Here is a 111957-nt window from a genome sequence, read left to right on the forward strand (position 1 = left end):
TTGCACATGGCCTGTAGTGGGACTTCGACTTGTGATTGTGTGAGCCAATTCTCCCTAATAAACTCCCTTTCATACATCCTCTGGAGAACCGTGACTAATACACCAGCCTATGGTATGGGCTCCATAAGAGATCAGTCTTGCCAGAGGGCCTCCAAGATCAAATTTTAGATTATATTAATCACTTAACACATTGGGGATAAAATGATAATATTATTGGAAACCCTCCCCAAAGGTTGCTTCTCAAGTTTAGCAAAGATCCCAAGTCTGTCCCAAACACAACCCTAGAAAACATATTCATAGTTCCATAGGACGTTTTCCTTTAGCTTCAGGATCTTTTGAGATATGACAGATGGATTTTATCTAGTTACTACCATCTCAATGATATAAATTTCTTTTGGTTATGATTTGTCTGTTTTCCCACTGAGTAGAAGCCTTTCCCTATTGCAGACTAACAGCCTAAGCAGTAAGTTAAATCTTATTAGAAAAAAAAAATCCCCACATGGGGTGTACCCTTAGAACTGTATAGTGATGAAGGCACTCATTTTGCTGAGCGGATATAAAATCAGTATGTAAAATTTTGCCTATTCTGCATTTCCACTATGCCCACCACTGACAGTCCTCTTGATTAGTGGAACATACTGATGGGACAATTAAGATTCAATTGGCAAAATTAGTTGAATCTTTCAGTCTGTACTAGCCAAAAGTTTTGCCCTTGGTGCTGTTTAATCTTAGACCTACCCCTTTTGGAAAACATAGGTTATCCTCATTTGAGATGATTACTGGAAGACCCATGCACTTTATGAATCAAATCTAATCAAAGGTCACGTGCTCACCTGCTGTAAGGAACTGGTCCAGGTGTTATAAAAAAATTTTTTTTTTTTTTTTTTTTGAGACGGAGTCTCGCGCTGTGTCACCCAGGCTGGAGTGCAGTGGCGCGATCTCGGCTCACTGCAAGCTCCGCCTCCCAGGTTCAGGCCATTCTCCTGCCTCAGCCTCCGAGTAGCTGGGACTACAGGCGCCCGCCACCACGCCCGGCTAGTTTTTTTTTGTATTTTTAGTAGAGACGGGGTTTCACCATGTTAGCCAGGATGGTCTCGATCTCCTGACCTCGTGATCCGCCCGCCTCGGCCTCCCAAAGTGCTGGGATTACAGGCTTGAGCCACCGCGCCCGGCCATAAAAAAATTTTTTTTAAAGCTAAGTCTCCTAAACGGACATCTCAATCTGATGGTGATCTGAAACTAAAATTTACCGGGAACCACTCTGCTGCTCAGTCTTGGAATAAGAAGCAGGCAACATGAGAAGCTGACAGCTGGCCCAGGTCTCTGGCCCCCGCCTGTATAAGACTCCAAAATATTACTCACTCTTTATTACCCTTGTACTAATTTTTATCCTAATTATAGAACTACTTTATCTGTCATTGAAAGTCTACAAGGACCACAACACCATGTGCCGATCCTTGTACTTCTGCCAAAATAATTTTCTTTTGTTTTCTTTTCTTTTTTTTTTTTTTTCAGACAGAATCTCACTCTTTCGCCTAGGCTGGAGTGCAGTGGCATAATCACAGCTTACTGAAGCCTTGAACTGGGCTCAAGCAATCCTGCCTCAGCTTCTTGAGGAGCTGAGACTACAGGTGCACACCACCACACCCAGCTAACTTTTAAACCTTTTGTAGAGACAGGGTCTCACTATGTTGCCCAGGCTGGTCTCAAACTCCTGAGCTCAATCAATCTGCCTGCCTCAGCCTCCCAAAGTGCTGGGATTACAGGCATTCACTGTCCTGCTCAGCCTTTAAAATGGATTTTCCTAAATAATTTAAACCTCACATGAATACCTTTTCAAATCTGGGAGAATTTATTTTTAAAGCACCTCTTAAATTTCCCCCCCAAAAAGCAACGATGACTTACAAAACAAAAATATTTCACTGGATTGTTTACAGAAGATAATCAATTTTCTAAGTATATTAACAACAATTTACAATTTATTAATTTTAATAAAAATTCATACATGTATTTTGGTATCTAGAAAGCTGACCTAGTGATTCAAACTGAAAAGATCAGATTCCTGAAATACATTTCTGATTCTATCACTGACTCATTGTGCATGCTTAAGCAAGTTATCTAATCTCCTAGTATCTTAGTTTCTGCACCTATAAAATGGAGGTAATAATATTTGCTGTAAGATAATGTCAGCTATGCACTTGGGGAACCTCAGATGGAAGGCGCCAGAAGTATTTTGCTATCTGCAGCATGACCTCATACTGTCTGAGAAACGGACTTCACCAGGCTTGTTGATTATCCCAGCACCTTACTTCCAAACTTTTCCTGTTCAACTTACTTTATACTTTATTCATTTCTATTTACCGGGTACTCTTTATGTATTTTAATTTCATTGGCTGTTTTTATTGTTTTGAGGAGAATTGATGCTTTGAAGAAGCCATGAAATTAAAACTTTAATTTTTTTTTGTTTAAATTCTTCTGTTTAAAATTTGAAACAAAATTTTTAAAGCACTTAACTTTCTAATTATGGGAGATGGCTATAGCTATGCGGGTTATATTAGCCTTATCCATTCATTCCTCCTGTTTACTTAGAGTTTCTTTCACATTAATGTTAGCATGCACATATTTACATTACTTCCTGTACACTTTGCGAAAGATTTAAGGCAGATGTTGAGACTGCTAAAAATTTGGATGTTTGTGTTCCTTTTCTGCAGGAACGAGATAACAGGTGATATAAGGGCAAAGGATTAGTTGCTTAGAGCTAAATCTAAGCTTAACCTATAGTCCACCCAGCTAATACATGTCGATCTCCTTTGGGCAAACTGCAAAGGTCAAAGGGCCACCTTGAGAATAACCAGAACTGCTGATTCAATAACAAAACTTAGAGGTAAAGCCAGAGATAGGAAGTTGGCTGCATTTTCTGAACAAAAAAGTACTTCGTTCCCTCTGTCTGCTAACCTGCTTTTTCAAGGCTAATGAAAATATTTCAGAGGAGCAAACCTTTGGTCTTTGGAACTTGCCAGTTAACAATAGAAAGCTTAATTCTTTGGAACTATTTCCAAAGGAAAATATTTCATTGGAATTTGCTCACTCAGATCTTATATATCAAGCAGCAAGTATTACACTACTGCAACACAGTTTGAGATGCCTGTTGAACGTTGGACAGATCGTGGACTACAAGTGATTCTCTTTCAGAGGCTGTGTCAAGCAAAATATTCTGGGCTTTACATTATATTCAGCTACTACAAACTTTGCCAATTTTATAGAATCAGCATTGACAGAGACTTTAAATATCATCTAGTTCAAGTTACTTTTTTTTTTTTTTTGAGATGGAGTCTCGCTCTGTCGCCAGGCTGGAGTACAATGGCGCGATCTTGGCTCACTGCAACCTCCACCTCCTGGGTTCAAGTGATTCTCCTGCCTCAGCCTCCTGAGTAGCTGGGACTACAGGTGCATGCCACCACACCCGGCTAATTTTTTTATCTTTAGTAGAGATGGGGTTTCACCATATTAGCCAGGCTGGTCTAGAACTACTGACCTTGTGATCCACCCACCTCAGCCTCCCAAAGTGCTGGGATTACAGGCGTGAGCCACCGTGCCCTGCCCAACTTACTTTCAAATTAGGATATCAGAACCATAATAGGCCTTTGTTATTAGAGAGCATTCTTCCTAACAGAGTTCCAAATATTATTGTAGGGTTTTTACCTCTATAGCGAGGTGTAACTTTCACTAGATAATCCAGTGATTCTATGGGCCAGGCAGTATGTTTTCTCAACATACATGCATTATGTATCTTTTTTTAAGTGTAAGTATGGACTTACAGTCTTTTGACGACTACAAATTACAAAGTAAAAGCAGATCACTACAAAGAAATCTAGTGAATACAATTTTCCCTGCATGAAAACTTTATCAAAGTTATTCATTTAACAAATTCACCCCATTCACACTATTTAGCTAGTGTTCTTTTTAAAGTTACTATACCTTTATTTCAAATTATATTACACGTTATTCCCTCAAAATGAACTTTTAAACGACAAACTTTTGGCTCATAAGAATGGCACCTTCAAAAGGGGTGATTTCCACTCAGTGTCCGGTGGCATTATTCCAGGTTAGTTTCTTTCACCAGTTAAACACCTTCAAAATGTTCACTTTTAACACAAAGTCTTTCCATAAAAAATGTGGCTAGTTTCCCCCCCCACCCTGCAAGCATTATATGTTTATAAGATATCATTTAATGCCATTTTTGCTCCTTAAGAAGTGGATACTGCCCTGGTATGGTGGCTCACGCCTGGAATTCCAGCACTTTGGGAGGTTGAGGCAGGTGGACCACTTCAGTCCAGGAGTTCTAGACCAGCCTAGGTGACACAGTGAACCCATTTCTACAAAAATTAGCTGGGTGTGGTGGTGTGTGCCTGTAGTCCCAGCTACTCAGAAGGTTGAGGTGGGAGGATTGCTTGAGCCTGGGAGGTGGAGGTTGCAGTGAGTCGAGATCATGCCACTGCACTCCAGCCTCGGTGACAGAGCGAGACCTCATCTCAAAAAAAAAAAAAAAAAGAAGTGGACTTTATGATGGAATACAATGTAGAATTGTAGAATGATGGTTAAGAATGCAGATGTTGGAGTCAGACTGAGTTCAAATCCTAGCTCCACCAGTTACTAACAGTAGTTCTGGGTCTGTGTTTCCTCATTGGTAACAGAAAGACAGTAATAGTACCTACTCCAAATATTATGAAAATTAAATGATACAGTATATGTATGGTGCCTAGCATGATGCCTGGCACATATTAAATGGTCAATAAACATTGTTGACTTAATTATTTACAGACTACACTAAACTTAGAGTGTGACATAGGTTGAGTTCTCTGAGAAGCAGACTCAGAGTACAAGGTGTTTAGTAGGGAGTGCCTTGGTATCAACACCCATGGAAAGGAGGAAAAGGAAGGAGAGGGGAGAGGAAAAAGTCATGCTATAATACAGGCTCCATAGCTTCAGCCAATCCCATGGGGAAGCTCTGGAGTGCAAATGGCCCACCATAGTTGCACTGTGTGGGGCTGAGAAGGCCAAGCCTTTGTATCCCCCATCATTGGAGTGCACCACTCTCCCCCTCCCCAGACGTAGTCTTGGGCAAGGTGGTTTTCTGCAGCTGAGGCAAGCCGTGAAGTGGTTGAGAGTGAAGACGGTCCACTGAGCACACTCCCAGCAGCTGGCAAAACAAATTCTTCCTTGAGAGGAGATCCAGGTGGCACATCTTCATGTTCAACACAGGGCAGTCTGTGCAGCACTTGGAAAATATCAACAAATTATAGTTGCTTCAATAAAAGAAAGTGAGATTGATTAAGGAGGAGAGTAGGATGATGAAGATGAATGGGAAGAATAAACCATGGAGAGAAAGAGCTATTTGCATGTGATCGAAAAGCTTTCTTGAAAAAAAATTAATTAAAAAAAATTTTAAAAACTTTTAAAATTTTATAACTAGAGATGGGGTCCCACTATGTTGCCCAGGCTGGTCTTAAACTCTTGGGCTCAAGTGATCCTTCCACCTTGTCCTCCCAACGTGCTGGGATTACAGGCATGAGCCACTGCACCCAGCCAGGAAAGCTTTCTTATTCTTTATAGTACCCCTGATTTGGGGCAAGGGTGGATTCTGGTAACTGTAGGTCTTTTGTTTAGTAAACTTTGTGATGGGTTGGGGTTTGTAATGGAGGTATAAGATGGGAAGAAAGCTCAAGTTCTCTGTATAACAAGGGTCACCTAAGGGGCTAGAAATAGGAGCCATCACATTTGATGCCACACAGGAAAAGGGGAGAGAACTGTTGGTGGTTAAGAATTTTGATAAATGAGGCTGGGTGCGGTGGCTCACACCTGTAATCCCAGCACTTTGGAGGGCCAACGCGGGTGGATCATCTGAGGTCAGGAGTTCGAGACCAGCCTGGCCAACATGGTGAAACCCCGTCTCCACTAGATATACAAAAATCAGCCAGTGTGGTGGCACATGCCTGTAATCCCAGCTACTCGGGAGGCTGAGGTAGGAGACTTGCTTGAATTTGGGCGGTGGAGGTTGCAGTAGCCAAGGTTGCACCACTGCACTCCAGCCTGGGAGACAGAGTAAGACTCTGTCTCAAAAAAAAAAAAAAAAAAAAAAAAAGATAGTAGTTACGTTATTTTCCCCATTTTTAGAGACAAGGAAACTGCAGCATAGAGCAGAGGTTGCTAGTGTCATTCAGAGAGAAAGGCATGGAGCTGGGATTTGGCCCTAGGCAGTCAAACTCCAGACGGTAGGGCCTGTACTCTTAATCATACTCTCCCTCATTACAGTAAGGATAAGGGTGCATCTGTTTTCTGTGGGATGTGTTCTTTGTGTACTAACAATTTTTCCTCTGTAGGAAATTGCCAATGCTCTGGACGCAAATGGATATTTTCTTAGGAATTCAGAGTTGCTGAGTTTTGCATCACGACTGAGAGAGGCCAAAAAGAGAGACTGTGTGGTAAGCAGGGGCAGTTAACCAACCCTGGAGTACATGTAAGCATTCTGAAAAAGATTAACTGTGAGTCAACATTGCAGTAAATTTAGTTACAAAATCATGATTATGTATGCAAATATGTGTCAACAGGTAGGACTGTGTGGTGACTTATCATACTCAAAATTCTCTAGACTCGGTTTGTGCAATTTGGATTCTACAATGCTGAGCAAAGGAACAAAAGTGTTTAAAGGAGAGCCACAAATAAGAATATACAGGTTGAATATAAACTTTATAGAGCCTGAATAGATTAGAATGGAATAGATGGAGGCTTAACGCTCCTCCCCATATGCGTTGTCCTACGCATCTCTTCATCTGGTGTTCATCGGTATCCTCTGTAATATCCTTTATAATAAACTAGTAAATGTGAGTACAGTCATGTGTCACTTAATGAAGGAGACACATTTTGAGAACTGTGTTGTCACCAGGCATGGTGGCTCATGCCTGTAATCTCAACGCTTTGGCAGGCTGTGGTGAGAGACTTGCTTGAGCCTAGGAGTTTGAGACCAGCCTAGGCAAAATAGCGAGACTCCAGCTCTATAATAAATAAATAAAAAAAATAAAAAAGACAATGGCATTGTTAGGCAATTTTGTTATTGTGCAAACATCTTAAGAGTGTCCTTTCACAGAGCTAGAGGGTATAGCCTACTATGCATCTAGGCTGTATGGTATATCCTATTATCTAGGCTGCAAACCTGTACAGCATGTTCCTGTACTGAATACTGTAGGGAATTTTAACACAATGGCAAGTGCAGTTAACCCTGGAACAACTAGGGGATTAGGGGTTTGACACCCACACAGTCAAAAATCCATGTATAACTTTTGACTTCTCCAAAATTTTACTAATAGCCTACTGCTAACTGGAAGTCTTACCAGTAACATAAACAGTTGATTAACACATGTATTATATACTGTCTTCTTATAATAAAGTAAGCCAGAGAAAATAAAATATTAAGAAAATCCTAAGGAAAACATATTTACTGTACTGTACTGTAATTATCAATACTGTAAGTTTAGGGTTTGTTAAATGCCCCTTCATTTCCAAAATGACTCAGCTGTCTGAAATGGCAGGGAACTGCAGCTACAGACCTCAATCTAAGGTACTTATCAAGCAATTCAACTTTTTCTCATAATGTCATTTTTTTTCTCTGCTTCTTGAGAGCATTTCTAGCATCACTGGTGGCACTTCGTATGGTGCTCATGGTGTTATTCAAGGTTTAATGTATTGCATTAAATATGATGAAAAACGCGAGAAGTGTGACAGATCACTTTTTACTGCAATACGCAATTTGCTAGAGCAAAGAACTGCTCACATGGAGATGATTAGCTCACAGGGTGTTTCGTGTGGATATTCTCAACACTTGGGTTCTGCTGTAATAGCAACAGGAGGTGGTTACAAAATCATTTCAGTGGAACAGTATGTACTACAGTAATTTTATGCAGTTGTTTTAATTAGTTAATTAAATAATTTTTGTTCTTTCCATAGCTTTAGTGGTACTAGTGGTTTTTTGTTACATGGAAGAATTGTATCCTGGTAATGTCTGGACTTTTAGTATACCCATCACCTGAATAGCACACATTGCACCCACTAGCTAATTTTTCATCAGTTACGGTTCAACACTGCATTTTTAGGTTTTTAAATATTTATCCAGACTGCAAATGGTACAATGTATGGTCTGTGTTTGTGTGTATAGGTTTTGATAAATTTTAACTTTTTATAATAGATTTATGTATGGTAGTGATAGACTAGTATCTACATGTATTTTATGCACTCTTCACATACCTTTTTCTTAATTTTTTTTGATATTTCTAGTCTATGAGGTTCATCTGGTTTTTCAAATTGTTGCAAATCTCCAAAAATTTTTCCAATATATTTATTGAAAAAAAATCCATGTATAAGTGAACCCACACAGTTCAAACCTGTGTTGTTCAAGGGTTGACTGTATTTATGTATCTAAACAAACCTAAACATAGAAAAGGTACAATAAAAATACAGTATTATAATCTTACGGGATCACCATTGTCTATGCCGTCTGACATTGAAATGTCATTATATATGGCATGACTGTATAGTGTTTCCGAGTTCTGTGAGCCTCTCTAGCAAATTAATGGAGCCCAAGAAGGGGTTATGGGAACGCTAACTTATAGCTAGTTGGTTAGGACCCTCGGTCACCATCTGGGGCTTCTGATTGGCATCTGAAGTGGGAGCCATCTTGTGGGACTGAGCCTTCAATCTATGGCATCTGATGCGATCTCCAGGTAGCGTAAGAAGTGAATTGAATTAGAGGACACCCAGCTGGTGTCTGCTGCAAAACTGCTTATTTGCTTAGTGCGTGGGGAACTCCCCTCCACACACATCTGGAGTCAGAAGGGTGTTGTGAGAGTAAAGTGGGAGAAACTGAATTTGTTTATTCCTATATTCAGAATGGGGTCCTTGAGAACATCATAGTGGTAAACAGACGTTCTAAAGCCAGACTGCCTGGGTTCATCTCTCTGCTCCACCACTTCGAGTGTTACTTTAGCTTACTGTGCTTCAGTTTCCTATTAAGTTGGGATAATAATACCATCTCACAGAGTAACTTAAGAATTAAATCAGTTAACACACATAAAGCACTTGGAAGTGTTTGGAGCATTAATAAACCCTCAATAGCTGACAAAAAATAGAAAAGGGTGAGGAACAACTTAATACATATTCAAATATATATTATAGATCTTTTCCATATTTGTTGTAGGGAAAATAGAAGAAAGTGTATTTAAGCTATGGAGATCTGGATTTTATGAAATAAAAAGAAAAAAGAGTAGATAAAAAATTTGCCCATTAAGAGACGTAATTAACTACTGAGGGTGAATATATCTATAGAGGGCTGTATAGCATGCAGTAGATTCTGTAATTGTGTTTAGCCTAAGAATGGTATTCTCTAAAAGTGGGAAAACAATCCCTAGAAAATCGAGTTTGAATCTAGTACATGGCCACCTACCACCTCACTTGCCCAAGAAACATACTGAAAACTAAAGCTTGGTGTTCTATTGAGGGACTTACAACAAATTAACAAGAGCTGATGTATGCTAAAATAGTACCCGAAGTTTTGACAACTATCTTCCTTGTTTAGCCTAGAGAAACAAAAGCAATGGGAAGAAATCACATTTGTAGTAGACCCATGACCAGGACTCAGATTTTAAAACTTAAAATGTTTCCATTACCTTGAATTTCTCTTTGTTGGGTTTTTAAAAAAGCTAAAATGAAATGAATTAATCACATAGCATGGCATTACATATACAAGGTTTTTATATAGTTGAAGAAGTGTTCAGTGGTCCTTTAACATATCTGCCCACTTCTTGTTCTGACCTCAGGACACTGCCCTACCGCAACCCAAACTCCTGGTCCCTGTTAAAAGGGTGACCTAGGAAGCTATGCTTTATCATATATGCTTCTCAGGAATCCTTCATACACTGAATTGAGCCATTAAAGTCATATTTTTGGCATTTAAGTCACAAAGGGGGAAGTTGCTAATTGGTTAGCAGCAATAGAGGGAATGGCTGCTGGTCTCCATATGAAAACAGTCTTCGCAGTTCCCATATTTTCTTTTCCTGGAGTCTGAGATGTGTATTCTTGCAATCTTCACCCCAGCCCTCTTTTGCTCATTTCCTGGTGGGACAGGGTTTTTATCCTTTTTTTTTTTGAGACGGAGTCTCACTGTGGCCCAGGCTGGAGTGCAGTGGCGCGATCTCGGTTCACTGCAAGCGCTGCCTCCTGAATTCACGCCATTCTCCTGCCTCAGCCTCCTGAGTAGCTGGGACTACAGGCGCCCGCCACCACGCCTGGCTAAGTTTTTGTATTTTCAGTACAGACGGGGTTTCACCCTGTTAGCCAGGATGGTCCCGGTTTCCTGACCTCATGATCCGCCTGCCTCGGCCTCCCAAAGTGCTGGGATTACAGGGATGAGCCACCGCGCCCGGCCAGGGTTTTTATTCTTTAAAATTTCTGACCAAATATGTGTGGCTCTACTTCAGACTAAAAGTCAACATATTGACATGCAGAGATAGGAATTTAGTCTATCACTTTGTGCTTAGTATCTGGGGAGAAGATACATGAGCTAAACAAAACGCAGAGAAATTTTCAGCACGTTTACATTCAATCAAATCTGGTCAGTTCTACTTCTCAAATATTTTTCTTATCCATCTTCTTCGTACATCCATAGCCATCTTTTATCTGAATTATAATACCCTCTTAGGCAACAGAAAAAGGTGGAGGAATACTTGCTAGCTATTTTAAGAAAATGCAAATGCCAAGTATCACTGCGGGAAGACCTCATGGCTTCCCAGTCTTTTCCCTTGATATTCACCTTTCCCTTGAGGACCTGTAATGATCACTGTCTCCACCAGAGAAGTGCCAGTTTCCCTTCCACGGCGTAGATCGGTCCTCTTTGTTTTTCCTCATTCGTAGCATTGCTAAATCCAGGTAAGTTATATAAAGCTTTTAGATAGGGCTTAGGAGTAATGGGGGACGGGGGTGGGGGAAGCAAATAAAACACTAAGATGCAACTTACCTAGCTATAATGAGGTACGGCTTGCTCTTTTTATTCAATAAATATTTGAGCACTCTGTGATTACCACGGTGCATATATTGACGACGCGTCACTGCTCACAAGATGCATGTGGTAGCAGGGGTATGCTAATGCTGCCACAGGGTAATAAAGGATAAATCAGAGTGTGGAGCATCTCAGTCACTTTCAAATGCGCAGGAAAGGCTGTGTTCTCTCCTTTTATCTGGAAGATTCACCAGTCATTTGAGCCCTTTGAAGTGACTCGTTCAACCCCCAAAATGGTTTGGCTGGACACGACCCAGTTTTGGATAAGAGGACAGAAGCTGGCTTCAGCTAGCAGCTTGCAGAGGTTTTCTTTCACCGGGGGTATATCATTGGTTATCTTGTAATACTTGGGATGAATTTTTCCAGCCTCTAAAGTCACCCAACCCAGCAACTCCTCATGCTGCTGGGTTTTGTAACAATAAAGGTCTTATTGTTTAAATCACCAAAAAAAGAAAAAACAAAAAAAAACCCCAAAAACAGGAGGCACCTAAAATAGTATTTGGGGGAAGGGAATTATGAAAGATTTCACTGAAGTGCTGCCCTAAGAAAACGAAGACTTTAAGGACAAATAAGCATGAGCAGAACATGAGATTGGAGAAAGCAAGAGGGCAGGAAATGAAGTATTCCAAAAGAGTCTAAGAATGTGCAAAAGACAAGCGAATGATGTGTTTAGGAAATTGCAAGTAGTTCATTATGCCCGGAGTGTAGAGTACAAGGGGGTTCTCCTGTTTATGCTCAGGTGACAGGAACTAGTTTCTCTACAACCCACAAGGGTCCTTCAACACACAAGGAATTCTCTGAATCCAGGCCAGAAACAGGGCATTCAAGGGAGGAATTTCCTCCCCTTCCAGTCAATGGCAGCCTTCTCAGCTTGGTTTTCCAGGCTGAGGAACCCCATCTTTGGTGGTTAATGCCAACAAAATCCTCTTCCTTAGGGAAAAACCCTATCCTCTTATACCACAAAATTTTACTCCATGATCTTGATAAGGACAAAATGGCAGAATAGTGCATTATCTTTATGTATTTAATAGAACTGCTTGTTTACACTGCCAAAAGAAAGGCTACTTTCCATAAACCCGAGATCTTAAGGAAACTGGATATTATACTTTTAGCTTAGGTATTAACTAATGGTACAAAGTGTGTAAACCCCTATCACTTCTAAATGGCAGTTCTCTTCACTGAATGAAAATCAGTTTACTTCCAATTTTTTTTTTTCAGGATTAGAGGTTTAGAAAACATCTTTAAATATTAAAGTCATTAAAAGAAGTGAAGCAAATTAAGTTTCAAAAGTTTAAGAATGTACCATACTGTGGTTTTCCTGGGCCACTGTTGTCGGCCAGTTACAATGTGCTCCATTTCTCTAGAACTAGCTCCTATTTTGAAGCTGATGTCTTAAATTTTCCTTTCTAGGCCAGGCTCCGCAGCTCATGCCTGTAATCCCAGCACTTTGGGAGGCCAAGGCAGGTGGATCACCTGAGGTCAGGAGTTCAAGACCAGCCTGGCCAACATGGTGAAACCCCGTCTTTACTAAAAATACAAAAAATTAGCCCGGCATGGTGGTGTGAACCTGTAATCCCAGCTACTCAGGAGGCTGAAGCAGGAGAATCGCTTGAACGTGGGAGGTGGAGGTTGCAGTGAGCCGAGATTGTGCCACTGCACTCCAGCCTGGGCAAGAGTGAGACTGTCTTAAAAATAATAGTAAGTAAATAAAATAAAAAATAAATTTTCCCTTCTAAAAGGATCACAATAACATGAATAGCAAATAGAATGTTTTAGGCAGCAATTATCTAAAATGTGGATGCTCTTGAGCATGCATTCTCAATAGGGGTGAAAATTGGTTCATTGGGGACAAAAAAATTATATTTTGTATAAAGCAAAAAACATTTACAGTCCATAAACAGATACATAGTACATATGTGGTGTTGAAATTTCATGGGGAAGGGGTGACTAGAAAAAAATCTAAAAAAGCTCTTCAGGGAGGTGATGAAGAAAAGGTTAAGAAGCCAGGGGTTGTGACTCACACCTGTAATCCTAGCTACTTAGGAGGCTTAGGCAGGAGGACTGCTTGAGGCCAAGAGTTCAAAAACAGCCTGGGCAATATAGCGAGATCCCATGTCTACTTAAACAAAAAAAAAAAAAAAGAAAAGCTGCTGTGGAGATTCTTTTGCCAAGTCAGGAATACCTAAATTAACTATATTTTTACAAACCCTAAGTGCCGAGATAAAATGGAAAGTTATGGCTATCCCACTTCTAACCAATGTACTTGCAAATGGCTCCAATTCTTTGGTTTTTGTTTCTCCTAGCCAAGGTTGCTAAAATTGTTCAAGGAAAAGACTTGGATTTCTTTTTTTAAATATGATAAATCATTAAATATATAACACAGAGTACAAACCAAGAAAGTAAATTTATTTAAATTACTAAAATAGCTTTTAAAGTCATTTACAGATCAGCTGCTATAATTATTTTTCCTGAAAGACACAGGTAACATATTACTTTTAAATTACTTGGGTCAGTGAAACATTTAATAAAAACAGTTATTTCTCTATATAATATGTATGTATAAAATAAGCCTTTTCAAAAACTCTGGTTTTCATAATCCTCTATAAATCAGATGATCTGACTTCTAAGAGGAACAAATTATAGTAAGGGGCATACATTTATGAATACTGGTAGTACTAGAGGAAAGAAGTTAGACCACTTACTACCACTTGTGGAACTCTCAAAGGGTAAATGACAAAGCCAATGACTGACTCTCTCTAAAAACAATATTTACATTTAATGGTTTGTGGACAATAAAAAAACAAGGTGGACAGATATAGAATTGTAACATTTTAAGAAAACCATAGCAGTTGACAGATGAGAAAGCTCAATTATAGATGCAAAGTTATAACTATACTACTATAGTAGTAAAGAAATACATTTCACACTCTTCATATAAGTTCACTATCTTGGCTTGAGGCACTCCATAAAATGTATCACGTGCATAGTAAATCTTTATATTTGCTATGGCGTTACACTAGAGGACCTGGACTGCAACAACTGGATGCGCAGAAAACGAAATCTTCAATAGCCCAGGACAGTAGGTTAACAAATGGTTTGTCAATTCCTGAAACTATTTCTTAATTCAAAACAAAAGCTTCAGGATGTGTCCAAAATAAACTGTTACGAATTGACCTAGTCTTTTTTTTTTTTCTCTTTTTGAGACAGAGTTTCGTTTTTGTTGCCCAGGCTGGAGGGCAATAAGCCTGGTCTCGGCTTACTGCAACCTTTGCCTCCCGGGTTCAAGTGAATTCTCCTGCCTCAGCCTCCCAAGTAGCTGGGATTACAGGCATGTGCCACCATGCCCGGCTAATTCTTGTATTTTTAGTAGAGGCAGGGTTTCACCATGTTGACCAGACTGGTCTCGAACTCCTGACCTCAGGTGATCCACCTGCCTCGGCCTGACCTACTCTTAAGAGTCAAGTGAACAAATATATTAAATCTTGCAATATACATGAAGAATCCTTGAGAGGGCCAAGAATTTTTCTTCAAGGAAGGAAAAAGGAGATATAAAAAACAAATCCCAATGGAATCCACTAAGATTAACAGTTCATATACCTATGTTTGACCTACACCTCAGTGGATTACTATAACATTTCCTCCCTTCAGCTTCCCCATTAATTTCTTCCTTGCCTTGTTCTTTCCATCTTCCAACAAACAAAAGAAAAAAAATTCCAAACACACACCTACGTGACCTTTCATTACTTATGTTCCTATAGGCAGAAGCTAAGGAACTCACACCTACATGGTATAAAAGGGAACATAATGGGAAAATCCATGGTTACATTTAGGGAGCAATCTTACTAATAACTCAAGAAACTTAGTGAGAAATCTAAGTTAAAAAATCAGGAAGGTTCATAAGGAGACAAATCCCTTTCACTGGTCATACATAACTGTAATAATTCAGCCCAGAATCAAAATAGATTCTCTAAGGAACTGCATATAATCTGCACTCCTAAGATACCTTTAACACAGCTCTCAATGGAAACTGAAATGATTCTCTCATATCCTAGATAATTAGGTTGAACAAATGATTTTTATGTTCCATGTTTATGTAAGAACTTAATTTCCTTTAAAAAGAAACCAGTTCTTTCAAAAAGAGCTCTGAATTCTGTCTCTGGTTAGAAAATGTGAACAATTCTCAGAACTTGGGACATGATTTTTCTTCTCTCACTTCTTATAAGCAGATGCCCCTTTCCAAGGCATTTTCAGGTTGCACAGGCAGAACTAAGTGAGAAATGCGGCTCCAGAGGCCATTCAGTTTGTCTGGGTCCATATGATTGTAGGAGTTGGGTGTGTTAGAATTGGTGAACTTGACTTTAAGGAAATCTCTTACTTTTTCTTCAACTTCCTTTAGGCCTAGACTGGTTCCAAGTGTCTCTTCCTCCAATAAGACAGTCAGGACTAGGGCTACATCTTTGAAGGCTGCGTTTTCATGGTCACAATATTTGTAGAAGATCAAAGTAGAGCCTGCGGGCAATGACTCAAAGCGGTGTACCACAGCTGCATTCTGGCCGTTCTTAAATCCATTGCTCAGTTCTTGGTCTACCTCTAGTTTGACAGTATCACTGTCTTGAGTAGCTTTATCTGTCCCATCAATCCGGATGGCACGGACACTACGAAAAGAAGAATAGGCATCAGCAATTTGTTCACTCAGACACCTAAGCGCTTCTTCAGCATCTCGGGCAGCAGTGAGCAGCAAGATAGCAGGCTGAGACCGAGGATGGGAGCTATTAAGATGTTTTTCCAGGAATATTTGGCTCCTTTTCCACAGCTTCTCATCTTGACCTTGATACTTATTCTTAAGTTGATTCATCTGGTTCTGGAACTCTTGAACAGCAGTGGTTTCTACCTCAGGAGTACTAAAGAACCAAAAACTCCCAGAGGCAAGAGCAGCTATCAGAGGAAATAGCCACCAGCAGTTCCTCTTGCCAAAAGATGCATTTTGAGGTTGTCCAGTCACTGCTACTCAGAAAAAAAGAAATGACAGATATAAATACCATTTTCTTAGATTCAAGGCAAGTGACTTTTAAAATCAGTATCAATCTTTGTAAACATTAGGTAAAAGAGAAAGAACTTTAAAGAAGAAAGCTGATAATTTTCTTTTCTTTTTTTTTTTTTTTTTTTTTGAGACGGAGTCTCGCTCTGTCGCCCAGGCTGGGGTGCAGTGGCCGGATCTCAGCTCACTGCAAGCTCTGCCTCCCGGGTTTACGCCATTCTCCTGCCTCAGCCTCCCGAGTAGCTGGGACTACAGGCGCCCGCCACCACGCCCGGCTAGTTTTTGTTGTATTTTTTAGTAGAGACGGGGTTTCACCATGTTAGCCAGGATGGTCGCGATCTCCTGACCTTGTGATCCGCCCGTCTCGGCCTCCCAAAGTGTTGGGATTACAGGCTTGAGCCACCGCGCCCGGCCAGATAATTTTCTTAATAAAATAATTTATCGCATTCTCAAGAAAATCTTACATGCATACACTTGGAATTATGTGTATAAATATGCATATGTCTCTTCAATATAAAAATATCTTTGAGGAAAAAAGTTTTTAAACAAAAGAAATGGCATAAACAAGTCAGAAAAATAATACAGTTTATAAAGTGAAGTTTATTATTTCCACTACTAACAGCTGGGAGAATAGACTATTAAAAGACAATTTATAAAATATTTTTTAATTTAGAAACTCAGCATTCACATGGCTAATTATTCAAGGTGAAATATTTCTGAAGTATATAAAAGGATAAAGAAAAGGATGCAGGCTGGACACAGTGGCTCATGCCTGTAATCCCAGCACTTTGGGAGGCCGAGGCATGAGGATCACAAGGTCAGGAGATCGAGACTGTGAAACCTCGTCTCTACTAAAAATACAAAAAACTAGCTGGGTGTGGTAGCACAAGCCTGTAGTCCCAGCTACTCGGGAGGCTGAGGCAGGAGAATCACTTGGAACATGGGAGGCGGAGGTTGCAGTGAGTCAAGATCACGCCACTGCACTCCAGCCTGGGTGACAGAGCGAGACTCTATCTCAAAAAAAAAAAAAAAAAAAAAAAAAGAAAAGTAGGCAATATGAATGAACATCTTCTACATGTTATAATAGCTAGCTGTCCCTTTAATTTTACTGATGTATGGCCTTTTGTGGTATGCAAGTTAACACTGGTAAAACTTAGTTTGTAACTCGTTAATTACTATTGGCAATAATAATAGTATTAATTTATATTTAGTGCTTTTCAGTTCATAAAGTTCTTTCTCATATTCTACTTCATTTATTCAGTTAATATGATAGTACCAATAATACTTTTAGACCTTCTATTTATTGACTGTTTCAAGCTATTAATTTTAGTAGGGACCTTTTAGAGCAGCAGTTCTCAAGGTGTGATCTGTGGGGTACCTCAAGACCCTATTTTGCAGGGGAGATGTCCATGAAGTTAAAACTATTCTTCTAACACTAAGATGTTATTTGACTTTCACCTTGTGTTAACATTTGCACTGATAATGCAAAAGCAATGGTGGGAAAAACTTTTGATGCTTTAGCATGAGTTACAGGGCAGTGGCACCAAACTGTACAAGTGTAGTCGTTGTTATTTTTCACTGCCATGCATTCAAGGTTTAACAAAGCGACATTCCTTTACTTAAGAATGTCCTTTATGAAGCAGTTAATTATTTATCTTATTAAATCTCAATCCTTGAGTACATATCTTGTCAACATTCTTTCTGAAGAAATGGCAAGTAGGCACAAAGCACTTCTGCTGCATCATACAGTACCATGGTTGTCTCAAGGAAAATAATTTTGTGCAAATGAATTACAAGGTGAACTAGCACATTTTTCAGGAATACTATTTTTTACTTGAAAGAACAAGTAAACTATGGTCAGACTTGTGTATTTTGCAGACATTTGCTTTCAAGTGAAAATTAGGATTTTAGAATCCAAAATCTGCCACCATGAGTTTGACAACTCCCAATATTGTACTTTAACGCTTTCTTTTTTTTCTGAGATGGAGTCTCACTCTGTGGCCCAGGATAGCGTGAAGTGGTGCCGTCTTGGCTCACTGCAACCTCTGCCTCCCGGGTTCAAGTGATTCTCCTGCCTCAGTCTCCTGAGTAGCTGGGATTACAGGTGCATGCCACCATACCCAGCTAATGTTTTTGTATTTTTAGTAGAGACAGGGTTTTGCCACGTTGGCCAGGCTGGTCCTGAACTCCTGACCTCAGGTGATCTGCCCACGTAGGCCTCCCAAAATGTTGGGATTACAGGCGTGAGCCATGGCACCCCACCCTTTAACACTATTTAAAAGTCTTGAGATTGGCAGTGATATTAACAAATGTGATATTTTATATTACATTCCTAATGTGTCAATGTTTGGGAAAATCTGCATTTCTCAGTGAACCAATGTTTTCCAAATGACCAGTGCACGATACTCCATTCAAAGTATAAGAAAGACCAATGAATTTACTGTAATAGAGTACTAAAAGCTCAGTAAGATGGTTTCAGATATCCTATTTCAAGTAACATTTAAGAAACTAACACTTGTTGAGTTTTGGAGAGTTCAAAAAAGAATAGCCACAATTATCTGAAAAGGCTATTAAAATTTTTCCTATCTGAGCCGGGCGCGGTGGCTCACGCCTGTAATCCCAGCACTTTGGGAGGCCAAGGCGGGCGGATCACAAGGTCAGGAGATCGAGACCACGGTGAAACCCCGTCTCTACTAAAAATACAAAAAATTAGCCGGGCGCGGTGGCGGGCGCCTGTAGTCCCAGCTACTCAGGAGGCTGAGGCAGGAGAATGGCTTGAACCCAGGAGGCGGAGCTTGCAGTGAGCCGAGATCGCGCCACTGCACTCCAGCCTGGGCGACACAGCGAGACTCCATCTCAAAAAAAAAAAAAAAATAAATAATAATAATAATAATAAAATTTTTCCTATCTGTATAAAGCTGGATTTTTTGTAGATACTTCAACCAAAATATATTGTAACAGACTGAATACAGAAGCATATATAATCCAAATCCATTTTTTAAAGCTAGACATTAAAGAGATCAGAAAAAATGCAAAGCAATCTGATCTGTCACTCATCTTGCTAAATTATTTAAAATCAATTAATAAATATTTTTAAAAATTTTCAACTTTAATTTCCTGGTACATATGGATAGATATAACCCATATTTTCAACAGAAAGCTCTTTGAAGTTCTTAATTACTAGTGTAAAGCGGTACCAAGAACAAAAAATGTGAGAATCATCATTAATCTATTTTCTTTTTTTTTGAGACAGAGTCTTGTTCTGTTGCCCAGCCTGGAGTGCAGTGGTGCAATCTCGGCTCACTGCAAGCTCTGCCTCCCGGGTTCACGCCATTCTCCTGCTTCAGCCTCCTGAGCAGCTGGGACTACAGGCGCCCACCACCACCCCCAGCTTATTTTCTTTGCGGTTTTTAAGTAGAGACGGGGTTTCACCATGTTAGCCAGGATGGTCTCAATCTCCTGACCTTGTGATCCGCCCACCTCGGCCTCCCAAAGTGGGGGGATTACAGGCTTGAGCCACCGCTTGAGATGGAGTCTCGCTTTGTCTCCAGGCTGGAGTGTAGTGGTGCGATCTCGGCTCATTGCAACCTCCGCTTCTCGGGTTCAAGCGATCCTCCTGCCTCAGCCTCCTGAGTAGCTGGGACTACAGGCGTGTGCCACTATGCCCAGCTAATTTTTGTACTTTTAGTAGAGACAGGGTTTCACCATGTTGGCCAGGATGGTCTCGATCTCTTGATTTCATGATCCGCCTGCCTCGGCCTCCCAAAGTGCTGGGATTACAGGCATAAGCCACCATGTTCAGCCCATGAATTTATTTTTAGTACTGTTTCAGGATAATAAGACTTGGAGAACTAAAGAAACTTGCAACAAGGCTGTAAAGGAGGTAAGTGGTCCAATCTAGTTCAAATGCAAGTGTGCAGACTCCGAAAGCCATTGTAATCCTAAAAGTCATGCTCTGGCTGTCTTTCTTTCAATTCAGCATGGTTTCCTCAGTTAACAGTATTAGTAGCTTTACTTATTATTAGCTAGTACTTTTGGTCTTATGGACAGTAAAGTGAAGGGGCAATACCAGATGTTGTCTCATATATAGTTTGTCCATAAATAATTTCACTGCTAGTAGAATATATACTTTTTCCTCTAAAGTGCTTAAAATATGATTCTTCAAATAGCATCAAGTCATACTGCTGTCAAAAACCATTTTTAAATAATTATGGAATAATTATGGAATACCATTTTACAGAAATATTTAATTAAAACTGAATACACAAACTTACGTCGGCTGGAGGTTGATGGTGACTGGTTTCCAAGCTCTGATTTCTGAATGTTGTCATCTAATGGTGAGAGTAATAAAATAAGACTATCAACTTATGTTTCATAATTTGAGTATTTATTTCTAGTAGACAAAGAAGATACAAATTCCACCAGGAAAAAAAGAAGACAGAGATCAGCCAGAAGCAGAAGAAAAAGTAGAACATCTGAGTGCTGATTAGACTGAGGGCTCCTGGAGACACAAGACCTATTTCTTTCATAGCTGTTCACAGCATATGGTGGGGTCTAGTAGAAAGCACACAATAATTAGTTTTCAGAGAAAGTTTGGAAGTATTTGACCCATAAGTATCTAATGGGATTGGTGAAACTTCCGGGATAAAAAGGACAAAGAAAATAAGCACACCATAATAAAATGAAACATACCACTTGAAAAACTGCCATATATTGAACTCTTGCCTGGTGAAGATGCTGTAAAGAGGGGAAAAATAAGGACAAAATGTGGATTATAGACTACTGAGCTGTCTCGATAAGGTGTTTTAATATAAAACTCTATCTTAATCTTCACTATTTTCTACCTCAAACCAATTCAATATTTCATCTGGGGATTTTGACCATTTCAAATACTAGTAGTATTTTAAAATCACGTTTAAAAACTTCTCATCATTTCTGTTAATAGACAAGTAATTAAGTAATTCTGTTTTAGGCTTGTGGTTAAACAATAGAGCTCAAAAATAATTTTCTCACAACTCTGTCAAATCTCTACATCCATCTAAATTTATTTAGAAAATAAATTAAGCTGGGCACAGTGGCTCATGCCTGTAATTCCAACAACTCAAGAGGCTGAGGTGAAAGGACAGCTTGAGCACAGGAGTTTAAGACCAGCCTGGGTAACACTGTGAGACCCCATCTCTGATAAATAAATAAATAAATAAATAAAAACAAGAAAATAAATTAAAAACAATCCTAACCCTTCCCTTTCCCTTCCATCTTTTTTTAGCATACCAGCAGGTTTTAAAATCTAAGAGAGGAAATGGAGGGACAGGCTTCAGAAAGTATAGAGGCTGAGTTATCTCATTCATATGACCTATATTACCAGTATTGCCATCTATCACTTGACTGGACTTTTATAATTTTTGTATATATAAATGAACTTCCTGGTGGATCTTCTTAGGGTTTTATCAATAACTTTCATTTGAGAAACACTGGAATAACTGGAGGAATAATATTAGCTCTGCTAACATTCAGAAATAGCCTTATTTTTGGTCATATGACAAAAAGCTCCATAATGATGTCATAAGACAAAATGACAGCAAATCTAAGAGGAATATTGTTTTTCAGTTACCAGTTTAGCTTAGGATATTTCATTATTTAGAAGCTTCTAAGTTAGGTTATCAAAGTTACAACTAAAATAACAAAATAAAAAAACCTAACCACACAAAACCCAAATCCATCAGATGTTTATTTTGAATACTTCACTCCATGGTTGCAAAGATCAAATGAGATAATATATACAAAAATGCTGTGAAGTGCAATTCTATGATGTTAATGAAGGACAGCTAAATAATAATTATGTACCATATATAGTATTTATATAATTCATATAACGCAAACACATACACAACAGGGTATATACTGCCAAGGCAGGACATCGTCCAAAGGGTAACTGATATCCTTTTCATCAACATTACTAGAGATGCTAACAACAATTCTAAAAGACATCTTTTTAAAAGAAAAAACTCAGCTGGGCACAGTGGCTCACGCCTGTAATCCCAACACTTTTTGGGAGGTCAAGGTGGGTGGATCACCTGAGGTCAAGAGTTTGAGACCAGCCTGGCCAACATGGTGAAACCTTGTCTCTACTAAAATACAAAAATTAGCCGGCTGTGGTGGTGCACCACTAGCTACTTCGGAGGCTGAGGCACGAGAATCACTTGAACCCAGGAGGCAGAGGCTGCAGTGAGCTGAGATCACGCTACTGTACTCCAGCCTAGGCAACAGAGCAAGACTCTGTCTCAAAAAGAAAAAGAAAAAACTCAAGCTTTTCTAGTCTAAAGAGTATGGTGATAATCAATCACTCTATAACCATCAAGAGTAGAGGGCACAAATCCTCCATAGTTGCTACTGATTCTACAGAAAACATTAACAATAAATAAGCCCGGATAATTATGAGATTTTAGACTTTAAAAAATTGTGTTTACACATATAAGCTCATTACAATAATTTAGTTATAGGCACTATTGTCTCTAAAGGCAAGAAAATTGAGGTTCACAAAGGTTAAGTGATTTTGCCAAGATTACTCAATTAGTAAGTGGAAGAGCTAGGCCTGGAGCCCAAGAGATTTAACTACAAATTGTCTTCTTTACCTAAATTTCTGAGACAGGTTCCAAAGCATTTATATTAATGCTCTGACCTCTCCATGCACATATATTCTTCTCTATAATCATTGTTTTATCACCTGGCAAACAGGAAAAAGTAAAGACAGTGGTTCCATCTTTCCTAAAAGGTTTGGATGCAGGCAGAAGCCTGAACTGGGACCTGTCTACCCAGGAAACTGGTGCTAACATTGGGAGACAATGTTCCATGGAGTAGAATCTATAGCCCAAGGTTCCTGAACATTCAGGTCTAAAAATGACTTTTTTTCCCTCACCAAAGCAGGCAGAAATATATAAAGAATGAGAGATAAAATGTGGAATGCTAAGAAAACATTTTTAAAAATACTCTTGAAGAGGAATCTATTATATAACATTGTTTGAAGAATCACTGTAGTCTTCCACTTCCATTGAAAATATTTTCTTCTTGCTCATCGTTCTATCTTAAAGTCCTCATGTGGTTGAATGTCTAAAAGATCCTATTACACGCACACGTCTGGTATGTTACTGTTACATAACTCTGAAAGCTCAATGTGGTATCTATATATGGTAGGTGGCTAGCAACCAAGGTATAATTCTGTAAGCCATAATAAATATAGTAACAAGACAAAGTAGAAATGCAAACAGATAAAACACTAAAAATTAGCTATCAATTTAGCAACTAAAAATATCTATTTCTGCATTTTAATTAGATGTTCAATATAATTATTTTTTCCTTCTGTATTGCAGTGTCTTATTAGAGGAAAAATTATGCAAACATTTTCTGGTAAGCATGTACTAACTTCACTTATCTGGAAGTCATTTATCTGATATTAATTACTCAGAATATATAGTTAAGAACTAAGAAATGACACAGATGCCTCTGAGCTTTTCATATTATATATACTAAAACTCATGCATTTTTACATCCAAGAGTATCTCTTGGGCCTTCAAATTTAATTTTAATGTTTGATTCTGGTTGTAAAATAATTCTAATAAGCTGAATAATTAATATTTGGTTTCCTAACTACAATATTAGGTCAGGAAGAGCAAATTATAAGAGGAAATGGTTTTCTAATATCAGGCATATACTCACAGCAATAAGAAATGACAATCGACAATAAGACAAGGGCAAAAAGTTATTTCGGTTCCAGGCTGCTGAAGAACTCACTTATATGTGCGTTAAAAAAGTCACTGCTAAGAAAAAATGAATTATGACCACTCCCAGTTTACTGATGGAAAAGCAGGGCCACAGACATCATCTAGTTCAATTACAGAGTTAATTATCCCATAAGCAAGAGATACATGATGTGGATTTTTACATTATCTAAATAAGAGAATACCTGATGACCTCCAGACCTATTGTGGCTAGATGAGTACAGTAGGGAGCGAGGTTAAAGGTCACTTAAAGCAGAGAATATGCATGGACTTTAAAAAAATATGGTCAAGATTTAATGTGGACACATTTCCACAGAAATTATAGAAAGTGAGTTCAGAGTATGATGGTTTTATCACATAAATTTATAGTATTCCTTAAATTCTGTGACATTTAATCCATCCAAAACCTAAACATGAGGCTGGGTGTGGTAGCTCATGCCTGTAACCCCAACACTTTGGGAGGTTGAAGCAGGCAGATCACTAGAGGTCAGCAGCTCAAGACCAGCCTGGCTAACATGGTGAAACCCCATCTCTACTAAAAGTACAGAAATTAGCTGGGCATGGTGGCGCATGCATGCAAGTCCTAGCTACTCAGGAGGCTGAGGCACAAGAATGACCTGAATGTGGGAGGCGGAGGCTGCAGTGAGCTGAGATCGTGCCACTGCACTCCAACCTGGGCAACAGAGGGAGACTTCATCTCAAAAAACACAAAAACAAAACAAAACACAAAAACCCAGAAAGGCTGGGCACGGTGGCTCAAGCCTGTAATCCCAGCACTTAGGGAGGCCAAGGCAGGTGGATCATGAGATCAGGAGTTCAAGAGCAGCCTAACCAATATGGTGAAACTCCATCTATACTAAAACTACAATAATTAGCTGGGCGTGTAAAAATACAAAAATTAACCAGGTGTAGTGGTGTGCACCTGCAGTCCTAGCTACTTGGGAGGCTGAGGCAGGAGAACTGCTTGAACCCGGGAGGCAGAGGTTGCAGTGAACCAAAATTGCACCACTGTACTCCAGCCTGGACAACAGAGAGAGACTCCATCTCAAAAACAAAACAAAACAAAAAACAGAAAAAAAAAAAAAAAAAAAAACCCTAAACATGAAAATATAATTTGTGCATTTCAGCCTTTATTATATAAAATTATGAGTATACAAAGCTGTTCCAAGATCTGCTAAAAGCAAAAAATAAGTATTGTCAAAAGAGTAGAATTTCATTATTGTATACAGACTGTATTGCTGCTAGAACTGAGAGCTTGTTAAGACTCATCAATCTCTGGTTTGCTCCCACCAGTATTTACATTCTACACCTAGCCCATGTGCTGCCAGTCCAAGCAAATAGAAATTACTAACCTAGTAATCATAGCTGTACTTTATTAGTGAAATCACAAACAACCTAAATGTTTACCTGAAGAACTAAACATTTTTGTCAAGAAAAACATAGCCAATACGCTTCAGATTATTTCACTAACAGAGCTTTATCTACTTACTTTGCATCCTAGTTCTTATTCTTGCAGTCTGGGGGGCCCATTCCTCAAGAGTTCTTTGATATCCTGAGCCTGAAGCAAATACATATATCAAAAGATAATTTCCCATACTTTGAAAGTTTATACCATATTCCAGTGCTATAAAATTAATCTATCAGAAAGATAAAATAAAAGAGGGGAAGAAAACAATAAAAGCAATAGTTTTATAAGTAAAAAATAATTTCAAAGGATCCTATCAGTGAGGATGAACCACTTCCTACAGCAAAGCAGGTAGCAAATAAATATATTATCACTCAGTATAAATTACTTGTGGTAAAATAGCCCTGAACACATTTCCACATCACAGGGTAATTATTACAGGTAGTACCAATCCGTGGTGAATTAAAAAGGTAAAGAGGGGTAAAATGACTTGAAATTTTATTACGACTTTTGTTAGGAGAATGAGGCAAGGTTAGAATTGATTGACTGAGGCTAGGCGCGATGGCTTACGCCTGTAATCCCAGCACTTTGGCAGGCCGAGGTGGGCGGATCACAAGGTCAGGAGATTGAGACCATCCCCGTCTCTACTAAAAATTTAAAAAATTAGCCAGGCGTGGTGGGGGGCGCCTGCAGTCCCAGCTACTCAGCAGGCTGAGGCAGGAGAATGGCGTGAACCCGGGAGGCGGAGCTTGCAGTGAGCCAAGATAGCACCACTGCACTCCAGCCTGGGCCACAGAGTGAGACCCTGCGTCAAAAAAAAAAAAAAAAAAAAAAAAAAATTGATTGACTGAAAAAAGAGCAGGCAACCAACTACTTACTCAGCACTGAAGGTTGCTTATCATGAGCTGTGAAGTTGCGACCTGAAACAGAAAACAGGGACAAGGTCATAGAATACTTGAAAATAACAACAAAAAACATGTTGCATAGACATTTTGCTTGTTTACTGTGGATACTAAAAACAAACAACAAACAAAAAACATCAGTTCCAAGCATGTAAGTATATAAGTGTGTGTGTGTATATATATATAAAAACCATGCATATACTATATATATATATATATATATATATAAAATCTGTGTGTATTTCTTTTCCCCTCATTTCTAAACTTCAAAATGTTTAGGAATTGGACAACAAGAAGGAGTCAGTTTTAGGATTAGTACCATCAAAACAATGATTACGTACAGTCAATGTGTATCAGCTATTGAGTATAATTTTGTTTAATTCTTTTTTTTTGAGACAGGGTCTGACTCTGTCAGCCAGGCTGGAGTGCAGTGGTGCAATCTCAGCTCACTGCAACCCTCGCTTCCCGGGTTCAAGATATTCTCCTGCCTCAGCTTCCCAAGTACTTGGGATGACAGGTGTGCACCACCACGCAAGACTAAATGTTTTGTATTTTTAGTAGAGACAGGGTTTCACCATGTTTGCCAGGCTGGTCTCAAACTCTTGACCTCAAATGATTTGCCTGCCTCGCCCTCCCAAAGTGCTGGGATTACAGGCATGAGCCACCGTGCCCAGCCAATTTTGCTTAATTCTTGTGTGACAGATGCTATTGTTGTTCCCATTTTATAAATAAGGGGAAACCAGCCGGATGTGGTGGCTCATACCTGTAATCCCAGCACTTTGGGAGGCCAAGGTGGGCAGATCACAAGGTCACGAGATCAAGACCATCCTGGCTAACATGGTGAAACCCTGTCTCTACTAAAAATACAAAAAAAAATTAGCCCGGCATGGTGGCGGGTGCCTGTAGTCCCAGCTACTCGGGAGGCTGAGGCAGGCAGGAGAATGTCGTGAACCCGGGAGGCGGAGCTTGCTGTGAGCCAAGATTGCGCCACTGCACTACAGCCTGGGTGACAGAGCGAGACTCTATGTCAAAAAAAAAAAAAAGGGAAAACCAAAATTGGTAATTTTTCCAAAATTATATATCTAAAAGTAGTGGGGCCGAGATACAAATCCAGGCAGTCCATATCATATACCACATACCATACCATAGATAAATGGTATATACTATCTATGCAGATTTATGGACATTGCAAAGTAGCTATGAAGTAAAACATGCTACTTCAGGTTTTGAGGAGGTATTTAAGGATAACTGTAAAATGACACAATGGGATGACTAACAAATGACACCTTATAACAACGTGAATTTTCAGATCTGCCCTGAGGAAATGAGTTACTCTTTGATGATAAATACAAGTATCCATTTACATTTATTTATTTTCAACTTTTTCTGAATACAAACATATGCTAGCTGTTTTTAAAAAGTGCCATTCTAGAAATGTGTAATTTAAAAATTCATGAACATCTATCTGTTAAGTATGTGCAAAACATTGAATGTAGAAATACTATGGTAAGTAAGACAGATAAATATTCTCTCAGCTTTGTTTTCAGTCTATACTAAAAATATACTTTTTAAAAAGTGGATACATACCTTTTAATACTTTCTTTCATCAAATTCTAAGACATACTTTTTAAAAAATGCCCTCTGATCTACAGATGTATCTTTTAATTAATGGTATGGCACAGTTTAACTGGATGGTTTTTCTTTCTCATTGATACATAAAATCAATAGTATCTTAAAGTCAATGAAATACATCTTGATCACCTTTTCATTAGTATATATAACTCATTATATAAAATTCATTTTTCATTTCTAAATAGTTTTTTTTTTTTTTGAGATGGAGTCTCACTCTGTCACCCAGGCTGGAGTGCAGTGGTGCGATCCCAGCTCACTGCAGCCGTCGCCTCTTGGGTTCAAGTGATTCTTCTACCTCAGCCTCCCAAGTAGCTGGGATTACAGGCACCTACCATCACACTTGGTTAATTTTTGTATTTTTACCAGAGACGGGGTTTCACCATGTTGGCCAGGCTGGTCTCGAACTCCTGGCCTCAAGTAATCCACCTGCCTCAGCCTCCCAGTGCTGGGATTACAGGTGTGAGCCACCACCCCCAGCCTAAATAGTATCTCACTGCATGGGTATAAGATCATTTATACAGGTAGATACATTTAAGAGTTTCCAAAGATCAAAGATTTGGAGTAAAATAGGGCAAATACATAAAATAATTCAAAGAGTAATTTTCCACAACTGATTTTTTTCCAGCAGCTAATTCATTTTATGTCTCATTTTATAGTCACAAATCCAGAACCTACTAAAAATTAAAATGAAAAATATAAAATTGAATTCTATAAACACAATGATTATAAAACATATTTCCAAAGGCTTTTTCATTTTTTCTTTTTTTTGAGACGGAGTCTCACTCTGTCGCCCAGACTGGAATGCAGTGACGCAATCTCGACTCACTGCAAGCTCCGCCTCCTCCCGGGTTCAGGCCATTCTCCTGCCTCAGCCTCCCGAATAGCTAGGACTACAGGTGTCTGCCACCATGCCCAGCTAATTTTTGTGTTTTCAGTAGAGATGGGGTTTCACCATGTTGGCCAGGATGGTCTTGGTCTCTTGACCTCATGATCCGCCTGCCTCAGCCTCCCAAAGTGCTGGGATTACAGGCGTGAGCCACCATGCCCGGCCTTCCAAAGGCTTTTTCTTAAGAAAAGAAAGTAATGTGGAAGGAATAAAAAAGTTCTTGAAGGTTTTTACATACAAAGATCTTTTTGGTTAATAACTCAGATTTTGGGAGACTTGATTTAAAAATGTCAAAAGAAAAAAACAGTAGTACCAAAATAATAAACGTGGCTGGGTGCAATGGTTCACACCTGCAATCCCAGCATTTTGGGAGGCTGATGTGGGAGGAATGCTTGCGCCCAAAAGTTTGAGACCAGCCTGAGCAACACAGTGAGACTCCGTCTCTATAAAAAATTTAAAAATTAGTTGGGCATGGTGGCACATGCCTATAGTCTTAGCTACTCAGGAAGCTGAAGCAGGAGGATCCCTTGAACCCAGGAGTTTGAGGCTGCAGTGAACCATGATCGCACCACTACACTTGCCTGGGCAACAGAGCGAGAACCTGTCTCAAAAAAAGAAAAAAGAAAAGAAAATAATAAAGTTAAAAAAAATGTCACCAATGATTCTTAAGCAAATCATTATTAGCATTTTGGTATATTACTTTCCAATCTTTTTTTGTTATATTTTCTCAATATTTGATCACAAAAATTTTCAGTTGTAAGACTGAAATGAATATTTATATACCCATCACCGAGCTTGCCATTAACTTTTTATTACATGTGCTTTATCACTTATTCATTCATCCTTCCAAACTTTTACAAGAGTTGAAATTGTACTAATATAAAATTTTATGTCCTTATTAGAATAAGTGCATATAAATAGGCTCAAACTACTACATTAGTCTGTTAAAATAAAAACAATCAACCCATTTATATTGCTAGCAAAGACATTCAACAAACCACAGGAAGCAGTAGTTCCTTTGCTTGTTTTTTAAGTTCAAATTCAGGTTTGGATATAGAGAATAACAACTCCATAAGCGTCATAAGGTCAAGGGGTAGAGATACATTGGATAAGTTTTTTTTTTTTTTAGGTATTCATTATTCCTCTTTTTCAATATTTACATTAAATTTCAAAAGAGGATCTTCAAAAATAGGAACAGCATTTGACCAAGCTCACAGGTAGAACTGTAAACACAACTTTACTTACTTTGTGATGACTGCCAAAATGATTCTGTATATTGACTAGATGATCTGGTGGCTTTATCTAAAAAATAAAAAACAGTACACTACAAATAATATTCAACTTTTAAACTGCACATTTTATAAGACAACAGTGAGAAATTAATAAAAAGAGCAAAAATATTCAGATAACTCCCAGGTGGTTAAAAACTTGGATGCATAATTTATTTTAAAAAGTTTCTAGGCTGGGTGCAGTGGCTTTCACCTATAATCCCAGCACACTGGGAGGCTGAGGCAAGCGGATCACCTGAGGTTAGGAGTTCGAGACCAGCCTGGCCAACATGGTGAAACCCTGTCTCCACTAAAAATACAAAAATTATCTAGGCGTGGTGGCGCGTGCCTGTAATCCAAGCTACTTAGGAGGCTGAGAGCAGGAGAACTGCTTGAACCCGGTAGGCAGAGGTGCAGTGAGCCAAGATCGCACCACTGTACTCCAGCCTGAGCGACAGAGTGAGACTCCATCTCAAAAAAAAAAAGGTTAAAAAAGTTTCTAAAGTATCACGTCACATCTAAAAAATTAGATAATAATCACTTAAAAAATTGTTATGATACCGAACATGCCACAAGGTAATGAGATAATAAAACCTTTGAGTTGAGAAACATTTTGTAAGTTTACAATAGTGGATCATCTTGAAATCATCAGTATCTAGTTTTGCTTTAAATTTTTATTGCAAGCGGGCAATATTTTTGTATACTCTTTTTCTTTCTTCTTCTTCCTCTTTTTTTTTTTTTTTTTAAAGACATGGAGTCTCACGTTATTGCCCAGGCTGGTCTTGAACTGAAGGGATCCTCCTGCCTCAGCCTCCTCAGTATCTGGGACTATAGGTACCTATCACTATGCCTTGCTTTCAGTCTACTCTTCTTAAAAACATATAAAAGTAGAATTTTTATATGTTTTTAAGTAGAAAAGTTTCCATATAAAAGTAGAATTTATAACTAAATTAGTTTAAAAGTGATCAGGTTGCTGTTTTGGAAACAGACACATTGACACAAAAAGGTGAAGTGGCCTTTTTTTTTTTTTTTTTTTGAGACGGAGTCTCGCTCTGTCACCCAGGCTGAAGTGCGATGGCACGATCACAGGACCCGGGGTTTATGTACTTCCAAATAGTTATGCTGGTAGCAATGGCAGCAAACTATTGGCTATATAAATGGTTTAATTAATCTCTGATTTTTAGAGCTTCATGTAACACGTATGAACACTAGTAATAGCACTTAGTGTCTACTATGTGCCAGGTAAGTGTTTTGCATATATGAATTAATTTAACACTCACAACAATCCAGATGACGAGACTGAGGAACACAGAAGTTAAATAACTCTCTAAGGGCAAACAGCTAAAAAGTGAAGGAATGGAACCCAGGAATTCTGGCTAGACACTACCAGCGTGTTACAAATCTCCATTTCTATATCAAGAATACATAGGAAAAATGAGGAAGGGTGGGAAATACACAGAATGCCAAATGCCCATCAACCGGCTTATAATGCCAGGCATGGTGGCCCACACCTATAATCTCAGCACTTTGGGAGGATGAGGCAGGAGAATTGCTTAAGCCTGGGAGGTCGAGGCTGCAGTGAGCCATGGTCGCATCACTGTACTCAAACCTGGGTGATAGAGCGAGATCCTGTCTCAAAAAAATAAAAAACAAAAACAAAACCAGGTTATGTACTTATTTTTATTTTATTTTGTTTTGTTTTGTTTTTTTTTTTGAGACGGAGTCTCGCTCTGTTGCCCAAGCTGGAGTGCAGTGGCGCGATCTCGGCTCACTGCAAGCTCCGCCTCCTGGGCTCATGCCATTCTCTTGCCTCAGCCTCCCGAGTAGCTGGGACTACCGGTGCCCGCCACCAGGCCTGGCTAATTTTTTTGTATTTTTAGTAGAGATGGGGTTTCATCGTGTTAACCAGGATGATCTCTATCTCCTGACCTTGTGATCCGCCTGCCTCAGCCTCCCAAAGTGCTGGGATTACAGGTGTGAGCCACTGTGCCCAGCCTTATGTACTTATTTTTGAAGTGAAATGATGAAGTAAAGAATAGGAATTACAGGTCAGGCATGGTGGCTCACGCCTGTAATCCCAGCACTTTGGGAGGCAGAGGCAGGTGGATCACCTGAGGTCAGGAGTTTAAGACCAGCCTGGCCAACAAGGTGAAATCTCGTCTCTACTAAAAATACAAAAATTAGCCAGGTGTGGTGGTGCACACCTGCAATCCCAGCTACTCGGGGGGCTGAGGCAGGAGAATCACTTGAACTTGGGACGCAGAGGCTGCAGTGAGCCGATATCACGCCACTGCACTCCAGCCTGGGTGACAGAGCGAGATTCCGCCTCAAAAAAAAAAAAAAAAAAGAATTGGAATTACAGAAATTTTAAGGAGGTGGTGAGGGGAAAGTGCAGGACTAAAGTATAAAATTACTCATTATTTACAGAGTTTACAAATTTGTTTAGCATTATCTTTTTTGGGGGGGGGGATCTTGTTCAACATTATCTTAAGCCTCAAACTGGTATTTTTCTCTCTTTAGTCTTTAGTCAACTCTTTCACTGAATGAACTTAAATTCACATAAACAATCAGAACTTGTTAATTAATAACTTGGTTTGAATTTGAAAATCCAGAGATAAAGGTAGTTATCTAATTAAATGAAAACTTCCTAAAAGTAACACTCCAGATAGTGTTGTCAGTTCCAATGGCAATGTGATTAGTTTCTCTATAAAATTCAAAAACAACAAATTACTCTTCCTTTGAGCACAAAAATATCTCATTTTCCACAAATATCAAAAAAAGCTAAAAGTGATTTGTTTAGATATCATGACATATTAATCAGATCTATACATGAAATAATTAATTTTAATAAATATTAAAAGAAAAATTCACTTTTTATAAAGTAGTAATAAAAATTTGAAAGTTTTTTTTAAAAAGCAAATTCATGGAATACCAAAGATAGTTCTATGAGAAGAGTCACATGTATATAAAGCAACGTTACCTCCAGATTCATCAGAATCCCTGGATCTGGCCTTAACAGTAGTGACACTGCTCTGAGAGCTGTCTTGATCATCTTCTTCAGTTTCTCCTAAAGAGAAGTAAACAATATACTAGTATAGTCTTATTTTAATGCTCAAAAGATCTGAATTTTAAAAAAACAAGCAAGTAATTTAACATTAAGAGAAGGCTTTTAGGTTATCAGATACAGATCTGCTGTTTGTTTATCATGCTTATTATTTTGAATCCCAAAGTTCCAAATGAACTAAAATTTAGCTCAATTTGTGTTCTCTGGGGCACATAATACTTTCCTAAACAAATATTCACAGTAATATCTAAAAAACTATATTCTAAGCCTTTAATGTGGAGTCAAAAATGAACAGATGAGCATTAAACAGTGGAAAAAGTTTATGGGGAGGAAAACTACATATAATTAGTGTGTAGTTAAATTCAGATGTGTGTTTGTGTGTGTGTGTTGGTGGTGGAGGGGTAGTGTACACACACCTGCACACATTCTATTATGCAGGTGACCACCCTCAGATTATGCTGGGCTTCAACAAAAACTAAATTTTACTCCTGTACTTTTCAAACATAAACTGATTATAAGAATTTGGAAAACTGATTATTTTAATACTATAATAGCAAATATTACCTTTGCTTAAAATGAACCCAAATAGACAAAAGATGCTTAAAATGTAAGGCTGTCATCACTCATTCTATCTTTCCTATTATTTTTGCCCAGTTAACAGTTTAGATAAGCATGAATTTTTTTTCATGAAGAAAAATACATTATTTTCTGTTCTCACTTTTTTAAGAGATGGGGTCTCACTATGTTGCCCAGGCTGGAGTGCAGTGGCTATTCACAGGTACAATCCCACTACTGATCAGCACGGGAGTTTTGACCTGGTCCGTTTCTGAACTGAATGGATTCACCCCACTTTAGGCAACACGGTGGTCCCCCGCTCCCGGGAGGCCACCATATTAATGCCAAACTTAGTGCAGACACCCGGTCGGCATAGCACACTACAGATAGCCCAGAACTCCTGGACTCAAGTGATCCTCCTGCCTCAGCATCCTGAGTAGCTGGGACTATAGGCATGTGCCACAGTCCCCGGCTGTGTTCTCACTTAAGTATCTATCAGAATGGCTTCTAATGTAAAGAAAAAGACTTCAAATATATATTGTATGATATTTAAAAATAAAATACCTTCTTCAGAGAAATTGACCTTCTGTTGGACACTGGTGGCTTCTAGAAGAGAAAAGCATACATCAAATATTAAACATATAACATCAAAAGTTAAAGCTTAGAAATAAACAAAAGCTTAGGAAAAAAAGTTAAAGCTTAGGAATAAAAAAAGCATCTCATTTAGGAAAATGAACGTAAGGACACATTAAATACATTCTTTTCCTGTTAAATCACTAAGAATTGGCCGGGGGTAGTGGCTCATGCCTATAATCCCAGCACTTTGGGAGGCCGAGGTGGGTGGATCACTTGAGGTCAGGAGTCTGAGACCAGCCTGGTCAACATGGTAAAACCCTGTCTCTACTAAAAATACAAAAATCAGCCAAGCGTGGTGGTGCATGCCAGCTACTCGGAAGGCTGAGGCAGGAGAACAGTTTGAACCTGGGAAACAGAGGTTGCAGTGAGCCGAGATTGCGCCACTGTACACCAGCCTGGGCGACACAGCAAGACTCTGTGTCAAAACAAACAAAAAAAGGAAATGAAGTGCTTAATTTTCCTTCAGTCACAGGTCTATTTTTACTCTAAAATGTAACCTTTCCAAAAAAACATTAAATTCTACATTGAGAAATATTCTAGTGTGTATAGGTTTACTATATTCTCATTCTCTTATTTGCCAAATCCCCTGTACTCCCTTTAAAAACCAACTACACTAACTGGACTGATGAACCAGTTCTTTAGGGCACTGGTATATCCAAAGAGGAGGAAAGGTAAAAAAAATTCTCCTTCCGGCGGGTCCATGTACATCACTGTTTTCCAGAGCAACAGAGAATCTGAACAAAACTAAATAAGCAAAACACATCAAATAAACTTGGAACATAGTATTTTTACATGGACTATTGTGAAATTAAAAAAAAAAAAAAAAGTGAGAAGTACCCAAATGCAAGTATTGCACAATTGGGTTAAAATATCACTGAAGGATCATATGTAGAGAAGTAGCGTGATTTAGACTTCTTCAACAAAACTGAGAATATTTCAGTTTTTAGCTCTACTGATTTTAACCTCAATTTTCTTATTAAAAGGGACAATAGCATTATAGAAAGCAACTGCCAACACACTGTATGGTGAATTTGAAAATATTTCTTTTAAATCCATTTAATTAGATTAGTATAATACTAGTCAAGCTTTGAGTTCCACTGAAAATACTTCCTCTTGTCAGTGGCAAGTGCAAATTAGTATCTGAAATATATTTGCCAGCATTTTTTAATTAAAAAAAAAAAAAAAAAAAAACTAACCCAGAGAAAACTGCTGATAACACCATGTTACTCTTAAAGAGCTAGACTCTGGTGTATTAGGTACTACTTTGCTCTAGGTTCCTTAGGAACACTGTCCTTTCTTTTTCTCTTTTTTGAGGGAGAAAAAGGAAAAGTCAAAAAAAAAATTTTAATTTAAAATAAGAGATGGGGTTTCACATGATGACCAGGCTGGTCTCAAACTCCTGGCCTCAAGAAATCCTCCCATCTCCTAGCCTATAATCCCAGCACTTTGGTCTCTTAAAGTGCTGGGATTACAGCCATGAGCTACACAGCTGGCCAAAAATTTTTAACTAATATTTCCATTCTACAAAAAGGTATTGTTCTCTTTTTGAAGTTTTATTCTCTAAGTGCATAATTATTATAGTACTTCGTATTTTTGTACAGCAGTTTCACTTTGTTCATTTATGTAACTATTCACATAGCATGCAAATACAAGATGCTTTCTTAATCAATAATCATATTTTTGTTATTATCTTAAAATGCTAAGTCCCTAATATTTGCATGATACTATTTGGTTTTCAAAAAACCCTTCACGAATGTTATCTGATTCCCATCTCATCATAAGGGAAGATTTTCATAAGTAAGGTTCATAGATATCAAGTGACTTGTCTAAGGGTATAGGACTAATGTAATAATAAAAAAAGCTAGAAGACCACAGGCTCTTTTGACTTTCAGTCTATTACAATTCTACCACCTCATCAGTCTTGTTCATAATAGCACATAATAAGCACTCAATAATTTTTTGTTTGTTTTGAGACATGGTCTGGTTCTGTTGTCCAGGCTGAAGTGCAGTGGTGTGATCTTGGCTCACTGCAACCCCTACCTCCTAGGCTCAAGCCATCCTCCCACATCAGCCTCCCGAGTAGCTGTGACTACAAGCACATGTCACCATATCCTGCTAATATTTGTCCTTTTTGTAGAGACAGGGTTTTGTATGCCATGTTGCCCAGCTGGTCTCGAACTCTTGAGCTCAATAATCTGCCTGCCTCGGCCTCCCAAAATGCTGGCATTACAGGCACGAGCCACTGCGCTCGGTCAATTTTTTGAATAAATGAATAAAGAAAAGGCTGATAGCTGAACTTTTCCTAATATGAGAGGTTCCAACAAACTTCTAAGTGTAATTCATATAATACAGTAGGCTTTACTAAAGTCCCATTTATATTTCAGTGTTATGTTTTACATAGTTACTTTAAAAATTAGAAGGTAGACAAAACCTCTTTAACTACGGCTGAATGGATTTTAGAATCTATAATAATGGAAAGGATATGTTGGAGATTTACATCCATTTGTTGAGCTATCAGAACAGTATAGTACATAGTACAGTAGTATGACTAGTACAGTAATCCCTCCTTTTTTCATTTGATAGGCATGTTTTATCTGTGCACATTTGAAGATATGTTTTATTTCTGTCCACAATTGAAGCTCCAGGTCAATTTGTCTAGAGCCAATTCACTTAATATTTAATCCTCCATATACCAAGTTGCCTAAAATTCAGTCTGCTTTTTTCTATTTATCCATGTGTTATCTAATTAGCATGGATGGTTTAATAATTATTTTTTAGCCAGCTTACATAAGGGAGCTCCCCATTTGAAGTATCTAATAAATCATGGATTCTATCCATTTTTCAATACTTTTCAGACTTCTGGATTTAATCTAGTGACTAAAGATCATGTTTTAGAATTCTATGTTCCTGACAATAAATATTTATCAATAGTATTCAAAACAGGAATAACTAGTTATGCAATGCTATCTTGATCCCATCACTAAAACCAAAAAAAGTACTATTTGGTGTTTTATAATCCAATAATATCTATGAATTAGAGATCTTAAATAATAATAATCCCTGTAGATTTGAAGAATAATCATTACTGAATCAGGTTATCCATTATATTGGCTACAGATACGTTTTAAAACATAGTTTTCATTCTGGTAAACAAAGCTCAAGAAACCCAAGCCTGCTATGATTTAGAATGTCATTCTAAAAATTATTTAATGTCTCAGATAAAGAATCATGGCTAGTGTGAGACTACTGTCTGTAATATAAAGGACTTTAATTTCTCATATTGCATGCTCTCTAAAGGCAAAATAATGTCTATTATAAAGCAAACTGTAGTATTTGCAAGTCTCCGTCCTCATCCTGCCTGCTATTCATCCCTCAAAATTCAATCCAAATGTCATTTCCAACTCATAAAGCTGCCTCAACCTCTTCCACTGAGTACGGTGCTTCTCGTCTAGGCTCCCACAGACATGTATCACTATTTAGCACTTTAAAAAAAATGATTTGTAAACTTGTTTTTCTTTTCCATTACCTCACATACATCTAAGAGGTAGAGGAAAAAAAAAAAAACCGAATGGCTATTTATGAGCCTAGTATTTAGGTCAGTCACTGACATAAAGAAGGTGTTTAAAAATGTTTGGCCAGGCATGGTGGCTCATGCCTTGTAATCCCAGCACTTTGAGGTGGAGGCTGCAGTGAGCGGAGATCACGCTACTGCAACCCAGCCTGGGTGACAGAGTGAGACCCTGTCACAAAAAAAAATTAAAAAATAAAAATGCTTGTTCCATGAATAAAATATATTCTATGATTACAGAATAAAGTCTGTTAAGTCTAGACTTTTGCTAATATTTCTCATACTATGATTAATGTTACTTAGCAACTTAAGAAAAAGTCTAAAATTAGTGCTCAATAATTAGATTACCTGCAAAGTTTTAAACATTCTACCTGTTTTCCCCTTTTTACCCAAGCTGCACATAATGGAAATAAATATTTAAGTGTGACCTGATGATGAATCAGTAGCTATGACTACATAAGCTTTAATTTCATTTCCCTCTTTTGTTATTCAGCTACCTTTATTTTAAACTTGGCTGCTACACATGTAGAAAGTTAAAGCATTAGATTTTGTTTTTTGTTTTTGTTTTTTTTTTTTGAGACAGAGTCTCACTCTGTCACCCAGGCTGGAGTGCGGTGGTGCGGTGTCGGCTCACTGCAACCTCCGCCTCCAGGGTTCAAGTGATTTTCCTACCTCAGTCTCCTGAGTAGCTGGGACTACAGGCGTGTGCCACCACGCCCGGCTAATTTTTGTATTTTTAGTAGAGACGGGGTTTCGCCATGTTGGCCAGGCTGGTCTTGAACTCCTGACCTCAGGTGATCCACCTGCCTCAGCCTCCCAAAGTGCTGGGATTACAGGCGTGAGCCATTTCACCCAGCCTTTTTTTTCTTTTGAGACTAGGTCTCTTTTTGTTGCCTAGGCTGGAGTGCAGTGGCACAATCTCAGCTCACTGCAACCTCTGCGTCCTGGCTTCAAGTGATCCTCCAGACTCAGCCTCCCAAGTAACTGGGACTATAGGCACATGCCACCACACCCAGCTAACAGTTGCATTTTTTTCTGTAGAGATGAGGTTTCGCCATGTTGCCCAGGCTAAATTTCTGGGTTCAAGTGATCCACCTGCCTGGGCCTCCCAAAGAACTGGCATTACAAGCATGAGCCACCATGCCTGGCCTTAAAAAAATACTTTTTTAAAAAAGGTATTACTCTTCCCAATGTTCATATAGAAGCTTTGAGAATTAAAATCATATTTTGAGCAAAAAATCCTTAATATTAAAACATTATTGAGAAACTCATAAAGGCTGTGGCTGTAACAAATATATAGACAAATGGTAATAACTAAACCATGCTGTTTAAGAAGGTGTTATATTTTCCAATAACCTCAACCAATTAGGAAAAGCTACTTTCAGAAGTCCCAGGTCTTTATGTTTGTTTTAAGATAGACCACTTAATAGTCATCCCCTCTAGTGAAAACCAAGCACTAATTGTGCCACTTTCGATTTACTTTCTGTTACTTGGCCAGTTTTTAAGGAATTCAAACCTTAGGTACAACCCAGCTTTTTACAACTTACAAAATTCCCTAGTTATTTTGAAAGCCCAGGTGCCAAAGCATCTACATTTCTCCTGTAGATTTCGCTATTCCTAGAGATTTGTGGGAGGTACTTGGTGTGTGGAGCAAAGGCCACTCAAAAAAATATAAACTTGGCTTACTTTGTGCTTTGTCTGGGGACAGACGTGAAAATATAAATAAGACCACTGTGCTTTCTCAAAGGAATACTGGATAGAACACAGGAGTCATTGTTTCCTTTCTTCTTTTTTTTTTTTTGAGATGGAGTCTCGCTCTTGTCGCCCAGGGCGTGTGATGGCACGATCTCGGCTCACTACAACCTTCAACTCCCGGGTTCAAGCAATTCTCCTGCCTTAGTCTCCCAAGTAGCTGGGATTATAGGTGCCCACCACCACGACTGGCTAATTTTTGTAATTTTAGTAGAGATGGGGTTTCACCATGTTGGCCAGGCTCATGTCGAACTCCTGACCTCAGATTCTGTCCACCTCAGCCTCCCAAAGTGCTGGGATTACAGATGTGAGCCACCACGCCTGACTTGTTTCCTTTCTTCTTGTGCTCTAGGTACAACCTAGTATGGAGTGTTGTAATAAATATATGTTCAGGCAAGTATGTAACTTCTGAATTTACTCTGACAACAAACGACCATTTGGGTGATTTGTCGTCTTTATTCTTGCCATCACTATAAATCAGGGGTCAGCAAACTTTTTTTTATAAAGGACTAAATAGTAGATATTTTAAGCTTTGTGAGTCACATAAGGTCTCTGTTACATGCTTTGTTTTTTTTCAGGAGTGTAAAAATTCCTTCTTAGTTCATCGGCTGAATAAAAAGACTGTAGGCCAATTTCACCCAGAAGCTGTAGCTTGCTGACCCCAGGTACAGATAGTTTTAAGACTATCTGCTGGGCATGGTGGCTCACGCCTGTAATCCGAGTACTTTGGGAGGCCAAGGAAGGTGTATCATTTGAGGTCAGGCGTTCAGGACCAAACTGGCAAGCATGGTGAAACACTATCTCTGCTAAAAATACAAAAATTAGCCAGGCATGGTGTCATGTGTCTGTAATCCCAGCTACATGGGAGGCTGAAGTCGGAGCATTGCTTAAGCCTAGGAGGTGGAGGTTGCAGTGAGCTGAGATTGCACCACTACAGTCCAGCCTGGGTGACAGAGCGAGACTGTCTCAAAAAAAAAAAAAAAAAAAAAAAAAAAAAGACTATTCGATGCCAATCATGCTTTTGAGAATACAGTCAAGAGTGGGGCAGCAGGAGGAGAGAGCAAAGAATAGTCTGGTGTTATCATTAGTATTCAAACTCCACGAATCGCCATTTCATATACTCCAAGGTGTACTAACGTTACTATAAAGGAATTGAAGAATGTCATTCTTTGTTTTATTTATTTATTTATTTATTTTGAGACTGAATCTCGCTCTATCGCCCAGGCTGGAGTGCAATGGCACAATTTCGGCTCACTGCAACCTCCACCTCCCCGGTTCAGGCAGTTCTCCCTGCCTCAGCCTCCCAAGCAGTTGGGATTACAGATGCCCACCACCATGCCTGATTAATTTTTTGTATTTTTAGCAGAGACAGGGTTTCACTCTGTTGGCCAGGATGGTCTCAAACTCCTGACCTCAGGTGACCCACTTGCCTCGGCCTCCCAAAGTGCTGGGATTATAGGCATGGGCCACCGTGCCCAGCCTCATTCTTTGTATTAAACCCACAGAAAATGACTTTAAAATGAAAATCTCTTTTTTAAATTTACAATCACAGAAAAAAATGAATTTAAATAATATGACAATTTCAGACAATAAAAAACAAAGTTTTTATTACAAGGTGCTCATAAAAATGATTTTTAAGTCTAGCAAAGAGTGTTAGGTTATTTCAGCTCCAAGTTATCTTTTTTAAAAAGTTTTTTTTTTTTTTTTTGAGACAGAGTTTTATTACTCTTTTTGCCCAGGCTGGAGTGCAGTGGCGCAATCTTGGCTCACTGCAACCTCTGCCTCCTGCGTATAAGTGATTCTCCTGCCTTAGCCTCCCAAGTAGCCGGGGTTACAGGTGCGCAGCACCACCACGCCTGGCTAATTTTGTATTTTTAGTAAAGACAGGGTTTTGCTATGCTGGCCAGGCTGGTCTTGAACCCCTGACCTCAGGTGATCCACCCGCCTTGGCCTCCCAAAGTGCTGGGATTACAGGTGTGAGCTACCACACTTAGCCTAAAAAGTTTTTTTAAGTATCTAAAGAAGTGGCCTGAACTTAAGCGAAAGATGAATTAGAAGAATGTGCAATGATTTATAAAGAAAAATGAAGCGTTTCCCTTTTGGCTCATCTTCAAATTTAGAAAAAAATTAAAATATAAAAAAAACTAAAGTCCAATGACATTCAGTGTAGATTCATTTAAAACCAGAAATCGTAGTATGTCATGTCCTACAGCCAGAGAGACACTGAAATGAATTAAAACCAGTTCAACAAACATATTATAGCAAAGGGCACTGAACTTACTATGAACAAAGTATCAAATTCACTTTCTAAATCAAGAAAGGGCTGCCGTGCAGTCGCTCATGCCTGTAATCTCAAAACTTTGGGAGGCCAAGGCAGGTGGATCGCTTGAGGTCAGGAGTTCGAGATCAGCCTGACCAACATGGTGAAAGCCCATCTCTACTAAATATACAAAAATTAGCTGGGTGTCATGGTGGTCATCTGTAATCCCAGACGCTTGAGAGGCTGAGGCAGGAGAATCACTTGAACCCAGGAAGTGGAGCTTGTAGTGGGCCAAGATCACGTCATTGCACACCAGCCTGGGTGATAGAGCAATACCCTGTCTCGAAAAAATAAAAATAAATAAAAATAAAAAATAAAAATAAAAATCAAGGGAAAGACTGGGTGTGGTGGCTCACGCCTATAATCCCAGCACTTTGGGAAGCCAAGTGGGGTAGATCACAAGGTCAGGGAGTTTGAAACCAGCCTTGCCAACATGGTGAAACCCTGGAGTTTGAAACCAGCCTGGCCAACATGGTGAAACCCTGTCTCTAATAAAAATACAAAACAAGTAGCTGGGCGTGGTGGTGGGCACCTGTAATCCCAGCTACTTGGGAGGCTGAGGCAGGAGAATTGCTTGAACCTGGGAGGTGGAAGTTGCAGTGAGCCAAGATTGCACCATTGCACTACAGCTTGGGTGACAGAGCAAGACTCTGTCTCAGAAAAACAAAAACGAAAACAAAATAAATCAAGAGAAAAACCTTAATTGGTAAGTTGATATCTTTTTCCGAATAGTGTGAATTTAATGAAGACTAGCAAGGACTACATTGATTTATTAAATGTTTTTATATGAATTTAAGCAATAATAGAGGCATAACTACAGACAACAAAAAACAAGGCTATTTATGGGAGGTCCTAGTCATAGGGACTATGTCCCCACAAGCTGACATAATAAATTAGTATTCTCAAGCCAATGACTAGATAAGTATACTCTTGTATTCTATTAATCTAGACCCTTAAAGAGGCCCTATAAGAATTAGAGATAGGGTTGGGTGCAGTGGTGCATGCCAATAATCCTAGCACTCTGGGAGGCCAAAGTGGGTGGATTGCTAGAGCCCAGGAATTCAAGACTAGCCTGGGCAACATGGTGAAACCCTGTCTCTATAAAAGATACAGGAATTAGCCAGGCATGGTGGCGCATGACTGTAGTCCCAGTTACTCCAAAGGCTGAGGTGGGAGGCTCAGTTAAGCCTCCGGAGTAGCTGGGACTACAGTGGGAGGAGGAGGTTGCAGTGAGCCAAGATCATGCCACTGCACTCCAACCTGGGTGAAAGTGAGACCCTGCCTGGAAAAAAAAAAAAAAAAAAGAATAGAGATAAACGAACCTAATTCACTCATTTTAGTATTTTCATTTGTTTTGTAGGTCAAATCTGCAAGAGACATAGCAAGAGAATGATTAGGGCTGAAAAGGAAATGCATCATATGGTTCTTTACCACAGGTTCATCAACAAAGCCTTAGTAGATCTTTACCACTGGAATACTTAATAGGATAGTCAACGATCTATTGAAATAAATCAACATAATTCTTTGTTAAAGAGAATGGGAAGCTACAGAAACCTAATGTAAAGATAAATACATTTCCCTTTCAGTTCCCATGATAACGCATCTTTAAGAGCCCAAAAAACAATGAAAATGAAGTAAAAGTAGACTGGAGTAACTTTACTAGTTTTCTTCATAGTCATGAAATCAATTTCAGGGCAATACTTTTAATCATTTTAGTCAAAAAGATAACTGAGGGAGGGATATTTTGTCGTCCTGTGCCACGGAGCTCCATCTTGAATTTTCTGTTAGCAGTATACTGGAAGAATAAAGTCCCTGACCATAGTTTAAAATCATCATAGTTAACAGAAAGAATCACAGGAATATATAAAAAAAAATCTCTTTAAAAAAGGAAGCTCTTTATATATGAATATAGAAATATCTCTGGTATATATGTTAAGTAAAAATAAACAACAAGAAAGTGCAGAAAAGAAAGCCAGGTGCCGTGGCTCATGCCTGTAACCCCAGCGCTTTGGGAGGCTGAGGTGGGTGGATCACTTACCCAGGCGTTTGAGATCAGCCTGGGTAATATGGCAAAACCCCATCTCTACAAAAGAGACAAAAATTAGCCAGGCGTGGTGGTGCATGCATAGTCCCACTACTTGGCGGGCTGAGGCAGGAGGACTGCTTGAGCCGGAGAGGTTGAGGTTGTAGTCAGCCCTGGTTGTGCCACTGCACTCCAGCCTGTATGACGGAGTTAGACCTTGTCTCAAAATAATAATAAAAAAAAAAAAAAGACAGAAATGAGAGTTTATAAGGCCAAAATTTATGTTACAAAAAGGACAAGATAATTTTATCCATGAATTTCTGTGACTCTCCAAAAAATATAAACTGACAACATTGGTTGCTTTTGATGAAGAGACTGGCTGGCTGAAGAACAGAGGGGCAGGGAGCCTTTTTCATGTATATTGATAGTAACTTTTGAGTTCTGAATCATATGAATACGTGTACAACCATATTTAAAAACAGAATTGTATTTATAGAAAAGGTAAGCCAACAGACAATAGAATTGTATTTACAGAAAAGGTAAGCCAACAGACAATCTCTTACCAGATCGTGGGTATCTTAGAGGGGGTCGACATAAGCTGATTGCAAGATCTTCACTCACCGCTAATACAGGAAGAGAAAACATTTAAAAATATATAAAATGTGAAACACACTAGCTTTATTATATGATAATCTCTTATTTATTCAACAAAGGTTTACAGAGCTTTTATTTATGCTAGAGGAGCAGAGACAAGTTTTCCAAGTGACAACTATTGTGAACTAGTGATGACAATGAACGAGAGACAAGTTTCCTGCCATATAAAATTTATAGTCTTGACGGAGAAATTTGCAATTTTTCTCAGCAAACTGTAGCTGTAGAAAGGAAAGAAATACTAAATAAAAATATTCTAAATTGCTCAGTTAAGAATCAAAATCTGTATTATGGCACCAACTCAATTACCTATTCCATTTGTGATAGACCCTCATTGTGGATTATTTATGGAATATTTTAATTTTAGGCTTAACATCTTGAGACTTAATACACTCATTCTAACTATTTAACCTTGTATTGAAGAAATGCAAGTTAATTTTAAATAAAAATGTTAATGTGGGCCAGGGTTCATTTCAGACCCTCTCTAGTTCCATAGCATTGGGTTAGTGGAAAAGCCGATCCTATTAAAATGTTAATTTTAGTCTAGAAAACCACCTATAAAGGTATATTTTCTCCAACTACCTCAATAACATATTCTAAAACCAAATATTTACCAAAATTTGGATTATATTATGTTTTGTTTCATTCATCTGCATAAAAAAGCTTTATGTCTTATCTCTGAGTTGCAAAAACCACATTCTGGAACTTTGACGTTCCCCTTAAATATTCCAGCTCTAAGATTCTATGAAATATCTATCTCAGTATTTCACATATCAAGTATTTAGAACTTATATCAATATCTTTAAAAATAAATCTTTCCAGCCTAGGCAACATACTGAGACCCTGTCTCCACATAAAATAAAAAAATTAACCAGACATAGTGGTGTGTGCCTGTAATTCCAGCTATTTGGGAGGTGAAGGCAGGAGGATGATAGCTTGAGTCCAGGAGTTTGTGGCTGCAGTATAACTGCACTGCACTCCAGCCTGGGTGACAGTGAGACCTTGTCTCTTTAAAACAAAAACGAAAACGAAAACCCTGCACACGTGATAATAAAGGCAAATTTTAGTTCCTGTTACTCCACATATTACAACTACCTTTCTCTTTTTCTTCTCTGTACTTCTAGCCTTTTCAGGTTGAACTAAAAACTAAACCTCAAAATCTGTTTTTGGTTTGTTTGCTTTTACTAAGCTACATTTAATCAAACTTACTCTACAGACATTAATCACTACTTCAGTTCCCATCTTTTCATTTAAGAAGCATTTCCTGTATATGCTACTATATACATAGCCCACGTAAAGTACTTGAATAGGGTACCAGACAGAGGTATGAGAGAATAAAATATTAAGTACCCTTCTTTGATAGGAGGCTCCCTCACTTGTCTGCTTTTGTTCACCACTGCACCCTCAAATCAAAGCATGGAGACTGGCACAAAGTAGGTGCTCAATAAGTGTCTGGAGAATGAATGCTCTAACTACAGTAGCTAGAGAAGCAAATGTTCATGATAAAATAGTAAGCATTTAAGAACAACTATTTATGATTATTCAGCTAGAAACCACACTAGTAGAACAAAAATACCCAGTTAACTTTTGGAAAAATAAATAAAATTTGTCCTAATATATTTCTGGATTACAAAATTAGTGTCATAATTTCCAGAAAGGAATGAATCTGGCCATAGGAGAATAACTGTTATGTAGGTATATATGACCTGAATTGATAAACAACCTAACGGCTATTTTAAGTGAAAACAACTCAATTATGGAATTTCAAACAATGAGAAGATTTCAAACTATATTCCTGTTCTGAATTAATCAACATTTTTCAAGTTTTTCAATAACAAGATGACCAAATGATGTATTTTTACTATGTTTTTTTTATAAGGTGGTCCTTTGGTTTAGGTCTTTATTCTTTTTTTTTTTTTTACACGGACTCAGGCTCCACCACCCAGGCTGGAGTGCAGTGGCAGGATCTTGGTTCACTGCAACCTCCGCCTCCCAGGTTCAAGCGATTCTCTTGCCTCAGCCTCCTGGGTAGCTGTGGTTACAGGCGCCCACCACCACACCTGGCTAGTTTTTGTATTTTTAGTAGAGACGGGGTTTTCACCATATTGGCCAGGCTGGTCTCGAACTCCTGACCTCATGATCCGCCCACCTTGGCCTCCCAAAGTGCTAGGCTTATAGGTGTGAGCCACTGCACCTGGCCTAGGTCTTTATTCTTAAGGGCATCTTTGCATAATTTTCTCTCAGACCACACCGGTAGCCTTACATACAATTATAGCACTGTTTTGAATATCAAAGTTAAACTGAATGTCTATCATTCTATGAGGAAGAAGGGCTTATCTTTACCTTAAACTTATACTTAAAGCAGTCCTCCATCAAAGAGTGACTCCATCTAAATAATTTCTCTTAGACTTTATAAGCATTTAATAATTCCCTAAACTCTCCTTTCATTAAGAGGCATGGGATGGGAATATGCTAAGTATTAGATGTAGTATAAAAGCACCTTTTAGAGGAAGAAAACCCTGAGTATCTCAAACCTCTCAAAGACAGACATATTCTTATTTCTAGTAACAGTGAATGCACAGTATGCTATTGATACAGTCCAAGTAATCTACGTACAGATTCCATTTAATCTGTCACTTACATTGGTAAACATTTTCAATTTCCATTTATAGCATAAGCTTCTTGAGAAGAAGGATACACTTAAGCAAAATGTATGTTTATTGTGGCACTTTTCACAATAGCAAAAACTTGGAACCAACCCAAATGCCCATCAATGATAGACTGGATTAAGAAAATGTGGCACATACGCTGTGGAATACTATGCAGCCATAAAAAAGGATGAATTCATGTCCTTTGTAGGGCCATGGATGAAGCTGGAAACTATCATTCTTAGCAAACTATCGCAAGGACAGAAAACGAAACACCGCATGTTCTCACTCATAGGTGGGAATTGAACAATGAGAACCCTTGGACACAGGATGGGGAACATCACACACGGGGGCCTGTCATGGGGTGGGGGCACGGGGTAGGGTAGCATTAGGAGATATACCTAATGTAAATGATGAGTTAACGGGTGCAGCACACCAATATGGCAGATGTATACATATGTAACAAATCTGCACATTGTGCACATGTACCCTAGAACTTAAAGTATAATAATAAAAACTTAATCCATTTTAAACAGAGGACAGTATGACATATTCATTCAGTTGACATTTAACAAACTTTACTGAATAGCTAGTTATGACATGAGAGAATGATAGTGAGGCACTTGGAAGATGAAAGGGCTCTGGAGAAGACAAACCTGGGTCTGAATTTCGGCTCAGTCACATACGTGACCTTACAGAACTGTCTTAGCTTCTCTGTGCTTCAGTTTTCTCTTCTTTGAAATTGGTATAGTATCTATCTTACAAGGTTATATGGGTGGCTGGTACTCTTGAGTACTCACATGTCTGCCCTTGTCTTTTCTTTACACATACTTACATTGCTTACTTACTTCAATGAACATTTAAAAAGTTGGTAGGTAAGGAGATAAACAAAAAGTCAACTCTTCTTACCTGGAGCCTCTTGTATGCTCCTGACAGTTTTCTTTGAAATCGTTTGGCTTAAATCAGTTTCGGAAGATGGTTCATCCTCTAAAAAACAGACGTAACTAGAGTTAAAATTCAGAATATATGACCTGGGAGATAATGGCACAGATTATGCATTTTTGTAACAATACATATGCAAAAATGCAAGAAATTCATTTCTTTAGAAACAGGTGGTTAGGTTTACCAAAACTTAGGAATTAAATTAGTCAGAACTCCTCTTGGGACAGAATACAACTAATTCGTTAGAATGTAATAATATTTGCCACTGTTGTTTTACAAAAATATATTACTTCAGAAAATCAGAAAGATGGGGTAGAGAGTCACAAACGATGTGGAAGAATGCAGAAGAGTGAAAATGTTTAGATCCTTAAAGATTTAATAAAATAGGGGTAAATTCTTTACTTGTTAAAAAAATGTTAGCCTATATAACTGCACTAGGCTCTGTGGGACTCAATACAATGTAACATATTTATTGCCTGCCTTGTGCAAAGCATTCTTCCAGGTTCTGAAAGATACTGAATTAAACCAAGTACTTAAATTACTATCAAATATATATGATAGGCTCCTTGTCTGCAAAAACTTTGTAATCTTAAAAGAGATAAAACACACATATATATGGGCTAAACTGTCTTGAGTTGCTACACCCAAAAGTAACTGACACAACTTTAACATAAAGTTGCCAAAATCAAGTCTTCAAATCTGTCAGTACCTTCACGAGTCAGCAGGTAAACTTGCAGCCTATCATCGTGCTGTAAGCTGAAAACCCACTCCTCCGCATATCAATAGTCTACCACAAACTATGTCATCCCATTGTGACTCAGGTTCGCTGATTTTTACCTCACAGGTGCCTTACGTGGGACTAACATGAAACTTCATCTGTGACTCAGTGTTGGGTCCCAAAATGGGGGCGCAGGGTGGGAGAGGATAGGTTAAGGAAACTGATTCACCTATGACTTACCTAACACTATACATTCACTCTGTCAGCATCCCTTTTGTCCATTTAGACGAAAACTAATTAATAGTCTTGTTTTTCAGGTTGCTTTGTCAGCCTGATTTGCCAGACTACTTGAGGTTACAGTGACGGCCACCAAGGTGGCAGATTTTTGGCAGGGACCACCACACTGGAGAAAGAGCAATCAGCTCAAGTTTATCAGACACTGGGGAACATGAGTTCAGGAAAAATGAGTTACCCCATTTCGGTGTAAGTATTGGGTGAGGTCTCAAATCAATTAACTAAACTCAGCAATCCCTCGAAATGCCCACTCACAAAATTTCTCCTTTCTCTCTCCCCACCTGGGTGGGGAGGGAAAACGACTGAAAGGTTAGATCCTCAGCTGGAGACTCTGGCCTGCCAGCGTTAAAAAAGGAAATGGAAGTGGTTTCCGTAGAAACATCCGCAGGGTAGACGAAACCAAAATGAAACCGAACCTGGAGTAATTCGCTGTCCCCTCGTGAAGGCCTGCAGAAAAAGGCAGCCCTGACTCCCCTAAATTGATGCCCGATGTTGGGCAGAGCGCCCCAGCCCTGCCCGGGTCGCTCCATACGACCATCTTTCCACTCCTTGGGTCGGCGCTTCCTTCCCCGCTGCGGGTCAGGGTGGCCCTTGCACGGCGACACACGTCCAGAGGGAGCTGAGGAGTACCCAGTACCCAATCCCAGTACTTAGTACCCAGGCGGGGATGAGCTCCATGGAGGCGCGCGCCCGCCCCCGCGTGTTCCCTGGCTCACGGCTGGGTCTGTTACCTCCGCGGTCCTCACCTTCAGAGGAATGACAGTCCCGCAGCCCTCTCCTGGTCGTAACGGGAGACGGCTGTAGCGGAGGCTGCTGTGAGTACTGCTGCTGAAGGCGGGTAGCCCTTCGCGTCTGCATCTCTTCGGCTTCCTGCAGTCGCGGCAGCCTCCGCCGCTGCCTAGACCGAAGGTAGTACGCGCTTTCTCTCACTTCCTCTTTCGCAGAATCGGGCCGGAACTCTTCTAGCCGGCTTCGTTTTCCCACCGGGGACCTTTCTTTGGCCACCAGGGGCTCGAAGTCTCCGTACACTTCTGGCGGCTCCTCCGAGAACCTCACTTCCCGCCGGCCCTGGCGCGACAGAGGAGTTGCGTACGCAGGCGCGTCGCTGCTGCCGCCATTTTGAGGGGCGAGCCGGCCCCTTCCTTCTCGGATGGGGGCCCTGGGAGTGACGTACACACCCCATCCTTCCCGCACCGCCTCCGTCCGCGGTCCCTCGCCCGCCATAGTTGTTGACGTAGCTTTAGTTGATCGCGAGGATGGCTTTCTGGACCCTAGGTTCTCCTGCTGGTGGCGGCAATGGCTTCTCGGGTGTGTTAGGCGGTGGTCGCTGTGGTCAGGGAGGCAGTTGCGAGTCGCCGGGGCCGCCGCCTGCGTCGTCGCTGCTGTGTAGCAAACCTGCCTCTGGGCCCATGGTGTGTCTTGAGGGCTGTGGAAGAGGCAGTGCCTGAGCTGGGTCAGCTGCTGTGGGTCGCTCCCGCCTCCTGGCTGGAGACACCAAAGAGGAGGAGAAGGGGGAGGAGGACGTCTCTGCCTTCGGCCTTCAGTAAAGGAGGGGTGGGGGCGACGGAAGGGTGGCAGGGCAAATTGCCTGTCCCAAGTCGAGCCGCTCGTGGCAAGTTTTGCCTGCATATAGGAGACGACCGTCCTATCTCCCACTACCAAGTCTGCGGGAAAAGGAGTGAGACGAGGGTGAAGAAGACCAGGTTTCGCTTCTCGGCCCCAGGCTGTTGCGCAGTTTCCCTGGAATCATTTTGATCGACTGCTACGTTGAGCATGTCCTTCCCAGTGTCCTTAGCAGGAGCGATGGCCAGAGAGATAACTTTTGCACATGTCATGTTTTCGTGGCACAAATTTTAGTTTCAAGTTCCTTATGAAGGCGGTTACCTAGTTTTAAATTTTGTCACCTGTTGAGGTTGTACAAAATCCTGTCTACAGTCATATTCTTTGAATGTATTTTCTTTTCCGAAATGTACCCATAGGAAACATGACCTTATTCCTGGTCTTTAATATTTCTTGGTTTTATACCAAGCAGCACTGTTCGGAAGACCATGTTAGTGCTACATTGTGCACAGTGAGGAACACTTTTTTTAATTAAAGACAGCACTGTAATTTTAAGTTGTGATCCATTATTTTTACTTTTATTCTGGATATGACGTGATACTCTACATTTGATTTAGAATGCTTTCTGGACTTTCTGGAATAAGCATGGTAAAAGCTATTTGTTTCACCTCCATATACCATGTTTACAGATGTGGCTAATCTGCAAATACCTAACCAAATTTAGACACACTCAGAGAAGGTCGATTAAGTTCGTGTAAAGTCTGAATAATTATTGAAAAAAAGCTCAAATCACCTTCAAATATACAACTTCTTGTGGGACTTGGTATGATTGGAGTGAACAGATTTTAAAAATTGTAATTTGGATACCAGTTACAATGAGTGATTCTGAAAAGTTTGAAGGTGTTTGTTTATTCTTCCAAGTAATCACCTTAAAATGCTTCTGAGCAACTCATTTGTTGCTCAGACTTGGCACAAATTTCAACTACTTAGGTCGTAATGTGTACTATGTTTTTAGTTTTTATTTTATTTTATTTTGAGACGGAGTTTGCTCTGTCACCCAGGCTGGAGTGCAGTGATACGATCTTGGCTCACTGCAAGCTCCGCCTCCAGGGTTCACGCCTTTCTCCTGCCTCAGCCTCCCCAGCAGCTGGGACTACAGGTGCCAGCCGCCACGTCCGGCTAGTTTTTTGTATTTTTAGTAGTGACGGGGTTTCACCGTGTTAGCCAGGATGGCCTGGATCTCTTGACCTCGTGATTCGCCAGCCTCGGCCTCCCAAAGTGCTGGGATTACAGGCGTAAGCCACTGCGCCTGGCAGTGTACTATGTTTTTACTAATATTGTCCATAAATGTGGCCACAGGCACGAGGAATTAGAGTTTTAGAGTGAGATAGGGTTTGGCCTGGTAGGAGCTTAGTTTACTGTAGCTTTATATACAATATAGCTTTTAAAAACTGCAGGAAAGTAACAAAAGAGACTTCTTTATCCCTGTCTCTTTCTTTTTCTTCTTTCTTCTTGTCTTTTAAGGAAAAATGAAAAGGGTACTCTCCCTTGTCAGCCTGGATTAGATGGTATATTTCGGAAATTTGCTAGATTTTTCCAACAAAATACTGATAAGTATTGATATGGTAATACGTGGCTTTTATTTATGTTTTAAGTAGGGCTTTCCCTTTAAGGTGGCTATTACATGACTCATTAGTAACACAATAGTGTAAGTTCCTTGATAGATTTAATTATTAAATATAAATTTTACGGTAATATATTAAGTTCATGTTATGAACATTAAAGTCTCCTTGAAACATTTTACCAAGACAGATGACTATATAGAAACTGGGATACTAGCTTATAAAACTTGGATACAGGCTTGTAAAACTTAGGGTTGAGGGACAAGTTAAAAAAGAGAAGAGATTCTACATACTGAACAATCAGAGAAGATGAGAGGTTCTACATATTATTGAATAATCAGAATATGCGTATTTTGTAATTAAAACTGCTTGTAAAGGCTTAGGAATGGCCTTTCAACTAAATTAATGAGACACTGTAAAATTAGAGGCATGGTAACTTTAATGGTAATATACATACATATATATATGCATAGGATTTTCCCTCTCTTGTCTAGGTTGTAAGCATACAGAAACCTACGTCTACTGTGACTGCCTCCTTCACCTAGAAACCTTGCAGATACCACACTGACTAACTCTGAGGCAAAGCTAAACTGTTATAAAACTAGATACTCTGCTGTAGCTATTATCCAGACTATAAGAGTTGCTCAAAAGAGGTGACATTACAGTGACAGTAGACTCATAGCCAATATTATAAGGGATGCGCTGGGCCACTAAAAAAGGAGGCCTCAGCTCTGGATGTTAAAGTTCCTTTGGGAATTTGAGAAATCTGGAGGAATTCAGTGACTCATAAAAGAAGACCAGTAAGAAAAGAAATGATTAGGCCGGGCGCGGTGGCTCAAGCCTGTAATCCCAGCGCTTTGGGAGGCCGAGACAGGCAGATCACGAGGTCAAGAGATCAAGACCATCCTGGCTAACACGGTGAAACCCCCGTCTCTGCTACAGAAATACGAAAAAACTAGCCGGGCGAGGTGGCGGGCACCTGTAGTCCCAGCTACTCAGGAGGCTGAGGCAGGAGAATGGTGTAAACCCGGGAGGCGGAGCTTGCAGTGAGCCGAGATCCGGCCACTGCACTCTAGCCTGGGGGACAGAGCGAGACTCCGTCTCAAAAAAAAAAAGAAAGAAAAGAAATGGTTAAAACAAAGAATACACTAAATAATTCATTTACTTACCAAACATGTATTTTGTGCCAGCAATGAGGAAGATTGCTTTGCCTTTAGGGAATTTGCCATTTATTGGGAAAGAGAAACACGAAAAATTACAATTCAGATTAAATGACTGGCATTAATTCACACACTTAACTATTAGGGCTAGGTCTAGAAATCCTGTGCTCTTGAGACTGGGTTCCTAAATCAGTTATTTTGTTTCATTTTTAATTTATTTATTTAGAGACGGAGTCTCGCTCTTTCGCCTAGGCCGGAGTGCAGTGGCGCGATCTCAGCTCACTGCAGCTTCCTGCCACCCCGGGTTCAAGTGATCTCATGCCTCAGCCTCCCGAGTAGCTGGAATTACAGGTGTCTGCCACCGCGCCCAGCTAATTTTTGTATTTTTAGTAGAGACAGAGTTTTGCCATGTTGTCAAGGCTGGTCTTGAACTCCTGACCTCAGGTGATCCACCCGCCTTGGCCTCCCAAAGTGCTGGGATTACAGGCATGAGCCACCACGCCTGGTCAAAATAAATTATTTTAAATGAAACATTTGAGAACAAATTTTGTACGGGAACTTTTTGCTTAGGGTAAGCAGAAATTCATTTATTTAAAGAGAAATCATCTATCTGTTGTGACTTAGTAGTAGAAATGAAGTGGGCAACACTTAATTTTAATAAGGAAAATATGATTAAAATATTAAACAGGAGGAAGTTAATTAAAGATATAGTAGCTGGCTCCATTTATTCCCCAGTCTTACAAATGATAGAAAAAATATTTTAATGACTTAATACAAATGAAAATAGCTGGAAATGTTATACTGAAATTAAACACAATGAAGTGGATGGAATATAGTATTCTACTTTTTGTTGAATTAGGAATTGCAGTTAATTATTAAACACCATCCAAGAGTGTTACCATATCCTGTCACTTCTGCCAAAAGAGGATGGTTGAGAAGTGAAGGCACCAAAAAATCACATTAAATGAGGAATTATTAATTCAATAAATACCTGAGCTACTATGTAGTAGGCAGTCCCTGTTCTCTATGCTGGGGATACAGCATGAACAAAATTGATTTAAAAAAAAATGTTTCCTGCCTTCTTGGAGATTATATTCTATGGGAGGAGTCAGGCAAAAATCAAAATAAGTAAAATAGTGTGTTGGTCAGGACTGTTACGGATAAAACTGAGGAAAGGGGAAGGGAGTTTTACATGAGTAGATTTCTTCTTGAAATTGGTTTAGATTTGTCTTGAATTGGTATAGGTCAAGAACAGGAATTTTAGACTTACTCGATTTTGCCCCCAACAAATTGTATGTTCTTGGGTAAATTGCTCGCCATCTCTTAATTTTCACATTTATAAAATTAATAGATCAAAACAATAGCTATTTTTTTGTCACTACTGTCATTTAGCAGACATACTACATATGCCATCTAATTTACTCATAACCATCTTATGAGGTAAGTAACGTTGTCCCCATTTGACACACGAGCAAACTGAGGTTTAGATTAGGCAATTCGTTTGAGTACATGCGCCTCTTAATGGCACAGAGGGTGTGTTCCAGGACTTGGTGCTTGCCATTATCATTTGGTACTACTTCTCACTGTGTTGGTCCTATGAGTTTCTTCAGTCTATGAATGTCAGGTCATATGGGTCAGGGTGGTCGACGTCTTACAGAGATGCCTGTAATCCTGTCAGATAGCATGAGAACTCGGGGACCTCCGCGGTTTGGTCGCACATTTACCGCGCCTGTCGCTGGGTCAGACGACCTGGCAGTAGAGGGTGAAGGATGGAGAAGGAAGAAGGCAGGGCGCGCAGACTACTAGTCCCAGCATTCCACAGGCGCCTTCCGGCGGAAAGTGTTTGTCATATGGGCGGGGACCCTGGGCGACATTCGGGCCGCAGCGGCCGCTGGGTGCAGCCGAGCGGTGTGGAGCGGAAAGACCACTCGAAGGGCTCTCCTGATACTAACAGTCCTACGATTTGAAACCCCGCCAGAATTTGTAAGTAAACAAAATGACTATGCAACTTTTCCATGTTTTAGTATTGGAATTAATGTCTTGAATTTTTCAAAAGGACTTCCAGAAACGGCCCCTCCCCACCCCCACTTCCCTACCGCACAAATGGTATTTTAATTTTTATTGTTTTTGAGACAGGTACTTGCCCTGTCACTCAGGCTAGAGTACAGTGGCGTGATTGTAGCTCACCACAGCCTCATACTTCTGGGCTCAAGCGATCCTCCCGCCTCAGCCTCCCAAGTAGCTCGAACTACAGGCCCGCACCACCATGCCCCACTAATAACTTTATTTTTTATTTTTGTAGAGACAGGGTCTCACTGTATTGCCCAGGCGGGTCTCGAACTCCTGGCTTCAAGCGATCCTCCCGCCTCAGCCTCCCAAAGTGCTGGGATTACAGGCGTGAGCCACCACGCCTGGCCTCACTCAAACAGTAAACGAGGTAGGTTGGGGGTATATTTTTGTTTTAGGATAAAAAGAAACTGAATCTTATAAATATTAAATGGGTTAAGATGTGAGTAAATTTTGGGGTTTAGACTTTAATATGAGAAGCAGAATTATTTTAGGGTTCGAAATGTAAGTGGGAAATTTGCCTACTAGTGTAGGTGGCGATTACTCCATTCCCAGCATGCCTAGGATCTCGACATTCTTAATCTTAATCCTGAAAAGATAGTACTTAAAAAAAAAAAAAAAAGGTGCTAAAAAGGGCAAAGTTGAAGTTTCAGTAAGACCTCCTACCATTTTGCTTATATATTGTATATGTACATTCTCCCAATTGTATTTAATACCTGATGAAAAAGTTTGTGCCTTTTCCTTCTTTTAACAAAGTTCATAGTACTCTCTACTTTATGAGTAATGCTTAATTATCAGACTTTATACTGTTACACAGATCCAGAAATGAGTTACATAGATTAAACATACTGGTTTTGTTTTACCTGTCTTTAGGTTGTAACACATTTTCTTTTGGATCTGTATGAGAGATCCTTTCTTTAAGCTGTGGCAGTTATCCATGTTTTTTGAGCTCTATTTTTTGAGCACAAGGTGAGTATATAAAGGGCCAGTGGAAACATTTAATAAAAAAAGGAACTTCATGGTAGAGTAACTACAGATGTTCTTGGAAACCTTTGTGTGGATTAGAACAGTTTGAAAAACTAACATTTGCTATGAAAATTGAGTGCCTGTCTTCAGTAATGTTTATTATGCTGAATGTGCAGTCCACAACTTGATTACCTGTTTTTCTGCAGGTTTGTTACGCAACCTTTTGTGACTCATTTAAGAACTATTTTATCTAGTTTCTTTCCTAATATAGAGGTAATGCTAGCTTGAGAGCTTCAATAATTCACAAGTAAATTAACTTCAGAATGTAGCTAATTATTTGAGGATTATTGGGTGTTTTAACAATGCATTGTATCTTGTATATAATTTATTTTTGCCTAAGAAGTCATTTCTGTGTTTCATTCATTTCCATGGAACACAGAAGTCAAAACTTTATTCCAGGAAAGCCCACACTTCTTTGAAATGCCACTTGAATTTCCTGAAGGAAAGTTTGCTTCAAGAAGCCTTGTCTGCTTTATCACTTTGAGGTTGTTCACTAAGTTAACTGCGAAGGCCCATAAACTTGGAGATCTGACAACCTCCCAAAAAATTTGAAGAATGAAGAATTGGCTGTTTTATTTACTGTTTAGAATTTTAATTGTGTTAAAATTTCATTAATATTTCTACATCATATGAACTACTGGATTAAACTGTGTCCCACAAGAAGGAATTCGTAGGGCGATCATACATTATCATAAATTTTGCACAGAAATCAAACATTTGGGAATAAGGAAGGGTGTCCCTAACATTGGTAATGAGCATAGACTTTGGAGTCATAGCTGGGTTTGAATTCCTATTTTGTCACTGTGTGGGCTGTTTCCCTTTTTACTAGTATTTAAAGGAGCTGACACATGAATTTTTTTTTTTGGTGCCATGACTCAGTTATGAACTGTGCACATAATTTTGGTAATCAAAACCTCTGGGAAGAAAATTCACCTATAATTCCACTACCTCAACAAATCAAATTGTTTGGTTTTTGGAGATTTTCCTTCAGCCCTTGACCATGAGTATATATCATGTAAATGTAATGACATTTTTGGAAAAAGTCAAATTTTAAAACATTGGTGTCTTCTGGGATTTTGTTTTAATTAAATGAAGCTGTTTGGTTTTGCCTGTAGTAGTTCAAATAATAACAATGTACAGTTTTTGAGGACTTCTTTTCTGCCCCTGTGGTTGTCAGTATTGCTCATTATCTCATTTAATCTTCACATTGCCTCTTTCATCTAAGTACTGTTATTCCATTTTATAATTAAGAAAACCAAGGAAAAAGTTAGCCAGGGGCTGGGCACAGTGGCTCATGCCTATAGTCCCAGCACTTTGGGAGACCAAGGTGGGTGGATCACGTGAGGTCAGGAGTTTGAGACCAGTCTGGCCAACATGGTGAGACCCCATCTCTACTAAAAATACAAAGAAATTAGCTGGGTATGGTGGCGGGCACCTGTAATCCCAGCTTCTCGGGAGGCTCGAGGCAAGAGAATCGTTTGACCCTGGGAGGCGGAGGTTATTGTGAGCTGAGATCACGCCATTGCACTCCAGCCTGGGGGACAGAGTGAGACTCCGTCTCAAAAACAAAACAAAAAACAAAGAAAACCAAGGGCAGAGAGAGAAAGAGAAACACCAAGTCAGAAGCTGGAGCAGTCATTCAGGCCTAGACAGTCTGACCTTAGAGGATAGTGCTATATTGGGTTTTATGTTTGGTAGATTTGCTTTATGGATGTTAGGTCATATTTGTAGATAGGAGTTGATCCTGGAGGCTGACTTATAACATTCTTTGTATGAAAGTTTTTTGTTTGTTTCTTTTTTGAAACAAGATCTCTCTCATCCAGGCTGGAGTGCAGTGGCACAATCACGGCTCACTGCATCCTTGACCTCCCAGTCTCAAGTAATCCTCCCACCTCAGCCTTCCAAGTAGCTGAGACTACAGGCACAGACCACCATACCTGACTAATTTTTGTATTTTTTGTATAGACAAGATCTTGATATGTTGTCTAGGCTGGTCTCTGAACCCTTGGGCTCAAGCAGTCTTCTCCTGCTTGAACTTCCTGGGATTATAGGCATGAGCCACCATACCTGACTACGGTATTTTTTAAAGTACTGTATATAACTATTTTTTTCTTTTCTTTTCTTTTCTTTTTGAGACAAGGGCTTGCTTTGTTTCCCAGGCTGGAGTATAGTGGCACTATCATGGCTTACTGCAAACTTGAACTCCTGAGCTCAAGTGATCCTCCCACCTCAGTCTCCCAAGTAACTGAGACGATAGGCACACACTGCCATACCCAGCTATGTTTTGTATTTTTGTAGAGATAGGGTCTCACTGTGTTGACCAGGCTGGTCTCAAACTCATGGCCTGACATGATTCTCTCACCTTGGCTCCCAGAAGGCTGGGATTAAAGGCATGAGCCACTGCGCCTCCCGCCCCTACCCCCCTTTATAACTACTTTGACCACTAGATTTTTAACAAATGTTGTAGGAAAATAAAGAAGATAAGGGAAATGTTTAGTTCCTTAACAGATGAGGCCATTCACCTATAGTTTTATTAGTTGTAGTAAAAATATAATTTATATACAAGGCAAATTATTAGGTCTAAGTTTTCCTTTTTTTTTTTTTGAGATGGAGTCTCGCTGTGTCACCCAGGCTGGAGTGCAGTGGCATGATCTCGGCTCACTGCAAGCTCTGCCTCCCAAGTTCATGCCATTCTCCTGCCTCAGCCTCCTGAGTAGCTGGGACTACAGGCACCTGCCACCATGCCCGGCTAATTTTTTGGTATTTTTAGTAGAGATGGGGTTTCACCGTATTAGCCAGGATGGTCTCGATCTCCTGACCTCGTGATATGCCCATCTCGGCCTCCCAAAGTGCTGGGATTACAGGCGTGAGCCACCGCGCCCGGCAAGCTTTCCTTTTTTAAAATTAAAAATATAAGATTTATAATGAAGGAAAACTAACTTTAAAGCAATGCTCCTTAAACTTTATAGTGAACACCAGAGTCATCTGGCAAATCTGTTAAAACATAAACTCCTGCCAGAGGCTCTCAGAGATTCTGGTCTAGTGGGTCTAGGTTGGGGCCTGAATTTGTTCTTTTAGTAAGTTCCTAGGTAATGCTAATAATTCCTAGCTAATGAGTTGAATATAGTAAGGAAACAAACACACTTGTTGTCCATATTGTTGGCTTGATAGTTATACCCCAGTAGCACTGAGCATTCAGATCTTGGTTTGTAAAGGCACTAGGACTTTTTAGAGAAGTGGCTGATTTCAGTGCGGAGGCAGAGAAAATACAAGATGAGCCTGAAACATCCTGTGGTGCTTGAAAGTAAGGAAATGCTAGAAAAAGTTAGGGACCTTGTCAAAAGGAGCCAACTTGAAGGAGTTCCTGGTATCCAGGTTGGAGCAATTTGAGCAGTAAAATGAATAGTGATAGTATTGGACTTTAACCCATAAAATAAAATGAGTTCATACTGATATTGCTGAATAAATAAGTAGGGGAGAAGGGACAACTCTTTCTAACAGAAGAATTCCAATTAGTAAACATTGAAGGAAAGAAGGAAATACAAAACCACCATTAGGGAAACAGTACCGTTAGTAGTTGCAGACAAAATCCAGTTAGAGGACAATCAGAATATTTACATAGTTTCAAAGTATCTCTCCCAGGATAATTATTAACTACAAAGAAAAAATAGTAATCTGACAGTGGAGATACTATATTAAAAAAGTGATTAAGGTTAACATCACCAGTAATAAGACAAGGACATCATGAACCCAAAGATATGCCGTGAGAAGGACACAGTGGCATTTCTGTGGTGTTTGTTATTGCTGAAAATGCATAATCTTTTTATCTTTCCAATCATGATAAAATATAAAAATCTAAACTGAGGAACATTCTACAAAATAACTGGCCAGGCCAGGTGCCAAGGGTCATGCCTGTAATCCCAGCACTTTGGGAAGCCAAGGCAAGAGGATCACTTGAGCCCAGGAGTTCGAGACCAGCCTAGGCAACGTAGCAAGACCACATCTCTATTTTTAAAAATTAAAAACAAAAAACACTAAACCCAAAATAACTGACCAGTATTCTTCAAAAGTGTGAAGGTCACAAAGACAAGAAAGGGCCGCAAATGACAGGTAAACACTGAGGAACTGTCACAGACTGAAGACTAAGGAAAAATAACAACTAAAAGAAATGGTGAAATTTGAACATAGCCTCTGGTTTAGTTAACTGAATTGTATCAATGTTGATTTCTTGTTTTTGATAACTATAATTATATAAGATGCTAGATGAAGGATATAACGGAACTCTGTGCTATTTTTGCAACTTTTCTGTAAGTGTAAAATTAGTTCAAAATAAAAAGTTTAATAAAAATATGTTGACTTGAAGTAGATACTAAAAGTGATTAGGGAAGTTGAACTAAACCTGGCAGCCAGTCGTGCCACCCACTATCGGAAATCTTAGCAAACTCTTAGATCCTTCGTGCATAGCTTAATACGTCTGCGTGGTCAACTGAAACTAGAGAGACAAGTCAAAGGAGTTGGGAGGGAGTAGGAAGAAGGGTGAGTAGGAAAGGAAGACTTTCTGTACTCAGAATATCTACAGAATTTCAGCTTCGCCAGGCATTCAGTTCCTGTGTAAAAAACAGTTGCCTAGGGAAGTAGAGTGCTTTTTGTTCCTAGGCTAGTACTTTTTCAAACTCCCTTTCAAAAATCTAAAATAAGTCACCAGTTAGTGAAAATACAGAGAAACGAACATTTGTGAAAATAATGCTGGGATGCTATGACAGTGGATATGGTACAGAGGAGTGGGCAAGACTTAGAAATTTAGTTTTAGACAAACAATAAATAGCTAGCACAGGTTATAGAAATACCTAAGCTTGGCACCAGATCTGACTGTTGAAAGTTGTGTATTAGCCTTAAAGGTTTGGCTGCTGGTGTTTTGAAGTGAAATTGTAGACAGAATTTGGACTATGGACTTTTGGAGCATTAGAGCAACATAGATAGAAATGTACCAGTAAATTTCTAAACCAGTTGTTCTCCTTTATGGCCATCCCCCTCAAAAAGTATGCTAGCAATGCATACACACCTGTTTTGCTTGTCAGTTCCTGGGGCAAGAGAGAGGAGAACATTCTGCAGCTATTTTCTAACCTTGGATCATATTTTTTATTTGGCTTATCTTTTCTAAAGAGGGAACAGTGTGTGTACTACATAGTACTGAAGATTGTGATCCATATGCCTTCTCTCAGTGATCTCAAGATTGCCAAATTCCAAGTAGTTTCTCACAAAACAAGTTGACTTTTTTCCAGGAGCATTTTATTTTCAACACAAAATTATTTTAGATTATATGAATTCAAAAAGAAGAATGATTCCTTTTCTCATACTCCTTAATCTCTCATTATCTAAATTCAGAAGGTAGTTGTGAAATAGGAAACTCTTAAGATTTCACTTTGTGTATGAAACTTATTGGAGAAACTATCTCATACAAACAAAGTTATGATTATTGATTAGCCTTGACTGTAGTACCCCCTAGAAGAAAATATTTAAAATGGGAATTCAAGAGAGTTTAAAGCATTTTTACTTTTTCTATGTGCCTATCTTGATTTTATATATCATATGAGGAATTGGTTGAAGCTAAAGTCTAAGGGATAAATTGCCTGGAAAGGTCATTCCAATCCTGACTCAGTCTGAAACTTAATTATTATGCTACGACAAAAAAGAATAAGGGAATTTTTATCTATTGAAGGCGGATTTGAACTTACTAACATACATTCAGGAAATAGCAAAGAACAAGGTAGACTATTTAGAGAAGTTGATTAAAAAGTTGCCATGGTTAGTTGATGTAAATTTCATTGGATTAAACAGAACTACATTTTCTGTTTCAGTGTGAAAGTACTGTTTTCTTTTCTAAATTTTCTTTTAATAAAGTTTCAGGAAGGATCTTAAACTTATTTTAGTTCACATACACAAAACCCCTGATTTGTATTTTCTTTTGTATAGCATTTGTGCAGCAGAGAAGCTCCTCAAATTTTGTTCTTTTGCCCACTGTTTTTAGTGAAGGAGGTTTGAAAATACAGACATCCCAGCTTCTGCTGTGGGCCTCCCTAAATTTCCAGTGATCTCTACAGGGGATCTTTTTTTATCCCTCTAAGAGCCCTTAGCCTTCACCTAAATCAATGGTTCCAGTCTGGATTCCCTAGACATCTAGAAGTCCTGAATGATTGTTCTTTCTGTATCCATAGTACTTGGCATTGGGCCTAGCACATGGTGCGCTCCTCAAATAACAATTATGTTTAATAATCATAGACTAATGGTAGTCCTCAGGGTATTTTCAGCATTTCTAAAAACCTAATGATAGTCATATACTTACCTTAAATCAGCTGCTTAAGTCCTGCTTAAATCAGGACTTAAGCTAATGGAGTTGAGAAAGGAAGCCAGTTTTAGGATATCCAGATCTTTCTAACTCTGTTATAGGGATGTAACGTATTTTGTCTAATTTAAAATGTTGGGGCCGGGCACGGTGGCTCAAGCCTGTAATCCCAGCACTTTGGGAGGCCGAGACGGGCAGATCATGAGGCCAGGAGATCAAGACCATCCTGGCTAGCATGGTGAAACCCCATCTCTACTAAAAAAATACAAAAAAAAACTAGCCGGGCGTGGTGGTGGGCGCCTGTAGTCCCAGTTACTCGGGAGGCTGAGGCAGGAGAATGGCTAAACCCAGAAGGCGGAGCTTGCAGTGAGCTGAGATCCGGCCACCACACTCCAGCCCGGGCACAGAGCAAGAGTCCGTCTCAAAAAAAAAAAAAAGTTGGAAGTTTTTAAACCAAGACTGGTAGCATTAGTTTTTTGTTTTATTAGAAATTCTGTTTGGCAGATCTACTTATCTGATTACTAAAAATTAGAAAACGAAATTATTACAAGACTGCAGATTGTTTGGACATCTTTCCAAAATGGGGGAGGAAGGGTGGGGTTGGAAAAAGTTACCTTTGATAGCAAAATGGTTAGGAACCATAGTGCCTAATGGTCCTGAATCATTTCAGATTCCTCTGGGAGTTTAAAAGGATGTACCATCTTTTTGGGAAAAAATGCACCTATGTATTAAAGATTTCTTTTCTTTTTTTTTTTTTTTTTGAGATGGAGTCTTGCTCTGTCGCCCAGGCTGGAGTGCAGTGGCGTGATCTCGGCTCACCACAAGCTCCACCTCCCGGGTTCACGCCATTCTCCTGACTCAGCCTCCAGAATAACTGGAACTACAGGCACCCGCCACCAGAGCTGGCTAATTTTTTTGTATTTTTAGTAGAGGTAGGGTTTCACCGTATGTTAGCCAGGGTGGCCTCCATCTCCTGATCTTGTGATCCACCCGCCTCGGCCTCCCAAAGTGCTGGGATTACAGGCATAAGCCACTGCGCCCAGCCGTAAAGATTTTTATATGTAATTCCAGAGGATTCAGGACTCCTGGAAGTTTATCCTGTATTTTTTGGTGTGGAAGTGAAAAATTATGAGAGGTGATTTCTCCCACCACCAATATTTATTCATGGTGGAAGAGTATCCTTTGGCTTTGTGAGCAGATTAAATGAGTTAATACGAATAAAGTGTTTAGAACAGAAAATAGCACTCCATAAGTGTTAGCTACTAAATGTTATTATCTAATAGACAGAGGGTTACTGTATACTGTTTATCCTGCCGAATAAAGTTTTCTGAGTTGTATATTGCTTGGAGGAACTGTGCCTTTTTCTAATTTGTATAAAGGCGTCATGTGAAATAGCAACTTCCCTACACACAAATTCATGCCTTCAGAGAGTATGCTAAGATAAACCCTCTTTTGTACAATCATTAGGTAGGCTTCTTTTTACCTCATTTCTATGAAGAGATGGCTTAAAATTTTGTGAGGAAACCAAAGATCCATATCCTTCTATTTCGCTCTTCTTTATCCAATGTAAGTTGCCTGCTTTGCCTCTGAGCAGATTAACTGCTGCTGGTCTTCTTGTCCACAGTGTGAAAGTTTGGTTTTGCTTATTAACTTCTTTTTAAACATTATAAAATATTGAATAGAGATGCTGTAAGCTATTAGGATTTATGATACAGTGGGTATTTTTGTACTTTCACCCAGTTAAAGAAAACAAAATTACAATTATCTTTGAAATTCTTTGAATGCCCTTCATCTCCCACTCTTCCCTCTCCCATCAGAGGTAATAATTATCCTCGAGTTTGGACTTAACTTCTTTTTTGTTTTTAAAGCTTTATTGCAGCCGGGCGCGGTGGCTTACGCCTGTAATCCCAGCACTGTGGGAGGCTGAGGCGGGTGGATCACCTGAGTTCGGGAGTTCGAGACCAGCCTGACCAACATGGAGAAACCCCGTCTCTACTAAAAATACACAATTGGGCTGGGCATGGTGGCTCATGCCTATAATCCCAGCACTTTAGAAGTCTGAGGCGGGCAGATCACCTGAGGTTGGGAGTTGGAGACCAGCCTGACCAACACGGAGAAACCCCGTCTCTACTAAAAATACAAAATTAGCCGGGCATGATGGTGCATGCCTGTAATCCCAGCTACTCAGGAGGCTGAGGCAAGAGAATCGCTTGAATTCAGGAGGCAGAGGTTGCGGTGAGCGAAGATTGCGCCATTGCACTCCAGCCTGAGCAACAAGAGCAAAACTCCATATCAAAAAAAGAAAAAAGCTTTATTGCATATTTCTCCCTAAACGATACATTAATTTTATATCCTTTTGAAACTTTATGTAAGTGGAAAGTTTATATAAGAATGTGTGCATGTGTTTATTTTTTTGCTTGTGCTACTTATATTTTTTTTTAAGCTCAACATTCTTGAGTTTCATCTATGTTTATGATGACAGTATCCTGTTGTACAGCAGTACCTCAATTTATTCATTCTCCTGTTTGTGGCCATTGTGGCTGTTATTTTGCTATTACACAGTGCTACCATGAATATTTTTATTCATGTTTTTAAATGTACAGGTACAATTTCTCTAGGGTATGTGCCTAAGAGTGGAATTGCTGAGTTATAGGAAATGCACATCTTCAGCTTTACTAGGTAATGCCAATTCCAAAAGTGATTGTACAGATTTGTAGTCCTGTCATTAGAATATAAGAATTCAAGTTACATTTTATTTTTGTCATTTATTCATTCCAGAAATATTTATAGGACGCTATAGCAGTAAATAAAAAGGTAAAATGCCCTGCTCTCAGGGAATTTATATTTTAGTGGAGAAAAATAGCCAAAATAAATAATGTAGCAAAATGGTACCTGTTTTATGTGAAAAAAAATAAAGCAAGCATAGTACTTGTTATTGCATTACTGATAGAGCCATATGTGGGGGGATTTGAGGCTAAGGGAATGGGATATAACCAAGAAGTCCTGTGTTTCAGGTGGTGATTGACATGAACAGAGATGTAGGTGTGAGATTGATCCTGATGCTTTCAAGCAGATAATGGTAGTGAAGCTGTGAGTGTTGGGGTGGGGATGGGGGTTAGGAATCTTGCCAGGAGCATTTTCCCAGGCCCCTCTCTTCACTTCTACTCATCCAGTAGCTCTAAGGTTAAAGAATGAGTGAGGAAGCTGGTACTGGGTGGTATTATTCTGAGCATTTGGAGTTCTGGGACCCCCTATTGGCTCTTACCTACAGAGGTTTAAAGGACCAGGAGAGGAGGGAAGACTTGTCTGGAACATATGGAACAGTGGAGTTCTCTTGATACAGGAATACTTGGAATTCTAGTGCTTGTTTGATTACTGAAGTTGGAAAACTGAAGGTTGGTGAATGGATGGAATTATTCTGAGCACTTGGAGCTTTAGGGCTTTCTCTTGACTCCTAGTGGAGTCCTCTGGGAGGAGTGGTTTTTCCTATAGTATGTGGAACCCCCTTTGTCAAACTTGTTAGTTTTTGTAGTGTGGTAGATATGAAATAGTATCTTGCTGATACTACAGTGGTATCTTGTTGGATTTACTTGATTTCACTCTAAAAATCCAAAATCTGATCAATTAAATGTCAGACTTTTTATATTTTATCTTATGTGTTTATTGGGCTCCACCAGTGTGGGAGTTTTACCAAGTATGTAGTCATTGAGTTGGAAACCCAACCTTTTGTCTGCTCTGCCTGAGGAACTGAATTAGTAGCCTTCACCCGTACATTGCTACCTAACCTCAGAAAACACATCAATATATCTACATTGACTCTATTTCACCCATTCTGGGGCTCCCTTCAAAATATGGGCCCCATGTTATTGGAGCACTATCAAAGGCTCTTCATTTGCCTTTTAAATTTACCATTTTAAAATCTGAGAATCACAGCTATTACTTCTGTAAGGAAAGTGCTTTGGCTTACCACAACTAAGGCTGTAATTCCTTCTATTTTTCAGGCCAAATGTTTATATTTTAACTCATGCGTTCCCCAGTGTATCTTATTACTCTCACAGGATCAAGTCTCAGAATTTACAAAAAGAACATTGGAGAAAGGCATGGTATATATAGTACCCTGATAATCTGTGACACTCTCTAGGTGGCCTTCTAGTTGCTCCATACATCGTACTGTCCTACCTTATTTACCTGCTACATTCGGTGTCATGAAGGAGTGCAAAGATGATGATAACATCTGCAAATTCCAACTGATTTACTCTATGCATTTTCCAAGAATAGCTCAGGACTATTGCTCAAGGCTATGCCTTACTTGCCTTCTCAGACTGACACTGTGTGTAAACCAGTAAAACTAGACAGTGAGCAGCTGGGCATGGTGGCTCACTCCTGTAGTCCCAGCACTTTGGGAGGCCAAGGTGGGCGGATCACCTGAGGTTGGAAGTTCGAGACCAGCCTGACCAACATGGAGAAACCCCGTCTCTACTAAAAATACAAAATTAGCCGAGTGTGGTGGCGCATGCCTGTAATTCCAGCTACTCGGGAGGCTGAAGCAGGAAAATCGCTTGAACCCAGGAGGTGGAGGTTGCGGTGAGCCAAGATTTTGCCATTGCACTCCAACCTGGGCAACAAGAATGAAACTCTGTCTCAAAAAGAAAAAAAAAAAACTAACAACAACAACAACAACAAACCAACTAGATGGTGAGCAATGAGACCTGCCCCTCTTGATTTTTGACTTTTTTTTTTTTTAAGCCTTCAAAAGGATTTCATCCAATTTCCTATGGTTAGCTTTTAAGAATATTATCTAAAAACTGTGTACACTTTTTTCTTTTTTTTTTGGATGGATTGAAACCTATTATCGAAAGGCTGTCATTGTTAATGTTATCCCATACATTATGGAGATACCATAAGTGGCACCCATTTCACAGAAGAGATGTATAAGTAAGAGATTGCTAAGTTTTACCAGGTTAGATATGATTATACAGACCTTATTATTCCCAAGGTACACATGGAGTAAAGAAGAAATACAGTCCTAAAAAATTAAGCTAGTCCTAGTATAAATGATCCAGAATTCTTCCTAGTGCCAACATATCAGTTGGTTTGAACCCATGTTAAATAGTCATGGGAAAACCCATGAGACATTTCTTATCTGCCTTAACTAACCTGAATAATTTCCAAATGCATGTTTCTAATAATAATGTGAACAACTGCAAAACCTGTGAGTCGTCTGAAGTTTTATCATTTACAGGTATGTGACGCATTCCCAGACTCTCCAGCCAACTGAGCATCAGCTCCTTCACGGCAACTGGGTCCTGATTAATGTCCTCCCAAGACAGACTTCATTGGATCCACACTCAAGAGGACTCTGCCAGGTTTTTCTGACCCCTCTACATTGCTATAAAGTGCCAAGGCCTTAAGACTTGGGTACGTGTATTACAACAGCAAGAGTGCCAGCGCCAACAAAAGACCCATTGGACCTGTCAGCTCCTCTGTTTCACCAACCAGACACAGTAACCTTACCAACAAAGAGTAAGCCAGGTGCCTCTGTATGACACCACCAGCAGCTGACAACGCATACGAAAAATATAACTAATTTAGACTAGAGCCCTATCTCTTCTTGAGAAGCTGGGATTTGAAGGAGCTATCCTGAGATCTGTACTGCTAGTAAGTGACTGATAACATTATAAACTGGATCGGTCCCTGAGTTCAGAGACTGAGTTGCAATTGAGTGAAAAATAGACAACGAAATCTTGAAGAATTGCACTGAGGTGCAAGCCAAGTTTATTTGGCTCTCCAAATAATATTGGTTGAACTAAGAAATTGGTAATCCAAACCTGTAATAGGACTGGTGTTTGGGTGTCTCTCTTTGTCATTGTTGCCTCTTGCTGTTACATTGCTGTCTGTGTTGTCTTTCTAGGTCCAGATGTTTTCAGATAATTCACATTGCCCTGATTGTGGACAACAGTGGTTCCCTAGTTTAGAACTAGGCCACTGGTTGTACCAAACTGAACTTGTTGAAAATGAATGTTACCAGGTATTCTTAGACCGTATTAACAGAGCTGATTATTGCCCTGAGTGTTATCCCGATAATCCTGCTAATAGAAGCCTTGTTCTTCCTTGGTCTTTCCCACTTGAGTGGGCTCCCCAGAATCTCACCAGATGGACCTTTGAGAAGGCTTGCCACCCATTTCTTCTGGGTCCTCCACTGGTTAGAAAAAGAATACATGACTCTCGAGTAGCTGGTTTTAACCCTGCATTACAGTTAATCTTGACCAGAACAGATAAAACCTTAAACAAAAAACTGGGTCAAAACAAATAGCTTCTATAATAGTCAAAATTGTCAACTCTAGAGGCTTTTGTGTAGGTAGCCCAAGGAAGATGGAAAAATAATTAATTTCTAAGTCTGACCCAGATTGTCACTACTTTGGGAACTGCTTAAATTGTTGGATCTGCTTCTGTGGCCTATACATATTTTATTCACTATGAATTTAGTTAGTATTCTAGCCAGACTGTTCATCTAGACTGAGATACACACACACATATATATAATAATTCATATTTCCTATAAACTGTTTTGGAACTAACTTACCACTCCTAAAAAAATTTCTGCAGCCTAATGAGTGACATATGACGAAGTAGTCCTAGAGGGGAAGTCCCATACTGTGTGCTTCTTAATAGTATTTCTAATGATAACTTTTGTAGGAAAGCAGCCTCATTATAGCCGGATCCTAGATTAGTCCAGTGAATTTTAATAAGAAATTATGCTGTTGTAAACTCACCTCTTACGCATTGGTCAGTGATGATATATATATAGATAACATTTATCCATATATAGCCATTTATTCATCATTGGCCCGGTCTGGCCCATCCTCAGTGTGGCTGTGACATTATTGATAACTGGTCACTCAGATAAATCACGTTCTATTAGGAAACACCTACATAGGTGATGCAGAAACATGCAGAAATGCCACCTGTCTATACTTACGTGGCTTTACATAAACAAAAGACTGTCTTGTCTTTGTGGTGACTGAATTTACAATGTCCTCCCCTGGAAATGGAAAAGTACCTATCTAGGAGATGTATGACAAAAGAAATTATCAAGCCTGACTTCATATATATTATGAACAGTCTAGGGGAAGCATCTTTCTTAGAACTAAGGTCTCCTGAACATTGGCCACATTCTGGACTTCTATTGTTCATTAAAATCATGGACCCAGAGTTGGGGTTAAGCCACTTAGAAAAAGCTGTTGAAAACATCTCAAAGGCCACTGAACAATTTTTAAATTACACTTAACATGCCAGGTATCTAGGTATCTAGTGCTTTTGTACCACCTCAGTAATATTATCAAGGTCCCAGCTTCTTTCTGTCCTTCCCCCTTGGGATCCTCTTTTTTTTTTTTTTTTTTTTTTTTGTTGCTTTTTTAAAAGTAGTGACCGAGTCTGGCTATATGGCCCAGGCTGGTTTCCAACTCCTAGGCTCAAGCCGTCCTCCTACCTCGGTCTCCCAAGGTGCTGGGATTACAGGCGTGAGCCACCCCACCCGGCCTAGGATCCATGTTTGCTTTTTATCGTTAGGATTTTTTTTTTTCCAATGAGTACAATATGACTTCTTGTTGTAACAGACATTTTAATCCCTAGGAAAGGCTGGAAGTAGAGAGCAAAAGTCTTTCAAGTCTGTCTTTTATTTGGAAATCAAGTCTTTCCAAAAAATCTCTAGCAGATTTCTTCTTATATCTCATTATAAAGTATCAGTTTACAAGGGAGCCAGCCTGGGAAAGCTTGGCAAAGGGGAATAGGGTTATCATTGCCTGGGTCGGACACATTGCCTCCATTGAAAAAATCAGGGCTCTTTTTTTGTGTGTGTTTTTGACAGAGTCTCGCTGTCTCGCCCAGGATGGAGTGCAGTGGCATGATCTCGGCTTACTGCAACCTTCGCCTCCTAGGTTCAGGCAATTCTCCTGCCTCAGCCTCCCGAGTAGCGGGGATTACAGGTGCCCGCCACCACACCTGGCTAATTTTTGTGTTTTTAGTACAGACGGGGTTTCACCATGTTGGCCAGGCTGGTCTTGAACTCCTGACCTCAGATGATCTGCCTGCCCTGGTTTCCGACAGTGCTGGGATTACAGGTGTAGCCACTGTGCCCGACCAGGGCTCTTTTAGCAAGGAAAACGTGAGGAATGAATGGCTATTGGTGTGCAGCAAATCATACTTGCTACATGTTGTGAAACCTGAAGTTATTTGTTAGTCTGTATGAAGAGATGTACCCTGTATCTGCCTTATGTGTCTTACAGTGGAGGTTCTCTCCTGTTATATTGCTGAATAAACTACGTGAACTGCTAAATTGACTGAAGACTAGTTAGTTTATCACTAACTCTTTAATGAAGAATTTCATTATCCTACAGTTCTTCCTAAAAAGTGAAAATTTACTTTAAGTGCTTTTAAGAATAGTATTATGATCAGTATTATTGCCCCTAAATTTTTTAATTATTAGAGAATGCTTATGTTGTAAGGACATATACAAAGAAACATTCCACAAATATGAAAATTTAAATATCAGCAAAATAGAGAAAAGGTCTTTGTTTTTGTTTTAGTCAATCTCTCCATTAAATAGTAAGATCAGATTAAAAGGATATATACCATTGATTTCTCAAATCAATACCTAAACAGTATCTGTGAGAGCTTGTTTAAAAATGGAGATTTCTTGGTCTGCTTTAGAAATTTTGATTCCTCAGGTTGCTTGTAGGGCCCAGGAATCTGCATATTATAAAAAACACCTCATGCTGAGTGCAGTGGCGTGTACCTGTTACCACGGCTACTTCAGAGGTTGAGGCAGCAGGATCACTTGAGCCCAGGAGTTCAAGACCAGCCTGAGCAAGATAGTGAGACCCCTGTCTTTTTCAAAAAAAAACAACAAAAAGATATAAATAGTACCTTTGGAGATTCTGACGCAGGTGCTCTCTGGACCATACTTTGAGAAATGCTGTAGTAATACGTCCATAGTGTTTACTTATCTGGCTTAAAAGGGTGGGAGCAGAGTACTCATAATACTGCAAGATAGTACCATTTATTTGGTAATACTGGTAATGTAAAAAGAGGTTTCATGTCAGACTGAAGATTACTCTTGATAATTTAGGTCATAACTGAGCCACATTTTTCTCATTAATTAATCAGGAATGTTTCCGTCCTCTTCACAAACAGTTTTGTTTGGTGTCATTATAAACTATGTGAATATATGGGCCAGAAAAATGAATAAAAAATATTAATTTTAATATTAAGAGGGTTACTTTGCCTTCAAACATTATCACATACCTGTTATATGGTAAGCTGTCAGAAATCAACATCATGTAGTAGAGCTCATAAAATTGAGCAAAGGAGAAAATTGAGGAAGCCTTTGAATAAAGCTTTTCACCTTAGGTCTTTCTAGTATGTCTTCATATGGCTTAAAATATTGCAGGTTATTCTAAAATACTCTATAGTTGATATGAATAATGAATTTTATTAAAACACAAATGCTGTGTTGGTAAAATTAATTGTAATGACAAATGATCTGGAGGGTTATCCAGTGTTTTAAATAGTGTGAGCTACACTCATCTCTATTTTTATAGCGTGGAAGAGTTGGTAATATTGCTTATATGTTATGGTAGCATTTCTAAAATGACCATTATAACTAGTTCCTGTTATTTTATGGCAGACCTGGTAGTGGAAAGGTTAATGGAAACATGCAAGGGCAGACTGGAAAGAAAATATATCCACCAAAGAGGTAGCTGTCGGGGGATGTGAGTGAGTGAGGTAAGATTCGTCTCTGAGTCACAGGTGAAGGAAGCCCAGGCAAACAAGAAGGCAGAAATGAGTCCATGGCATCCAAAGAATATGTTGCAGTCCACATGTCATAGCTGTCTGTAAAAGTGAGATGAGCTGTAGCCCTTTCATCTCTCCAGTCTCCCTGGCAACCCTGAGTCTCCATGGAATTTTGGGGACACAGCTTGAAAATTGCTTTTTATAGAGGCAAAATAATGGCCTTGCAGCCAGCTGGGTTTGTATTCTAATTCTGACACTATTAAATGACCTTAGGCATTTTAACCTCTCTGTATCTAGTTTCTTCATCTGTGAAAAAGGTTGTGTAATAATACCCACCTCATACTGTTGGGAGGTGTAAGTGCAATAACATATACCGAACATATGGCACATACTAAATCTTCAGGACGAGGAAAGATGTAGGGCAAGAAAGCAAAAGCAGAAGTTATAACTGGGGAATAATGTAGAGTCTTACTTGTTTTGTTTTGTTTTTGAGAGAGTCTCGTTTTGTTACCTAGGCTGGAGTGCAGTAGCGCCTTCATGGCTCACTGCAGCCTTAACCTTCTGGGGTCAAGTGATCCTCCCACTTCAGCCCCCTAAGTAGCTGTGACTACAGGTTTGCACCACCACACCCAGCTAATTTTTGTATTTTTGTAGAGATGGAGTATCGCCGTGTTGCCCAGACTGGTCTTGAACTCCTGGCTTCAAGCAGTTCGCTCACCTCGGCCTCCCGAAGTGCTGGGATTATAGGCATGAACCACCATGTCCACCGAGTCTTAGTTTTAGAACAAGGATTAAAGCCAATTGTTTGAACTGATGCTGAATTATTATAAACTTATTGGCTGGTGGCTCACACATGTAATCCCAGCACTTTGGGAGGCTGAGGCAGGAGGATGGCTTGAGTCCAGGAGTTCAAAACAAGCCTGAGCTATGGTGAGACCCTCCAACTCTACAAAAAAGTTTTAAAAATAAAAAAAATTAGCTGGATGTGGTGGCATGTGCCTGTAGTCCCAGCAACTCAGTAGGCTGAGTTGGGAGGATCATTTGAGCCTCAGTGAGCTATGAGTTTGAGGCTGCAGTGAGCTATGATGGTACTACTGCCCTCCAGCCTGGGCAACAGAGTGAGGCCCTGTATCTAAAAACAAAAACAAAAAACTTCTTTTTTTTTTTTTTTTTGAGAGGGAGTCTCGCACTGTCACCCAGGCTGGAGTGCAGTGGCCGGATCTCAGCTCACTGCAAGCTCCGCCTCCCAGGTTTACGCCATTCTCCTGCCTCAGCCTCCCTATAGCTGGGACTACAGGCGCCCGCCACCTCGCCCGGCTATTTTTTTTGTATTTTTTAGTAGAGACGGGGTTTCACTGTGTTAGCCAGGATGGTCTCGATCTCCTGACCTCGTGATCCGCCCGTCTCGGCCTCCCAAAGTGCTGGGATTACAGGCTTGAGCCACCGCGCCCGGCCCAAAAAACTTCTTAAATCTCTCCTGATGAAGGACAAGATTGGTTTTGGGATGAGGTTGAGCCTGTGGCATAAGTCAAATGGTCTTAGGTGTAAAGATTAAAAGGCCTGGAGGGATGGATGACCCAAGGCAGATTTTTGTCACAATGTTTAGGCCCGTTTTATAATCTTAATTATGGTAGATATAATTGCTATATGTTTTATATCACCTGAGACTTTCCAAAACACTGAAATAAATTCCTGAAGTGGCAGGTCCCTGAAAAGGAAAAAGAAAAGAAATAGAGAAAAGTTGAAGGATATATACAAATTGACTCAGGTCATATGTGCTAGAGTCACAATTCAAACCTAGATTTAAGTATTCCAGAGTCAAGGTGCTTGTGGTGTGCTTAATACAAGTTTTTTAAAGTGTCATGGTTAGGTCCCACAGCTAGACTACCTGAGTTCAAATCCTGACTGCCCTCAGTAGTCACGTGTTCTTGGGTAAGGTTCTTAACTTTTCTGTATCTCAGTTTCCTCATCTCTGAAATAGTAGGAATATTAGTAGTCTACACCTCATAAGATTGTTGTGAAGATTAAATGAGTTAATAAAGTGCTTTGAATGATGCCTGGCACAAAGAAGGCACTCAATAAATAATAGTTCTTATAGTTGTTGTCTGTGCTTTATATGTTACTCGTTTTCATAGCAGGATTGTAACTACTTGTTTCAGGGCCAAGATATCGATTTCTTTTTATTCCTAGAGCCTAAAATGGCATCATTCACTAAAATAAAATTGTGTTTAAAAATAAAGATATATACTTAATTCTACCCCAACTGTCATACATTTGTCATGATGGCATTTATATCTAAACTACCATCCTGGAATGGCTAATTATTTTGTGCTCTTCTTGGCTGCTAAACTTCTAATTTCCTTCTCCATTTAAAAAATGGTCTTAGTACTTTCTGATACCTACCCTGCCTCCCCTCCCCAGGTTTTCCCCAGGTCACCATCCCCTCCCCTCTTTTTCACTGGTCCTCATGGCAATGCTAGCAGTTTGCAGGATAGAGTGGAGGATGGGTAAGGTCCTTTTGCTCTCCCAGCTCTGATTTTGTTCTCAAAGGCAGCTTTTCCGTGTCCTGTCTCTTCCCAGCTGGTTGTGACAAAATGTCTAGGAGGCCGTGGTAGAAGCGTACTCTGTAATGTAAGGTCATTGCATGTAGCCTCAAAGAGTTTCCATTACAGGTCTTTCCTTTTGATACTTAATTTTTTTACGGAGACTAATTTATTTTATTACTCATTTAAAAAGGCAGTAACTACATCAAACATAGAGAAAAGTGCAGAGAATAATATAACAAGATCTGTGCCCAGATCTCAAATATATGAACATTTTATCACATTTACCTCAGTTTTTATTTTTTTAAGGAAACTTTATGTGTACAGTTGACACCCTCTCTTATTCCTTGCAGAAGCAAGCCCTAAATGGAAGTTGATGTGTATCCTTTCCATTTATGTATTTATGTTTTGTTATAAATTTATATATGTAAATAATGCTGTACATTATTTTCTATACATGTACATGCTGTACGTATCACTCTGTAGTGACAAAAAATGGAATACTTTCAAACCTTCATTAGTATCAAATATATATACATACACACACATATATATGTATGTACATATATTTATTTTGTTTGTTTTTTTCCCCCGAGACAGGGTCACTCAGGCTGGATTGTAGTGGCGTGATCTTAGCTCCCTGCAGCCTTGAACTCCTGGGCTCAAGGGATCATCCTCCTTAGTCTCCTGAGTAGCTGGGATTACAGGCATGTGACACCATGCCTGGCTAATTTTAAAATTTTTTTTGTAGAGACATCATCTCATTATGTTGCCCAGGCTGATCTTGAACTTCTAGACTCAAGCAATCCTCCCGCCTTGGCCTCCCAAAGTGTTGTGAAGATTAAATGAGTTAATACATAAAGTGATTTAAATGCTGCCTGACACAAAGAAGGCACTCAATAAATAGTAACTTTTATAGTTGTGTGTGCCTTATATGTTACTTGTTTTCATAGCAGAATTGTAACATCCTGGCTTACATGTGTGAGCCATCATACCTGGCCCAAATTTAGAAACGTGTAATATGTACTGAATCGTAGTTAGCCTTATAGCACTTAATATTGTATGTTGGAACCTTCTAAACTTGGTTATGTAACTTCAACGCAAAAGTCATCTGGTATACCACACAATGTCACCTACCGGGTAGTCAAAGCGTTTACCATTTTACAGTGAGTGAGATGAAGCAGAAAGGGTACATCTTAGAAGACAGAGCACAAGGCAGCCACATTTACAGAGGAAGCAGTGAGGTAAATGTGTCCCTCTTAGCGAAGTCCCAGGAAATAGAAATTAAGCAAGGCATCCCTCAGCCAGCCATCTAGTATGTTCTCCATAAATGGAGAATAAAACCTTACAGCCTTAACCTGTTACAAGCCTTGATGGAGACAACTAAAGCAAAATGATGCAAGTTTTGCTGCAGATTTCAGGGTCACAGGGAGGTGGAAATGACTGTCAGTGATGAGGCTACATTTTATTTAAGTAGAAATCTGAATCACTATAACCGCCATGGATAGAGCACTGAACACCAACATTTCGTAATTGAACTTGCAAGGGATTCACTCAAAGTGAATGTCTTTCGTTGCCATGTGAAGCACACAGGTCTCATCAGTTCCTTGTAGAAGATACTGTCAAAAGCATCTATTTTGGGACATGCTTATGGAGTGTTTTTCCCTACAGCTATAGAAAGCTCCAACTACCCCATTTTCCTTCAGGATGAGGCTCTGCCTCACTTCCATTATGCAGTCCCGAGGTTCCTAATGAACGCATATCCTGATAGGGATCAGACACTGTTCAAAAGATTGACCTGCCTGGCTGAGCGCGTTGTCTCATGACTGTAATCCCGGCACTTCGTGAGGCTGTGGCGGGCAGATCACTTGAGGCCAGGAGTTTGAGACCAGCCTGGGCAACATGGTAAGACCCTGTGTGTACTAAAAACACAAAAATTAGCTAGGCATGGTGGTACGCAGCTGTAGTCCCAGCTACGAAGGCTGAGGCATGAGAATTGCTTGAACTTGGGAGTTGGAGGTTGCAGTGAGCCGAGATTACACCACTGCACTCCAGTCTATGTCATAGAGCAAGATTCTATCTTGGAGGAAAAAAAAAAAGAAAGATTGACTTGCCTCTGGAACAGTGGCCTCCAGATCTCTCAGATACCCTGCCATGTGATCTTATCTGAGGATTTGTCAAGAACTCTTGTTTGTCCCACTTCTTGCACTGTGAGGGAAATGCCATTTCAACTATAAACAGTGATGATATGTTACAGAAGGTCTGAATGAAGTGGGCTGTAGGATCTACGTGTGCTTTGTGACAGGAAAAGTGTATGTTAAGCATTTGTAAGATTATAGAAATATCTGTGATGGCACCTTTGCAGATTCTTTTGGACTGCAACCTAGTAACCAAGTAACATATTTTTGAAAGCCCTCAGTTCTGTTTGTTTGCCATAAAGTTTATTGAGGATAATCTATGTCACATACAATTAACGTACAGATTTTAAGTTTGATAACAAATGGAACCACCACCTCAGTAAAGATATTAAACATTTTTTTTTCTTTTTTGAGACGGAGTTTCGCTCTGTCGCCCAGGCTGGAGTGCAGTGGCGTGATCTTGGCTCACTGCAACCTCTGCCTCCTGGGCTCAAGTGATCCTCCCACCTCAGCAGCTGGGACTACAGGTATGCACCACCACGCCCGGCTAGTTTTTGTTATTTTTTTTTTTGTAGAGATGGGGTTTCACCATGTCCAGGCTGGTCTTGCACTCCTAAGCTCAATTAATCTGTCTGCCTTGACCTCTGAAAGTGCTGATATTACAGGTGTGAGCCATTGTACCTGGTCATCAGTACTTCAGTGCTGTAATTTTACAACTTTTAAAGATAATCTAATTTATTTGAATTGCTATGTATAATATTACATTGTAAGAATATGACAATTTTTCAAACCCACTTTCTTATTAATGAACATATAGATTTTCTCATTTTTCCTCATTTTAAACAATACAGCAGTGGATATTTTGGGGCATATGAATGAGTTTCTCTGTTATATGTTTAAAAATGGAGTTGCTGATTTGTAGAATATGTTTGCCTTAATTTTCTTTGCCATATTTCTCTCTGAAGTTGTAATAACAGTTTACTTGTCATTGAGGTTGTATTTCCTTAACTAGTCTTTTTTCATATTCATTATGTTTTCATATTTCCTCTTTGTTGAACTGCTTGTTCATCCCTTTACCCACTTTTTCATAGCATTATTTGTCTTGTACTGATTTGTGGAATTCTTTATGTGTTCTTGATATTAACTCCTTACTGGTTTTATATGTTGCAGATGTTTTTCTAGTCAGAGACTTATCTTTTAATTTTGATACCTTGTGTAGAAATTAAAAATTTTTTAATGGGGTCACGTTTGTCAAATTTTACTTTCTGGTTTGTGTATTGTATATCTTATTTAAGAAACCCTTGCAGTTATAAAGATATTTGATATTCTCAAAGTTTAAAAGTTCTACTTTTTACATTTAGGTCTTTAATATGGACTTGATTTTTATCTGAAGTAGGAGACAGAAATCTAATTTTCCCCCCATTTGAATAGTCAGTTGTCCCCAAACTATTTATTCACTAATTCATTATTTCCCTTTGCTGAATTAGCCAGTTTCCTTATGTATGTATGCTGCGTATACTTCTTTACTCTCTATTCTGTATATTGTTTGTCTATTCCTGTGCCAGTGTTCCATTGCTTTTATTACTTTAAGATTTTTTTTTTGGTGACGGAGTCTTGCTTTGTCACCCAGGCTGGAATGCAGTGGTGCAATCTGGGCTCACTGCAACCTCTGCCTCCTGGGTTCAAATGATTCTCCTGCCTCGGCCTCCTGAGTAGCTGGGATTACAGGCATGCACCACCATGCCTGGCTAATTTTTGTATTTTTAATAGAGATGGGGTTTCACCATATTGGCCAGGCTGGTCTCGAACTCCTGACCCTTGGGTGATCTGCCTTTCTCAACCTCCCAAAGTGCAGGAATTACAGGCATGAGCCACCATGCCCAGCCTACTTTTAAGTTTAAAGAAGGTTTGCTATCTGGTAAAGATTGCCCCCTTCTTCTTCAGAATTATGCTGACTCTTCTTGATCCTTTGCTGCTCTTTTTGAATTTTAGGATCAGCTTTTCTATTTCACTAGAAACCAACAATTATCAAAAAACTTGAGATTTTGTTTCAAATTGCATTACATTTATAGATTAATTTGGAGAAACTTGGCATCAATGGTTTTGAGTCTTATTGTCTACTCATGATATATTTTTCTGTTTACTTATGTCTTTTTTATATACTTCAATAAAGTTCTGTATTTTTCTCTCTAAAGTTGTGTTTTAAAGAAACACCTTTATTGAGGTATAATTTACATACCATAAATTCACCACTGTCTAAAGATCTTGCATATCTCTTGTTGGATTTAATACTAGGTATGTTTTAGTTTTTATTCTAGGTTCCTTATGGTTATTGTGAGTAGCATCTTTGCTTTTGAAAATTTTTGTTATTGGTACATAGGAAACTTTTAACCTATTTTCTTGGTTTTGGCTGGCAGGAAACATTTTTTTAAAGAAACTTGAAAAGGACTGGGGACTTTTTATTTTCTGTCATGAGCTAGGATAGGAGAGAAAACTTCATTGCAACATATGATGGCTTGAAAGCCCAGTCCCAGGAGCTTGAAGAACATAAAAGCAGTGATAAGGAACCCTCCAAACACTTATGCTAAGTGTTCACAGTGGTAGAAAGAAGAGTCTGTCCCTAACTCTTCTCTTCCCTTCCAGTTTATCTATGGCATCACTCTTTATTTATACATTCATTTATTTTTTCATATGCTTTTAAGTTAAAATACGGAGTTCTTACTATACACTAGGCACTGTGTAGGCATTGGGGATGAAAGTTTTTAATGTGTAAAATTAAATTTTACGAAAGAGTACTGAGAAAAATATAAAGACGGCAAAAAAAATATTTTTGACAGCCCAGCTCCCAGCTAGGCTGTCAAAAAACTATAACACTTCACACAGGTTTTTCTTATATATTTTTGTATTTAAGCTTCATAGGTATCATTATTCTCATTTTTATAGGGAATGAATGTTAAGTAACTTTACTGATCAGTTTGTTTTTGACAAAAAATAAATTAACTACAAAATATGATTTTTAATTGCTTATGAAGTGCCTTTGATTTTGATTCCTTTTGTGTAAATCTTAATAATTTTCTTTGTCTTTGAGCATTGCATAAAAAGGCATTGTATAAAAGGATATCTGTCTCCATATTTTACAAAAGAATACTTCAAGAGAACCACTTCAAAGTCAGTCCAAATGTGTAGTGGTGCACCTCACAGCAGCCATCTCAGTTTGTGGGAACCTCCTGTGCCTTGTTACTTTTTAATATAAGTGAAAGCTTCTGAGAGGCAGACTATGAGAAAATCATCTGGGACAGAAATTGAAGACATGCAGGAAATCTGCAGTGATTGTTTCAGCAATGACTTAAATTTCTACGCTTAGATTTATTTTTTATTTTAATTCAAGCTATTCTCTTGAAGATTCTGGTCACTTGATCTTACTTTTTATACTCTTTCAACTATTCTGGAATGTATTAGGAGATTATGAAATTCATGAAAGATTAACAATCGAGCTTTTTTCAATAGTCTAGGATTTGGAGTATGATTCTCATGAAATGAACTTTTCTTCACGCAAAAAAGTTTCAGAGAGGAAATGTTACTCAAACTAAACATATTTAATAAAGCTGATACTTGCATTTCTCCCTTGTATGGATAAAAAGTCATTTAATTTTTTTCATTTTGTTTTAGTCACTGTATATATGGCTTATTTCCTGGGTCCACGGGAAGCATGAGTCTGTTGGGACTTGGGGCAAGAAGAAGACAAGACATCTTAACAAGGAAAACCAAGCACTAAAAAAAGTATCCCCCCAACTCTGAAGAGATAGAGCATAAACATGGCCGACAGTGGACTTAGGGAACCTCAAGAGGGTAAGACTGATTTGTCTAGCACTGAGGGTGCTGCTGTAGGAAACCAGGGCTGTGCAGAGAGAGAAAATCTCTGACTAAAATCTGAGGTTTTGAAGTAAAAAAGCTAATTCAGTGGATTCATTTGTTTTTATTATACTTATTCTTTCAAATTTACTGAATTTTACTATAATGTGAACCCTAATTATAATATAAGGAAGATAAATGTTTTAGAGACTCTAATAGTAGGGACTTACAGTAATAGAAAAATGCAATGCTCTATTTAGAAGGGATCTTTCTTTCCTTTTCTTTTTTTTTTTTTTTTTTATGTCACCCAGGCTGGAGTGCAGTGGCGTGATCTCAGCTCACTGCAACCTCCGCCTCCCGGGCTCAAGTGATTCTCATGCTTCAGCCTCCAGAGTAGCTGGGATTACAGGCACCTGCCACCACACCCAGCTAATTTTTGTGTTTTTAATAGAGACGGGGTTTTGCCATGTTGGCCTGGCTGGTCTCGAACTTCTGACCTGAAGTGATCTACCCCCCTTGGCCTCCCAAAGTGCTGGGATTACAGGCATGAACTACCACTCCTGGCCTTAGATCTTTCAGTTATGGGTAAGAATTAAATTTTAGTTCATCCTGCTTATATTTTATATAGGAGATAAAGGCAAAATATGAAATAGATTTTCCAGAAGAGAAAGAGGACATTTATTTAAAATCTTTGTTATGGGAGTTAAAAAATATATTAAAGTAGAGGCCAGGTGCGGTGGCTCACGCCTGTAATTCCAGCCCTTTGGGAGACCGAGGCAGGTGAATCACATGAGGTCAGGAGTTCGAGACCAGCCTGACGAACATGGAGAAACTCCGTCTCTACTAAAAATACAAAATTAGCTGGTTGTGGTGGTGCATGCCTGTAATCCCAGCTACTTGGGAGGCCGAGGCAGGAGAATCGCTTGAACCCGTGAGGTGGAGGCTGCAGTTAGCTGAGATCGGGCCATTGTACTCCATCTAGCCTGGGCAACGAGAGCGAAACTCTGTCTCAAAAAATAAATATAAGAGTAGAATAGTATAATGAACCCCTATGCACTCAACATCTAGCTTCAACTGTTACCAACATAATGCTGATCTTGTTGCCTGCCTTGGATTATTTTAATGTACATCCATGATATTACATCATTTTATTTGTAAATAGTTTACATCTCCTAAAGATAGATTCTTCGTAGATTATTTTTTTTTAAATAACCAAAATATCATCACACCTAAAAAAATAGACTAACAATTATTCCTTCATGTCATCTCATATCCTGTCATTATTCATATTTCTCAAAGTGTCTCATAATTTGTTTTTTCTTGACAGTTAGGCCACACATTGCATTTGATTTCTTATAGCTTCTAGGTTGTTCTTTTTTAAAGTTGTATTATAGAAAATTTCAGGGCCAGGCTGGGTGGCTCACACCTGTAATCCTAGCACTTTGGGAGGCTGAAGCAGGCGGATCTCAGGTCAGGAGATCGAGACCATCCTGGCTAAGACGGTGAAACCCCGTCTCTACTAAAAATACAAAAAATTAGCCGGGCGTGGTGGGGGGCACCTGCTACTCAGGAGGCTGAGGCAGGAGAATGGTGTGAACCTGGGAGATGGAGCTTGCAGTGAGCCGGATCGCGCCACTGCACTGCAGCCTGGGAGACAGAGCAAAACTCCGTCTCTAAAAAAAAAAAAAAATTAAAACGCATAGAAAAGTAGACAGAGATAAAGTGAACCTCTGTGTACCCATTAAACAGCTTCATATGCTATCAACATATAGCTAATATATAGTGGAGTAAAGAAAAAAACACGAAAACATATGGCTAATATGGTTTCATCCATATGCCCTCATTTCTCCCTTCCCCCATGTTGTTTAGTTGAAGCAAATCCTGGCTATCCATAATTTTAGTAATAAATACTTGAATATATCTCTGAAAGAGGATTCTTTTTAAAAAATGTAATTACAATACCTTTATCACACCTAAAAAGATGAATCATAAATCCTTCATGTCATCAAATATCTGGCATTCAGATATTCCTGATTGTGTCATAAATATTTCTTTAATGATTGGCTTTTTCAAAACTGGATCTAGACATCGTAGTCCACATATTGTATTTGGTTGATGTGTCTCTTAAGTCTCTTAATCAGTAAGTTAAGAGACTCCTGTTTTCCCCTTTTCTTGCCATTTATTTTAATTTCTTACTGTTTTTTATTTTTATTTTTATTTTTTCATTTTTTTTGAGATGGAGTTTCGCTCTTGTCGCCCAGGCTGGAGTACAATGGCGTGATCTTGGCTCACTGCAACCTCCACCTCCCGGATTCAAGCGGTTCTCCTGCCTCAACCTCCCGAGTAACTGGGATTACAGGCACCCGCCACCACGCCTGGCTAATTTTTTATATTTTTAGTAGAGATGGGGTTTCACCATGTTGGCCAGGTTAGTCTTGAACTCCTGACCTCAGGTGATTCACCTGCCTCAGCCTCCCAAAGTGCTGGGATTACATGCATGAGCCACCATGTCTGGCCATTCTCACTTTTATTAAAGAAACAAAGTCTTTTGGAATTTCCCACCTGCTGGGTTTTACTGATTATATTCTTGAGGCATAATTTAATGTATTCCTCTATCCCTGTATTTCTTGGAAACTGGTAGCTCTAGAAGCTTATCAGATTTAAGTTCAGTTGTTTGGCAAGAATACTTCCTAAGTGGTCTAGAGTACTTCTTACTGCATTGTATTAGGAGGTTAATGACATCTGTTTGGGTTTCCCTGTTTTCATGATGTGAATTCAGATTGGTCACTGGGTTCAGCAGTTGTCAGTCTGGCTCATCCACCATAAAAGTCCCCATCAGCCTTTTGCATAAGGTTTTGCTACCATTGATGAGCATTACCTTTCATTAGGGAAGAGGATATATTTAATATAACCAAAAGTTGGTCTGTCATATAAATTGTTTTATATTAGTGTCATTTGTATTTATTAACGTAAGTTTTTTGTTGCTGTTTTAATCACCTTTAGTGGGAGCCAAGAGAAATAATGTTTAGGAAGAGTGTCTTGTAAACCATGAAAATCTATGTAAATATTATTAAACAGGGAGCTTTTTAAAATATAAATTTATGGAGAATTTTTTCCAATAAAAATTATAAATTTTTGTCTCAATAGACTCTCAAAAGGATTTGGAAAATGATCCATCAATAAATTCTCAGGCACAGGAGACCACAATCATGGCAAGTAATGCTGAGGAAGCTCAGACCCTACACTCTGCCTGTGGTCTTAGCAAAGACCACCAAAGGGTGGAGACAGTGGGTCCGGAAAGTGCAGATACAGGTGATAAATCCGAAAGTCCAGATGAAGCAAATGTGGGGAAACATCCAAAGGATAAAATAGAAGATGAGAACAACCAGAGTTTTCTGGATGGTGAAAAAGGGCATCACCTCCCTTCAGAAAATCTGGGTGAAGAACCCTTGGATCCAGATCCCAGCCCTTCTCCAAGTGACAAGGTAGGAAGAGCAGATGCACACTTAGGGAGCAGCTCTGTGGCCCTCCCTAATGAAGCAAGTGACGGAACTGGAGCATCTCAGGAACCACCTACTACAGACTCCCAGGAGGCCCAGAGTCCTGGTCATTCCATTACAGGGCAAGAGGGCGAGGATACACTGAGGAGGCGACTGCTGGCCCCAGGTAAGAGAACCCCTGAACTACTCTGCTGTTTTGTATTGCTCTGTTAACTGAGAAAAGAGCAGAAGTCAGAGGCCGTCTTTCCAGAGAACTTTTGTCTATCTTTCATAGGATTAAGGCCTTTGGGCCTTGCCCAAGCTCACACAGAGCCATATGACTGAGTTGATTTTAGAATGAGTTTTCTCATCTAGGCTAGCTCATTCCACTGTATTAAGTTGCTTCCTACACATAAACTGCATTTCTAAGCAATGTTTTTATTAACTCTTTATATTGATGTGATATGACAAAAAGGGGCATGACTTTTAAAAAATTCGCTTCTAGTTTTTTATTTCTTATGAGAATATTTTGACATAATTTTAAAAATCTTTTACTTTTTGGTAAACTAACTGTTACATAAAGCAAGACATGGGTATAGTTTAAAATGAGCATTAATGGGACAGTGTCCTTAACTCAGTCATGTTTCAGTTTTATAGGACTTTGAGTAAGTCAGTTAGTTTCTCTATACCTGGTTTTTTCTGCCTATATGTTAAGAGGAACGAGCATGTCTTCCCTGATGAAGGTAAGCGTTGCAGGGTGCTAAATCCTTAATGGGAACTCAAGAGGTGTGAATTCTGGTTGTGGCCCTACCACTTGCTAACTTGGGTGACCTTGGGAAAGTCTCTTCCCTTCCTGGTGCTTCAATTTCCTATTTGTAAAATGAAGAAGTTGGATAAGATGATATCCAGGGATTCTTCTAGGTGTCACCTTCTGTGATTGTGTGTGGATTTGTATTTTATAAGCGCTCTGAAGAGCTCAGTCTGAAATGCCCATTTGCCAGTGCAAAAGAATATAAAATATAAGACACTCTGTTCATCAGGGACTTCAGCAAGGGCTAGTAATTCATGTTTCACTGCAAATCAATGACTAATGTCAAATATATGTTTTATTTATTAATCATTAGAATAATCTGTAACTTCAGTGAAGGCAAGGACTGTGTCCCTGTCATTCATTGTGTATCTCTGGCACCTGGCACATAGAAACACCTTTATAAATTTTGTCAAATGAATGAATGTGATTTGTATGGACCATGACCTGTGTCAGAATTTCACTGTTATGAGCTAGGTGCAATTACTTATGCCTCTAGTCCCAGTTACTTGGGAAGCTGAGTTGGAAGGATTGCTTGAGCCCAGGAGTTTGAGCCTGCAGTGTGCTGTGATCACCCCTATGAATAGCCACTGCATTCTAGCTAGCCTGGGCAATGTAGTGAGACCCCATCTCTTTAAAAAAATTCACTGTTAGGCAGATTCACTGTGAGTAGAAAAAAATATTGTTTAAAAAAATCCAGTTTAGGCCAAGAGCAGTGGCTCACTCCTGTGATCCTAGCACTTTGGGAGGCCAAGGCTGGTGGATCACTTGAGGCTAGGAGTTCAAGACCAGCCTGGGCAAAATGACAAAAACCCATCTCTCCAGTAAACACAAAAACAGCTGCGTGCACTTGTAGTGCTCAGGAGGCTGAGGTGGGAGGATTGCTTGAGCCCGGGAGGTTGAAGCTGTGGTGAGCCGAAATTTCACCACTATACTGCAGCCTTGGTGACAGAGTGAGACCCTATCTTTTAAAACAAAAATGCAGTTTATGTATGGAAAGCAACTTACTATAGTTGAATGAAGTTATCTGTACTCTAAGAGATGAGAAACCTTGTTTTCATCTCAACTTAGCTACATCTCCTTATGTGACCTTGGGTAAGATCTTCCCTGTACCTTTTTTCATGATAGGTTAAGTAGTGCAGCCGGGGTATGTGTCCATTATAGATCCTTTCAGTTCTGAAATTCCATGATATGATATTTTAAGAACCTACTTTTTGGGGTGATATGAGCAATCCCTTATAAGTGAAGATGATCCTACTCATCTATGCTAATAGAAGTACCTGGCTGGGGTTAAGCACAAATTTAGAGTCTAGTGTGATTTAGCTTAGAGTGCTAAAAATTGTTGCCCATCTTTTCACCCACATATTTTAAGCTTGGCGTGCCCACCCTACACCTGGATTTTTACATATTTTGTGAATTTTCTTCACCTTATATTCCTTGCTTTGTATATCTCCTTCACTAAGAGTTTCAAATTTGCTTTTATAAGCTATTTTGCAACTGTACAGTAATCTCTCCTATCTCAGAACTTAGTACTTCTGTTATTTTTATATTTGGGGTCTTGAGGGACCATGTGAAACTCGAACACTGGAATTAGAGCACAATTACCCTGTGAAGTTGAATCTCGTGTATAGCCAACATTTCTTAAATCCCTTCTTAATTTTATACATTTTGCTGAATCACATTTTAGGTAAGTTTGGCCGCAGTATTTAAATGTCTTTGTCTTTGATATAAGAGGCAGTGACGAATTGTGAATATAGCAACATTATCCTTGAATGAATTTCACAGCATTTCATTTTATGCTTCTAAGTAAAATAAGAGTAATAGTCTTAAAGAAAAGACAGGAAAAATGTTAACTTTGGTTTTTTTTGAGGTGGAGTCTTGCTCTGTCCCCCAGACTGGAGTGCAGTGGTGCGATGTCGGCTCACTGCAACCTCTGCCTCCCGGATTCAAGTGATTCTCCTGCCTCAGCCTCCCGCGTAGCTGGGATTACAGGCACCCACCATCATGCCTGGATAATTTTTGTATTTTTAGTAGAGAAAGGGTTTCACCTTTTTGGCCAGACTGGTCTCGAACTTCTGACCCCAAGTGAGCCACCTGCCTCAGCCTTGCAAAGTGCTGGGATTATAGGCGCGAGCCACCGTACCTGGCTAAGGTACAGAAATCCTTTTAGTCAAATCATTGTTTGGTTTGGTGAGAGATATAAAGGTATACATACTGTCATTAGTGTACTGCCTAAAAATAATATTGATTCTTTTCCTCTCCAGAGGCTGGAAGTCATCCACAACAAACACAAAAATTGGAAGAAATTAAAGAGAATGCACAGGACACCATGAGACAGATTAATAAAAAGGGTTTTTGGAGCTATGGTGAGAACAAACCTGGTTTTACTGCAGTGTTGATTCACATTCAGAAATCCTCAGTGAAAATGCCTAGAAAACTAGCAGATTTAAACAGTTTTAACATTGTGTTTACATACACTTATTTAATGATTGGTAGTAAGTCATAGTAAAATAGAAAAATAGAGTTTTAGGGATTTTTCCCTTAAGGGTACTGGCTGATATTTTGCTGTGATTAACAAAATGGAATTTCTCACAGTAGGAAAAGCTTTTCCCAAATCAGAAACAAAAACTGCCTTTCTAATTAGAGAATATTAAATTTTCAAGTGCATTTTAAAGTTACGACTCCTAAAAAAAAATGGTCAGCTATAGGTAGTAGGTGCATTGAGAAGATGGAAGAAAATCTTGATCACTTATGTCTAAATTACATCATTAGTTATAACAACAAATACATAGACTCAGCTTTTACCTTTTATTTTTAAAAATTTTTTACTGAGTACTTAACTCTTCCATGAAGGTTTTGTCTTTCAACAAAGATATCTTCAAATAATTAAATCTGAGAAGAGATTAGAGAAGAGGTACTTCTGGTGGATTAAAAGTTTAAACAATTTATGCAAAAGAAACTTATTGCTCCTAGTAAAACCTGATGGTATTTCTGCCTCATTTTAGTTTACCATAGGCTTTGTTTCTGGCTTGTGTTCTCTGTAATTTTCTGTTCTTTTCTCATTCTTTTGACAGGCCCTATCTTTCTTCTCTTCCTGGTTGTGGCTGTTGTGGCAAGTTCTGTGAATAGCTACTATTCCTCTCCAGCCCAGCAAGTGCCCAAAAATCCAGCTTTGGAGGCCTTTTTGGCCCAGTTTAGCCAATTGAAAGATAAATTTCCAGGCCAGAGTTCCTTCCTGTGGCAGAGAGGACGGAAGTTTCTCCAGAAGCACCTCAATGCTTCCAACCCCACTGAGCCAGCCACCATCATATTTACAGCAGCTCAGGAGGGAAGAGAGACCCTGAAGTGCCTGAGCCACCATGTTGCAGATGCCTACACCTCTTCCCAGAAAGTCTCTGCCATTCAGATTGATGGGGCTGGAAGGACCTGGCAGGACAGTGACACGGTCAAGCTGTTGGTTGACCTGGAGCTGAGCTATGGGTTTGAGAATGGCCAGAAGGCTGCTGTGGTACACCACTTCGAATCCTTTCCTGCCGGCTCCACTTTAATCTTCTACAAGTATTGCGATCATGAGAATGCTGCCTTTAAAGATGTGGCCCTGGTCCTGACTGTTCTGCTAGAGGAGGAAACATTAGAAGCAAGTGTAGGCCCAAGGGAAACTGAAGAAAAAGTGAGAGACTTACTCTGGGCCAAGTTTACCAACTCTGACACTCCCAGCTCCTTCAACCACATGGACTCAGACAAGTTGAGTGGGCTGTGGAGCCGAATTTCACACCTGGTACTGCCAGTCCAGCCAGTGAGGAGCATTGAAGAACAGGGGTGCCTTTTCTAAAGCTAAGCACAAAGTTGGTTATAGAAGGTGTATGTTTATGAAAAAGTTTGTTTAAAGGCCTTTCATTTATATGGAAGGAGGTTGATAAAATAGGTTGAGGAAATAGCCTGAAAAACAAAAATGAGCTTATTTTAGAAACAAGTTTTTATTTTTTACTTCTTGTAAAATCTTTCTAATCTAAGCCTTGACAAAACTAAAAATTAACCGACTTTTTTTCTTTGCCTTTTGGACCAAATCAGGTTTGAAGTGTGGATGATATATATGAGAATTTTTTTAAAATTCTAAAATATAGCAACATTGCACAGGAAGATACTCTTACTTCTTAGAGTAACTACAGAGTGATTTTTTTTTCTTGAGTGAGCCTCTGAAGAGCCTTTTGGATGCTGTTTGGACTTGGATGACAGCAATTAGAATTATGAAGCAATGATCACTTTTAGAAAATTTTTCTATCACATGTTGAATATTTTCAAAACCTCACTTTAATAATCTAAAGTTATGGGATTATATCTTATATTAATTTTACAGTTTTGAGTAGTATGATAAAAGAAATAAGAATTCAAACCATTAAGTACCTACCTATACTACATGTAAGGCACTGTGCTTTTATTCCATTCAGCTGAGGTTTAAGTGTACCTCAGTACAGAATAAGCAGCTGTACTCAAACATTCTTAAAAATGAGAACCAATGGGGAAATTGTTTATAATCATTGGAAATGAAGAAATTCCAATTGGCTATATCTTTACTTCAGCTTTTCTTGAATGATTTACAGCAGTGATTTTCAAACTGTGTCTGCTGGCAGCCTTCCCCTTTGTATCAGAGCAGTTCTGCTTTTAACTGTTTTATATGTCAGGCTCTATGAGATTTCATTGGAACGAAGAGTTTCACTGATACTCAAGTTTGAAAACCATTAAGTGAAAAAACATCTTAGAAGATAGGAAATATGTAAAAAAATTGAATGTATTAAATCTTATGAGTAGGAAGATGAAATACAGGTTTATCATATAGATATATTGTTTATGAACACTAAAGATCTATACATGAACAGCAGAATGTATAAGCTAGCATTTACTAGCATGTCTCTGATGCTTTTGTTCATTTCTGTTAGTCGTCATTTTTGTCCCCTCTGCATGGAATTTTATACTTGTCTAGGGTGAGAGTTTGTAGACTTTCAGCAGAACATATTTTAATAACCAATTTATTTGTTTTATTTTAAAAAATTATTTTTGAATAAGCAATTTAATAGTAAATTTTATATGAACACTTGGCATAACTTTACCAAACAGTTTATTTCTATGCAGTGATGGAACATTATGTAATACAGCTCATTTCTTGACCACCTAGTTATAGAAGTACCATTAAGTTAAAAATTAGAGAAATCCAAGAGATGTTATACTTAATGAGAGGAAGCAGAAATGGTGGGTAGATTCTCAGAGGTTTTGATGTTCAGTACTGACTGTTGGACCATGTTCTGTGATTGTAAGAAATATTGAAAACAGTTTGTATGGAGACAGTAGGTGATTAGCATTTGAGCTCTGAAAGCAGAACTCTAGTAAAATGATCTCGACCTAACAAAGGGTCTGTTCTATTATATAGACTATTCCCATAATCCTGGAATGTTTCAACTAGGTTTTGGCCTCTCCATTATATGAGCTCATATGTATATATTTAAGAAGTCTGATTAAAGTATGGAAAGATTTTAGGAAACACTAAGACAATACAGGCATCTTTATTGATACCTAAAAAGTTTACAATTGAGTAATTGCTTAATTGAGTGTAGGGGCATACCTGAAGGAAGAATTTGCATTTGGGACTTTGAAGGAATCTTCCAAGAGATTTGGGAAAAGACCTGAACAAAAAGTTAAAGCATAGTGAATGTAATATAAATGTCAATCCAGTATAAAAGCAGAGGAAACGAAGGAAAATCTATATACCATATGCACATTTTTTCTGTCTTTTTAGATCTTAGATGCTAACATTACATCCACAAAACCAGTGTTGCCTTGTACAACTATTATATTGGCCTGCTGACCTGTGCTACCTCAGATCTGTAAAGGAACCAGTATGACGCATATTCTTGTTTCGTCATTCGGTCGAATATGGTTTTTCATCATTTCCTTTCAAAATAATTTAGAAAAATAAATTTCTAAAGTCACAATGGCTTTTATTTAGCCTTTTTAAAAACACTTTTCCTTCCATGTGTAGTGCAATCAATTGAGAGTGTTGTCAGTTTTCTGTCCACTATTTCAAAAGTCGTTTTTTTTTTGAGATGGAGTCTCACTCTGACTCCCAGGCTGGAGTGCAGTGGCTTGATTATAGCTCACTGTAGCTTTAAACTCCTGGGCTCAAGCAATCCTCCCACCTTAGCCTCCTGAGTAGCTGGGACTACAAGTGCATACTACCACACCACTCTACCACTCTGTTTTGTATAGAGACAGGGTCTCCCTGTGTTGCCCAGGCTGGTCTTGAACTCCTGGCCTCAAGTGACCCTCCCACCTCGGCCTCCCAAAGTGTTTGGATTACAGATGTGACCCAATGCATCCAACCTCAAACTTTTTTTTTTTTTTTTTTAGAGAAGGTCTTGCTCTGTCACCCAGGCTGAAATGCAGTGGCGCAATTTCACCTCACTGTAACCTATGCCTCCTGGGTTCCAGTGATTCTTGTGCCTCAGCCTCCCGAGTAGCTGGGATTACAGGCACACACCACAATGCCCAGCTAATTTTTGTATTTTTATTAGAGACGAGGTTTTGCTGTGTTCTCCAGGCTGGTCTCGAACTCCTGGCCTCAATTGATCTGCCCACCTTGGCCTTTCAAAGTGCTAGGATTATAGGCATGAGCCACCACACCTGGCCTCAAAAATCATTTTTAAAAGAAGCAGTATATTAGCTCTGGGTCTTCTCATTACTAAAATGACTTTTTAAACATGATACTATATTTTATAAATGTACAGATAATTCAAATCTATTATCTAATGTGTTCTCTTAGGTTAATTTCTATTTGTTTCTATTCTGTGTGTGTGTGTGTGTGTGTGTGTGTGTGTGTGTTGAGACGGAGTCTTGCTCTGTCGCCCAGGCTGGAGTGCAGTGGCGCGATCTCGGCTCACTGCAAGCTCCGCCTCCCGGGTTCACGCCATTCTCCTGCCTCAGCTTCCTGAGTAGCTGGGACTACAGGTGCCTGCCACGACATCTGGCTAATTTTTTGTGTGTGTGTTTTTAGTAGAGACAGGTTTTCACTGTGTTAGCCAGGATTGTCTCCATCTCCTGACCTCGTGATCCGCCCGCCTCAGCCTCCCAAAGTGCTGGGATTACAGGCGTGAGCCACCGTGCCTGGCCTATTCTTTACATTTTTTAAGGTTTCAGATTTTCTTTTGTGTGTCTAGTAATTCATCTTTTATTGTCATAGATAATTTGCTTATTTGACTTAGAAAAATGATTTGTAGGCATACAATATCGTACATGATACCTAAACATTGCCATTTACTTACTCTCCTAGAACAACTTTCATTACGCTGTCTATTAATATAAATTACCTCTTGAGTAATCCCAGAATCATAGAACCAATTGGTGGAATCAGAAACTGTCTTTGGACTTGAGGTTTTTCTTCCCTTAGGGTAAATTTTAGGTTTTCTGGTTAGTTTCCAGGGTTGGCAGAGAAGTTCATATCACTAAAGGGGTTCATATCACTAAAATAGTAATGCTAATTTGTTTCATATTTCTATTTTAAAAAGCAATAAAGAAATTTCAATACATTTCATTTGAAGCCCCCAAGTTTATGGTGGTTAGTGAGGCTCAGCATGCCGGTAACCCACCATTCTCTCAGCTAATGACTCCACTAAATAGTGCTAGCCACTGAGATGGTTTTGACCTTTTAAACAACTTTTTTTTTTTTTTTTTTTTTTTGAGACAGAGTTTCTCTCTTGTCCATGCTGGAATGCAATAGTGTGAACTTGGTTCACTGCAACCACCACCTCCCAGGTTCAAGCCATTCTCCTGCCTCAGGCTCCCAAGTAGCTGGATTACAGGCATGTGCCATCACGCCCAGCTAATTTTTGTATTTTTGGTAGAGACAGGGTTTCCCCACGTTGGCCAGGCTGGTCTCGAACTCCTGACCTCAAGTGATCTACCCGCCTCGGCCTCCCAAAGTGCTGGGATTACAGGCGTGAGCCACCGCACCCAGCCTAAACAGCTTTTAATTACTTGATTTATACTTTATTAAAGACAGGAAGCACAATGAGCAGTGATATTAAAATATAACAAATATAGCATGGGAAAGTGATAATTATTCAGATGATCTTTACCAGCACGGCATTTGTGTATATCTGTCCAAACTCTACGCCACATAGCAGGTCTCTGGCACTTCAAAAATGGATGTTAAATAGAAAATAATAAATAATAGCTGATTAGGGTCATCATTTATTTAATCGGAATAAAGATTATAGCCATAAAATTTACTTGCAGAGAAATACTTTGTTTTAAAGACAGGGTCTCGCTCTGTCACCCAAGCTATGGTGCAGTTGGCACAATCACAGCTCACTGCAGCCTGGACCTCCTGGCCTCAAGGGGTTGATCCTCCTACTTCAGGGGTTACAGGCACACGCCACCATGCCCGGCTAGTTGAGAAGTACTTTCAAATAGCAACATGAAGCCTTTCTTTTATCATTTGAAAATAAAACATAGTTGTAAACATAAACCTACAGTATGTCTTTGTAAAGCCAGTAATATATCATTTTATAGGAGCATTGTCTTCTTGTGTTTTTCAAGTTGACTATGTAGTTCTGTGTCAGTCTCCATTTTAATATCTCGTTTGTCAAGCTGAGCATATTTCATTTTGAAATGTAGTTGTTGAGAAGTCATGGTGGTTTTTTGTTTTTCACAATTCAAGTAGCTTGAACACTCGTCCAATGGGAAAGCTGATGCTTATCTTTGTGGCAAATGCTTGGTTGAATAATATATTTGCAAAGATGTTAATTCTAGAGAGAGCAAAATAAAGTTGAGATGTCTATAAAACAGTTTCTCCAGATGACTTTAAGCCTTATTTTTGTAAATTTATGTTAAATTTTAGGTGTTAAGTTGTGAAATATCTAATGATATGGGCCTAAATTTGCCTCATTCGGACCAAGACGGGGCTGTTAAAATCCATTTCGAGCTAATAAACTGTGCTAAAATTTCTTTGTATTATTATTATTATACTTTAAGTTCTAGGGTATATGTGCACAACGTGCAGGTTTGTTACATAGGTATACATGTGCCATGTTGGTTTGCTGCACCCATCAACCCGTCATCTACATTAGGTATTTCTCCTAATGCTGTCCCTCCCCCAGCAGGCCCCGGTGTGTGATGTTCCCTGCCCTGTGTCCAAGTATTTTCTTTGTGCAGTTCCCACTTGCGAGTGAGAACATGCCATGTTGGTGAACTGTGCTATAACCTCTGTATCTCTATAGGCCAATCCAAATGGCCTGAGAACACAGTCAGTATCCCCTAATCTGCAAAGAGGTAAATACCTTAGTCTTCAGTACCTTTCCTTCCAGTATTATCTGCGTTATCTGTGTCCTCTTGCTTTGATGTCTTGAAAAGCCCATAAATTGGTGCTTATTTGGCAAATGGTCTCCTGCTTTTCCTCACTGAGGCTTATAAACTAAATTTGCCTTTGGCTAAGAGCAGTTACATGAACCAAAAAGAACATTTTAGACTTGGGAAGCAACAGGCTAAGTCACATTGCAAGGGGCAGAGTTGGCCAGGCCCCCAGGCAGTCACAGCCCTACTCCTTGTGTTCCTTCTAGGCCTAAGGACGCATCAACACAAAGCTCTGGGCAGTTCCTCCTGGTTCATCAGAGAGCACAGGAAATTTAAACCCATTTGCCTTTCCTGTCATAGAAGAAACAGCACATTGACTTTCAAACCCAATTGCATTTTGCTTATTTGTACTTAACAAATTTGGGCTTTGTCAGTATTAATGTCCCATTTCTTGGCACCCCCTTTCTTTATAACAGGGATTGCTTTTGTATTTGTTTCTTACAGGTGCTGATGAATGTGCCGTATTCAGATTAGTTGTCTGGTCATTACCAGAATAAAGAATAAATCTCCTCAATTTTTTTCAGTTGACTGATTCTTGATTAAACTTCCCAAAATAGCAGGTTTATAGAAATGGGCATGTGGTGATTAATGGTGGGAAAGGAAACTGCCCTCATATGGCAGTAAGATGAGAAGCTAGAGAATCCTGTGAGGGTTGTCAGGTGGCATTTGTGGCCATCAGTGAAATGGTACAGGGCAGACCCTGCCTAGAATCTGTTGCAGCTCTTGGTAGCATTCTTCGAGTGCTGTTCCTACTTAACGAGGCTTTCCTGACTATGGGAGAAACATTGGGGTTGTAAGCAGATCCCTGGGAATTGCTGCTACCCCAGCATGTGCTGTTGTGTGTGTGTGTGTTTTGAGACAAGGTCTTGCTCTGTTGCCCAGGCTAGAGTACAGAGGCGCCATCTCCCCTCACTGCAGCCTCTGCCTCCCAGGCTCAGGCAATTCTCCTGTCTCAGCCTCCCAAGTAGCTGGGATTACAGACGCACACCACCGTGCTGCGCTAAATTTTTGTATTTTTAGTAGAGAAAGGGTTTCACCATGTTATCCACCCTGGTCTCAAACCCCTGAGCTCATATGGATCTGCCTGCCTCGGCCTCCCAAAGTGCTGGGATTATAGGCGTGAACCACTGCGCCCAGCCTGTGAATGTGTTTTTTAAGTGTGGACATTCCTTACCTTGTGTGTTGGCAATGGGGGAGGTCGGGGTGTGTTCAGAGTTTCTCCCTTAAGATGTTGCCAAACCAGAATTACAGAGTAGAAGCACCTGAGTACCCATCTCAGCCCCTCACCCACCTTCTCCCAGCTTCCTGCCCCCCCCCACCCCCGTCCATACCCAACTAAAACCAAAGATCTTATTAACACATTATATAGAATCGTTTTCTAACAAATCTGAATTGAGTTTTGAAAATCTGAAAGACTTGTTTTTGCAGTTTAGGAAAATAGGAACTTTGGGAGTTAGCATATCTTAACTTTAGCATATCTTAGCTTTCAGTGAAAGGAGCTAAAGTCAGGCGATAAGATGAGCCTGAAGGCAAAGAGCCTAGGATTTCCTAATACCATTCCACAAACATCAACAGGATCAGCAGCAACGAGATTTTCTTAATGCATAAACTCACCACTAGAGGATATTACATACTAGTGTTCTGCTGTACACTAGAACAGACAGGCCTCAATACTAATAAGGGAGTGAGTGGCTCTGAATTATTTAGTTGCTGTAGGAATTGTGATTTTAAACAGGACACAATAAAAATGATTTCAAGTCTGAAGTTGCAGTTCGAGTCATAGAATGTTTGGTGCAGAAGCAGCTCCATCAAGCTAAACTGAGAAAAGATCTTGCTATTGGTCCAAGGTATTATCTACTTTAAGAAAAGGAAATGAGTAGGCAGATCCTATTATGTATATGTTCAGGGCACTCATTACTGTGGAATCTGCCCACATGGCTTTAGGGCTCACAGAAGGCCCCCATACACACACTAAAAATGAGGCACTAGCCGGGTGTGGTGGCTCACGCCAGTAATCCCAGCACTTTGGGAGGCCGAGGTTTGTGGATCCTTTGAGTCCAGGAGTTTGACACCAGCCTGGCCAACATGGTAAAACCCTGTCTCTACAACAAATGGAAAAAATTCGCTGGATGTGGTGGCACATGCCTGTAAGTCCCAGCTACTCAGGAGGCTGAGGCGGGAGGATCACCCGACCCTGGGAGGTAGAGGCTGCAGTGAGCCATGATTGCACCACTGCACTCCAGCCTGGGTGACCAAGTGAGACCCTGTCTTTAAAAAAAAGGCCAGGCACGGTGGCTCACGCCTATAATCCCAGCGCTTTGGGAGGCCGATGCGGACTGATCACGAGGTCAGGAGTTCAAGACCAGCCTGGCCAACATGGTGAAACCCCCGTCTCTACTAAAAATACAAAAATTAGCCAGGCATGGTGGCGGGTGCCTGTAATCCCAGCTACTCTGGAGGCTGAGGCAGGAGAATTGCTTCAACCCAGGAGGTGGAGGTTGCAGTGAGCTGAGATCACACCACTGCACCCCATCCTGGGCAACAGAGCAAGACTCCGTCTCAGGAAAAAAATAAAAGATAAAAGACAGTTTGTCCTTTTGACCTATATCTGACACTTTCTAGGATCACTAATTCTTAAGTATACAAATCAATATTTAAGATAAACCATTAATTCAGTAACATGTTTTATTATCGTATTACCTGAGATGCCATTTGAAGCTCTCACCTGGAGTCGGCACACCTATGTAACTTTAAACATATAACAATAATAGGTAAAATATTTCAAGGAAAATTTTAGAAGACAGAGGCAGGCTCAAAACAAGATGTATCGTTGAGGGTCAGAAACAGAATAAAAACTCCAAGTGGTGAGCAGGGCTGAAGGCGCAGGCCTGTTGGACCTTGCATTTGAAGTCAGGCAGGCTGCTGGGGGCTTGGAGTTCTCACGTGAGGCTCACCAGGTTATGTAAACAGATTGCTTGTTAGAAGCCTTGTAATATTGGTATTGTTATCCGCAAATATTCAGTAATTAGTTTATTTCACACAGCCTTTAAAAAAACATCTTGTTTGAATGTCTTATGTAAAGTATGCTACAAGTTAGTTTCATTTTTTTTTTTTTTTTTTTTTTAAGAGATGACCTCTGTATTGTTCAGGCTGGACTTGAATTCCTGGGCTCAAGTGATCCTCCTGCCTCAGCGTCCTGAGTAGCTAGGACTATAGGAGCACAGCCCTCTGCCTAAGTTTTTTTTTTTTTTTGAGACGGAGTCTCGCTCTGTTGCCCAACTAGAGTGCAGTGGTGCCATCTCTGCTCACTGCAACCTCTGCCTCCTGGGTTCAAGCGATTCTCCTGCCTCAGCCTCCCGAGTAGCTGGGACTACAAATGCATGACACCACGCCCGGCTAATTTTTTGTATTTTTAGTAGAGACGGGGTTTCACTGTGTTAACCAGGATGGTCTCGATTTCCTGACCTTGTGATGCACCCGTCTTGGCCTCCCAAAGTACTGGGATTACAGGCCTGGGGCTCTGCATCTGGACAAAGTTGACATTTTTAATACATCTTTACAAAATGTGAAGAATTCCTAATAGGACTTTTTGTTCAAATTTTTTTTTAAGACTCATAGCCTAAACAAAGTTAAATATAGTTTTTAAAGACTATTCTGTTAAGAGTAGCCTAAATAATCATCTGAAGATGAGAATTATGTCTAATTTTTTATCTGCTTTGTATTATTTACATTTTAACGTATTAAAATGGCATTTGTTTGAAAAAGAATCTAATGTTTTTCTAAAGATATCTCAATGTTAACGACTGTCAGTTTATTTCCCTATTTTCAGGTTCATAATAATTTTTGTACATAAACTTTCTTGATCATAAATTATTGCAGCATTTTATTCTTGCAGTAATAACTGTTTATTAAATTGAATGGTAGATTTTTATCTAATGCACACAAGGTGATTTCCACTTCAAGTTACATTATAGACTGCATATATATATTTGAAAGTGAATATTCAAATTTAACAAATCAATGACATGCTTCATTTGAATTGCTATAACTGTTCAAACATAGTTTATTGAGAATCCATCTTTTCCTCACTGATTTGAAATGCCACTTTGTCACATACTGGATTCTCATATGTATTTGTGCTTATTTCTGAGTTTTCTATGCTGATCCATTGACCTGGCTGTTAGACATAAGTACCACACAGTTTTAATTATTGTGGCTTTAATATCTGGCAGTGGCTCATTTATCTTATTTTTTTTCAGAATTTTTCTAGCATTATTACTTATTCTTTCAAATGAACTTTAAAATCACCTTGTCTAAAAAGTAAGTATTTTTCATAGGATTACATTAATTTTTCTAGTGATCTGGTTGGAAATTGGCATCTTTATGATCATAAGTCTGCATATCCAAGAAGCAAGCAAACTCTGTTCGGGGTATGATGTTACTATGGCTAGAAGCAGCTAGAAAGTGTCGTGTCTGAAATCTAAAAACCCACATCTGGTGAAGTTCTAAGTTTGTTTAAAACACCAATTCTTTTTCATACTCAAATATGAAAGATGAGAATGGATTATCTCCTCTCCCCCTACTCCCTCCAGCACTGGGAGATTTCCTTCCATTTTCTGGAAACAAGGAATCTTTATTCATCTTTGGAACGACTCAATTCACTGAGGGTCCTCACAGAGATAAACAGTGCCTGAGTTGCTTCCTAACTGCCACGGTTTTCTGTGATAGGAAACCCCTCTCTACTGGATTATCTTTAAAATGATGTTGAATAATAGAAGCTCTGTGAAAATATTCATTCCTAGAATAAGAATATAAACAGCCTCATACCAAAGCCACTGGTGGTCCTTAGTTCTTCCCAAGTAATCCTAATTCTGTAATCCTTTTGTCTCCTGACTCTTTTGCTTTCTGTAATCTTGGGTATGAGGTTACACATTCAATTCACAAATATTTACTGAATACCCATCTGTGCTAACAACTGAGTTGAACATCAAATATCTTAATGACGGAGAAAAAAAACCTCGTATGGTTTGGGTGAATATTTCCTTCCACCCCAAGGTCTGTAACCTTTGAATAGGATCCTCCCTCTTCTATCTATGGGAAATAGGACTAAGAAGATATAGTTTGGCAGGATGTCCTTTTTTTGCTGACCATAGGGTATCCATAAGCAATATGCTGTCCAAAGTCTCAAAGTGGGTCAACATTTTGAGACTTAGTAGCAGCATGCTTCGAAGAGGATACAGGAGGAGAAACCAGCCCTGCATTAGAAATAATTAATCCACTAGCCCCTGTGGGTCATTGTCTGCTACTCGTTGCAGCAGATAATGATATTCCCAGCTGTGATTTGGGCTGGTTGTCCCCTGACAAGTTTTCATGCACAGAACCCAGGTCAAAACCCAGGTAGAAAGAAAATGCAAACATGCCTCTCATCTGAGGGGGTGACCCTTTCGGGCCCAATGGGGATGCAGCAGCAACCTTGCAGAAAGGTCTTGAAGAGATGAAGAGCTGTAGTCTGATGGGGAGTATAAACTAGGTAAAGACCATGAGCAGGGTTTTTCTTTTTTCTTTCTTTCTTTTTTTAGCAGAGTCTAGCTCCATCACCTGGGCTGGAGTGCCCTGGCACAGACACAGCTCACTGCAGCTTTGACCTCCCATGCTCAAGCGATCCTTCCACCACAGTCTCTGGAATAGCTGGAACCACAGGCACGCACCACTGTGCCTGGCTAATATTAATTTTTTGCCTGTAATCCCAGCACTTTAGGAGGCCGAGGGAGTTTGAGACCAGCCTGGACAACACAGTGAAACCCCGTCTCTACTAAAAATACAAAAAATTAGCTGGGGGTGGTGGTGGGCGCCTGTAATCCCAGCTACTCAGGAGGCTGAGGCAGGAGAATCACCTGAACTCAGGAGGCGGAGGTTGCAGTGAGCCGAGATCGCACCATTGCCTTCCAGCCTGGGCAACAAGAGTGAAACTCTGTCTCAAATTTTTTTTTTTTTTTTTGTAGAGACGCGGTTTCACTACATTGCCCAGGCTGGAGCAGGTATTTTTCAGACAGCATTTAGTCCCCATCATTTTGCCTTACCTTACTTCCCGGTGGGCAGCATTGCATGTAAGTTTTTGTCACATAAAACAATAAAGACTAGAGAGATGGCTTGTTCTGGTGCATAGACAACCTTTTGCAGAGGAAAGATGAGAACCTGTAGATTTATGTGGTTTCGATTCACTCTCCATCCACCAGTCCCAGCTGGTAGCATCAATGAGCAGGAATTTTCACAGTCATCTGGAGAAAACACACCACATTAAAAAGCAAACAAGTTTTATGGCGGGGAGAGGTTCACAGATGCATTTGGGAAAAATTAGCAAATGGCCCCTTGCTTACCATCTTCACTCTTTTCTTTTTCATCCCGAACATCAAAGTCATTCAGTGGTTTTGGGATCACATATTCCACTTAATGTTTAAAGCAGATACCAATGGGAGGAGCAGAAACATCCCTGTGAGAAAAACCACAACTATGCTTTGTTGTGTGAAATTGGTCTAGTTTCACATTCTTAAAATGTTAAAAACTGGAGTGAGAACTGGCTTTTTTGCTGTGAGGTGATGCTGTAAAATGGCGGCAGCCCACTGAGCTGTGGCTATCTGGGAGGTGAAGGTAGTTTTGTTGAGTGGTGCTGCCCGCTGGGTTGGATCCAACCTGCTGGGTTGGATTCACCTGTAGTTGCCCCGCCAGGGGGTACCAGATTCCACCGTCTCCTCATCCTCAACACTGCCTTGGGCTTACTGTGACCTGGCCTCATGGCCACAACTGAGACGATGCTGTGACAGGGCTTTGACTCTGTTAGCCATGTGGGGTACAGACAAAAGCGCCCCTGTGGCCAAGGCCTGCTACATTTATCCAGCTCCTGTAAACACACTTTCCTGTAGAATCACAAAGATGTAGGAAGTCCTGCATCTTCCATCTGCTTCTTTCCCATCCTGTAGCCACTCCTGAGACTCCTGTTTTAGTCCCTGTGTGGTTCCAGTGTCTAAAAAATGAACACATGAGAGTTATAACCCCTTTTTAAGTATCTTCTGCCTACGTATCTTCCGTAGCTCAGTCCTTTTCTTCCCTTTTACAGCGAGGTAGCAGGCGCTTGAGTTCTCTGAGAGGAATGAGAAGGACAAATGCAAGCCCTTTCCCTTGAGCCTTTGCAGCTGGTTGACTCAGTAATAGTTCCCGAGCACCCATAGGTCAGGCTCTGCCAGGGCTGGCTTTGCTCTGTAATGAACACCTTGCACTCCAGGATTGTTTGATTATCCTTCAAAACTGGACACACTCTTTCCTGTCAGATGGTTTCTGTGGTCATGCATTGCGGTGGGAGTGGATGTGATGACCTCTGACGATCCTTCTAGCCCTAGAACTCTGTAATTCTAATGGTCAGGCACATGTCTTAGCATCTGTCTTCTTTCTCCCCTTGTTGCTTTCATTTACCACGTTATTTCTGTCTACCTTCTCAAGACTGTAGCCTTTCACCTAGCACATCCTCTGCATATCTGCATCCATCTCTGGTTGAATTTCAGTCTGTAACCAGCAGACCAGTCTTATCTGGCCTTACTCTGTGGATAGCAGAATATCCAGTTATTTTGCAGACACAGAGCGGAGAAGTTGCAACTTATGCAGCCAGGGCATGCACAGAAAAGAAAACTTCGACCTCAAATGACACCTGGAACCAAAGTCTCTCCCCAACCATGGAACTAAAAGTTTGGGACATAGGTGGAACCTGAACACTGGAACATTTTCAAAAGTGGGTGGGTCAATTGTCTAGGAATTTCTGGTGATAAGACCCCTCCCCATGCCTTACCAAAAGTCGTCTCATTTGAAGTCCTTCCAATCAAATCCTGCCCTGCCAGCACTTTCACATACCAACCTGTCCTTCCTAACCCATAAAACTTGTCCCAAAACCCAGATTTGGGAGACAGATTTGAGTTTTGACTGCTGCCTCCTTAGCAGTTGACCTCAGAACAAAGTCTTTCTTTTCTTTTCTTTTCTTTTTTCTGAGATGGAGTCTCACTCTGTCACCCACCCTGGAGTGCAGTGGCACAATCTCGGCTCACTGCAACCTCCACTTCCTGGGTTCAAGTGATTCTCCTGCCTTAGCCTCCTGAGTAGCTGGGATGACAGGCGCCCGCCACCACGCCCAGCTAATTTTTTGTATTTTTAGTAGAGACAGAGTTTCACTATGTTGGCCAGTCTGGTCTCGAACTCCTGACCTCATGATCCACCCACCTCGGCCTCCCAAAGTGCTGGGATTACAGGCGTGAGCCACCGCGCCTGGCCAGCCTTTCTTTTCTCAAAGCCCAGTGCCATAGTATTGGCTTCTCTGTGTGTCGGGCAGCAAGGCCATTGCTTGGTGGCAAGTCTGTCTTCACTGTCTACAAAATGCTTTGATTGATAGCTCCCTGCCCCTCCTCTAGTGATCTAGACCCATCTGTGATAATTTCACTCTTTTCCTGAGGACAAAGTCCGGTGGAAAAGAAACACTGAGGCTAGCATCAGCTTCCTAAAGTAATGATTCCACATTTGGCAGACAGAGGGACCCACCCAGTCTCTGATTATGGCCAATCTTTGAACACTTGACTCCACTTCCTACCTGCAGTCTCCACTGTGTTTATTTTAGTCTCAAGCAAGGCAATACCTGCGAAGGTTTATACCTCACCTGTGAAAATACGTGTTAATTTTCCACCCTGGAGTTTAATAAGCTCCTTGAGGGCTGGGGTGGTATTTTCATTTTTATTTCTCTAACACCTAGCACAAACGTTTGGTGCCTAGTTTAGTCCTCAACAAATGTTAGTTGAATAAACAGTTTTCTCTCTGTTAACTCTCCTCTGTAATGGCAATTTTTTCAAAATCCAGGCACAGATGGGCCTTACTGCACATTTCAGTGTAGGAGCCCGTCGGTTCACCATTAGAATAATGGATCTCAGGGGTCAAAGTTGTGGACGCAATTGTAGAGGAAACCACTGGGCTCACCAAGAGAATGATGGTTTCTGGCCCCTTTCTACATGACTTCATGCAACACGGAGACTCCTGAAAGTTGCTGATGAGTTGGATTTCTGAAAATCAAGTTGTTTTGTCTTTGTTGAAATGTCCTAGCTTCATTTGACTGGACTTGGTTTACCAATAGGTTTCTTACACTTTGGCTTTGGGTTTCTTTGCCTAGAGGCCTGTAAGTCAAGAAAGTCTAGGAAAAAAGGGGGGAGGGCATGAAATATTAACATGGAATGACTGGAAGGGTCATTTTGCAGATGGGAAAACCAAGGGGCTAAGTGACTGCCTAAGGCTATAGGTTATAGTGCAGACCTGAGCCCAGAACCTAGATCCAGGGCCCGAGGCCACTGGTCTTTCCACTGCGGGGAAATCTTAGTGAGCCAGGGAAGTACAGTATTTACAAGAACCTACCATTGAACTCTCTGGGAGTGTGGAAAATGGCTGTTTGCCTCCATTTGAGGCTTTCTCAGCATTCTTGTCTTCCAGAGTACACCTCCCCATCTCCCTCCTTGGAGGTGCGTATTGTCTACGGCACCCATAACTGCAGGACTGGCAGCCTGGGAAGGGCCATGGCGGGGGCTGGCGGAAGCCCTCACTCTGGCGCTCCCGTGCACCTCCCACCCACATGATACAGAGGTCCGTTGTGCTCTCAATGGACCTGCCTGGCTCAATCCTTCTCTGCCTGCAGCTTCCCGGTGTCCCAGGATTCAAACTGTGCCCTGTGCCCCCGCTAGTCCAAGTACTATCAGGTATGTCAGCCGCAGGGAAAGGCCATTTCCAGGTTTCCAGTTGGGCCTGAGGGGCTTTGTGGAGTCAGTAGCAGAGGAGGCAGGGCGAGCAGAGCCGCTGGGCAGGCACAGCTCAGGAGCAGGGCCTGATGCGCAGCTGGAAGAAGAGGGATTGGCCCTGGAGTCTCCACTGGCTAGGCTGGGAATGGTTCTAGACACTGGTCCCAGGTTGGACGATGCGTGTTGGTTCCCCATGCTCCTGTGCAAGGGGCAGAGCTACAGTTGCTACTGATGTACCAAGAGGCTGACTGTCCTCAGTGTGCCCACTCCAGGAGAGAACCATGGCCTTATGTGCTTGCAGCCCTGCCTGGCCACTCAGGGTGCTTTACGGTGCAGCAGTGCTCTTGGTTTCATGCCACTGCCTTTGGGAGACAGCAGTGTCCATGGATACCTCTCTGGACCTGGATACCCAGGTCAGTCAGCAGCTCCTGAAAAATCTGCACCTGAAAAAGTCCAAGTCCTGACCTCCAGACTGCTGCCAATGGCTCTAGAATCCTACCTTTCACAGCTGGACACGGAAGCAAGAAGGGTGATGGAACCATATTGGCTAAGTTGGCTTTGGGGAGCTCCAGTCTGGAAGAATCTATAAATGACCAGCTAATTTTGTTAGGTTGGTCCTGATTGCTGTGTAAATCACAAAAGGGAAGAAGCTCAGAGAAGCAGGGAGAAAGAAACTGAAAACTCAGATGCTACCAAAGAAGTGTGGCTTTGGTTGTTCAATACTTTGTGCTCCAGATCATGAAGCTGATGAGGAAAGCCCTGGCAGGTCTCCGAGTGCTCTGAGGTACAGCTCTGAGCAGACGCCCCTGCTCCAAGTCCTCAGAATTACCCCGTTTGTTGCAAATGGCCGGACTGTGAAATCATTTTCCCCAGGAGTTCAAACTGCAATCTTACTAAACCTCTACGGTCATCATGTGCTTCCATGTAAATGAAGCCCCAGTATTTCATCCTCTTAAACCTTGTAACCTAACAGGATGTGGAGGAATTGAACTCTGGGACACTGTTGGTGGGATTGCAAAATGGTGCAGCTGCTGTGGCAAACGGGATGGTGGTTCCTCAAAAAATTGCAAATAGTATTACCACATGATCCAGTAACTCTACTTCCAGGGACAGAAATAGAATTCCCAAAAGAATGGAAAGCATGGTCTCAACAATGTATTTCTTTTCTTTTTTCTTTTTTTGAGATGGAGTTTCGCTTTTGGAAACTCGTTGCTGGAGTGCAATGGTGTGATCTCGGCTCACTGCGACCTCTGTCTCCTGGGTTCAAGTGATTCTCCCGCTTCAGCCTCCTGAGCAGCTGGGATTACAGGTGCCCACCACCACGCCCGGCTAGTTTTTGTATTTTTAGTAGAGATGGGGTTTCACCATGTTGGCCAGGCTGGTCTCGAACTTCTGACTTCAGGTGATCTGCCCGCCTCAGCCTCCCAAAGTGCTGAGATTACAGGCATGAGCCCCCGTGCCTGGCTCTCAATGATGTATTTTACACCCATGTTCATAGCAGTGCTATTCACAGTAACTAAAACGTGGAAACAACCCATTTACCCACCCACAGATGAATGGATAAGTAAAATATAGCATAATGCAGTGGCATATTATTCAGCCTTAAAAGGAAGGAAATTCTGACCTGCCACATGAGATGAGGACATCATGCTGAGTGAAATAAGCCATTCACAAAAAGACATATACTGTATGGTTCCACTTATGTGAGGTACTTAGAGGATGGCAAAATTATAAAGGCAGAAAGTTAGAATGGTGGTTGCCTGGGGCTGGGGGTCGAGGGAATGGGGAGCTTTTGTTTTATGGGTACAGAGTTTCAATTTTGCAAGATGAAGAGTCGTGGCAGTGGTTGGTGGTGACGGTGGCACATTAGGAATGTGCTTGATACCACTGAACTGCTGCCCACTTAGTGGTGGAGGTGATAAGCTTTATATGTGTATTTCACCACAATAAAAGACTTTGAAAGAAAGAAAACCCTCCAGCCTATGAAAGACAGGAGTGCGCCTGGTTCCTTCAGTCGGCTTTGGCTGGCTGCAAAGCGTGTGCAAGGCCCTGTGCGGGGTGCTGGGGCCAGTGCAGTGGGGAACGCAGCCTGGAGGAACAATCCGTCTGCAAGGGAAAATAAAGGGCGTGCCGGATACCAGCAATCCAGCAACACGCGGGGAGGTGGAGAGAGGTTTTGCTTATCCAGAAAAGGGAGTGATGGCTTCCAGGGGCCTCAGGGGAATAAATCATAGAATCCTGGACAAGATTTGAAGGACAGGTAGGATTTGGGAGGGTGGAGAAGGGTGCATGGGGTCAGAATTGTAACTGAAAACTCATTCCAGGTAGATGGAGAAACTTTCTAGAGCTGTTGTTTTTGAACTATTTGGGGGAGGGGCACAGACCCTTTTTGCATACCTGATATGCTCACATTTCTATTGAATCCCAGCGGGTTCCTAGATCTCAGGATCATTTAAATGGATCCGTTTGGGTGGGGTTCGGGGCAGAGGTCTGGCGATGCCAGGAGTGTGTGCCTGGTTTGTTCCCTCACCCCTACTCCCTGTGGTCAGGGCTCCACTTGCTGGGACATTCTGGGACCATGAGATGGCCCATTGCAGCAAGGTCTGGAGAGGAGAAGGCTGTGGGGTCTGCCCCAGTGGACAGCCTCTGCCCGGGGACCTGTGAGTGGTCTGCCCCGAGGCTTCTGCCATCTGTCTCCTCGGCTGGCACAGCCCAGGACCTCAGTGTACTCACAGCCTTGGAGGAAGGAGGCCAGGCCAGGCTGCATGAGACTGAGCTGCCCACCTCACCACTGTCTCCGCCCGAGCCCTGCGCCTTCCCGCTCCCAGGTGTCTCACTGCCTTCTCTCCACTTCAGTCTCCTCTAGCCCTGCTTCGCTCAAGTCTCTCCACTGTCTAAAATCTGCTGCTTACGCAAGCCTCCCCAGCATGTCCCCCAGGACAGGCTGAGAAGCTGCATTCCAATCCCTTTATATTTGGAGTTTCTTGAAGTCAGTGTTTGCTTAGGAGATTTCATCGTGGGGGAACAGGAATGATGACCCCTCATCATCCTGCCTACCTACAGATTTACTGAGCCCCATCCTTCCAACAGGATGAACCTACCTCCAAGCCTTGCTTACATACAAAAATCAAACATATCTGTTAAAAATAATTCAAACATGAATGGTTCCAGAGTTTCTGCTTAGAGTGATGAAAAATCTTTGGAGGCCGGGTTCGGTGGCTCATGCTTGTAATCCCAGGACTTTAGGAGGCCAAGGCAGGGAGATTGTTTGAGCTCAGAAGTTCGAGACCACCCTGGGCAACATGGTGAAACCCCAACTGTACAAAAAAAATACAAAAATTAGCCAGGTGTGGTGGTGCGTGCCTATAGTCCCAGCTACTTGGGAGGCTGAGGTGGGTGGATCACTTGAGCCTGGAAGGCAGAGGTTACAATGAGCTGAGATTGCACCACTGCACTCCAGCCTTAGTGACAAAGCCAGACCCTATATGCTGTCTCAAATAAAACAAAGAAGAAAAAGAAAAATCTTTGGAAACATAATGGTAATGGTTGCACAATACTGTGAATATTAATTAATTAAATTTATTTATTTTGAGACGGAGTCTCACTCTGTCGCCCAGGCTGGATTACAGTGGTGCAATCTCGGCTCACTGCAACCTCTGCCTCCTGGCTTCAAGCGATTCTTCTGCCTCAGCCTCCCGGGTGGCTGGGATTACAGGCGTGCACCACCACACCCAGCTAATTTTTGTATTTTCAGTAGAGGCAGGGTTTCACCATATTGGCTAGGCTGGTCTCTATCTACTGACCTCGTGATCCGCCCACCTCTGCCTCCCAAAGTACTGAGATTACAGACATGAGCCACCACACCCGGCCTTTTATTTTTATTTTTGAGAGACAGAGTCTCCCTCTGGCACCCAGTCTGGACTGTAGTGGTACAGTCACAGCTCACTGCAGCCTCAAACTCCTGGGCTCGAGTGATCCTCTCACCTCAGCCTTTCAAAGAGCTCGTACCACAGGCATGTGCCACTACGCCTGGCTACTTTTTCCTATTTTTCATAGAGACAGGGTCTTGCTATGTTGCCCAGGCTGGTCTAGAGCTCCTGGGCTCAAGTGATCCTCCCATCTTGGCCTCCCAAAGTGCTGGGATTACAAGCATGAACCACCACACTGGACCAGCACTGTGAATATTTATTAATACCACTGAATTGTATACTGAATTTAAAAATGTTAAAATCACAAATTTTATATTATATAGTATACATTTATTTTTACTGCAACGAAAACAGATACATATATTTTTTGATGGAGTTATGCTCATTGCCCAGACTGGAGTGTAATGACACCATCTTGGCTCACTGCAACCTCCGCCTCCCGGGTTCAAGCAATTCTCCTGTCTCAGTCTCCCAAGTAGCTGGGATTACAGGCATGCACTACCACACTCAGCTAATTTTTGTATTTTTAGTAGAGATGGGGTTTCACCACGTTTGTCAGGCTGGTCTTGGACTCCTGACCTCAGCTGATCCACCTGCCTTGGCCTCCCAAAGTGCTGGGATTACAGGCGTGAGCCACCGCTTCTGGCCAACAAAAATATTTTTAAAAAATTCATGGGCCAGGCGCAGTGGCTCACGCCTGTAGTCCCAGCACTTTGGGCAGATCATGAAGTCAGGAGTTCTAGACCAGCCTGGCCAACATGGTGAAACTAAAAATACAAAAATACAAAAATTGTCTGTACTAAAAATACAAAAATTGGCCAGGCGTGGTGGTGCACACCTGTAATTTCAGCTCCTCAGGAAGCTGAGGCAGGAGAATTGCTTGAACCTGGGAGGCAAAGGTTGCAGTGAGCCGAGATCGTGCTACTGCACTCCAGCCTGGGTGACAGAGTGAGATTCCATCTCAAAAAAATAAACAAAAACAACAACAACAACAACAAAAATTCATACAATGTGAATGAACCTGTGCCAGCTGACACTGTTTTTCACTCTAGCCTTCTGCCCTTTACCTTGTGGGGAGAAAATTGTTCAGCAGTTGGAGCATAACAGGCCCTTTGCCTGTTGAAAGCCCCCAGAGAGGCTCAAAGGGAGCCAAGTCCCTGTTCCAGAGCAGGAAGGCATGGCGTGTCCTTTCCTAAGACATGCAGGATGTGTTGGAGGCCGCTCTCCACTAACAAGGCATCCCTCAGGGCTCTTTAGGAGACTGAGGCAGGAGGATCACGAGGTCAGGAGTTCAAGACCAGCCTGGCCAAGAGACCAGCCTGGCCAGTATGGTGAAACCCCGTCTCTACTAAAAATACAAAAATTAGTTGGGTGTGGTGGCGGGCACCTATGATCCCAGCTACTTGGGAGGCCTAGGCAGGGGAATTGCTTGAACCCAGGAGGTGGAGGTTGCAGTGAGCTAAAGATCGTGCCATTGCACTTCAGCCTGGGCGACAGAGCGAGACTCCAACTCAAAAAAAAAAAAGAAAAGGTTCTTTAGGACATTGGTCCTCCATCTTCTCAGTTGGAAGCTCCCGGAAATAAAGTCATCTTCCTTACCCCAGCACCTTCTCTCAACTTATTGGCTGTCATGTGAGTGGTAGAGTTTGGACTTGGCTGTACTGCTAATGATAGTGCCTACCACATGTGCCATTATCATTAATGTGAGGCATCACATTGGGACCAGAATGCCCACTGTATCCATTAAAATTAAGTGAGGTGTCAGCTCACCTAATTTTTTTTTTTTTTTTTGAGATGGTATCTCACTATGTAGCCCAAGCTGGAGTGCAGTGGTGCAATCTTGGCTCACTGCAACCTCTGCCTCTGGAACTCAAATGATTCTCAGTGCCTTAGCTTCCCAAGTAGCAGGGACTACAGGTGCCTGCCACTTTGTCTGGCTAATTTTTTGTATTTTAGTAGAGACAGGATTTGACCATGTTGCCCAGGGTGGTCTCGAACTTCTGAGCTCAGGCGATCTGCCCGCCTCTGCCTCCCAAAGTGCTGGGATTACAGGAGTGAGCCACCGCACCCAGCCAGCTCACTTAATTTTAATGGAATACAGTGGGCATTATGATCCCAACTTTACAAGTGAGAAAACTGAGACACAGAGAGGTCCCCAAAGTTGCCTAAAGTCACACAGTAAGTGGTAGAGCCAGGATTCCAGCTGAAGTCGGCTTCCACATCCCACCTTCTAACCGCCGCCACTAGACTGCTGTGTCTGCTGGGGTGTTAGGTCACAGGAGAAAAGAGAGAACGGCTTTGTGACCCAGGAGCTCCTCCTTCACCTCCTCCTGCCATCCGCAGCACGGGCCAGCTGCGTGAGGGGTGCTGTGTGCTGGGCTGGAGGATGCAGCCATGTGCAACTCCTCCTGAGGCACGCTGTGAAGGTGCAAGCGGTGTGTTCTGAGAGGTTGTGGACTACGTGGTTCTCCACCCAGTGAGCTGACGGCAACGAAGGAAGGATGGCCGTTGGGAGGGAGAGCTGGTGGAGAGAGGGGCCAGCTGGGGAGGAGGGCGGAGGAGTAGCTTGAGTCAGACTGAGGAGCGCAGGGGAGGTGCTGGCTGTCCTTGTCACTCTTCCTTAGGAAATGCCTCTGTCAGTGCCTGGGGTTCAAGGAGTGTGGGCCGTTTTCTTTCTGAGTTCTGAGCAAATCAAGCTGGGGCATTCTGGGGTATGCTGCCCTATCCCAGGAGTCTCAGCCTTAGGTAGTCTGGCAATCTTCTCCTATAAATAATCAATAGACCCTGAACAGCACTTGTAAACTTGAGCGTAGAAAACTGGGTGAGACGTTTTTATGGTGAAAGAAGCTTCTCCTTGAAGTCCCCCCAGAAGCCTCAGGGGCAGAGTGCCAGGGAAAGGTTTTGGGGATGTGGGCTGGATAATGCCATCATGGGGCTGCTGGAATCTGGGGTGCCAGAGCTGCTGGTTGGAAAGCCCCCGGGTATGAGGGCAATGTGCCACTTTGACGAGGGCCTCTGCCTCCCACTTTTTTGGGCCTGAACAGTGCAGAGGATGAAAACTTCTCACCCAGCTTTCTACGTTCAAGTTTACAAGTGCTGCTCGGGGACCACTGATTATTTCCAGGGGAAGATCAGCAAACCACCCAAGGCCGAGACTCCCGGGATAGCGCAGCACGCCCCGGAGTCCCCCAGCTCGATTTGCTCATAGCTCAGAAAGAAAACAGCCCACACTCCTTGAACTTC

General features: G+C 40.4%; 3 protein-coding genes across 11 annotated transcripts; 2 read left to right on the top strand and 1 right to left on the bottom strand.

The window, feature by feature from the left end:
• Positions 1–4518: 4518 nt before the first annotated feature.
• On the bottom strand, positions 4519–51290 carry TOR1AIP1 (torsin 1A interacting protein 1). Of its 6 annotated transcripts, none has more exons than XM_031658076.1 (12): positions 49928–51290; positions 48137–48214; positions 44492–44551; positions 43228–43272; positions 34194–34235; positions 32991–33077; positions 29988–30044; positions 26201–26242; positions 25407–25475; positions 20835–20879; positions 20417–20473; positions 4519–5278 (listed from the first exon to the last, which is right to left on the bottom strand). In XM_031658076.1, exons 1-12 carry the CDS (start codon positions 50808–50810, stop codon positions 4986–4988), a joined length of 1758 nt encoding a protein of 585 aa, XP_031513936.1. In that variant the 5' UTR covers positions 50811–51290; the 3' UTR covers positions 4519–4985. The 6 variants fall into 6 exon arrangements, with proteins under 6 accessions (XP_031513936.1, XP_031513927.1, XP_031513930.1 ...); XM_031658067.1 differs by lacking the exon at positions 4519–5278 and adding an exon at positions 13490–16108; XM_031658070.1 differs by lacking the exons at positions 4519–5278; positions 43228–43272 and adding an exon at positions 13490–16108.
• Positions 51291–55387: 4097 nt separating this feature from the next.
• LOC108583100 (torsin-1A-interacting protein 2) lies at positions 55388–71294 on the top strand. Its single transcript, XM_017951744.3, has 3 exons — positions 55388–55506; positions 55826–55960; positions 68202–71294. Exon 3 carries the CDS (start codon positions 68877–68879, stop codon positions 69270–69272), a length of 396 nt encoding a protein of 131 aa, XP_017807233.1. The 5' UTR covers positions 55388–55506; positions 55826–55960; positions 68202–68876; the 3' UTR covers positions 69273–71294.
• LOC100997283 (torsin-1A-interacting protein 2) lies at positions 55388–94568 on the top strand. Of its 4 annotated transcripts, XM_009192341.4 has the most exons (7): positions 55388–55506; positions 55826–55960; positions 68202–68617; positions 81102–81281; positions 84432–84950; positions 87836–87937; positions 88646–94568. In XM_009192341.4, the coding sequence occupies exons 4-7, from the start codon at positions 81248–81250 to the stop codon at positions 89401–89403; spliced, it is 1413 nt and encodes a 470-aa protein (XP_009190605.1). In that variant the 5' UTR covers positions 55388–55506; positions 55826–55960; positions 68202–68617; positions 81102–81247; the 3' UTR covers positions 89404–94568. The 4 variants fall into 4 exon arrangements, with proteins under 4 accessions (XP_009190605.1, XP_009190621.1, XP_021785696.1 ...); XM_009192357.4 differs by lacking the exon at positions 68202–68617; XM_021930004.2 differs by lacking the exon at positions 55826–55960 and having other exon boundaries at positions 55396–55506.
• The last annotated feature ends 17389 nt before the right edge of the window (positions 94569–111957 follow it).

The sequence above is a fragment of the Papio anubis genome, chromosome 1 (genome assembly GCF_008728515.1).
Source record: "Papio anubis isolate 15944 chromosome 1, Panubis1.0, whole genome shotgun sequence".
Classification (NCBI taxonomy): Eukaryota; Metazoa; Chordata; class Mammalia; order Primates; family Cercopithecidae; genus Papio; species Papio anubis.

Bases quoted from the DNA above. Each gene is read 5' to 3' on its own strand.
- TOR1AIP1 (XM_031658067.1), bottom strand. From the start codon at position 50,810: ATGCAGGCAAAACTTGCCACGAGCGGCTCGACTTGGGACAGGCAATTT. The intron at 44,552-48,136 runs GTAAGAAGAGTT...TTCCTGTATTAG, and splicing joins GAGCATACAAGAGGCTCCAG to CGGTGAGTGAAGATCTTGCA. The intron at 25,476-26,200 runs GTAAGTAGTTGG...TATTTGCTTCAG, and splicing joins TAAGCAACCTTCAGTGCTGA to GCTCAGGATATCAAAGAACT.
- LOC108583100 (XM_017951744.3), top strand. From the start codon at position 68,877: ATGTTTTCAGATAATTCACATTGCCCTGATTGTGGACAACAGTGGTTC.
- LOC100997283 (XM_009192341.4), top strand. From the start codon at position 81,248: ATGGCCGACAGTGGACTTAGGGAACCTCAAGAGG. The intron at 84,951-87,835 runs GTAAGAGAACCC...TTTCCTCTCCAG, and splicing joins GAGGCGACTGCTGGCCCCAG to AGGCTGGAAGTCATCCACAA. The intron at 87,938-88,645 runs GTGAGAACAAAC...TTCTTTTGACAG, and splicing joins AAAGGGTTTTTGGAGCTATG to GCCCTATCTTTCTTCTCTTC.